The sequence below is a fragment of the Chanodichthys erythropterus genome, chromosome 3 (genome assembly GCF_024489055.1).
Source record: "Chanodichthys erythropterus isolate Z2021 chromosome 3, ASM2448905v1, whole genome shotgun sequence".
Lineage (NCBI taxonomy): Eukaryota > Metazoa > Chordata > Actinopteri > Cypriniformes > Xenocyprididae > Chanodichthys > Chanodichthys erythropterus.
Genome location: NC_090223.1, coordinates 17,508,615 through 17,652,793, shown reverse-complemented (window position 1 = coordinate 17,652,793; position 144,179 = coordinate 17,508,615). Strand labels below are relative to the sequence as shown.

General features: G+C 39.3%; 4 protein-coding genes and 1 long non-coding RNA gene across 6 annotated transcripts; 1 reads left to right on the top strand and 4 right to left on the bottom strand.

Annotated features, from left to right (window-relative positions):
* Nucleotides 1-25,181: 25,181 nt before the first annotated feature.
* LOC137003838 (butyrophilin-like protein 2) lies at nucleotides 25,182-36,785 on the bottom strand. The gene is made up of 8 exons (XM_067364098.1): nucleotides 36,737-36,785; nucleotides 35,951-36,295; nucleotides 35,515-35,871; nucleotides 34,838-34,939; nucleotides 29,646-29,993; nucleotides 26,000-26,278; nucleotides 25,574-25,720; nucleotides 25,182-25,189 (listed from the first exon to the last, which is right to left on the bottom strand). The coding sequence occupies exons 1-8, from the start codon at nucleotides 36,783-36,785 to the stop codon at nucleotides 25,182-25,184; spliced, it is 1,635 nt and encodes a 544-aa protein (XP_067220199.1).
* Nucleotides 36,786-47,133: 10,348 nt separating this feature from the next.
* On the bottom strand, nucleotides 47,134-93,555 carry LOC137017209 (interferon-induced very large GTPase 1-like). 2 transcript variants are annotated; one of them, XM_067381210.1, is made up of 5 exons: nucleotides 93,480-93,546; nucleotides 78,312-79,408; nucleotides 56,892-57,126; nucleotides 53,489-53,577; nucleotides 47,134-52,487 (listed from the first exon to the last, which is right to left on the bottom strand). In XM_067381210.1, exons 1-5 carry the CDS (start codon nucleotides 93,487-93,489, stop codon nucleotides 47,709-47,711), a joined length of 6,210 nt encoding a protein of 2,069 aa, XP_067237311.1. In that variant the 5' UTR covers nucleotides 93,490-93,546; the 3' UTR covers nucleotides 47,134-47,708. The 2 variants fall into 2 exon arrangements, with proteins under 2 accessions (XP_067237311.1, XP_067237313.1); XM_067381212.1 differs by lacking the exon at nucleotides 78,312-79,408 and having other exon boundaries at nucleotides 93,480-93,555.
* Nucleotides 93,556-103,786: 10,231 nt separating this feature from the next.
* LOC137017207 (nuclear factor 7, ovary-like) lies at nucleotides 103,787-122,332 on the bottom strand. The gene is made up of 6 exons (XM_067381209.1): nucleotides 121,691-122,332; nucleotides 121,481-121,576; nucleotides 107,361-107,591; nucleotides 107,237-107,259; nucleotides 107,037-107,155; nucleotides 103,787-105,903 (listed from the first exon to the last, which is right to left on the bottom strand). The coding sequence occupies exons 1-6, from the start codon at nucleotides 122,084-122,086 to the stop codon at nucleotides 105,401-105,403; spliced, it is 1,368 nt and encodes a 455-aa protein (XP_067237310.1). The 5' UTR covers nucleotides 122,087-122,332; the 3' UTR covers nucleotides 103,787-105,400.
* LOC137017208 (uncharacterized) lies at nucleotides 115,097-118,167 on the top strand. The gene is made up of 3 exons (XR_010894575.1): nucleotides 115,097-115,216; nucleotides 116,326-116,402; nucleotides 117,863-118,167. It is a non-coding gene; the product is annotated as an uncharacterized lncRNA (long non-coding RNA).
* Nucleotides 122,333-128,672: 6,340 nt separating the features above from the next.
* Nucleotides 128,673-141,484, bottom strand: LOC137017206 (NACHT, LRR and PYD domains-containing protein 3-like). Its single transcript, XM_067381208.1, has 6 exons — nucleotides 141,226-141,484; nucleotides 137,094-138,906; nucleotides 136,575-136,748; nucleotides 135,002-135,175; nucleotides 132,734-132,780; nucleotides 128,673-130,646 (listed from the first exon to the last, which is right to left on the bottom strand). Exons 1-6 carry the CDS (start codon nucleotides 141,482-141,484, stop codon nucleotides 130,126-130,128), a joined length of 2,988 nt encoding a protein of 995 aa, XP_067237309.1. The 3' UTR covers nucleotides 128,673-130,125.
* Nucleotides 141,485-144,179: the final 2,695 nt, after the last annotated feature.

The window sequence follows — 144,179 nt, the reverse complement described above, 5'->3', positions numbered from 1 at the left end:
CAATATAAGTTATAACCGTAATTCAACTAAACTATACCTGTTCTATCTCCATGCTGCATATATTCACAGTTTCTGTCATTATAGTGCCTCATGACTGAATCCTGACAGGGGAGAATGAGCTCTTGAAGCTCCACCCTCTTAGGCCGAGCGCAGCAGCTCATTTGCATTTAAAGGGCGTTTTTGCTCAACCCCTAATAGTGGCAATTTTAACATGCTATAAAAAAATTGTGTGTGGTATTTTGAGCTAAAACTAACCACACATTCTGGGGACTTCAGAGACTTATTTTATATCTTGTAAAAGGGGGCATAATAGGTCTCCTTTAAATTATTGTTCAACCACTATCGATACCAATGCTATTGCCGCTCTAGTGCTCTCCTGTTTAGATTGTTTAGATTGTGTGACATCAACCTCCAGAGCTCTATATAATGATTTACACAACTGTTAGTTCCAGTTTTCAAATCGAATTAATGGAGCAGCTTTCAGTAGAGCTGATAGGCAGGCTAACAGTCCAGAAGTACCTGCACAGAATTCATACTGCAGCACTCATATCTACAACTGAATTACATTCACAGCTACGACTGTCTGCGAGACTATATAGGGCTTTTCACATTGAGCTAAACCCATAGTAGAGAAATTGTTTATTAATAAACTAGTGGTTTCTGAGTAAGTGTCAGCTGCAAAGATAAAGTTGACGATGCTGAATCTCATCTTTGCAGTAACACCTCAATAGGGAGAAATGCACCTTTCATATGGATTTTTATATGGATTATTATATAATCATAGAGTATATGAAGAGTTTGGTTTCAAAACGCTATAAATCCATTTTGATTAATTTGAGTAAAAATATGTTCCCTTTCGAAAGGGAACTAAACACTGCGTTAGACATGCTTTGGGGAATGCCTGCTCATGAACCGGTGTCTGAAAACAATGATCAATTCACGACAATCCTATTGGCCAGCGACAGCCTATGACGTCATCACTGCGTGACCCGGAAGTATATAAGGAACGCCTAGAGAAGCAGTCAGTATCTTTTTCGTTTGAAAAAGCACGTGACCAATGCTTTGGAAGTCTGTGACATATGGAATCACTCTTGTCTTGAATCAGTTCTATCTAAACTAATCTCATCTAAATTAATTTGTGACAATGAGACCCCCACTCGTGTCATGTGTAACCGGGTCAACAGATTCACATATTGTTCAATAATATGGTAAGCCAGGGCGATGGCATCCACTATCCAGTGGGCCATCCTCTGCTTGGAGACAGCCTTTCCCTTCTGCTGGCCTCCATAACAGACAAAGAGCTGGTCTGAGGTCCTGAGGCTTTGGGTTCTGTCTATGTACAGTCGCAAAGCGCGAACTGGACAGAGTAAAGCCAGGGCTGGGTCTGCCTCCTCCAAGGGCAGTGCTTGTAGGCTCACCACCTGGTCCCTGAAGGGAGTAGTAGGAACCTTGGGCACATAGCCAGACCGGGGTCTTAGTACCACGTGGCTATCACCCGGCTCGAACTCCAGGCACGATTCGTCGGCCGAAAATGACTGCAGGTCCCCTACCCTCTTGATGGAGGCTAATGCAACCAGCAGCAAAGTCTTCATAGACAGAATCTTTAAGTCTGCCGATGCAAAGGCTCAAAGGGAGCAATCTGAAGTGCTCTTAGCACCAGAGCGAGGTCCTAAGAGGGTATGGAGGGGGGACGAGGAGGATTTAACCGTCTCGCCCCCCTAAGGAACCTGACGACCAGGTCGTGCTGACCAACAGATTTGCCATCTATGTGGTCGTGGTAAGCGGAGATAGCAGCAGTATGGACTTTGAGGGTGGAGGGGGACAGCCTACGCTCCAACCCTTGCTGCAAGAAGGAAAACACCACTCCGATCGAGCATCTTTGGGGGTCTTTTCGGCAAGAAGAGCACCACTCGACGAACAGGTTCCACTTTGAGGCGTAAGCACGTCTCGTAGACAGTGCACGTGCTGAAGTGATGGTGTTAAGTACCTCAGGGGGTAAGTCACCTAGAACCTCCGCGTCCCATCCAGGGACCAGACATGGAGTTTCCAGAGGTCTGGACGCGGGTGCCAAAGAGTGCCCCGTCTCTGAGAAAGCAGGTCCTTCCTCAGAGGAATGGGTCAGGGAGGGGCTGTCGCGAGGAGTGAGAGTTCTGGGAACCAGGTCCGGTTGGGCCAGTAGGGCGCAACTAAGAGGACCTGCTCCTCGTCCTCCCTGACTTTGCACAGGGTCTGTGCAAGTAGGCTCACTGGGGGAAACGCATATTTGCGAAGGCCCCGGGGCCAGTTGAGTGCCAGTGCGTCTGTCCCGAGTGTTTCCTCGGACAGGGGGTAAAACAACTGGGCAGTGGGAGGTTTCCGGTGAGGCAAACAGGTCTACCTGAGCCTCTCCGAACTCTCTCCAGATCAGCTGGACCACCTGGGGGTGGAGTCGCCACTCTCCTGGCAGCTCAGCTCGTGATAGCTCGTCGGCCACATGGCTGAGCACACCAGGGACAAGAATGGCACGAAGCGACCTCAGACGCTTCTGACTCCAGAGGAGGAGATGGCGGGCGAGTTGCAACATGCGACGGGAGCGTAGACCACCTTGACGGTTGATGTACGCAACGGTCGCAGTGTTGTCCGTACGGACCAGTACATGCTTGCCCCGTAGCGGCCCTTTGAGGTGGCTCAGAGCAAGATGTACTGCTAGCAACTCGAGGCAATTGATGTGCCAATGCAGATGGGGTCCCGTCCAAACCCCTGACACTGCATGCCCGTTGTACGTGGCATCCCAGCCGGTGGCAGAAGCATCTGTGAATACCACAGCATGCCGGGACACTTGTTCTAGGGGCACTCCTGCCCGAAGAAACAAAGGGTCCGACCACGGACTGAAGGCTTGGCGGCACTCCTGAGTGATTGGCACCCGGAACGTGCCACGTAGCCACGCCCATCTCGGGACTCGGCCATGAAGCCAGTGTTGAAGCAGTCTCATATGAAGCAGACCGAGCGGGGTTACTGCCGCCGCGGCCGCCATATGCCCCAGGAGCCTCTGAAAGAATTTCAGTGGGACCGCTGTCCTGCCATTGAATGTATTCAGCCAGTTCAACACCGACTGAGCACGTTCCTCTGTGAGGCGTGCTATCTGTTCGACCGAATCCAGCTCCATACCGAGAAAAGAGATCCTTTGCACAGGGGAGAGTTTGCTCTTTTCCCAGTTGACCTGAAGACCCAACTGGCTGAGGTGACTGAGCACCAAGTCCCTGTGTTCGCACAACCGATCCCGAGACTGTGCTAGAATGAGCCAGTCGTCTAGATAGTTGAGAATGCGAACACCCTGTTCTCTCATGGGAACGAGGGCTCCCTCCACGACTTTCGTGAAGACGCGGGGAGACAGGGCCAGCCCGAAGGGTAGGACTCTGTACTGATATGCTCGACCTTCGAACGCGAATCTCAGGAATGGCCTGTGTCGCGGAAGAGTCGAAACGTGGAAGTACGCGTCCTTCAGGTCGATCGCTGCAAACCAATCTCGGGGACAGATGCACTCGAAAATGCGTTTTTGCGTGAGCATTTTGAACGGTAGCTTGTGGAGGCTCCGATTCAAAACTCGCAGGTCCAAGATCGGTCGTAACCCGCCGCTTTTCTTGGGTACAATGAAGTAGGGGCTGTAGAACCCCGACCTCAAATCGGCTGGAGGGACCGGCTCTATCGCGTCCTCCGCCAGTAGGACTGCGATCTCCGCACGCAAGACAGGGGCAACGACATCTTTCACTGTAGTGAAGAGGACGTCCCTGAACTTGGGGGGGGTGCCGGGCGAACTGAATCGCATAGCCGAGCCTGATGGTCCGAAGGAGCCAGCGAGACGGACTGGGGAGCGCTAACCAGGCTCGCAGAGACCGTACAAGTGGGACCAAAGGGACCACCGGCGTACCCGCAGCAGGGCAGCGAGGTGGAACACAGGGACGCGGCTCGGGGGGCTCTCTTTGTGAGGCGGCCCGAAGCGGCGTCACAGTGTGCTAGGCAACACCTGGTTCCCTGGTTCCACGGATGGACAGAGGGAGCAGTCGAGGCTTTGGCTGCCCGCTGCTCGCTGCTGTCCACTGGCGACAGAAGAGGGGGATGAGAGTGGTGAGGTTTTTCTCCTCCCACTGCTCTCCAAACCCTCTTCAGACCTGGAAATGGAGGAACTGCTCTTTTAAATTTGGGTACCGCTGCCTCTTGGGTCAGTGGCAGAACAGAAACAAACCCAATAAAAGGATTTACCACCCGGCCCTCCTCCAGGGGTGGAAGAGCAGCCCCACCCATCTCTGGGTCGCCCGTCTCAGGGGTTATTCTCACCAACCACTTAAACAGCTGCAGAGACGGGAGGCGTCATCTCCCCGCAATGGACACAGCAGAGCCTGCTGGGCCGGAGTTTCTTGCAGGGGACGACACCTTTGGCGACGAGCAGACTGAGGGGCGGCCCAAGAGGAACTCAATGGTTTGTCATGGGAAGCTCCCCGATCCGCTACTAACTGAGGAGAACCGCTGGGCTCAGTCCTCGACAGTGTCACCGAAAAGGCCACCTCGTAAGATGGGAGCATTGAGAAAGCATTTAGCTTGACAACCTCTCACACCTCACAAGGTAAGCCAGGGGGCACTTCTGGACCACTGAGGTGGACATCGTCTGGCTGAGGGCCTGCGCCGTGACTTTGATCACGGTTAGTCATCAAGCGCAGCTCAACCCCAGCACAGAACTACCCTCATGCAAAAAGAGTGCCTTGGCCTCACATGCAGGGTGGGTGTGGTCTGTGTACAGCCACCCCATCCAAGAGGGTAGTGAGAGAGGAAAAACTTATGCAGATTTTGGCACTTTTGGCATTCCATATTTATGGCACCAATATACCCCCATACTGCCAAGTTTTCCATGCACATCTGGAAGACCCAGGAAAGCATGGCTGTAAACTCCGAATCTGAGTCAGCATAAGCACACACCATTACAGTGGGCAGCGTCACCCTCATTTCCAGAGCTTAACAGCACTCTCTCCGATGCTGCAATCGACGTCTGTCCCTCAGCTGGAGCTCTGAATGAAATGCTAGGTTCCCCTATGAGAAGGACCAGCAATCCAATCCAGAAACTGCACAGCTTGCAATGCGCTAGAGAGGGAGGGGCCCTAGGGGGTTGGTTCCCCGAAGGAACCCCTCAACCTCATGTCACCCAAGCCATATCAGCAAAGTAGACCTCTTCTGGTGCACCAGAGAGGGCGCTACAATGGAGATTATGCAAGGGAACCGCGCATCTAGAGCGCCGAGCGAGCGCTGGGTTGCCGTGACAGCCCGGCAGCTCGACAGCACACGACACACAGAGGAGTGAGAGGTTTGCTCTCGTTGATCTCCACGGTCTCCCAGAGTGTCGGGCAGACCCGCGGCTGTGCTTTTACACACAAGCGGCAGCTGGCCAACAACAGAGGGGACTCAAGCTTCCCGGAGAAAGAAGAGTCATGACCGGCGTGTCGACGTGATCATGTTCTCATATGAAAACATGAACACCCACGAACATCGTTTCAGCATGCACCCAGACATGTGAAACAGTGATCGTGGCCGTCAGTGAGGACAGGAACGACCGCATCCAGAAACACAAGTAGGATGTCATCTTTAAAAAGACGCGAATCTACTTGTGTAAGCTCTTTCAGGGACTTTACTCTTTTAAAAGTGCTGAAGCACGCAGGGGAACGGCCGCCGCAACACAGACAGGGATTGTGTGCAGCCTGTCGTGTGCTCTCTCTCTCTCTTTGAAGGCGCTCACTCTTACCAGCCGTAAAAATGGCTTTTCAGCGCTCAAAAGCGCACCGTACCGGCCGTGAGAACAGCCTTCTGATGCTGTCAAACAGCTATTTGCTCAAAAACGGCAAATGAAACAAAAACAGAAAAAGAGAGGATTTCGACCCCGCTGCTGTGCTGTTCGCCCGCACTCGGAAATAAAAGGGCTTGACTCATCTTCTAGCAGACACTCGCTTGCAGAGAACAGGAACAAACACCGTTCGGCTCCGAAGCGAAAAGCTGAAGATGCAACGCACCTGCTGCTCATTATATACCCGCGCTGCGAGGCGAGCAGCTGATGCATATGATTGCATGCCAATGTGCAATGGCTCGTTTTAGTTACACTCGAAGTAGATTGGCCTCTCTAGCGAGATTCCTATTCGTCGGTCTGTCTGACGTACGTCGAACGTGACCGACTGAATGGGAACTGATCTGTAAATGTTTTTGATTTGTACTGATGATGTGTCTATATTGTGTTTGTTGTGTTTTTTAAGAATGCTGTGCTGCTCGTCTTGGCCGGGTCACTTCTGTAAAAGAGATTTTTAAATCTCAAAAAGTTTTATCTGGTTAAATAAAGGGAAAGAAGCCACCTTTTGGTAAAAGTCTCCTCTGGTAAATGCTAGAGTTTTGAGATTAGCTTTCACTAACTTCAGATAGATCTATGTTTAGCGTTTAGCCTGACATTGTGTGCTTGGGTTGAGCTTTGCTCCTCTGAGCTTTACTGTAGAAATTTAGTATTCTACAGTTTGCCTCCTCTCAGTTAAGAGTCGTTGGTAGAGGCTGTAGTTTCTTAGCCTCAGGCAGATCTATGTTTATGTTTTGGCCTTATAGGCCCACAGCTATAGCTGGCCTAGGCTAGAACTAGGGTTTATGCGGTCTACTAGAAGCATTTTACACCCTTTTTTATACTACCCCTGTTATGTGAATGTGGTATTTCCTAGTTATGGCCCCCCAGAGAACAGGGAACAAGACACTGCGTTACCTGCCATGCATTTGGGCTGCCTGCTGAACAGTCCCTTCAGACTATAAGATACTGACTGCTTCAGGCGTTCCTTATATATTTCCGGGTCTCGCAATGATAGCGTCATAAGCTGTCCCCGGCTAATAGGATTGTCGTGATTTGATAATTGTTTTCAGACACTGGTTCACAAGGAAGCATCCTCCAAAGCATGTAAAACGCAGTGTTTTGTTCCATGTTCTCAGGGAACCATGGTTACATACGTAATCTGAGATGTTTTCTTTACCAAAAAAGTGGCAAGATGAAAACAACTATTTTTCTGTTTCAAACTTTCAAATAGCATCTTTAGGTTATAATAACATTAAAAATTCAAATCCAAATTTTGATTTTCAAAGATTTATTATAAAAACTGAATATTTTCCCCCCAAAATGCAATAAATCCATGACACATTTTTGTTTTCTCTCCAAAATACAATTAATCCATCGAATCAATATACAGGTGCTGGTCATATAATTAGAATATCATCAAAAAGTTGATTTATTTCACTAATTCCATTCAAAAAGTGAAACTTGTATATTATATTCATTAATTACACAGAGATTGATATATTTCAAAAGTTTATTTCTTTTAATTTTGATGATTATAACTGACAACTAAGGAAAATCCCAAATTCAGTATCTCAGAAAATTAGAATATTGTGAAAAGGTTCAATATTGAAAACACCTGGTGCCACACTCTAATCAGCTAATTAACTCAAAACACCTTCAAAGACCTTTAAATGGTCTCTCAGTCTAGTTCTGTAGGCTACACAATCATGGGGAAGACTGCTGACTTGACAGTTGTCCAAAAGATGACCATTGACACCTTGCACAAGGAGGGCAAGACACAAAAGGTCATTGCAAAAGAGGCTGGCTGTTCACAGAGCTCTGTGTCCAAGCACATTAATAGAGAGGCGAAGGAAAGGAAAAGATGTGGTAGAAAACAGTGTACAAGCAATAGGGATAACCACACCCTGGAGAGGATTGTGAAACAAAACCCATTTAAAAATGTTAGGGAGATTCACAAAGAGTGGACTGCAGCTGGAGTCAGTGCTTCAAGAACCACTACGCACGGACCTATGCAAGACATGGGTTTCAGCTGTCGCATTCCTTGTGTCAAGCCACTCTTGAACAACAGACAGCGTCAGAAGCGTCTCACCTGGGCTAAAGACAAAAAGGACTGGACTGCTGCTGAGTGGTCCAAAGTTATGTTCTCTGGGTCCCAGAGTCTGGAGGAAGAGAGGAGAGGCACACAATCCATGTTGCTTGAGGTCCAGTGTAAAGTTTCCACAGTCTGATTTGATTTGATTTTATTTGACAAGCCTTTATAAAAATTGTACAAAATAACAAGTATCCCATACACTTCACAAAAACTGTCGAGGATAAAACACAATAAAGCCACTTGCTTATTTCCATTGCGGCCCTCAATGTTAATATAAAGAATAGAGGCTACATACAGAAGTGACAGAGCAACAGTATCTCCCAATCAACCTACAATAAAAAAATAAATAAATAAATAAAAAAACACCACAAAACAAGCTAGCTTATATCACCAAACAGCCATCTTTTTACCAAACTTTTAAATCCCCCAAAATCTGACGCTGGCAATTTATTCCATTCAATAGCACTAGTATATAAAAAAGTATTCTTCTCTACCAAACTTTTAAATTTACATGGACAAATATTAAAATTTCTACCCCTAGTACCATAAGAATGCTGTTGTCTCGCCATATAAAAATTATTTTCTAAATAACTTGGAACTACATTATTAACAATTTTATGAGTCATACCCAATTAAAAAAAAAAAAAAAAAAAAAAAAAAAAAAAACACCCTTTTTTCCACAGTCAATAAACCCAACTCCTTAAATGATTCGCTATGCAAATGTGTTCATGAATGCACTTTTAAAATAATTGTAACTAATTTATTTTGAGCCTTTTGCAATTTATCTTTCATACCTTGAGAACAACTACTGTACCAAAATGAGGTAGCATAATCAAAATGGGCTGAATCAAGGCTCCTGCCAACAATTTTAAGGACTGAACATCCAATAAATCAGCTTGCCTAGCTAAAAACTTAATTTTACCACATATTTTTGTAAATACCTTTCTAGCCATAAAATCACCTGATAATTTATTATCTATTAAACAACCCAAATAATTTACTACATTTTTTGCTTCTATTTCCATATTGTTAATCTTAATCAAAAAAGTACCATCCTTATTCAATTTCCTTTTAGATGCAAAGAGAATGGCCTCAGCTTTACCTGCATGTAGGGAAAGCTTATTATCTAAAAACCATTTGGACATCTCTTGTAACTGTGAAGTCATTGTTTCCTCTAAGACCCCCTTATCATGCTGAAACACTAAAACTGCTGCATCATCAGCATAAAGAAAAAGTTCCTCTGAACAAGCTACTTTAAGGTCATTTATATATAAAAGAAAAAGTAAGGGACCTAAAATACTCCCTTGAGGAACTCCACAATTAATAAATAAAGGACTAAATAATATACCCTTAATATCAACCCTCTGGCTCCTATCATCAAGGTAGGACTGAAACCACCTGAGGGATTTCTCATCAAACCCAACAGCCTTTAACTTGTACATTAAAATTTTATGGTCTACGGTATCAAATGCCTTCTGAAGGTCCAACATAACCATCCCACAATATTTGCCATTGTCAACCGCTTTCCTTATTTTATCTGTCATATATAATAAACAAGTTTCTGTTGAATGTAAAGGCCTAAACCCAGACTGTAAATCGTACAAGATATTGCTTTTACGAATATAAATTTCAATCTGGTCATAAATAAGTCTTTCCATAATCTTAGACACCACACCTAAGACAGAAACAGGCCTATAATTAGCCATATTTAACTTACAACCCTTTTTATATAATGGTATAACTCAAGCACTTTTAAACTCTCTTGGTATTTTACCTTGCTCAACTGATAAGTTTAAAATATATGATACATAAGGAGCAATTACTCTAGCGGAGTCCCTAAAAAATTTAGTAGAAATATTATCAATCCCAGGAGCCTTATTTATTTTTAATTCATTTATACATTTAAAAACTTCACTTTCAGCAATTGATCTCAACTTAAAGGAATCTTGAATAATTCCACACTGCCGATAAAAAGATTGCACTTGCTTTTCATTATAAATATCAGATCTTCCAGGAAGATAAGTATATAATTTATTAGCTAATGATATAAAATAATGTCAGCAACTTCTTTTGGATTAGAAATTAAATTCTCCTCCACCTTTATATTAAATTTTGAAGACTTCATATTTACCGCATTTGAATAACCTAAATTCTTTAACACTCCCCAAAGCTTTTTGGGTTCATGTCTATTTTTATTTATCTTATCCTTAAAATAATTTCTTTTTGCTTCTCTTATCATATCCCTATCCTCATTTCTTCTTAATTTATAACGCTCAAAACTACTAACTTCCACATCTTAAAATTCTTAAACTTCTTAAAACAATCATTCCTTAATTTCAGCCGCCGTAATATATCATTAGAGATCCAAGGTTCTGATCGTTGTTTAACTCTTACTTTCTTAACAGGAGCTACCCTATCTAAAACCTGACAAAATAATTCCTTAAAACACTCCCAAGCTTTATCAACATCCTTACAACCCAATACATATGACCAATCAATCTTTCCCAATTCCTCACAAAATAAATCAGGTCTATATTTTTTCATAGATCTCACAGATACAGTATTATGTCCATTAAATTTGGTCTTCAACACTTTTCTACATATATAAATTAAACAGTGATCAGTGATGACTTTGGCGTAATTCTAGTTGGTACCTTAATAATTTGTTTCAATGCAAAGAAATCACAAACATTTTTAAAGGACTTATACATTACAGAGTCACTTTTCAACATATCCGTATTTAAATGCCCACAAATTATAACCTCTGGATCATGGAGTTTCAGACCTTCATTTAAAACCCCTTCCAGCAACTCATAAAAATCACTCTGATCAGGTGGACGATACAGCAATCCAATTAAAATAGGCTCGCTTTTTGGTAATAAAATGTCCATCCAAACGGCCTCAATACAAGCACAGTCCAAATCATTTCTAACATTATACGTCAAATCAGATCGGACATACACATACACCTCCTCCCTTACGATTTCGATCTCTTCTTATCAAACTGTAATTTGCAATTCCGATTTCAGAATCCAAGATCGAATCGTCCAACCATGTTTCACTACACCCAAGTACTGACAACTTGAGCTCAGAACATAACAGTCTTATCTCCGTGATCTTTGGAAGTAAGCTCCTAACATTCAGATGAGCGATGAGTAGACCATTTGATGTCTTCCTTAAGTCTATACCGTAGACAGCATCCCCCCGAATAGAGCTTACCGAATCATCCAGATGCTTGAACACCATCACCCACTCACGCCGCGAGGGCTCCGCATAATCGGGGCTTGGCTTTAAATCTACCAACCTGGAGCAGGCCTCAGAATCGGCAAAACCATCAGTCGCCTCCTGACGCAATACAACTCTGTTATCCTCATAGCAAAAAGCCAAGTTCTCCCAATTTTCGGCAATATAACTCCATTCCGCTGTAATCCCGGATCGTTGGTCCTCCTTGCCACCTGCAGTCAGCACATCCAAGGAAGGTTTCGTATCACTAAGGCTTCGCTGATAATCATCTCTCGTGGTAGGCCTGGGGTATTGATGTATGTCACCGGATAAAAGCAAACACAAAAATATAATAGTTCCTTCGCATCTCTGATTCCGTTTTTCTCCACTCCTCCTCCTCATATACGGAACTGACCACAAGTGAGAAATAAACGTCTAATATACGACATTCATTCCAAAGCCAGAAAGTTTGATCATATTTTCATTTTCTTGCCTCAAAATTTTAAAATGCCTTACTGTGGGCTCTTTCAAACGATAAAACAAACTATAAAAAAGAATAATGATTAGGAGAACAGTTTGCACTCCACGCCTGCTTGCCGCCATCTTGATTTAATCAGGATATAGGGTTTTTTTTTTTTTTATAAGTCTGTTTAATGTTTTGTAGATACGATTAGGATTCCGAACTCAGTGATGTCAGTGATGGTTTGGGGTGTCATGTCATCTGCTGGTGTTGGTCCACTGTGTTTTCTGAGGTCCAGGGTCAACGCAGCCGTATACCAGGAAGTTTTAGAGCACTTCATGCTTCGTGCTGCTGACCAACTTTATGGAGATGCAGATTTCATTTTCCAACAGGACTTGGCACCTGCACACAGTGCAGTACCAGTACCAGTACCAGGTACCAGTACCTGGTTTAAGGACCATGGTATCCCTATTCTTAATTGGCCAGCAAACTCGCCTGACCTTAACCCCATAGAAAATCTATGGGGTATTGTGAAGAGGAAGATGCGATATGCCAGACCCAACAATGCAGAAGAGCTGAAGGCCACTATCAGAGCAACCTGGGCTCTCATAAAACCTGAGCAGTGCCACAGATTGATCGACTCCATGCCACGCCACATTGCTGCAGTAATTCAGGCAAAAGGAGCCCCAACTAAGTATTGCTCATACTTTTCATGTTCATACTTTTCAGTTGGCCAAGATTTCTAAAAATTCTTTCTTTGTATTGGTCTTAAGTAATATTCTAATTTTCTGAGATACTGAATTTGGGATTTTCCTTAGTTGTCAGTTATAATCATCAAAATTAAAAGAAATAAACATTTGAAATATATCAGTCTGTGTGTAATGAATTAATATAATATACAAGTTTCACTTTTTGAATGGAATTAGTGAAATAAATCAACTTTTTGATGATATTCTAATTATATGACCACCATCTGTACAAGTTATTTTTCATATTGAAACGGTTGAAAATACACAACAAAGTAAGTTGATCCACATATATGTCAGCCTCTGAACTTGGTCATTACTAATCTTATATACAGGCACTGGACTAAAAATACATACATACATGTTAATGCTATAAATTAATTATATCTCCGTTTGTCATTATCGATTAAAGAGTATCTGGCGCCACTGCACAGTTAAAATAAAAACAACACATTTGCTGAGTACATTGGGATTTTTTTTTCTGTCAGATGTTTAGAATCAAAACTAGCAATGCCAGATTCGAGAATTAACCATTCTTGGTCAAATGACTTTTAAAAACTGTTCATGATTCAGTTTTGGGGACAGTGACAGAAGTTTGATGCTGTTGTGGAACAAGCAACATCCGGCATTTTTTCTCCTCCCGAGTGCCTCATCTTCTTAGTCTTCTCACATAAATTAATACTGATTTTGGCAAGAACTAAATTATTATTATTTTTTTTTAAATGGTGTTTGTGACAAGCACGGACGTCTGCGTCATGGACATGGACGTTTTGTTCTTTGTTTATTTTGAATTAAAGTGTGTTTAATTTTCGCCGGTTCCCGCCTCCTTTTTCCCGTATATACAAACTGTGTTACATTGGTGCCGTAACCCAGGAGGAAGGAGAGGTCGCAGCCGTCCTCCTGGGACGAGGTAGGGTGGCTGCCATCTAAGAGCGAGCGGAGGAGTCGCAGCCGTTCACTATGGGCCGGAGCCTGCTGCCATCTGCCATGAAAGGGAGGAGCAGGGAACGGGGGACTCGCTGCTAGCTACCCTCAGTCGGAGGAGACATCGCTGGCCGCCAGGGAGCAGAGGAGGATCGAGCCGTCCACCGAGCGTCCAGTACCATCGCATGGCACCATGAGGAAGAGCCTCTCGGCTGGCTGAGGAACAAGCGACAATGTGTCCAGGAACAGGACCAAGAATTAATTTTTGTCCTCTTCCCTCTCTCGTTCTGTTGCTCTCTGTTGCTTCCGTATCCTTTTCTCTCGTTTCGTCTGTCCTTACCCCCTGGCCTGCGAGGGGCAATGGTGGTATGTGACGAGCAGGACGGGCGTTACCCGTGAGGGAACGGTGTGAGGCACCGGCACCGGCCTCGAATCTCTCACGGAGGAGCTCCGGAAGCATAAAAGGAGAAGCGACAACAGTGAAGGACGAGAGAGGACCAGGCCTGGATTTTATTTTATGTTTTGTTATGTTTGTGTGGCCGGCGGACGTCCGTGAGGGTCTGCCGGCATTACTTTCATTTTGTTCTTTGTGTTTTTTTAATTAAAGTGTGTTTAATGTTCGCCCGTTCCCACCTTCTTCTTCCCGTATATATAAGAACTGTGTTACAGCGTTTATTGCGTTTTGGAACTACCCCTTCATATGTTTTCGGTTTGTTTAAAAGTAGATGTTTCAAGCTTTCAATAGATATATTTCTCATGTCTGTGAAGCAAGTAATCTATATGCTGAGTTTTGGCTCATTTATGTGACAAGCTTCAGTTCAGGGAGACTGAGACAGCAGAAAGCGCATCCTGTTTGTTTTCTTTATTTTACAAAAGCACAACGTTTTGTTGTTATTGTGAGTGTACACCCTTTACAATTCGTGATGTATTACTCTTATCTGTATGATCTGTCAAATCATCTGTATGATCTTATCTGTATGATCTGCCAAATCAGATGAATGAAATGTTCAAAATGGCAGAATATTTTAAGTTGAAAAAATGCGATTGCACCTGCGGCTCCATGTCATGCAGTAAAGTGCGCTATACTTTAGCTGCCTTCCTATAGTAGTGTATGGGTAGCAATTAGAGATTAAACAATATGAAAATTTCTTAGCGTGATTATAGTGACCAAAATTATCACGGTTATCAAAATTATCACAGTATTGTTAAAATGTGCTGGAAATGTTCATAAAGTACTGACAAATAAATCATTTCAGCAAGTTTTACATTTAAAATCAATAAACAACAAATAAATGTACATCTTATTTGTATAAAACACTAAAAACAACATTATCAATGATGTTCTGATTTCAAATGACAACATGACTGACAACTATTTATCTAATAACATATACAAAATGTTCAAATAAAGCTTTGAAAAACGTTTCATAAAATGGTAAACCTCACATTTCAGCCTTTAAATAGACAAAAGGTTCAAGTAAAATGATAATAAATGATTATAGTTATTTTATCTGTCCCATGAATAATTCTAAATGCCTTATCTAAATTGTTTAAAATTGTAGAATCCACATAATAATTTATAGTGGTTCATGCAAAATCTTTTTTTTTTTTTTTTTTTTGCAGACAAAAACTGCACACAAGCTAATAATTAGCTAGTAATTCCACTCTCTGACACTGGGTGGTGCTTATAGAACCGCAGAAATAGAGCCATTCCTCCATAAACAAAGAAGCATTTAGATCAGGGATGGGCAACTGGCGGCCCGCCATGACTTTACGGCCCGCTGGACATTTGAAAAGCAAGTAATGTAAAGATTGCATTCAGATTATAATGTTAACACTAAATCAATCCAGGAGAGGTCGCTCTTTCCAGCCGATCCCGTTTTAATAACAGCATAGGATGTGCACGCTAATGTGAAAGATTACTAAAAGTATCAAAAATAAATGAAAAAATAAAACTTGTGTTTTCACCATCCAATCAGGATGGTTAAGGGATTATCTTTTTACCAAGTTCAAGGGTCACCCATATATATTTGATTTGTTTGGAAACGAAATCTGTAATGAAAGATTTTATTGTAAATTGCCATTACACCTCTACACTGCTCACAAAATCCGCTTTCCACCATCGGGCCAAACGGATGAATGATAAGGAAGGGTTCCAGTTGTTGTAACTGTTTCTAACTGAGCCTGGGATGGCATGGCACGATTATAAACCGCTCTCCACACAGAATTAGCCACCCGTACTGCTGGAATGCAAGTAGTGACGTGACGTCGTCACTCAGGATCGGTCACTTGTCTGTTGCCTGGCCTATGGAGTGAATTTTGTCTAAAATATAATTCACGCAAAAACAGGTGAAACCTAAGGCCCTGTCCACACGGAGACGCATTTCTGTGAATACACACAAATTTTTTATCGGATAGGCGTTTCGTCCACACGGATCCGCTGTTTTTTGAAACCGGGTCCCAGAGTGGATAAATTTGAAAACGGGGCAATCCGTATGTTTTCTGAAATGATGATGTCATCACCCCACGTGTTGACCCTAGTCAGACGCCGCTAACACCACAAAACAGCAACAACAACAGCAATAGCAGACTCTACATGCTTGCGTTGCGTTCATCTTGAGTCGTTTTAGTGGTTTCTTGTGGACGCAGATATTTTTTGAGACGAGGAAAAAAAAAGATCAGTTTAGGGTAAGCTCTGGCTTCGTGTGGACATAGCCTAATTCACATGTACAAAAAACAATTCATGTGCACGAAAAGAAAATTTAAATTCACAAAAAGAAATTCACGTTCTCAGAATAAAATTATATATTCAAAAAATAAATTTCACACATGCAAAACACAATTCATAGATATACAACTGTGCACAAAATGCTTCGAATGTTTGAAACTTATGAGTGTATCCTCACATGTGAATCAACTTGGATTTGTGTGTGTATTTCTGAGACAATCCTGGCACCAGACACCTCCACACCTCCACATAGCATGGTCACTATTTCCATTGCATATCGTGTGTAAACTCTTGAGTTACTAAGGCAACGACTGAAGAGCTTCGTTATCAGCCCCACAGGAAAGCTATTTTTTTGCCAAATGAATGACAGAAATGTATGCACTTAATATGTTCTTATACATTTTTCCAAATAGTATTTTTCATGGTAATATGAGGATGTGGATCATAGTAATGCCATATGGAACAACTATTGTTTAAATAAGCACTTTTTAACGAGGCTGAGTTGAAAATGTTCTCTATTTGTGATCAAGAATAAGACATCTGTACATTAGTTTATTCTAAATTTACAGATAATGCAATTGAGATGTTTACATTTGCTTGTTGGGGTAATATTGCTTGTCAACTGAAAACAAAATTTCCCATTTGTATTAGCAAAATTGCACAAGTTTAGCAGTTCACAAAATCTTTTTAAAAAATTACATTAATTGTACATTGATTTCCCTTATTAAAAAGTAAATTGAGTAAGATGGTGTAAAAGGTGTGAGTGTGGATTAGTAATATGGCCCCCTGGTATTAAGGAGAAAAAACGTTGTCCCTTGTCACTATCGAAGTTCCCCATCCCTGATTTAGATAAACACTACTTTATAGGCATTACATGGAGCGAAGATGAAAACAAAATGCCATCGAAACTTTTTTGAAGACAGTCAGAACCTCCAGAAGTACATTAATATAATTAATTAATTCATATATTCATTTGTATAATTTCTTTTAGCTTTACCTCACAGCTTTCCGCTATGTTCTCATATAAAATGAAACTACTCTGTATACTGTTGGGCATCTAAACTCTGGAACAATCTTCCTAGCATTGTTCGGGAAGCAGTTTTTTTCCCTCCATTTTTTATCACCTGTTTGTCATCTGATGTCACCTGTTATAGTTTGGGTTCCTTGCCGCTGTCGCCTTTGGCTTGCTTAGTTGGGGACACTTGATATTCAACAATGTTTTTGATCTGCCTGCATTGACACCATTGTACTGTATGCAAACTACACTAATAACTATTGTTCCCTTTCGTGGGAACTATCGACGCTACGTCAGATGACGTGATGGGAACCCTCTGTATTTTGTGTTCCTGAAGCACCTCTGTATCCAACCAATGAAAAGATGTGACGTCAGAGGCGGGTGACGTCACGGATGAGGAAGCTATAAAGCACACCTGAACACAAAGTACGCCAGCTTCTGTTGTCTTCAGCAAGCGCTCTCTGTATCTTGTGTGTCTTATTTGGTGTTGTTTGTCTTTTCACATATAAACAAGTCACGATCTCTTCGTCTGAGGACAAGAGTATCTCACACCAATCCATATTTTTATATATAAAAAAAGACACGTATTATGGCGAGTGTTACCCGCGGATCGGGTCCCGCTTCTGCTGAGGCAGGGCGGAGGCTCCGTTCGTGGGGTTCACAAATGGATCTGACAGAGGGGTTAGAGACGGGCGCCGCCTTTTCTCTGCCCTCACCTGCCAGGTTCAGTGCCGTCTCCCAGGTGGAAGCACGCTCTGCGGTTTCTTCCCCCGGGTTGAGGCACTGATACTCACATGTCCAGCTCTGAGGAGGTGGATATTGTGATATCGATCTGAGGATCGCCACCTCACAGTAGTCACACACACACATATCGTGTTTTAAAATATATAACAAATCAATCGTGAACAGCAGTTTGATTTTCCCCCTGTGCTACACTACAAAGCGAGTTGGGATACACACGATTTATGTGTCGTTTGCTGGGAGTGGAGCGTGCACGTCAGCTCACAACTGACAGTGACAGTGTTCATTCATAAAAATGTCCCGAAGAAAAGTATGCACTAGCGGGAGTTTTGTAGCTCCACTCCTGTTGGCTTTATTCTCGAGGGAATACAAGTCTATTGCAAAGCTCGAATCTCGTGCTTGCCGAGGCAGCGCGTAGATTAAGTCTGCAAGAATGAAAATACGGCTCGGGTCTTGCGTTTGCCGAGGCTGCGCATATATCACGTGCCCGTAATTATGCATGTGTGTGTATGTGTATATATATGTATATATTAAGGGATCTGAGTAGATGGGAGTTCCCTTTCTCTCTTTCCCTAAAATACCTTGCGAATTATTACGAGCTATAATTCTTTTTTGTATTCTAAATATATTCAGTCTGTTCAAAAAATATATATTTATATAAGAACTGGCTGCATTTAATTTGAGGATTAAATGAAATATTGAATACATTAAATTCTGAGGAATTTAAAAGTCCGGAGGTAGGACGGATCTGAGGGCCGTCATTATCTCTCGGAAGGCTTCAAAGAAGAGGTCCTGACATTTATAGTGCAGGATCTCTCGAGGGCAGCCCCCTCCAGGGGGATTCGGATATCGGGTCCTCCTCGGTGCCCTCAGGGGACCGTTCTGTCAACCCTGCCACCAAGCGTGAGTCAGGGCACAGCGGTTTCCACCGATCCTCCGAGGAGGGTCGGCCAGCACGTGATTCGTCTGTCTGCCGGTGCGCCGCGTCAGATAGACGAGCCAAGTGCTCAAAAAACACCAGAGACCAGTCTCGAGAGACTGGTTCCCTTAGTAGAATATTTGGAAGAATGGAAAAATCTCCCGAACATTTCGAAGTGGGTGCTGCTCATGATAGAACAGGGCTACAGAATTCAGTTCGGTTCGCGACCGCCCAAATTCAACGGGGTGCTTCCCACAGTGGAGTCCCAGAGCAGAGCAGTCTCTGGTGATGGAGCAAGAAGTTACGACGCTTTTGCAAAAAGGGGCTATAGAAAGGGTTCCCCCTCCCAGCACAATGTCGGGCTTTTACAGCCGCTACTTCATTGTTCCGAAGAAGGATGGAGGATTACGTCCGATCATAGATTTACGTGTTAAATCGATCTGTAAGGAAGTTGAAGTTCAAAATGCTTACACTCAGACAGATCATCCCTCAGATCAGGTCCGAGGACTGGTTTGTAGCGATAGATCTGAAAGACGCATACTTTCATGTATCCATCCATCCTTCTCACAGGAAGTTCCTCAGGTTTGCTTTCGGGGGCGAAGCTTACCAATACAGGGTTCTTCCTTTCGGCCTATCCCTCTCACCCCGCACGTTCACGAAGTGCATGGATGCAGCGCTGGCTCCGCTGAGACTCCAGGGCATCCGCGTGCTGAACTATATCGACGATTGGTTGATACTAGCTCAAACAGAACAATTGGCAGTTCAACATTGAGATGTTGTTCTGTCGCACATGAAGAGGCTTGGGCTGAGGCTCAACGCCAAAAAGAGTGTGCTGGTCCCGAGTCAGGTTGCAAACTACTTAGGTGTAATCTGGGATTCCACCACGATGCAGGCGCAGTTGTCCCCTGCTCGTGTGAGTTCCATTCTCGGGGCTGTGAAAGGGGTGAAATTAGGCCAGTCACTCACTGTAAAACAGTTTCAGAGACTGTTGGGTCTGATGGCAGCTGCGTCCAACGTCATTACTTTTGGCCTCCTGCACATGAGACCCTTACAGTGGTGGCTCAGGACCAAGGGGTTTTCCCCGAGGGGAAATCCTTTTCGCATGATCAAAGTCACGCGGCGATGCCTTCGTGCTCTGGTCATGTGGAAGAAGCCTTGGTTCCTATCCCAGGGACCCGTGCTGGGGACTTCTGGTCATTGTGTAATGCTTACAACAGATGCTTCCCTCACGGGCTGGGGGGCGATCATGAGTGGTCGCTCGGCTCAGGGTCTCTGGGAGGACCATCAGCGCTCCTGGCACATAAATTGGCTGGAGATGATGGCAGTGTTTCTTGCATTAAAACACTTCCTCCCAGACCTGAGAGATCACTATGTGTTGGTCCGCACGGACAACACTGCGGTGGTCTCATACATCAACCATCAGGGGGGCTTGCGGTCTCGCCTGTTATTCAAGCTGGCCAGTCGCATTCTCCTCTGGTCCCAGGGAAAGCTCCTCTTGCTGAGAGCAGCTTACATCCCCGGGCGGTTGAATGTGGGAGCGGACGCCCTGTCGAGGCAGGGCGCAAGACCGGAGGAATGGAAACTCCACACCGAGGTGGCCGAGGCTACGTCTGTATGCGTTCCCCCAAGTCTCAATGCTCCCGGGAGTTCTGGAGAAGGTTCGCCAGGAGAAGGTCGACCTAAAATTGGTGGCCCCTTACTGGCCGACCAGAATATGGTTTTCGGACATAATGTCACTACTTCACGGCTCTCCTTTGGAGCTTCCCCTCAGGCAGGATCTCCTGTCTCAAGCGGGTGGCACGATTCTCCATCCCCGCCCAGAAATGTGGAAACTGTGGGCCTGGCCTCTGAGGGGGCGAGGCTCATAGGAACTGGTCTCCCAACCGAGGTTGTGGAGACCATCCTTCACTCCAGAGCTTTTTCCACGAGGAAGCTGTACTTATATAAATGGAAGTTGTTCTCTATGTGGTGTGGACAACGTAATTTGGACCCTGTCCATTCTTCTGTCTCTGACGTGCTTCAGTTCCTTCAGGAAAAGTTCTCGGAAGGTTTAACCCCTTCCACGCTGAAAGTATATGTGGCGCTATTTCGGCTCATCATATCCCTGTAGGGGGCTCCTCGCTGGGTCCTCGTAGTACGCTTCCTCCATGGTGCACTCAGCTTGTGGTGCACACGAAAACTCCAACCTGGGACCTCACTATTGTGCTCCAAGGGCTGGCTGAGGCTCCCTTCGAGCCAATAGAGGAGGTGTCAGACAAGTTCTTGACACTTAAGACCATTTTTCTTCTGGCCGTCTCTTCTCTGAAGAGAATCGGTGATTTACAAGCACTGTCAGTCGCTCCATCTTGTCTTGAATTTGCGCCTGGTATGGTAAAAGCCTTCCTGCATACCAGACCAGGCTATGTTCCAAAGGTTCCAACGAGGGTCCCAGGTCCCATTGTACTCGAGGCTTTCTGCCCGCCTCATTTTACGAGTTCGGATCAGGAAAGGAAGAATCTGCTTTGCCCAGTGAGAGCATTAGATGCGTATGTCCACAGAGCTGTCCTGTGGAGGAAAACAGAACAATTGTTTGTATGTTAGGGGGGGCCCAGCATCTAAGCAGCGGATGAGCAAGTGGGTGGTCGAGGCCATCTCACTTGCATATGAGACAGTGGGATGTCCGTGTCCCTTAGTGGTGCGCGCTCATTCCACGAGAGGTATGGCCGCGTCCAGAGCTCTCTTATCTGGAGTCTCCATGGACGACATTTGTGGTGCGGCTGGATGGTCATCCCAGCACACCTTCATCAGATTTTATAATCTTAATCTTAATATCACTCCGGGGGCCAGGGTGCTACAAGATAACAGCCAGGCACTCTGAGACACGGCGTAGTTGGGATTGCGTTCCCATCACGTCATCTGACATAGCGTCGATAGTTCCCATGAAAGGGAACGTCTCGGGTTACAAGTATAACCCCTGTTCCCTGAGTAAGGGAACGAGACGCTATGTCACGTGGCCGTATCTCCTGCATACCTGGTGCGCTTGCTTCAGACATTTTACAGAAGCTGGCGTGCTTTGTGTTCAGGTGTGCTTTATAGCTTCCTGATCCGTGACGTCACCCGCCTCTGACATCACGTCTTTTCATTGGTTGGATACAGAGGTGCTTCACGAACACAAAATACAGAGGGTTCCCATCACGTCATCTGACGTAGTGTCTCGTTCCCTTACTCAGGGAACAGGGGTTACACTCGTAACCCAAGACGTTTTTTACAATGGAATTAATCAATACTGAATTTACTTAAGCTGGACAATGACACCATTTTTTTAAGAGCTGCTTTGCAGCCAAAATTATTTATCAGTTATCACTGTAAAGCTGCTTTGACACAATCTGCATTGTAAAAAGTGCCTTATAAATAAAGGTGACTTGACTTGACAGGGAATTTTATCATGATTTATCGTCAAATATAAAGCCGGCTAAAAATAAGCCGGTGTTCGGATCAAAACAAAGAAGCCTGCACTGTCTATACAATGTATAAAACAACTCTTGGATTTCAGCAAAAATATCTTAGTTTGTGTTCTGAAGACGGACGAAGGTCTTATGGGTTTGGAATGACACAAGGGTGAGTAATTAATGACAGAAATGCAATTTGTGGGTGAACTAACCCTTAAACCAAGTAAGTAAGTAAAGCTTTATTCATTGCACCTTTTAAAACCGTGTTTACAAAGTGCTTTACAGAATAGAAATACACAGAGAAGAAATAAAGTAATACCACAAATAATAACACAAATTTCCTTATAAATTCAATCAAATACTAGAATAACTCTACAGAGTGAAAATAACTCATGTGAATACACATTAAATATTTTGTCAAATGTTTTTCAATAAGCCTATAGGTAAAGTGCAGATTTCTTACTCAATATATTGTAATTTATCAACACATTTTTCTGTATTTTATATATTGATCATAAATATATGGAAATATATTTTCTTTGCATAAGGGCTGTAAGCTAGGTCTGTGTAAAAGGTGTTTATTGTGTTTGGAACTGGTTTTGAGGATTGCACACTCTGCATTTCTCAATGATCTTGCTGCGCAAGTCTTTCTAGAGTGTCATATGTTTGCTGAGAGTGACAAAAGGCCATAAAGGAAAGTTTGTGTTTAAAGCTGTTATGTTAAGATGTTGTGTGTAGTGTAAAGCTTTACTTACAGCCAATCCTTAGCCCACATACTACATCCCAATTGTGTCTTCTCAGGGTTACTATCAATGGTAAAACTCCAGCAATGAAAAATGCTGAAATCAGGAGTGTAAGACAGAGATTAAAATCTGTCTTCACACTGTACATTAAGACAATAATTCTATGCATTGTGAATACAGAAGTGATTTTATTAATAGAATCATTTCTCATCTTTAGGATGAAATTTGTTCCAAAACAAAATCATGGTGTGTTCAATTAATTTTCAGCATTTGTTTATTGTTAAATTAACTCCAGCTGGACCTAGAGAGTCAAAAAGTTGATCTTACCTCCTCTGAGAGCTCCAAATGCATAGAACAGAAAGAGGAACTGTAATGTAGGCAGAGCTTCATAGCTTAGAACAGCCACAACTCTGAATATAGCATGTATTCTTTTCCTATTATTTCCAAGGATTCTGTCTAATACTAAATTAAAAATATTAAGAGTCAAACAATGATTGATTCAGTATTGTAGCTGATTATTGCAATAGATTTTTAAAATATCAAAACAACAAAATTAATACCCAGAGCAGATGTAAAAAAGCACATTGATTAAATAAGTACAACAAAAATTGGAACAGTGCTGTATGAAGCTGATGTTTTGATGATGATAAATATAACAAACATTCACCTGATCAAACAATATTTTAACTTAATGAATGGAAAGGAATCAAATACTTACTGTAAATTATGACAATGACACACAAGAAAAGCATTAATCCAAAGAAGAATATTATCATGGCTCTGTCAGTATCTGAGTAATTCAGAATTTTGTCCCAATCATATTTAAAAAACACTGGGTCAGAGGAAGATTAAAAACAATTATAAGTACAAATGCAAGACACAAAAATGACAAAACACATTAAACAGGCAATTTACTATACAGTAGGTATAGTTATGACTTTGTGCTATATTTCACAATTTTACTATAATATGTGACCCTGGACCACAAGACCAGTCATAAGGGTCTTTCAAAATTTGGTGAAATTGAGATTTATACATCATATGAAAGCTGAATAAATAAGCTTTCCAATGATGTACAGTTTGTTGGGATAAAACAATATTTGGATTTAGATACAACTATTTGAAGATCTGGAATCTGTCCATTTTTATATATTTACAGTAGGAAATTTACAACATATCTTATCCTAATGATTTTTTGCATAAAAGAAATAATTTTGACACATACAATGTATTGTTGGCTATTGCTACAAATATACCCGTGCTACATATATACCCGTGCTACTTATGACTGGTTTTGTGGTCCAGGGTCACATGTTCTAGGTTATTTACAAACTCATGTCAATGTATAATAATGAATGAAGTGGCAATTGAATTTATTTACCTGAATACACAACAATTGTGAAAACAACATATTCTGCATCAAAACTGTAATTTAAAATCCATGTTTTAATGTTGCCTGTGAAATAGATAAAACATAATTACTTCCAAGAAAAGAGAAAATCAATTATATAATTCCATTGATGTTAAACAGTGATCTCAGCACTGTTTGCTTTCTTCTGATAATCTCAAAAAATAATCATACCTGGTAATTTTTTTGCATATGGAGCAGCCCAAAACAACATCAGAGGTCTCAAAATATAAAGAGTACAACAAGTTATTGTCTCATTCAGAAATCCTGAAACAATCAGATATTAATTATTAGAATTTCATGCTGTTTTGATAAACAGATGTTAACAATTTAAAGCTGCAGTCTGCAATTTTTGCCCTCTAGCGGTTAATAAACAGAACTGCACGCGTCTTGTGGAAGAACATTGTAGCTGGAGCTACTTTTCTCTGTGTATGTCTATGGCGAGTCACACAGTTACTGTGATACTCTGCAGCGAGTCCTACCAGTCTGGTCTGAAATAGTCCAAATATAAACACTTATTATAAGTGTACCATAATGATTCAGGATAAGACAAAAACATGGTTTGGAAAATTTATTCATGTTGTACATTCTCATTATATAATTTTTGTAAATTCTGAACACAAAAAAAATGTTACGGACAGCAGCTTTAACAATAGTCAAAAAATGACATGTGCTGTTTTAGTTTACATGTGTTTTTTTTTTTTTTTTTTGCATTTTTTTTTGCATTTTTGTAGCCCTTTTATTATTTCCTTGAAATAAACATTATATTCAAGAAAAAAAAGAAAAAAAAGCTGTGCCATTTCTGGGAAAATGTACTATTATATTATGAAAAGATACACAGACATCCTCAGAGTATAATAACATCTTAACTCACACCTCACACATGTAATTAATAAAAATGTAATGTTTAGAATCATTCACCTTCAGAAACACCCCAGAGGACAAATGCCAAGAACAACATAATATTTGGACAGAATACAAGAAGCATCTGAAGATGAAGGAATGTGTCTATTGTGCAGAACAAACATCAGTTTAGTCAGGGTAAATTATGTTTTATGTACATGTTTAATTTATTTTAGATTTGATTTTATTAACAGATATTATCTGTTAACTTACCTATCGGTCTTAGTGACAGTTTTGTGCTGACTGAAAATCCATTGCCCTGGTCACTTTGAACATTACATCTGTAAACCCCCTTATCTTTACCTCTTACGTTTTCCAGACGGAGGGAGAAGTTTCCATGTTGAATCTCATTAGTAAAGAAATTAGCTCTATCATGATAATTCTGTTGTGGTCGACTCTCACCATCTTGATACAGATGAACCAGAGTGTGCATTTTTTTCCATTCCACCTTTAGACTACTGGTTCGTAAAAGTGGGTCAACATAACAGGGCAAAACCACTGAACCTCCAAGCGGAACAACCAGAGAATCAGATCTCTGCACAGTAAAACCTAAAAATGAAAAGAAATCTTATTTTTATTTCAAGATACCGTAAAACGGTAACACAAGATAAGACTGAAGGTGCAGAGCTGAGAAATTGCACTATTTTATTAGACATATTGAATGAGAAAATAATCAAGAAATGGACAGCAGTCTTCAACATGAAATGCACATGGCCCAAAACAAATTTTGTGTTATGCAAACTGTTTTTAGGAGTATTACTTGCACATACTTACCCAGTACCAAACTTTTAATGGTTGAATGCACATATTCTTTGCTATAAATTTTACATTCATATTTTCCCTCATCTTCAGCTCTCAGATTGTCCACACGGAGGGAGTAGTTTCCATGTTGAATCTCATCAGTAAAGAAATGGGCTCTATCATGATAACCCTGCTGGGCCGGTCGACTCTCACCATCTTGATACAGATGAACCAGAGTATCTGAGCCTATTCTTCTCCATTCCAACTTCAGACCCTCCACTGGTAAAGGTTTATCAACATAACAGGGCAAAACCACTGAAGATCCCAGAGCAAAATATGGATGAAAGAATCGTCCCTCAGTAAACTCTGAAAAGGACATCAAATAACTGTAAACACAACTAAAACACACAAGAGAGAAAGACTTAAGACTTAAGACTTAGGGGTGGTTCAATGCGATTTCACTTTTTTAACTTTAGTTAGTGTGTAATGTTGCTGCTTGAGCATAAGCAGTATCTGCAAAGTTACAGCGCTGAAAGGGCAATGCAAACGGAGATATTGTCTTTTATAGTTATGGAAGTTTAATGCCTACAAAAACGGCCGGTTTGGACTACAACAAGCTTCTTCCTGGGTTGGTGACATCATAAACCCTGCAAAACACTGCCCCCGGGAACACACAACAAAGTGGGCGAGGCCATGTGGCACAGCATATGGAAGCAGAAGAGTTGAGTACACCAAAAGATAATAGAACCCATTATAATCTGATATTTTCTACACTGGATGCGGCGCTGAAGACAGCTTACAGAATCTACACAAGTTCAATGCTGGATTTGCACAAAAGGCTTTTATTGAAAGATGGAGCAGTTCCTACTATAAAAGCAGAAGCTGCTGTTTGTTGGCCCCAAACTGTAAGTACATTTTATTGTTTGTACATGTCTTTTAAACGTATAGTTCTGTTGCTATTTTTGGTTGCATCAAGGACATATACAAAGACCAACACGTTTTTGCTTCGCTATCCAGTTAGCTAAATTCTAGTGCATACTTCTCCAACAAATGCCAACAAACTTCTATGTTCATAAACAAACAGTTGTTCATGCTATAAATTAAACGCTACCTTTACAAAAATCAGCGAATCACGATACACTGGACCAGTTACCAACCAGCTAACCAATCTGAGCACATTGCGTATTTCGGATGGAGTGGCTTCATAGAAGCAGGAAGTCAAACGAGCCGTTCATATGACAGTGGAAACAGAGGTGTAGAATAAAGGTAAAATATATGAAAAATACAGCGTTTTTCAAAAAAAATGAAGCATTAAGACATGTTAAACTGTGCCCCCAAAATACAATCAAGCCTAGAAAAAAAAAACAAAAAAACACTGAACCACCCCTTTAACTAAAATTCATCCAAAAATAGGTGATGGCTTAAGGCAGTGGTTCCCAAACTTTTCTGCCAGGCCCCCATTTTGTAGAGAAAAATACAAATCCTATAGCATTTATTTGAAACATTGTAAATAATACAATACTACTTCCTCTCAACTTCAAAAGGTTTCTCATTGTTTTTGTACCATGTAGTGTGGTGTAAGCCTCTATTGATTATCAAATACCCACGTTGTACTGGTGAATCTGAGGGCGAGATATGCCTTGTCATATTTTCTTATCTTTAAAACAGCGTCTACAAGGTTGTCGCACTATGCCCTGCTGCAAGGCTATTTACTCTGTATGCTTCAAAGCGAACATTGCAAATCCATTTCTCTGTGTCATAAGTTGTGTAAGTAATTAGATATGTCAGAAATACAAAAGGGCATCAATTTACATTCGGAAATTTGTCGAGGTGTGTTGCACCACACCACATCCAGGGTAGACAACAACACTGATTATAATGTGCTCAATATGCTTTTGTTGTGTTGCATTGCAGTGCTGCATCTGTATCATTCATTCATATTTTTACATGGCCCCCTGCTCAATTCTAATTCTTCAATCGTGCTATCTAGTGGTCTGTTATTGCATGACAACAAACCATACAACTGATAACAGATAGCTCAAGTGGTCATTCTTGGGTGACCATTAGGGTGGCATTACTATGGCCCGGTCAATAAGCGGTCAAATTGGATATTCCCCAGTAAATGTGAATCGTAAGTCATTGAAAAAGGGACGGAGGCGAACGACATAAACTCAGGTGGACACGAACTGCGATCACATGACACTAATGGCTCTCCACTTTTTTTCCACCTTACGAGAGCAATGTTTTTCTGACCTTTAAATAAAGCAAAAAATTGTGTAATCATTTTGTTTGCATCCATTGCATATTGCACCATTTTACTTCCTTTTCTGGGTCAGAACATCTTAGGCTGTTTTGCCAGTGTATTTGTAAATGCAAATATCAGATATGGGTTACTTTTAAAAGATGATGTAAGCGGGTGGTCAAAAAAATATATAGTCACCAAATCGGAATTGTGTATGTTTACCTGAAGTGTAAATGCGGCCTATAACACCAAAAAGGAAAACACTTTGCCAGATAGGCCTACAGTAAATCCAGGATAAAAACTGAAAAACAATCCCAAACCTATAGGCAGTGACAGAATCTTTTCCATTAGGGGGAGATATTTAAATCGGTTTCCAGGGGCTTTTTTCACTTTTATGAAGGTGTTTCTTACCTTTTTAAATGTTTGTGTCCCCTTTCATTTAAATTTATTAATTTTAGGTAAGATTAATAATAATAATAATAATAATAATAATAATATGTTTTATTTATTTAGCGCCTTTCAGGAACCCAAGGACGCTTTACAGAAAGTTGCTATATAATATGAATACATATAAGTATACAGTCAGTATACAACATGTAATCAACCAGATGGAACATACAAAGAAGGTTAATCTACATTAGACTTACAAAAAACAAGCACAGTGCTGGAAAGTTGAGACAGACAATCAATTAACAAAACATAAAGTGAATAAGTGTGTTTTGAGGGCAGTTTTAAAGGTCTGAAGAGAGGAGATATCACAAAGGTCTTGTGGTAGCTTTTTCAAGAGCTTAGAAGCTGATATGCTGAAAGCCCTACCACCCACATTAGACAGACGGAACTTGGGTACTGCAAGCAAGTTTTCAGTGCTCGATCTCAGAGTACAGGCAGGGACATAGGGGATAATCATTTCGCAAAGGTAGGAAGGTGCTAAGCCATGACGAGCCTTAAAAACTAGAGTAAGAATCTTAAACTGGATGCGGTAACTAACAGGGAGCCAGTGTAATTGCTGTAAGACAGGGGTGATGTGAGCTGATTTTTTGGTAAAAATTACCAAATTTATTAAAAGATTAATAAATCGACTCTGTAATTACAAATTGCCTTTCCTACTTTGGTCATACGATTAGGAGGGAATAAACACTGGAGAAGGACATCATGATTGGAAAGACAGATATATCAAGGAGAATACCATTAATTTCACATTAAATATGCAAATAATTGTGATTAATCGCACAAAAAGGTTCTAGTCTATTGAGAAATATAGAAATACAGAAACATTTATACCGATTAAGCTATTAAATCATTTAAGGCCAAATTTATTAATGGCTTGCACCAGTGCAAACCCTCTTTGGACATTAAAGGGGTCATGATATTGAGTAATCAAATTTTCTTTTTGACACGAGAGGTCATTGTACTATAAAGTAAATATAAGTACTATAGTGTAGTGTAAATGGCCTCTAACACAATTATGTATTATTAAAGCATTTATCTTACTCAGTTCTAATTTTGTGCTGTCAGAAATCAGGAGATCGGAGTTTCTGAATACTTCACATGTGTATAATCCTTCATCGTCAGCTCTCAGATTGTCCAGACGGAGGGAGAAGTTTCCATGTTGAATCTCGTCAGTAAAGAAATGAGCTCTATCATGGTATTTCTGCTGCTGATCCTCTGGTTGATTGTCATAATCTTCATATAGATTAACCAACTGTGAGTTATTTCGTTTCCATTTTATCTCTAGTTTCTCTTTAAATTGGCCTAACTTTCTGTCAGCATAACAGGGCAAAACCACTGAACCTCCCAGAGGAACAAACAGGGAATTAGAGGGTCCTTTCACAATGACACCTGCAAATGAAAAGATATTTTGTTTTTTAATGAATATGGTATTTAGTGCAAAATGTTTAGAAGAAGAAAAAGTGAAACAAAGGGCTCTAGATATTAAAGACATATCAGTGGATTGTAGGTAAATTATACTTTTCTTGCAATAATAATAACAATGTAATGATAAAGATTATTTTTATGCAAAAATGCTCTGAGCCACCTTAGTATAAACCTCCCAGCATGCATAGCATGTCACCATTGTTAAGATTTAGATGCTTATGCTTGACATCTGTGTGTGTCTGATTTTTTTTTCCCCACAATGTATTTAATATCAAAATTCAGAAGGTGTTATCTGTGGCAAGAAATTATTATTTAGTTTGGCGGAAAACGTCTCGGGTTACGACTGTAACCCTTGTTCCCTGAGAAAGGGAATGAGACACTGCGTCGGTAACGACACTTTGGGGAATCCCCTTAGTGAGCGCGTCTGAAGCATGAATGAAACTATTCAAATCCATATTGGTGTTGCGCCATGATGTAAAATGTGATGGCATACACAGAAGCTACAAAGGGATGCCGGCACAACAGAGTTAGCTTTTGCGATGAAGCAAGCTGCTCCCAGGCATAAGGAGGTGTGGCAAAGAGACGCAGTGTCTTGTTCCCTTTCTCAGGGAACAAGGGTTACAGTCGTAACCCGAGACGTTCCCCTTCGAGGGAACTCGCACTGTGTTAGTAACGACACTTACTCACTATGCCACACCGAAAGATGCCTGTCCTAGTGTCAAGCTGAACCAGGCATAATTTAGGATGAGAGCACTCATGCACCCGGCATGGAGGGAAGGTGCAGGCTATAAAACCTGAAGAAAGTATGCAGGGTGGACCACCCACCTTCTTGGGTGATCCAAAGCACACCAGCAACTGTTCTGACCTCCTCCAATGAGAGGACTTTTGAATAAAAATGTTCAATGCTCTGACAGGACAGAGCAGATGAAACCTCTCCTCTTCCACCCACACTTGCGGTGGAGGATGAAAAGCCTAAAGAACCACCGGTCCTGCCACATTAGATGGCACCTTGAGCACATGGCCAGGCCTAGGGTGTAAAATGGCCTTAATTCTCCCAGGGGCAAACTCCAGGCAAGTCGGCAAGATAGCCAAGGCCTGGAGATCCCCCACTCTCTTGAGCAAAGTAATCGCTAGGACAAAGACCATCTTAAATGTCAGGTTCTTTGCCGTAGCCGACTCAAGAGGTTTGAAGGGGCCAAGTGACAGCCCTTCAAGAACCACTGCCAGATCTCAAGTTGGGACTCTGGAACGAGTCGCAGGCCTCATCCTCAATGTACCACGGAGGAAACGTATGACCAGCTGGTGCCTCCCCAGAGGCCCATCACTTAAAGGAGCATGGAAAGCCACAATTGCAGCCACGTACACCTTTAGTATGGATGGGGTAAGACCAGCAGGTAAGCAATCTTGGAGGAACTCCAGTACTGAAGCCATCGGGCAGTTAACTGGGTCCAACCCACGCTCTCTACACCAAGTGGAAAACACATTCCACTTTAGGCCATACAATTTCCTCATAGAAGGAGCCCTGGAACTTAGTATGGTCTCGACCACTCCAGCCGACAGGCCAGCCTCTAGGTACCCCTCAGGGGCCAGACCCACAGTTTCCACAGCTCTGGCCGAGGGTGAAATATTGTGCCCCCTGCCTGAGACAGCAGTTCCTTCCTCAGAGGGATCTGCCATGGCTGGCCTGCCAGGAGTGATATGATGTCTGAGAAACATACTTGGGCCGGCCAGAATGGGGCTACCAGCAATAGACTGACCCCTTCTTTCTGGACCCTCTCCAGAACTTCCGGGAGCAGAGCGATCGGGGGAAAAGCGTACAGGCGTAGCCTCTGCCCTGTCTGTACCATGGCATCCAACCCCAACAGGGCTGGATGCGTGAGAGAAAACCACAGTGGACAGTGGGTCGTCTCTCGAACGTTCGTCGTCTATCATTGTCGAGTCCAATACCACCCCCAGGAACATGGTTCTCTGGGCGGGCAACAACATGCTCTTTTCCATGTTGTGTCTCAACCCCAAGCTTTGAATGTGTCCAAGGACGACATCTAGATGCCAAACTGCCGTTTCTCAAGACTGGGCCAGTATAAGCCAGTCATCGATATACTTTAGCACACGGATGCCCTGGAGCCTCAGCGGGGCTAGGGCAGCATCCATGCACTTGGTAAAGGTGCAAGGGGAGAGTGCTAGGCCTAATGAAAAAACCCTATATTGGAACGCTTCGCCCCCGAAAATGAACCTCAGGAACACCCTGAGATGGAAGGATGGATATGTGAAAGTATGTGTCCTTTAGATCTATCGTGACAAACCAGTCCTCAGACCTGATTTGACTCGCAATGAAGAATGAGCGAGCATCTTGAACCTGAAACTCCTCAGAGAACGGAAGTGCCTCAGATCTAAAATCGGACGCAACTCCCCATCCTTCTTGGAACAATGAAGTACCAGCTATAGAACCTGGACTCCCAGTCTGGAGGAAGAACACGTTCTATGGCCTCCTTTACCAGCAGGAAGTGAACTTCCTGTTCTGACACCTGACCCTGCAGTATGCAGGACCCTATGAGATATATTCAGGAGGCATTGCCCTGCTCTGAAAACATCTACTAAGGGAACCGGCCTCTCGAGGCTGATCTCGGGTGTTCTTGTGTGAACACAAGCACTGCTTGGCCGCAAGCCCTTGGGGCGAACACTGCAGCGTGCGTTCTATGGAAACCAATGCATCCCGAAGCGTGTTCAACGGCGGGAAGCAAACATCGATTTCCTGAGGACTCCCCGAAGGGAAACTTTCATTCTCGACACCCTGAAGCAGAATACCGGCAGGGAGAAATCAAAAACGATTTCCATTTGTGTGGACGCAAGTACTGCTTGGCTGCAAGCCTTTGGGGCGGACACTGCATAGTGCATTCGCTGGAAACTGATGCGTCCCGAAGCATGTTCAACGGCGGGAAGCAAACATCGATTTCCTAAGGACTCCCTGAAGGGAAACTTTCATTCTCGACCACCTAAAGTGAAATACCAGCAGGGAGAAATCGAAAACGATTTCCATTTGTGTGGACACGAGCACTGCTTGGCCGCAAGCCTTTGAGGCGGCCACTGCAGCATGCGTTCGCTGGAAACCGATATGTCCTGAAGCGCACTTGACGGCCGGATACAAACATCGATTTCCTGAGGGCACTGTGAGGGAGCTGATCTCAATCGCTCTCTCCCAGGGGGACGGCCATCAGAGGCCCAAACAGAGTTAAGACCTCTTTCCCGAAGCTTTCTTAGCCTGAAGTACGGTCCTCAGATCCGTCTTCTGGTCTGAAGGCTTTGGGCGAGAACGCTGCTTATGTTTCCAAGCTTTCAGAGGGGGAGCTCTAGAGGCTATGCTCTCCTGAATGGCAGCTACACACAATGCACACAGGCAGCCCCCTCGAGAACTGCCCATGCCTGCTCTTCCCAGCCACCTTTTAAATTCATAAAAATTAAATACAGCCATAAAATACCAGACAAGTGAAGTAAGGTCTGAATGATAGGCTGAATATAATATATTAATTAGATATCTAAACTTCTCAAGTCAGATGCTAATACACATTTAATTAATCAGAATTCAATGCAGCCATAAACACCAGACAAGTGAAGCACGGTCTGAATGATAGGCTGTACATGAATGAATGGCTGAATATTAATTAGACATCTGAACTTCTCAAGAAAGATGATAATTCACATTTTAATTCAACAGAATTGAATGCAGCCATAAACACCAGACAAGTGAAGCGGTCTGAATGATAGGCTGAATATACTATATTAGTATTTATTTACTTAGTATGCACTAGTAATCTACACGTTGCCTCGGCTACACGAGATTCCAGCCGCTCATATTACATGACATTTTTCCCTCATCAACAGCCACAAAGCTGAAACACCCGAAAGCGTTTTTTTTTTTTTTTTGCTACTTATCGAGATATTTCTGAATGAACACAGCCAGCCCCCTCAAGAGCTCACTGTACATGCCCCGCACCTCCCGTAATTTCATAGGTGAGGTTTCCCCTGAGTCAAATGAGCATATCCACATCCTCAGATGCAGACAACTCAACATCGGGCTCCCGCACCGGGCAGAAGAAGCCGCAGAGCGTGCATATTTGGAGCTGGCCGATGAGAGCTGAGAAAGCACCAAAACGGTCTCAGACTCCTCTGCAATCGCCACGGCAACAGACACAGCACTGCCTCAGCGGACATGGGCAGAAAGACACATACTTTCAATGTGCTAATAAGATTTAAAGTTCCTACGGGACAAACAACACCAAATTGGACTGACAGTTTGACATAGTGCGCTTGCTGAAGAGCAAAAAGCTAACTCTCCCTGCGTTCCATTCGGAGGATGATATATCCCGTTCAGAACGCACAGTCTGTTGTGTGCCGGCGTCCCTTTGTGGCTTCCATGTATGCCGGCACATGTTACGTCATGACGCAACACCAATCAGGATTGCAATAGTTTCATTCATGCTTCAGACAGCTGCCCTTGTGTAAATGAACAGTGCACACAGCACATCAGACATCACATTTTTTGATTTGATAATCACACAATTTTGTTTTAATTTCATTAACTGAACAGCCCTACTTATTTATTTTAATAGTACATTTTTTTATATTTTAATTAATTACTGGCCTTTCACCAATTCACAAACCCCTCTTTGGGTTGCCTTGAATTAAATGTAAAATTTTGGAAAGACCCATTTATAATAGTGTTGTTTAACTTGCTAAACTTTGTAAAAACTTAAATATTTTTTAAAACCTCCAAATGCACTTTGTTTGTACAAAAACAATTGTAAATGTACCTTTATTAGGTGACCTGTAGTAGATCAGTGCACAGAGCAGAAGTGCAGATACAGATGCAGAAATACAGAGAATCAGCACTATTATGTGTGAAACAGAGAAACCTGTGAGTGTAAAACATAAAGAGTTACTGAACAAAGAGTTATTGTGAAATACTTGTAAAATGGTAGACTGCTTTGTTTGTTTGTCTTAAATGGTTGCATAATACTTTCATGTGTAACAGGTTATTTTAATGGGATTTTGTTCTGGAGACAAAGCATGTGAATTAAAACAAAATTACTGAATTAAAACTAAATCTATAAATGATCCCACAATGGAACCCCTAAAATGTTCTAAATACGATGCACCTGAGAGAACCCTGTAAACTTCTATATAGATCCTTTTCTCCCAAGAGTGATGGCAAACAGGCATTGACAACATATTTGTTCATACAGTAAGTATATGAGTGAATCTGTTCCTAGAATTCAATAAAATGGCATCCGACCCACTTGTGTTGAAGTTACAGTACAGAAATATAATATAATATTGTTTTATTGTTGTCTACATCAGAGCATCTACCTCATATAATAAGTGAACAAGCTTTAACATACTTCTGAAATTATATTTATACTGTTCTCTGAATAAAGAATTAAACTCATGTGTAACATCCTGCATTTTTATTAGCCTATATGCCACTCACCCAGTCTCTCCAGTACTACAGTTGCACTGGCTGAAAGTCCTCCAGCAAACACTTGACAAATGTAAACTCCTTTATCCTCAGTTCTGACACTCCTCAGTCTGAGAGAGAAGTTTCCTTTGGGGATTTCATCAGTAAAGAACTCAGCTCTGTCTCTGTATTGTTCATCTGATGAATCTGGTAAAGCCTCATTGTTTTGGTAGAGCAGAACCAGAATATCTTCATCTTCATCTGTTTTCTTCCATGAAACCTCTTCAAAGTGTTCAGGTGTGATGTGAGAGTCGACAGAGCAGTTCAGAGTGACGTCCTCACCCACAGACGCAGAAATGGACTCATCTGGACCTGACACTATCAAACGCTCTGAAATATAAAGATCTTTAAAAGTCAAAGTATTCCTTTGAAATACTTTAAATTGAGTCACAACTGAGTTCACACTCACCAACATTTTTTATTTGAACCACAGTCTCTCCAGAATCCTCCTGACTGTAAACTTCACATGTGTATTTTCCCTCATCTTCAGCTCTCAGATTGTTCAGACGGAGGGAGAAGTTTCCATGTTGAATCTGATCAGTAAAGAAATGAGCTCTATCATAATAATCCTGCTGCTGGGCCTCTGCTCGACTCTTACTATCCAGAAACAAATGAACCAGAGCCTCTGAGTCTGTTCTTCTCCACTCCACCTTCAGGCCCTCCATTAGTAAGAGTTCATCAACATAACAGGGCAAAACCACTGAAGATCCCAGAGGAGCAACCAGAGGACCAGAGGTACTGTGCACAGTGAACCCTTAAAAACAAACAGAGACAGAAATTTAAAAAAGTTCAGTAGTTTTGTTTAGTGTAAATGGATACATAGAGATCATTATCATCTTTATCATCATCATCATTACTGTCATAAAAAGCATTTATTTTGGTATATTAGTGCTTCTTCAAATAATAAATTCTTACATACTGTGCTCATGAGATGATGGCAGATTTTTAAAAAAAAATATTGTAAGTCAAATCAGGTAACCAGGAAATAAACTTGAGGAAAACAAAAGGCAAATAGTACAGAGTAAGATCAAATCCTTTTCTGTAAAGCAACTACAATAAAAACTATCATTTTCATACTGAACAGAATATCCCAGTATTAACTGATTAGGAAGCAGAAACTTCTGACAAACTAGAATCAGATTATATATATATATATATATAGCTTAAAAAGAGAGAAAATATATAAATACTGTACCATCAGATACAACTGGAATTACAGCCAAAACAATCATAAACAGGTCCATATTCAGTTGAAATTATGATCATCTCCCTGGATCGTCACAGTGAAGGTCTATATGTGAATAATTTGGAGCATGAAAGCAGTGTATGTTTAAACTAGTTTTTCTCTCTTCCTTTGCGAAAGTGTGCTGTTGAGCTGCAGCTAAAAATCCAGATAAACTGGTTCTGATTAAGCTGGAAAAACGTCACCAAGAAAATGAAAAAATGAAAAGCATCTTCAATGGGAGTAATCTGAGACTGCACACAAATCTTAGAAGAATTAAAAAAAAAAAAAAAAAGTTTCAAAAATTAAAGAAAAAAAATACATTCAAATTAAATTAAAATATAAAATCCATAAATGTAAATTAATTGGTGTTAGGCAAATAAATACATATAGGCTATATATATAGTGATAGCTGCGTGTCACTAACGTCAAATTGGTGGCAACTTACTGGTCAAAACAGGCAGCTAAGAATCCTGCACTGACAGAAATTGCCTGGCTTTTCAGCACAGCAGGAGACATTGTTTCTCCACATCGGTCAAGACTTCCATGTCATTTGATTCAGCTTGCATTCAGCTTGCAAAGCTGAGTCTGCTTTAAAGCTGCAGTCCGGGATTTTTCCTTTGTCGCCATCTCTTGTTTGAAACCTGCAATTGCAGTCATATGCGGAACAGTTATCTGTACGTGTGTTGTGTTGTGTTGTGCATCGGCACAGCTCGTCAGCACGGATAAATCTAATGTTTGCTGTCAGTCACCACACCGGTGGATACTGTACTTCAGAATCACAGATTCTACGTCTTGAAAGTATGACCAATATAAGAATTTTCATTGGAAAATATCATCTGAACAAGTATGTAACATGTCTGTCACTTTTGTCCTGACCAACTGAGGAAAAAAGCATTAGGCCTACAATAAATCACGCTGCTGATGATGATTAAATCTAACGATTGCTTAGCTCGGATCACATCAAACCGTGCAAATTATTATTACTGTTATATTGTTCTCAAATTGTTAATGTTAACAACATCAGCATTGCATGTGTATTTAGTGTGTATTAGCGTTACCTGTAGATTTCAATTTCTGTAGCCACTCCACAGTCCACAGTCTTTTGCTTTTTGACTACAGATGAATCTCCAGTTGTCACTGATGATTATCATTTGGAACTTTATGGATTACAATCCGCTATCAAAATGATAAGTTTAATTATTTCAGCTGCTGTGAGAACAGGCTATAAATGATCCGAGACCAGCAGCATCCTCACATGATAAAACCGACTAGCCTGAACGGGACTCCTTCCTTTCTGTTTACAGATGTGACGTAATGACACACAGAGGAACTGCTTGCCTGGAAAATCCAGCCTCACCACTGTACCAGCGGATGAGTCTGGTCGGCCATTGAATCAATTCAATTTCTAGGGCGGAGCAAATCCGAGCAAACAGGAAGCGGAGTAAACCAATCAGAGAAGTCGAATATGATGTTAGCAAAGCGACAAGAGAGTCAACAGCGAAAAGTAAATAATTAATGTGTTTTTGTTCATTTAAAACTGAATTCACGGCTGAATAGGACAAACTCTCGGGTCTCCCATGCGCAGTCTTTGTTGATATTGAAGGGACTTTCGCCGCACTAGAGTAACGCTGTTTGCATCACTGAAATAAACAAATCTGATTGCACGGTACGTTTTGGAGTTGACTCGAATCGCGAGGGAGGGTGGACTGACCAGACTGCTATATCTTGTAGAATATATATCAGTCTGGCCTTGCCAGGCAAAGGAACTGCTGCATGCTCGAATTTCCCACGGAAATCCACCATGTCGCTCTTATTATAAAACATTATTACAAGCTTACCGATGTGAATCGAGACAAGATAATTAGATAGTTTTGAACACTGGCTGGTTATGTACTTGCTCAAAAATTGATATTGGATCATTTTTAACCAAAAAAGTTACGAACTGCAGCTTTAAGAATCCGTATTTAGAAATTAATGCACTCAGTTCAAAGTATGCATTCTCTCTACATGATAAAAACTCTTGCACATTAAACTGTTCGGTGTACAAATGTTTTTTGAATGTTAAACTTTAAGAATTAGAATTTAAATAGAAAAATGTGACTAAATTAAGGATTGAAGGGCCGCAATTTGTTTAATTTGTTCAAATTTACATTTATGCATGCATAGTAAAATTTGTTTTGGCAGTTTTTAGCTACTGACTTTCTTTTCTTTCAACTTCTGTTTTTTTTTTTTTTTTTTTCTATCAGCTATTTTTTTTACTAGTCTTCTTATCTAAGGTTGTGGCTGTATGCTCTGACAATTTTGTACACAAAGATAATATCATAATCATAATCTAAAATAATAAATAATTATAATAAAAAAAGAATAATAATATAATTATAATAAAAAATAATTTCTTTAGTGATTCAAGGCATATTTGTTAAATGACAGACACCAGAAATACATTTAAAACAGACTTTTCATGAACTTCCAAAATACGATTACTATCTAAAATTTTCATTACTTACCCAACTGACCCTTCGCAGGGAGTTTGATTGACAAGCAATCTAACCAATCATAACACAAATCCGCCATTTTGTCCGACAAAGCAGTCAGGAGTTAGAAGATTAACCTTGGTGGACTTGAACTTGAAAAATGGTGTGTACTGACATCTTTCCACGTTTGAAACAACATTCCTTCTGATGTTCATTCATGTTTATTTGATGCTATAAATTAACTAGAGATGATCGGTTTACGAGCCTCTTGAGCTGAGGCGCTACAACAATCTGTCACGACACATTAAAGAGCCACAAAATGGTTTTTATTGTTTGAATTTCTTAAAAAAAACTGCACAGTTTGAAAGCTGGGACTTTGTTTAAAATCATTAGTAACCTGCTCTGTCTTGTCTGTCGAAGTGTTGTCAGTGACCTCTTTGCTCTGTGATGTATTTTTCACTCTGTGTAGCGCCATGGCTTGTCGGACAAAGCAACAGTAACTAAGGGGGGGCGGGTCTTTGCGAAGGGTCAGTTTCAGCAATTTAATCAAATAAAATTTAACTGCTTATTTGCTGAAATCATATAAACATACAACTGTTGTTATATGTATTTGGTTTATAAGAATTTAATAAGAAATATAATAAGAATTTAAACCAATGCATTTCATACATTATACCATTTTGTGCTGATAAGGGTCATGCTACAGCCATGCAGCTGCACATATGTTTAAACTTGAGCTGTGGGTAAGGAAAGGGAAGACGAAGAAGTGTTGTACTTTAGGGACAAATATGTGGATCTGCTGTGGGAAAGCAACTATAGAGATTAAATTTTTTCAAACAGTCCTGCCAAAAGCTGAAGTGTTCTTCAAACAGAATTGTAATGGTAGGGACTTCATTACCCAGGAGATGTGAGAGCGCAAGGGATGATGTAGGGAGAGGGAAATAAAGAGGCGTTCACCATGTGAGTTAGACATGAATGTGTACTGTGTGTTTATTAAGAGTTAATATAGAGAACATTTTACATGGTGTCAGAAGTGAAACTTAAGAGTAGGTTACAGAGAACCAGTGCAGCAAACAGACCGAAAGATGGCAGTTGTAGCAGTGCAGATATCTCCTCCAGAGCCATTCGACTTCTCTAACTTTATTATCCAAAATGGATCAGACGGTTCAAGCACTTTTCTGCCTAGTGCTGTTTGAGTTCAAAGCCCGAGGAATACCAGATCAACTCCTTGTTATATACCATGGAAGACGAAGCAGACAATAGGGTGAGTGAGATAGAGAGAAATATGACTGTGTCGTGGAAGCATTCAGACAGCACTGTATCGGCAAACACAACGTCATATTTGAATGGGCTCAGTTTAATCAGCGATGCCAAAATAATGGTGAAAATGTAGACTTTCATAACAGCTGGCGAAACACTGCAATTTCGGGGGATTGAAGGAAGAATTAATCCGAGACAGGATAGTCATTGGTATCAGAGATAGGAGACTGTCAGAACGCTTGCAACTGGATCCAGAGCTAACATTAGCCAAAGCTATCCAAACAGTGCGCAACACAAGCCAGACAGATACCAGGACAATAAAATGACACAAAAATCAACACAAAAACACTGTGGAAGATGTGGAATGGGACGGAAACATTCCTGGAGGAGTGTCCAGCGAAAGATGCAGAATACAGAAAATGTAAAAAAAAAAACTAGAGTGACCATATACGTGCCATTTTTTCCAGACACGTCCTAGCCAGGATTTCTAAATTGCCTAAAATGGCTTGAGCCCTTGCATTTTTAATCATGAAAGTGCCTTTTTTGGTCATAATGTGCCCACAGAATGCAATTTCGGAATGCGATTTCTATGCGAAGGTCTGTGCACATGATTGGTCGATTATGTGTAATGCATGCTATTGGTCAAATTACTTTTCAGTCATTACCTTCCGCAATTATGAAAACAAAGCCAAAAGTACTGTATGGTCCAGGACACAACATACTGGATGTAAAAAGATTATTCAAGTGTATATTGAGTGCAAAAGGACCAAAAGCATTCAAGACATTTGTTGTAAATAAACTCACAAAATCTTGTCTGGGTCTTCCTGCCTATAGAGACTTTGAATCTCATTCAATGAATTGAAACAGTCACACAACAACATACCAACTATATTGAAGCGTTTCCATCAGTGTTCAGTGGTCTAGGATTACTGAAAGACCCATATCACATCGAGCTGCAAACAAGAGTGACACCATATGCGTTATAAACATCCCGCAGAGTCCCCATACTTCTCAGAACAAAAGTGAAAGAGGAACTTGATAGAATGGAGTCAATGGGGGTAATTTCAAAGGTGAGCAGCCCCACAGAATGGTGTACGGGAATGGTTCAACGTGTTGAAAGGTGGATTCTGCAAAACACTGCCACTTCAATGTATATCTTTTGAGTGATTTATAATCAAGTTATTAATCATCATTTATCCTTCTAAATATTAAATTATTTGAATGACTTCTTCAACTTAATGTTAAAGCATTTAATTTCCTTTTCATTTGTACCTCTCACAGAGAGAAAAGTATAACTTATCAGTATGTTTTGAGAAACTTTCCTGTTATAGTTGTGAATCCTGTGTATTTGTGTATGTGTGATAGTGTTCTGTGCAGGTCCTGACAACTGGCATTTTTGCTGGAGACCTGAAGACGCCATGTCATGACCCCAAAAGGACATCCAATACCTAAATCCAGGGTCCCCTCGTCAGCATCCTGACGAATGGAGATATGCTTCTGTCTATCAGTCCATGTGTGGAAAATTACTCATTTTGTCTATTTTATTTTCTTAGTCAATCAGAATCATTCAACCTGAAGTAATGACATAGTTAGCTGACTCTGTTAGAGTACAATTGTTGTGGAAATGTGAATGTATGCAGAGCGGCCTACGAACTCCTTGAGAGACTTGAAGCTGGCTTCTGCAGATGAAACTGCAAACTATTCTTCAGTAAAATTTTCTTCAATTTATTTTTTTAAACTCTGACTCTGGGTCTTCATTCATCATATCTGGTCTTTAACTGTAAAATTACTTGATGAATCTAGTTCCCAGAACATTCTTATTTGGTTCCCCTAAATAATAACCAAACAAGAACCATATGGGAACGTTTGTGTTTGCTGGATAGGTGCTGTATTCTCTCAAATTCATGAAAACAATACAGAACGTATTGCTGCATTTGCTTCAAGAACATTGTCTACTGCTGAACGCAAATATTCAAGGATTGAAAAGGAAGCTTTAGCATCTGGGCTGTTGAAAAATGGAGAACTTACCTCTGGGTTGGAAAATTACTTCTATGTACAGATCATAAGGTCTTGACAATGCTTCTCTCCTCTAAAGATTGTGCTGGAATGAGAATAGCGCGTTGGGCAGAGCAACCAGGTTGCTGATTATCTTTCTCGCCTTTCTCGCCTGCTTCTGAATGAGGATCTTTTCGATACTGAACCCGAGTTTGTTGCATTTTTGTCTTCTGAAATGTTTGCTGTGTCTGCTATCTAGGATTGCTGGTACATTATGACATTGATTGACTATCATAGTAAGTGGCCAGAAGTAGCATTCACTTCTTCAATCACAAGTAAAAATGTGATCAAGTTCTTGACATCAGTTTTCAGCAGATTTGGAAATCCTCATTACATTGTATCTGACAATGGATATTAATTCAAGTCAGTGGAGTTTGCTGCATTTCTGAAAGCTAGAGACATTCAGCACATACATACATACATCAGTTTATCATCCAGCTGCAAATGGAGCTATCAAAAGATTCCATCGAGTACTTAAGAGTTGTATTCAATCTGCTATTCTTTCTGGAAAGCCATGGAAATCAACCGTGACAGAGTTTCTTCAAATTTACCGTTTTACTCCACATTCTGTTACTGTACGGTCTCCTTTTGAGTTACTCTGTGGTAGAAAAATGTATACTCAGTTTTATCCTCTTTCTATTACTTGTAAGGATGCTGCTGTGAGTCAGAAAGTGTCATTATCTCAAAAGAAGATAAAAACATACACAGACCTCAGACGAAGAGTTTGTACTTGAGTTCAAACCTGGGTGCGTATACAAATTCCAAAAGGACATCCTAGATTCTCAAAACCATTGAAAATTGCACGTCAACTTGGTCCATGCACTTAGTTTGTCAGATGCGAAAACTTGCATGCATCTCAACTGTAGCAAAATATCTGTAGCAAATTAGCTCAAATCACACACACACACACACACACACACACGCACACGCACACACACACACACACCCACACACACACCTTCACCCTCCTTCCTTTCCCCCTGACTCAAGTCACTGAAAGTTCTCCAAGAATGCATATTCTATGTATAATGTATCTTGTGTATCTATTGTTTTTTCCTTTCATGTTTGGTATCAATTTGATAGCAGTCACTGGTATTATGAGGAAGATTGAAAACTAAGGAGAATTATATCCTCCTTTTGGGTGGTGTCTCTTCAGGATATCTGAAAACCCACTCCTCTCCCCACAAAACAGGTGTTGGTGTAGTAAATATTTACAATCTTTTTGTTCTGGTCTGGGTATTTAAGGGAAAGTGCAAAGCAGCCATGTGGGATCTTCTGTAGCCAGAAACCCCCATGCAGAGATGGGTGAAGACCATTGTGTGTATATGCATTTCTTACTCTTAGAGTCATCTTTGAGCAATTAATGTTATGTGTTTATTATTTGAATTGGCTTCTAATTGTCTAACTATGTAATTGGCATGATACATTTTTATCTGACAAATAAAATTATTGGAGTCCATATTTCTGCAAATCTGCTTCAGGGTAGGACAAACTAAAGGCTCAATGAAAGGAGCATGTTGCACATCATGTGAGACCTTCAGATTTCTGTGTATCATTGACTTAGCAAGTTGCAGTATCGTGACTAAGAAAACTGTGTTTTTGTATGAACAAGCATGTGGTCGTTCAACTCAAATGCATTAGTAAACTGCACCCTCTGACTAAGAATTAGAAACTGACGAATTTGTGATTGTGGAAGCACATAAGGCCGATGTAACTTAATGTGCGATATTGGGTCTGTAATGAACAAATAATTGAAAGTATGGGATAGCCAGAATAATCAAATATCTAAATTAATACAAGACCAACGATTAATTCCTTAATTAGAAACACGATCTAAGGGTAATAATCAGTTGAAATAGGAGTCAGATTGAATGAGCAGTTAAAGTAAAATTGAAACTATATTCTAAAAATTGAGTGAACTTAACAGGGGCACTGAAAAGACATACATGCGTTAAACCTTCACCCAGGCCGTCAGATTTTGTTCATTGGGCAAATGGGGGGTTACCTACAAGGGTAATAGCATATAGCTAGATCAAAACATTTAAGAGACTTTGATTTGTGAGCATTAACACAGAGACAATAAGCGTGGATATAATGGTTTAATAAACAAAACTACATTAGGCTACACACACAACTAAACTAAGCAAAGATTATATAAAGAAATTGAAAACTCAAAAGAGATTGAGCAAAGGTGTACCTGATCTGAGGACTCTTAAAGGCCCTATCAGTTCACACCCATTTCGATAGGGTGACCAATAAAAACTGGCCAAGAGAAAGAGTCTTTGTTCTATCTTGTCACCTTATTTGCATGTTTATGTTGGTCTTGAGAATTTGTACAGTTTTACACAAAAGCATAGTTAAAATATCCTGATGCATTTTGTCATAGAATACTATACACCATTACTTATGAAATGGCAAGAGGATTCTTTTGATACCAAGAAAGATGGGGATTCAAAGACATTCAAGCAGTAATACATATGCCTGGATTTGGGCATTTGAAGTTACCCTGACATAATTAAAGAATCATAATTAGGTCAATATAACATAAGGACATACATGAAACACAGGGAAAATGTTATATACAATTTGATTGTGGGTAGAAATGGAGTCAATGTCCTTTTTCCAAAGTGCATTGGAAGTTTAGTCTGTGGACCAAATGGCTGGCACTGTCTTTTGATAGGGGATGCAGAGAGGGGATCACTTCCTGTCTTTAAAGCTTGCAGAAAGCTCCAGACACCGTCTCTACTAAGGTCATTCATGGGAGCCTAGGTGATAACGAACTGGTCTTGCGACTCTTTGGAGCCAATGACTTAGTTTGAACAACAGGAGAGAAAATGAAGGATTTTATGATGCCTAAGGCATTTTGATCATGTCCATTTGTTACACATCTTTCTCATGCTTGTGCACCTACAGACAAAGTCATTGAGAGTGAACTTGTGTCCTTGCCCCTCCAGTCTGTTCCTTCCTCTACTGTGTTGCCTAAAAAATGAACTCTTGAACTTACGTACTCAAGTTGCCTCTCTGTCTGAAAGATCTTCATCATGAGTGAAACGCCCTCCACATTGGTTGCATGACTATGTCACTAAAGACATTAATGAATTTCTCATTTAGCACAAAATAATCAGTGTCTTATATGTATGGTTACAGAATGTAGAATATATTGTTAATTAATTGAATTGGATGTAACTACTGTATTGAATTTGACTATTGCACCAACAATGTTTTTTTGGTTGGAACTTTGCTTTAAGTAATGGTGGAATGTTGTGTTTGTGTATTTGTCAGTAGATGGCGCTGTAGTCCACATGTTGTTACCTATAAAAAGGGTGTAGAGAAAGAATGGAAGTGTGTTGCACCTGCTGCCAATTATGTGTTTCTTGCTGATGGATTTGAATAAATCTTTAAGAATGGAGAAATTTCTTGTCCTTCTTCTTACCTGGATTTAAACATAACAATGATTTGGTGCGTGCAAGGAACTGAACAAAACATTCTGATTCGCGAACCAATTTAGACAGTTTCTCCAACTTGTTTGATCAAGTCTTTGAACAGAATCAACTCAAAAGAGTGATTTATTTGTGAATGGGGCATCGTTCATGAAAAATAGAGACAGTGCACTTGAAATAAACTATGCATTTCTTAACATGTACAGCATTGCATTAAAATAAAGTAACAAGAGGAATGTGTAGCCTACAGCTTTTTCATGTACTCAAATTAAAGTACCCGCATTTAAATCTACTCTTAAATGTACAAATTTTTCCAAAAATAAAAATACTCAAGTAAATGTAACTAAGTAAATGTACTTTGTTACTACTCACCTCTGGTTATGTTTTAATACAACTAAATAAATCTGGGTCTGATCTGATTTCAACCTCTTATTTGAGTCTTTTGGCTCAATTTAGCTATATTGTTACTGCCACACCAGTTCATTTGTGTGTGTAACCTATAGTGTAAGGGAGTGTGTGTTTGAGTGGGTGTGTCTGTTTTGTATTCTCAATATTTCAAAGTGTAATATCCTTCTTGCTGTTAATTTTTTACTGCTCTGTGGCTGAAGACCACAAAGGAGCCAAGTGTGACTACTTTTTTTTTTCTGAAAAGTAGCAATGCGTAAGTAAAGAGACATGTGCATTACCTGAATGTGATCTCTGTTGATTTATGTGACTACACTAAAGCATTAAAATATCTTCTTTTATGATTCACAGAAGAGAGAAAATCATAAATGTTTTAAACAACACGAGGGTGAGTAAATTGTGGCAGAATTAAATAGCAGTAAATGTACTTTAATGGTATCCTAGCTCAAAATCAGTGCCTTACTGTCAAGTAAATTTCTATGTAACAAAAATGCATATTGCTAAGTTAACTGTAATTTCAATAATATCTATAATTTTTGTTTCGGTCCTAATTTATTTATTTATTTAATTACCACAGGAAAACATTCACGGGTGAACCCGTGGGCTGGATGGGCTAGATTTATCCAGCCCTGCACCCAAAACTATTAACAGTCTTCTACCAACCTAAAAGTTAGACTGAGAATGGCAGGAGCAGAAAGCAGGAGACAAAGCACTAAGAGCAAAGATGGTTTATTGAATAATCTTCGTTGCATATGTTTCAGAGCTCAGACTTTGTTGTTTCATTGCTCAAACTTTGTCTGAATGTTTCTTTGCTCAGACTTTGTCTGACTAGTACAAATCCAACATTGTTATTAAGTTATAAGTGTTATTTTAGCCAAGCAACAGCAAATGGAAAATTACTGCTTCACAACACTGTTCTGTGATGTTATAAACCTTAAAATGGAGACATTTCCTTATCACTTATTCATGAAGACAACAAACATCCTTTTTGCACACAATCTTAAGATTAATCGGCAATAGCAGGCATTGCAAGAAATTTAAATAACTTAATAATAATAAAATGATTAAATTATGTAAATCAAATAATACTATGAATAAATGATTTAATGATGTAAATCAAATAATAATAATATGAATAAATGATTAAATTATGTAAATCAAATAATGTGAATAATAAATGATAAAATAAGTCAAATGGCAACTACATAAATGACTAATGATTATAAGTGATTAAAAAGTTAAATCATATCAAAAACAAAGAAAATAAAAAGACAACACAGATGTTGTTATTAAGAATCCTTAGATCCATCAAAAGCATTTATCCAAACTCTGAATAGCATCTTGTTTTTTGTGATATTTCCATTCAGCTGGAATCTCACCATGACCCTGGAATCTTTTATTGTATTGTTTTTCCAGATCTGTCTGGAATTTGCACACAAACCACCTCCAGTAGGGCAGTTGAGAGAGATCAGGGGTGATGCTCCAGTCTGCATAAACTCCTCCTGCTTTTCTGTATTCTTTATATGGAAACCTCTCCCCTGATACACGAAAGTGTGAATCACTTTTTACTATAGTTGTACAAAAATTACAACAGAGCTCTTCTGTTTCAGTGTAATGCCATCCATTAATTCCATCCACTCTATGGAAAGGAACACTGTGATCTCCATCATGATTTTCTATAAAGTTGGTGCAGATGGCTGCACAGAACGGACACTGAACCCAACAGCACTGACAGAAGTGATCAATCAGAAGCTCATCTGGTCTCTCCTTGAGGTCCAGTTTTTCATCAAATGTCTTTCTGTTAATTCTGCTGATGTCAGACATTATAGCTGGAAGTTCTTGTCTTATCACATCTTCTAGGAGGTTGAAATCATCAACATCATCATGTTTTACTCCACTGAGGTCTTTTTCAGAGAAGATCAGCACACCTGAGAGCTGCTGTGTGAAACTCTTCAACCACAAACCAACATCTCCTCTGTTCACTTGAACATGTTCAGTAGATTCATGTGCTGCTTTCATGATCTTCTGCTGCAGGAGTTCAATGTTCTCCTTCATCTTGGGTAAAACACTGACACTGAACTTATCAGTGATGTACCGACTGACTTCATCTCTGATGAAACTCTTGAAGTGATCTCTGGGATTATTAATGTAGTCCATGTATTTGTCAAAATCCTCCTTTTCTGCCAGTGTCTTCAGGATGTGTTTCTCTATATTAGATCTGTTTCCATTCAGTGATTCGCAATTTGATCTCATTTCACCTGCCAAATCTCTGGCAGTCTTCTTGTAGACACTCTGCTCAATGGGCTCTTTCAGTTTCTGACAGATGATCCCACCAAAAATGGCAGCTGATGTTGCTTCATGACAGCATTTCTGGAAAATACTATAGTACTCTTCTCTCTTCTTCTCAACATATATGACAGGATCATTGGCGTCCCTGAACAGTCTGTGTTGGTCAGTGATCATCTTGTTTGCTCTCGTACAGATAGAAAGAACCAAATCCCTGATGAATTCATTCTTGAACTCATATTTCACAGATTTTTCCTCATGTTGCATTACATTTGCCTTGATGTAATCTGTGAGTTGTTGAATGTAGCTGATGTTGTAGCCCATCTTTGGAATGTTAAATGATTGAATCTCTTTGGCTGTGTGGTGATCAATATCTGTGACTAATGATTTTATTTGAGCTTCATCCTCTTTTGATAGAGAACCGTAACCAAACATCTTTTTAACCTTCTCTGTAACTCCTGATTTTTTTACCTTTACATAATCTGAATAACTGGACACAGAGAAAATATTTCTGCTTTCCCTCGAGTGATCTACAGAAACACTTCCATAGACATCACTGAGGATCTTTCTCACATCTCTCATTATGTCAATGTCTTTGATTAGAGGAGTGTCTTTGATGATCTTCTGCACACTCTGTTCCCAAAACAAATCAAACTCTTTCTTCAGTGTTTCTTCATCATTTGCTTTGTCTTTGAGTTTTAAGGCAAGTTCTTTGCTCTTTTCAAAGAGAGTGTTTTCATGATTTGTCCTCTGAGCATCAATCTCCTTCTTCAGGTGTCGCTGCTGAAGAATCTCATTTAACTTCCTCTTGGTTTCTCTCACAATGTTTTCCTGAAGCTCATTGATTTTGATTTCAAATGATGTTTTCCACTGAATCAGTATATCTTTATCTTTGTCTTTCTCAAAGAATTCAGACATTGATTTCCTCACTTCTTCACTTGTCTTTTTCAATTCTCCTTGAAGATCAATTTCATCAACCTCATGAATTGTTTCATTTTCTATTTGGTTGTGTAGTTTATCCTCAGTTTCCTTCATGGCACTGCGAAGACTCCAGGTCCACTTGTTGTATTCGGTCTCCAGTTTCCTGTAGGCTGAAATCTCCAGAGAATTTCTGAAGCTGAAGACGAATTGTTCATTCAGTAAAGCCTCCCAGAGATCTTTAATACGATCTTTTAAGTCTATCAGCCTACTCCCATGTGATTTGGCATGAGACATAATAGTTTCCTTTAGTTCTAGAATATTCTCACAGTAGTTTGGGTTTGGTGGTGCCATGGGTGGGCTGCCCTCCCAGAGCTGAGCAAAATATTTCACATCATTTTGAACATCAAATCTAATGACGTCACTGAAACATTCTGCCTCACAGACTTCCTCTTCTGCAGCAAGTTTTGTCATTTCATCCAGTGTCTGCTGCAGTCGTCTCTTTCCCTCCATGTTTTTCTCTCCAGCTGTGAGGTCTGAAACGTTCTGATGCACAAACACACAGCTGGGATTTAGTTTGACCTTCTTCATCCTCAGGAAGGCCTGAACAACAATCTGAAGAACGTCCTGCATCTCAGATGGGTTTTCTCCAAATATGTTGATCAAGGTCAGATTTCCAAGACCAACAACAAATGTTGCCAGTTCATTGTCATGATGTCTTGTTGATCTTCCAGCCAGTTCTAGAGCACGAAGACCTTCAGTATCAACAACCAGAATATAGTCAAAGTTCATCTGTGTTTTCATCTCATCTGACACTTTGACCAGCTGCATGAAAGCTCCTCTGGTGCACCTGCCAGCACTGACGGCAAACTGGAGTCCAAACATGGCATTCAGCATGGTGGATTTCCCAGAGCTCTGAAGCCCTAAAACTGACAGCACAAAGACTCTCTGGTCTCCCAGTTTCTGGATGAGTTCATCTAGAACAGCAGAGATCCAGATCAGAGGAACATGAGCAGCATCTCCATCCATCAGCTCCAGTGGAAATCCAGAGATCATCATATCTGCTGCAAGACTCGGGAGAGAAGAGAAGTCAAACTGCAGGTCTTCCTTGTTCTTCTTCACAGATAAACATGATTCATAGATCTGACTGATCTCCCTCATGATGTGCTCCAAACCAAAGGCAGCAGCTTGAAGTTTCTCAGATATTTTCACAAGTTCAGTTTGTCCAGCTTGAAGTTCCTCAGGTATGTTCTCAAGTTCGGTTTGTTCAGCTTTATGTTGTTCAGATTTATTACTGTTGTCTTTCAGTTTCAAGACTGCTGACCATGTTTCATCATATTTCTGATGTAGAGCAGAAAGGTCAGCTGATGTATGTTCATCTAAGAGGATTCTGAGCCATTTGAGGAAAAAAGTTTTATGTTCAGTATGTGAGTTAATTGTTTTATTAAAACGCTTCGTAAACTCACTGATTTCACATTTATGCTGTTGTTCGCGGATTTGCTTCATTTTGTTTTCTTTCCCACTTGTTTCCTTTTCAATATTTTCTCCTTGAGGTCGATGTAGTTCTTTGTTCTTCTGACTCCACTCATGCCACAGTTTCCCCTGACGAGGCAGAAATGATTCTTTGATTTCTGTCAGATCTTTCTTCTCCAGTAAACTCATCATCTGCTGTGCTGCTTCTCTTCCTCTCCTGCAGTCTTCATCCTCTTCCTCATCTACTCTGATGTCTGAGTGTTTGGACACGTCTTTAAGTGTGAAAGTGGAAGATGATTCTGAGAGACAATCACTTATAGTTTTTCTGAGTTCTTCAGATACATCTGATTGATTTCTGTCTTTCAGACCAATCTTGAATTTCCCTTTCTTCATCTTCACTACAGTAGATTCCTCCTCCGTAAATAGACAAATAAGCGGCTTTGTGATTGTGAAGAGTTTCTGGATCTTTTCTGCACTTCTGTCATTCTTGTCAAGTTGTGGCAGAAGAACAACATTGATTGAGCTCATTTCAGTGAGGATCTGCAGCTGTTTCTCATGGTCTCCTGCATCACCATGTAGATTACAGAACGCAACACAGTCATTGAATTTATCCGTGTTTTTCCCAGAGGGGCAGAACCAGGCGATCTCCACCACTCCATCCATCAGTTCTCTGGTTCTGCTGCTGCCTGGGCAGTTCCTGTGGAAGAACGTGTTGTGTTTCTCATTGATCAGACTGTTCATCAGCTGAGACTTGGATGAAGACGCAGAGCCAAACCTGAAGAAAGACACCATTGGAGTTTGTGCCTCGTAGATCGACTGGGTTTGACTGATGATTTCATTGTTGGTGTTTCTGATTTTCCAGCTCTTGTTGATTTGTCTGAATGTCCAGAGAGGAAACTCAATCTGTTGTGTGAATGGATCAGGAACAAGCAGAGGCAGAGCATACTGACACTGGGACAGTTTAGTGACCATCATCTGCTTCAGGAAACCATCAGCACAATGAAACACGGCCATCTGAACATCCATCGGGTGGATTCGGTCAGGTTGACTGGTTCTTTTGTCAGACAATAACACTGCTTCGAATATATCTCCAATGTCTTCAGATGTGTCTGTCTCTCTTTGTTCTGTTTTATCACCTTCACTAGCCTTATTAACATTTATGTATCTTGCTCTGTAGTTCATCATCAGTAGTTTTTGTAGGAAAGTCTGAATCAGCTCCTCCTCAGCACAAGATTCATTGGTCTGTAATGAATGTTTAGTTATCTGAAGAACATCTGAAGCTCTCAGTTTTTTGTTCTTGTGAAGATGAAGTCTGTGAAACAGATGCTCTATTTTTTTACTTTTAGTCTTTTCCTGCTGTAGGTCTTGATCTGAACTGACTCCTGCTGCTTCAGTGTCCATGTTCTCTGTCTGTTTAATAGACACAATAATAATAGATTTATTTTATTCTGTTTCATTCACATGGAATTATATTCAGTATTGATAATGGGAAAGGCCAGGTGATTGTTTCAATGCTTTAAGTTCTTTTAAACCTAAAGGTGAATTAAGAGTTTTGTTCAGATACATTCTATTAAACCAAGTTTATTGTTCATTGAGAATCATTAATGACATTCATGAGTTTATCTCCCCCATTTAGCCTCCCAAGCACAATCAAAACATTAAGAGCTGTCCTCTCAGATCTGTTCCAAACGAGTCATTGTCTACATCTCTTACAGAAGTGCAAGTTTGTGATGGATCAATTAATGTTTGATCATCAGGTCTTGGCTGTAAATTTCATTTATGATCAAATATTACTTGATCAATCACAAACTTGCTTATTTGATTATGTGACCCAACTTAACCCCACCATGTGTGAACTGAATTTGCCTATCACTGTCAGTGTAATATGTGTGAAATGTGGAAAGTAGGCATGAAAGGGAAGTTGCTAATGTCTTTTCTTCCCTATTTTGATGTATATCTGAGTGAAACAGCTGAGTGAAATGCTCCCACTTTGGATGGGTTATTATAAGATAGATGCATTCTCTCTAGACAGAGTATTATCCTACCCAATTGCTTACACCTGACACATAGCAACACAGCAAAAATATGTCTAATATGTCTGAACATTTACTGTTCACTTTTAACTGTTGAAACAAATGCTTTATTTTTGTAATTCCACTAGGTGCCACTGGCATCACAGAAACTACATACTTAACATTTCACCATAATATATATATATATATATATATATATATATATATATATATATATATATATATATATATATATATATATATATATGTCTTGTGCATGGGTATAGTCAGAAAGAAAGGTATGCGTGATGTCTACATACAGTGACACAGATAATGGGAGAGGGCCATAATATAAAACAAGACTAAAACTTCTGAACAGATTTTCTGTGAAATGTTCACCTTTATGGAATCATTTGATTTAAACCCATCAGTCAACTGCTCACAGAGGATCTTTCCTGTTACACACTTATCTGTGTTTTCATGAGAATCTGAAAGAGAGAAAACAGCACTAGTTTGTAAAATATTACCACTGAAGATTTTAGGGTTTTAGGATTTTAAGTTTACAAATTGCCTCATTAATGTTTGCAGGTTCCTATTGCATTAGTTTTAAATCCAATCCAATAGTGGCATATACTGTAGGCGCTTTTACATTTTGCTTTGAAACCAAATCTTCCGCGATTGTCTTGACAGAGTAGTTTGTGATCAATGAACTCTGACTCCCACTGCTGACCTTTGCTGCGACTCTCGTTCGGCTGAATTGAGCAGACACATCCAGTTTTTAAACTGTAGTGATATGTATAGCGCATTTTAAACTTTAATTATGCAGCAAACTGTCATGCCCACAGGTGTTCAGTCGATGTGCAGCAAGTGGGTCTAAAGAATTAGTTGTTTACAATAAGATTGCGATGCCACGCAGATGTGTATAGAACTAGAAATATGACATAATGATCTGAATTTGAATTGTGTAAATCTGAATTATTGACAAGTGTCATTTAACAGAATTGAATATTAAGTGCCATTTTATATAGATTTGAATTTGAATTTATTAAACTTGAATCCTGGACATTTGAAATTGAAAATTTTCTATGGCATAATTTTCTACATATGTATTTTCAAACAGTGTATTTTTTTGTTCTGAATTCTTAGACTGCAAATATTCACTTCTTAAAAATACAGCTTCAAGTTTTCAACATGAATAACAAATTTGAAACACCAAATTCAATATTCTAAAATTAAAAACGCAGAAATTCAGATCATACTGAAAGTAGGTCAGAGGTCCAACTTCCAGGTTCCACAGGGAAGAGTAGAGGATCTCTGAAAAGTTGAACGTTGCATTTTGGCCAGTTACAGAGAAGTAATAATTCTCAGCATGCGAGACATTTATCTCTGGGGGTCTCTGTTACACCTATTTTTGTTTTTTTAGTATAAAGTATATTTAGTATGGAAGTGATTAGCATGTGGAACAGTCATACGTAACTCTATAATTACTATATTTCTGCTGCAATCTGTTATCGAACTTATTTCACTCGCTGACATTTTCAGCTCAAGAACATCATGATCATTCAGATATGTGTAACATAACAGGTGTGATAACATGATTTATTTCTGCTCAATATCATGCAAATTGTAAGCTAATTAAGGCATTTAAATGCTAATTCACACTCCAAACTCCAACAAACATTACAAACACAATTGGATGACTGTGAAATGAATTAAAATATCTTAAAAAGCAGTGAGCCATTGAACCAATGACCCATTTTAAGACTGCACAAGGTACAATTATTTGCTTCACTTGTGGAGTTGTCAGATCAGCCAGGCTCTACTGGTTATCTCTGCTCACTTCAGACAGTGCAGCTGGTAACATCAGGATAGTGTCAGGTTATTATGTAGCCTATATTTTTTTTAGGATAACTTAACATCATTTGTATTGTGAGATATTAATAATATACTTTATACTACAGGATCCAGAGAAACTCTAACATTATAAAGTCAAGTACCCAACTAAAGTACCCAACTAAAGAAAACACTGATCACCATGACGGTGACATTTTAAAAAAATCAACCGGAGATAAAAGACATTTAAACTCTCAAGATCTCAGATTAAACAGCTACACATACAGCATTACCAGCTTCACTTATTACTAACTAGATTTTATGAAAACCAACAGGTTGATTTTATGTCTGTTTTACATCTACAGAAGCTCTTTTTGAGAATTAAGAGTTTTTTGTTGTTGATTTTTGAGCTTCTGTAGACGTATAACAGACAAAAAATCAATCTGGTTAGTAATGAGTGAAGCTGGTAATGCTGTTTGTGTAGCTGTTTAATCCCTCTTCTGCTGAGATCTTGAGAGATTGAGTGCATTCACACTTGTAGATCGGTTCGTTTGGTTCATTTGGTCCAGACCAAAGAAGGAAAAACATTTAGTCCTGGTCCGATTAGTGTTCAGATTGGCACTTTTATCACAGAACCAAAAGATACCAAACCTTAAGGCATAGGGATACATTCACAACGTGACTGGTCGGATTTTATGACGTATTGCCTATTTTGAGACGGAACTTACCGAACATCCAAAACAATGCCGTGTGCTGAGGTAAATGCGCTCGTTGTGTGTGCGTAGCCTGCATGTGATGGTATTTTGGCCAACTGGGAACTCGTGAAGAGCTTATAAAATGTGTAAAGTAGTCAAAACAGTGGCGAGAATCCATCCGTCACACACACATTTGCTGCGTGGAGGCGCGCGTCTGATGCCTGTCATGGGCAGACTCGCGACTATGTCTCGTCTTTTTAGGGTCTCGTCTTCCTGTTTTTGGTTTGTTTTCAGAGTTCGTTTGGAAGCGGACCGAGACCCATTTTTTCAGCAGTCTCGGTCCGCTTGTTTGGTGCGCCCCAGGGTTCGGATGGCAGCGTTCACATATGTTCAAATGAACCGCACTAACAGAGCAATCACACCAGGGGTTCGTTTTAATTGAACCAAACATGATTGGCACAGGGGACAGGGGGGTCAAGACCCCTGCAGTTTTGAAAAGACAGAAATCGACCCCCACACATTTGATAAGGGCTGCTTCAATCAGTCACAATATATCATCTTTTAGCTTAGGATATTTTCTTTCAAATGAGACCATTTTCACGTTTCTGTGAGCTTTTGTTCATAAATAATCAACTGTTTTGTCGCAGATGTGAACAGGAAATGCGCTCTCGAACGGAGAAACACGCGATCTCCAAGCAATCGATCACAGTGTGCTAATGTTTTAGGACAGGTCGATGGTATATAAATCAACCGAAGGTTAGCGTTTGTCAATCAAGCCAAACCGTCCATTTAGAAACCGAGAAATTTGACACTTTAAGGTAAGGAGGCTGATCTCTCAGGTTGACGCGCAAGCTGGCTTGTTTTGATTTCGGTAATTACATCTAGAAAGTTAAAAGCATTGATGGCATCTATAAAAGAGTTATCTAAAAGCGAAACAAAAGTTATTGCCTCGACCGGGGACACAGTGGGGAGGACGCACGAGGAGACCTGTGCATTTAATTGATATATACTGTAATACTGCATTTACAAAGCTTATCAGTGGCATGCACTTTGATCGCGAAAGTGAAAGTGCCCTTTGGGGTCGCAAATCAAGCTGTTGCTCTTGCATGGTATCATAGCACTATTCAACAAGGCTATGATGTATTCAGCTTATTCTAACTCAAGAATTTTGTTTGCTCTGATGTATTGCTTAAAAATAAAACAATTGACATAAAAAGAATAATTATTGTGCAAAGTGATGAAAAAAAATAATTAATAAACTCAAATGATTTTACCTGAAATTAGAGAAGACTGCTCCTTTTCTGTGGATGTTTTCTCAGTCCTTGAGCTGTCTGTTTGCGAGAATTCTCTCTTCAGAGATTCACTTTTCTGCAGAGGTTCATCTCTCTTAGATTCTTCTTCATGCGGAGGTTCACCTGTCTTTGAAGGTTGTTCTGACTTTGTAGATTCCTCTGTCTGTGGATTTGTCTGTGGAGGTTCATCTCTCTTCTGATATTCGTCTGTCATCATCTGTTTATATGTGAATAAAAGGATTAATTAAATCTGTTCATCATATAAAGCAATCAAGTCTCTGCAGGGGACTTGGACCTAAACAGCTTGATCACTCTCAGAAAAAAGGTACAAAAGCTGACACTGGGGCTTTGCCCTTTCTAAAGTTACACCTTTGTACCTTATTTACCCCTAGAATGTGCATATTAGAACCTTTTGAAATGGTACCACCCCAGTGACAGCTTTTGTACCTTTTTTTCTGAATGTGTATGTATTTCTTTTGCAGCATCTTTAAGGACTTTTAGAAGTTTTAAAAAAGTTGATAACCTTTACTTTTCCCCAGAATTGAATCAGCTCCGCTAAGAGTACATATGGTCTGACTCTACAGAGTGTTAAAGTAATACTGAAGCAGAGTTAAAGTTAATGAGATAATTAAGTGATTAATTAAGTGATGATTGAGCATTAGTGATGAACACATTTTATTGGAATCACTGATAAAAAAGAGAAAAACAAAAACTACACATGAAAAACAATATCTACACATGATAAAAGGTATATTTTCAATGAAAGACAGCATTGAATTAGACAGCAACTTGTCCTTTGAAAACCATAATTCAAATGTTAATAAAAACAGCATTCTTCTACCTCAGAAACATTGCTAGGCTACAGAATATGTTATCTGTTTCTGATGCAGAAAGGTTTTGTTCATCCATTAATGATCTCTACACAGCAAAATCCCCAGTATTAAATTAAAAGCACTCAGTGTACATTTATGTCCACACTACATGGTGTTAAAGTTAATGAGAAAATTACTGATTAATTGATGATTGAGCATTAGTGGTGACACCTGATGTTAATTAGCAGAATCATTGAAGGAAAGAAATAAGAAGAGAAAAAAAAGGGACACAAAACAATTACAACTTCCAGCCATTAAACATTACACTTATTATTAACCAGTTTTGTTATGTCTGACATACATCAACAAAAGTTTCTACTGAGAATTAACAGATGTTTAGATATTAATCTTTTAATGAAAGTTTCATGTCAAGTCACCATGATAGTGATCAGTGTTTTCTTTAGCTGGGCTCTTGAGCCTTTACTTTTTAATGTTAGTTTTCCTTTTTCTTTTTCTGCTTCCACTTTGTGTTTGTAAAGCACATTTGTTATGGCCAGAGAAACTATGATCTGGGCTGTGTTTCCCCAAAGCATCCAGCATTAACTGGTTATGTAGATGTTCTATTTACAGCTTGAGATCCAGCAGTGCTTTTATAATCTAAAGTTTTCTTCTTCTTTGAGCTTATTGGCGGTTCACAATATTAAACGAGCATTAACGCTATCAACTCAAGGGGCTCGAAGGGAGCTCTCTGTTGACCCGCCAGAGCGACAGAGAGGTCCCGAGAGGGAATGAGGTGAGGCCTAGAAGGGTTTAACCTCCTGACACCTCTGAGGAACCTGAGGATCAGGTCATGCTTTCCTAGTGACCTGCCACTGACCACATTGTGATGTGCTGCGATGGCGGCCACATAGACCTTCAAGGTGGAGGGGGACAGACTCCGCTCCAAGCCATCTTGAAGGAAGGAAAGCACAGAGTTGACCGGACATTTTCGGGGGTCTTCCCGGAGGGAAGAACACCACTCAGCGAACAGCCTCCACTTCATGGCATAAGCACCTCATAGAGGGGACTCTAGCCGAAGTGATAGTGTCAACTTCCGCGGGCGGTAGGCCACTTAAGTCCTCCACGTCCCATCCAGAGACCACTCGTGGAGGTTCCAGAGGTCGGGACGTGGGTGCCATATGGTGCCCTGTCCCTGAGAAAGCAGGTCCTTCCTCAGGGGAATCCACCAGGGAGGGGCTGTCACAAGGAGCATCAGCTCTGGGAACCAGGTCCAGTTGGGCCAGTACGGCACAACTAACAAGATCTGCTCACTGGGGGAAACACACAAGTCCGAATCGGCTCCAGATCAGCTGGACCACCTAGGGGTGGAGTCTGGGAGCATAAGCTGTCGTGAGAGTGCATTGGCTGCACAATTGAGCTCTCCCAGATATAAATGGCGCGCAGCAACCTGAGTCAGCGCTGACTCCAGAGGAGGAGATGGAGGGCGAGTTGCGACATGTGACGGCAACGTAAACCACCCTGGTGGATGATGTATGCTACGGTCGATGTGTTGTCCGTCCGGACCAGTACATGCTTGCCTTGCAGCAGCAGTCGAAACCGGCGTACTGCCGGTTACTGCTACTGCTAGAAACTTGAGGCAGTTGACATGCCAGTGTCGTTGGGGTCCTGTCCAGGAGCCTGACGCAGCATGACCACTGCATACGGCACCCCAGCCGGTGGTGGAGGCATCTGTTGTGACAACAACATGCCTGGACACTTGTACTAGGGGCACTCCGGCTCGTAGAAAAGCAAGGTCTGACCACGGGCTAAATGTGCAGCAACAACTCTGTGTGATGACCACACAGAGCGTGCCCTGGTGCCATGCCCACCTCTGGACTCGGTTGTGTAGCCAGTGCTGAAGCGGTCTCATATACAGCAATCTGAGCGGCGTAACCACGGCTGCAGATGTCATATGCCCCAGGAGCCTCTGAATCGTTTCAGTGGAACTGCCGTTTCCTGCGAGAACGTATTCAGGCAGTTCAGCACCAACTGTGTGTGCTCGCCAGTGAACGCACACGAGGATGCATTCTTGCGTGAGCAACTTGAACGGAAGCCTGTAAGGGGCCCGATTCAAGACACGCAAAGACACCCACTGTTATCTTTGGTATGATGAAGGACGTTTTCTGTATAACCTTTATCTCGGCTGGAGGGACAGGATTTATTGTGTCCTTCATCAGCAGGAACGCAATCTCCACTCACAGGACAGGGGTGTGCTTGTCTGCCATGAGGCAAACAAGACACCACTGAACCTGGGGGACCGCTCAGCGAACTGTATCGTGCAGCCGAGTCTGACTGTCTGAATAGGCCAACGGGATGGGCTGAGAACCTCTAGTGAGGCTCCCAAGGTCCGTACGAGTGGCACCAAAGGGACAACAGACATACTCGTGGGGGGTGCTTGGGCCTAACCTGGGAAGCACATCGTCCCGAAATAGAGGCAGTGAGTGTGGTGCACCTGGATTTATGGATCTCATGAGGGATTGGCTAGGGAGGCGTGAGGAAGCAGCATGTCCTCTAATGCACACTCCCTGCCTGTAGCGAAAAAACAGAGGCTGGGAAGGAGGAAGCAGAGCGTCGCTCACTGCCCATGCATACCCTGTATGTGTGGAGCACTGCTCGCAGGGGATGTTCTTGGCAAGAAGCAGACTGGACCACAGTGGCAGAATGTCTGCTTCTGCACTGTCAGGAACTGCTGTGCAATCCCTGCCAGTGTCACCAAAGAGATCACCTTGTGAGACGGGAGCATCAAGAAAGTGCACTTTATTGACATCTCGCGTCTCAGCAAGGTTTAGCCAGAGATGGCATTCCTGGACCACCAAGGTGTACATCGTCTGGCCGAGGGCCCGTGCTGTGACTTCTCTTGCCCAGAGGGAAAGGTCAGTCATCATGCATGAGACCTGCATCAACCGCAGCTCATAACTACCCTTGTGCGTTGCCTTTGCCAGCAGGATGACCCTAGCATGCAAGAAGGAGGTGGTCTGTCCAGCAGCAATGTGAGGCTTAACAGCTAGAGCTGCCATCACCTCACAGGCACTGGATGGGAGACACAGGTGATTCCACCAGGTGGCAGCACTCTGCAGGCATAAATGCACCGCAGTTGCACAGTCGACCTGAGGAACCCCCATGAACCCCCTGACCGCCCCAGAGATGAGGGTAGTGAGAGAGGAAAAACTTTTAACAGATTTTGGCACTAATGTGCCTCTATTCTGCTGAAGCTCTTTATGCACTTCCGGGAACAAAGGCAGGGGGGCGAGGCGATCTTTCGCGTCGCGCTCCGAGCCCAGAACCAATCATCCAGCCACAAACGTTCAGAATGAGTCTGAGCGTACGGCAGCCTGGGAAAGCATGGCTGTCAATTCTGAATCCGATTCAGCACAAGCAAACACCGCTGAAGCGGGAAGCTCAGCTTCATCTTCCCCTCCAGAGAACGATAGGTTGCCGTGGCAAAATGTGCTGTCAGCAGGCAGCTCACCAGCACACGGCACGCTGAAGAGCAGGAGATCCACGGGGGTTTTGCCGGCGGAAGGCTCTCACTATAACCCTTCGTCTCCCAAAGTGTTGAGCAGACCCACTGTGCCTTTACACATAAGCGGCAGCTGGGCAGCAACAAAGGGAACTCAAACCTTTACAAGAAAGGAGGGTAACACTATAATAACTCACGCTATGAAGCATTAGTTAAGCATTAGTTAAGCACTAGTAAATAATGCAATTCATCATTTATAAAGCATTAATAGACATTAGTAAGCCATTTATAAATACAACTATAAATGCCTTGTTCTTGATTTATAAGCATATCTATAGTGAGTTTAATAATTTTATTTTCATACTTTATTAATGATAAATTTTTCATTCCTAAATTATGTATTACATTATTCACAAACCAGTTATTTAGGAGTTGTCAGTGGTTCATAAGATAATATAGGAAGTGTGAGTAAATGATTAATAAAATATTTAAATGTACATTTATGCATCTTATTATTTAGACATATAGTATTAGTTACTTAGTGTGTTAATAAATGCTTTATTAACACATATTCCTAGTGTCAAAACTACCTCAGTACTAACTTTAAAACATTAGAGAACAGCAGTGCAGAAGATCACTGAACCTTTAAATCTCATTTATAAAAGCTTTACAAAGCATAAATAGTCCTCACTTTAGATTAGCTCACAAAAATAGTTAACTGACCACTTCTAAATGTTTTATAATTAGCTGAATAAATCATGAATTGCAGTAGGAATATGTTAATAAAGCATTTATTAACACACTAAGTAACTATTACTATATGTCTGAATAATAATATGTATTTAAACAGTTTATTAATAATTTACTTACACTTTCTAAGTGATCTTATGAACCACTGACAACTCCTAAATAACCGGTTTGTAAATAATGAAATACTTCATTTAGAAATTATAAATTGATTATAAATAAAGTATGAAAATACAATTATTAAACACATTATAGATATGCTTATAAATCAAGAATAAAGCATTTATAGCTGTATTTATAAATTGCTTACTGATGTCTATTAATGCTTTATAAGTGATGAATTAACTAAATACTAATGCTTAACTAATGCTTCATAGCATGCAGTTATTATAAAGTGTTACCGAAAGGAGAGTCATGACCAGCATGTCGACATGATCATGTTCCCTCGAGAACATGAATTACCCACGAACACTGTATCCACATGCTGGCCATGTGAGACAGCGATCATGGACATCAGATGAAACCAGGAAACGACCGCATCCAGGAATGCATGGACAGAGAGGCATCTTTAAAAAGATGCTCGCTGCCGTGCTTGCTCTTTTAAGGCCAGAACACACCAAGCCAACGCCGACAAACTGGTGGTGATGAAAGCAGACTGCGGGATTGGTTCATGTAAGCAGCGTCTGTATCCAAAGTTGGCCTGACACACCAAATTGCGCCTGCGCAAGATGAAATGCCTTTCCGTACCAGCAGGTGGCAGTAGCTGAACGGCCAATCAGAATGATCAGATGGCCCGACGGACCGACGAGCTCCGACGCCGATTCAACATTTCGAATCGGCCGAAAAAAAGCAGACAAGGACCAACTTCAGCCGACGGTGCGAAACACAGAGAAAACTTAGTCATCCAACGAACAAAAACTGCCTGACGGCCGACCGTCAGCTTAGTGTGTTCCAGCCTTTAGGGAAATACTCTTAGCCGAAGCGCCCACGGGTGAATGCTGCCCTGTGTAAACAGCAAGCTGGATGCAAACACCACTGGAATGTGCCATCACACCTGCAGAGAGATCCCTCAATGAGCTGCAAGCAAAATAGCAATTAAAATTTCTATTTTCAGCGTGTTCTCCTGATAGCAATTAAAACTGCTGTTATTTGCTCAGAAATTTCCTCTCAGGGGTGAATTGGAAGAGCGATCGCTGTACAACCTCTCGGCTCAGAAGCAAAAGTATGAATGGAAGTGAGTAGGCAGGTCATATTTATACCCGGATGCTAGGGGTGTGGTCCGGCATGTAAATCTCTCTGGCCGATTCCCATTGGCTCGTCTTGTACCATTTGAAGGTGATTGGGCTCCCAAGCGAGACCCCATTACGTCAGTATCGACGTAACGTTGAACATGACTTACTGAATGGGAACTGTAGTATCTACAAAACAATATCTTGTCTCGTTAATCTGAATTGTTTAAAAACACACACAGACATCAAGAATCAGATTATGAACCACAACGATGGTGACAATCAAACAAAATGATTTATGTTGCAGTGCATGCTGGGAGCCACCATTCAAAACTCATCAACGGCTCCCATCATGCATTGCAGCATAAATATTTTTTTATTACAATTACAGCTTAATTGTCCTACAATTTTCATTGATTGTTCCTGTTTGCTTTTATTTTGCTGTTGTTTTGTTGTGACTGCTGTTTTTGCTATCAGATTTTCTTTGCAGCAGAAAAAAAAATATTTTTATTGTGCACATGACATTTTAAACTACTACTATATTTAAACACACAGAGATATCAAGAATCAGCGTACAAATCTCAACAACAGTGACATGCTTTTCATGCTGCAGTGAATGCTGGGAGAAACAACTGTATTAAACTCATCCATTGTTCAAGCATGCATTGCAGCATGAAGCATGTCACCGTTGTTGAGATTCATATGTTGATTCTTCGTCTCTCTGTGTGTGTCTAAGTATGGTTGTAGTCTATGATGTTTTATGCACAAATGTTTTAAAAAAAAAAGTATTATTGCAAAAGAGTGGTAGATCTCTCATGTCACAGTGTCTAATACAATTTTGTTAGGCACTAAATGGGGGAACAGTCATTATGGCTTTTTTTGCCATAATGACTGTGTCTGATAAACACTGAGTTATAGCAGCCAGAGCTGCTATATTGCAAAATATACAAATGATTGCCGCTTTCAATATATCTGAGACATTTTTCGTTTTGTTTTTCGTAAATAGTGTTTATAATAGAAAAAGGTTATTATATTTATTTATTTAGATTTGTTTCCTTGTGGCAGAGTATTTTTTGTTAGTGTAAATACTAATGTACATAATTTCTGTTAATAAAACGTTTGGTTGTGCAGCATTACACAGTCTCAGGTTTTTATTTTTATTTTTTGAGTGCATTTTTGAGATTATACAGTTATACTAGCTCTTTAGGGACAGTATACAGGATGGTATATCGGGGTCAGGAATCCTGACTCAGGATACAATATAATGAGATGAAGTAGATTCACTTCTGTATTGTGATATTCTGTATTGCCAACAGTCTGAAATAAAAAAGGAAATCACCATTAAATCACTGATATCTTACAACAAAAGAATTCCGGGGGGGTGTCCCCACCAAAGCTGAGACCAAACCTATGCCCATGAACATAACAAATAATAGTTTATCATCCAGTGTGGAAATAGAAATATTTGGATTTGTGCCAAATGAGCAAGTTTCAGTTTCAGCTTCACTTTAAATAAATTTGTTTAGGCTTTAAAATAAATATTGTTTGTAGCTAATGATTGTCACTATAATTTGTTTATTTTATACTTATATTTTTCATTCTTGTTTTGTATCGAATACCATTACATTTTAAGGATTTGTTGTGGAAATAGCCTAAAATACAGGTTTATAGCCTAATTTTTGTAAAATTGTCATTTTTTACTGGTAGGCTATTTTAGCTACATTATTTTTGAAAGTATAATAAAATACGACTGATACACCAACAGGATGTATCTGGGTTTTTTTTTTTTTTCTCCTCTCAAAAACTGAAGTCTGACCCGATTCATGTGACATCAGGTGCAATTTATATTCCAGAAAATAAGGAATGCTAAATGATAAAATCATGCTTTATTAGCCTATTAGAAACGGCATATTTACAAATGGGGATATACGCCAATAAAACAATAATATTGTGTTCATTACTCTATGGGCACAGCCATTGATACAGGCACCTAAAGGTATTTTAGAGATGAGCCGGATACTCGGCTGAAACGAGTATCCGGTACGGATAAAGCACTTCTGCCGAGTATGAGTATTATACGAGTAATACGAGTCAATATCTGTGCTCGGATTGAATGAAAATCATCATTGGGTAGCTGATTGTGTCAGCGTTCTGTGATAGGCTAGTCACAGCGCCCCTCCACTACACACATACAGATGTATTGTGTTGCTGTGTCTCGCTCTGCTCGCTCACAGTCACACACAGAACAGCTCTCTGTCTCTCCCTCAGTCACTCGGGTTCGCAGGTCTTTTCCATTAACGTTTAGGGTTTCTTCAGCTTTTTACTTCGGGTTGTAACGTTAATAATACGTACTTACTAGGGGTGCAATGGTTCTCGGTAAAAAATCGAACCGTACGGTTCTCCTCTGACGGTTTGGTACGCACTTGCACCGCGGTCCGTCTCGAATGACGACCCATCTATTGGTTAATATGGTTTGTTTAAAATAGCAACGTGGAAAACAGACAGACAGAGTTCAGATAATGTATGTTTCAGTCGATGGATGCGCAAAACGTTACAACAGCGATAATCAAAAAGCGTGGACAAAACAGTCACTATTTGTAAACTGTTAACTGTGAGTGCCCAGGGCCGGATTAACATAAGGGCTAGGTGGGGCTGAAGCCCCAGGGCCCGCGGGTAGAGGGGGCCCGTGATTGGCTGGAGGAAATGAGATTGACAAGTCATAGGTGGTTGATTTGTGTCTAATAAAATAACAAGAAAAAATGATTGGAAAATGTGCCTGACTGATAAATCACCGTCCAATCAAAATCACTTTACAGTTCGCGCCATGACATCGGGAAACGCCTCTTTGCGTTATGCTATAGCATGTAGACTAGAAAATGGGAAATTGGCCTTTATTGCTTGTTCAGCCTCGCTGGTGTTCAAAATGATAAAAAAAAGTGCTAGTGGTGGGCAAAAAAGGAAAAATAAGCTTGAAAGGGAGAAAAGGGATGCTAATCTTACAGCAAAAATTCCAAAACGAACTAACTACTTCGGTTCACATAAAACATCCGAGCCAGTGGAAGACCCCGCGTGCAGCGGCAGCTCACAATTATCTTCACCCACCAACACCGTCGCCGATCTGCGTGCTTTACACGTTGAAGAAGGTGAGATAGCAGCTGCAGCAAGTTATTATTCTTATAACGAGTTAAGTCCTATTCGGATGGTAATTGTTTCTCATGAAACTGTAAGGTGTTTTCAACATTTACAGGGACGAGTCGATTGATTTTATTGCCGTTTGAATTGAGAATGTCAGTGTTTTTCTCTCATCATCATCACCCATGTAAAAATCCCGAATTAACTTTCCTACTGTTTTTTTGTCTCCACTTTCTGCCTTTGAAGCACATTCTATCAGTTGCAGTTCTGGTGCCTCCATCCGTACAACATTCACATCACATGTTAACACAGAGGTAGAGTTACTCACGGGACACTGCACTTATTCGCAATCACAAAAGTTCTTTATTTGCATGTGCTTTAAAGCCCTGCCAGTTAAACATGTCATTCGTGTGCTGTTCTGAGATGTGCTTTTTCTGACCCCATACACCCGAAGTGTGCACACACACTTAAAGGTGCCATAGAACTTTTTTTTAAAAGATGTAATATAAGTCTAAGGTGTCCCCTGAATGTGTCTGTGAAGTTTCAGCTCAAAATACCCCATAGATTTTTTTTAATAAATTTTTTTAACTGCCTATTTTGGGGCATCATTAAATATGCGCCGATTCAGGGTGTGTGGCCCTTTAAATCTGGTGCTCCACGCACCAAGAGCTCGCGCTTGCCTTAAACAACATAAAAAAAAAGTTCAAACAGCTAATATAACCCTCAAAATGGATCTTTACAAAGTGTTCGTCATGCAGCATGTCTAATCGCGTAAGTATAGTATTTATTTGGATGTTTATATTTGATTCTGAATGAGTTTGATGGTGCTCCGTGGCTACAGCTAACATTACACACTGTTGGAGAGATTTATAAAGAATTTGTGTTTATGAATTATACAGACTGCAGGTGTTTAAAAATGAAAATAGCGACGGCTCTTGTCTCCGTGAATACAGTAATAAACGATGGTAACTTTAACCACATTTAACAGTACATTAGCAACATGCTAACGAAACATTTAGAAAGACAATTTACAAATATCACTAAAAATATCATGTTATCATGGATCATGTCAGTTATTATTGATCCATCTGCCATTTTTCACTATTGTTCTTGCTTGCTTACCTAGTCTGATGATTCAGCTGTGCACAGATCCAGACGTTAATACTGGCTGCCCTTGTCTAATGTCTTGAACATGGGCTGGCATATGCAAATATTGGGGGCGTACATATTAATGATCCCGAATGTTACGTAACAGTCAGTGTTATGTTGAGATTCGCCTGTTCTTCGGAGGTCTTTTAAACAAATGAGATTTACATAAGAAGGAGGAAACAATGGAGTTTGAGACTCACTGTATGTCATTTCCATGCACTGAACTCTTGTTATTCAACTATGCCGAGATAAATTCAATTTTTGAATCTAGGGCACCTTTAAGCCTGTCAAACAGCACCTGACTACTGAACTTAATCTTTCGCATCTGATAATATTATATAATACTAATACTATAATACTGTCAAATACACAAAAGGTTTACATAAACACAGTTGGTTATGTCTGAAGTGAGTTGAGAAAATCGGACGCGTGCAGGTCTTAAAGTGACAGCATCCTAATAGTTAGTATGTGGACCCTTGTCCTTAAAGGGATAGTTCACCCAAAAATTAAAATCCTGTCATCACATAATCACTTTCAAGTTGTTTTAAACCTGAATGAGTTTCTTTCTTCTGTTAAACACAAAAGAAAATATTTTAAAGAAGGTTGGTAACCAGACAGTTGACGGCACCCACTGACTTTTTTCCTACTATGGAAGTAGTAACATGTAAGTAATGACAATTTTCATTTTTGGGTGAACTATCTCTTTAAAATATTCATGGTAAAGTAATCATTGAGGAAGTATGACTGAAGTATGACAAATGTTTTTGCTGCTTTTGGCAACCTGTTTGTTTGGAGTTCATATCTGGAGTTAATGCATTAGTTTTTAATGTGTTAAATAGCATTGAATATTTAGTGTGCTTGTGCTTATATAAAATGATTTGATAAAATGAGATTTGTAAAAATATAAAAATAATAACAATAAAAAAAAATTCTTGTGGTACAAGACACTGTGGCATGGCAATCAGATGAAAGGGGGCCCTTGGTGTTGCTGTAGCCCCAGGGCCCAATGTGTTCTTAATCCGGGCCTGCGAGTGCCGTATATATGCTCTAATGTCGTCATTTACGCCGTCATCACCCGGGTGTTGATTAGCGCGCGAGCGCAGGTGAGACCTGAACAGCACACGTTGCTATCTGTGCTTAAACTAAACTCATTTAAGCCTTGCTGATTTAAACCTTCAACATCAAGACGCGAAAGAGAACTCGCGCGCGCTGTGAAGATTGAGTGCACACACGCTTATTTCAGTCAGCGCGCAAATACTTTCTCTTTCAAGTCTTGCGCTTCAGCGGACAAATTTATACAAAAGTGATGTCAACATGCCTGTCTTGGCGAGTATCCTAGCAAACATAGTCGGTTATGTCTTAAGTGAACGTATATTAGTCGAGAAAGACAGCGCATGTGTAACAGTAATGGATCGTGTATGTCTTAAAGGGAAAAAAACTATTCCTGCTATTCCTAATGTTAAATCAAACAACAAATAATAAAGAAATCACTCACTGCTCTTGACTGAATAGTTTTTGTAACTTCAATAATGATTAATCTTTATTTATTTTATACAGTAAAGATAATATGCAGTGTTATTTTATATTTGATTAATTTATCCATTTTCTGTACCTGAAAACTACAGTTAGATACCTGAAAAACCTGAAAAGCACTGTTTATTTTATTTTATTTTGCTTTATTGTACAATTTGTGATGTTGCTTGTAGTTTGATTGTTTGTTCTTATTAGGGGCCAAGCCCCGAAGGGGCTGTAGCCCCTATTGTAATTGTACGTTTTCCCTTTTTAGGGGCCAAGCCCCGAAGGGGCTGTAGCCCCTATTGTAATTGTACGTTTTCCCTTTTATTATTATTATTCTTCCTCCCGAATGGGAGTCTATGGCAGCCCTATCAACGGAACATGAGAAAATGATGAAATTTGGCACAGTTGTAGAGATGCTCATGAATAGTGATTGGACCAAATTTGGAGTCTCTAGAACCAACTCTATAGCGCCACCACCAGTTCAAAATTTAAACATTCTAACGGTTTTAACATTTGAACTGTTTGTCATAGAAAAATTAAATTTAGTTCATCTGATTCGTCTCTTCATGCTGATGCTATTCAACTTCTTACATTAAGTCTCCACCCATTACAGTAGCGGCCATTTTGAAAAGTACAGTATTTGTTTTTTTCGCTTCTCCTCCTTCAAAATTTGTCCAATTTTGTCCAGACTTTGATCAGGTGATCTTTGGTCTGAGCCGCACAGAAATGACTGAACAGATTTTTTTTATTCATCTTTGTTCAAAAGTTATGATGTCACGAAGTTAACGAGGTTGACCCGAAATTGCTATAGAGGCTGTATCTCGGCCAAACTTTGAGCAATCAAAACTAAAATTGGTACACTTGATCAAGACCATGATCTGAGGTTCCATGCCAAATTTGGGAACAGCGCCACCTACAGGTCATGAGATCTGAAAAATGGCTATTTTGGCCAATAACTTTTGAACACTTTATTAGAAAATCAAGATCTTGGTGTCTATGGATTCCCTGTGCCATGCCGAATCCGAGGATATCGAATTCGTCAACATCGGATGAACCACGTGTCCGCCATTTTGAATTTTGTCATAAATTGCAATAACTTTTAAACAATTTGACATATCTTCACACAAATTGGTATGTATGACCTTTAGAAGGTCCTGAAGGTACCTGAGAAGTTTCAACACAGCGCCACCTACTGTTCCACAGATGTAATGATTATTGCAAAACCACTTATAACTTTTGAATACACTTTCCAAAATGTGTATGCTTTATGTCATTTTATTCCCTGGCTTATGCCGATTCCGACGATGTGTCATTTGTCATTTTCCTTAAATGTACCTGTCCGCCATATTGAAATAAATGGAAAACAGTTTTTTCGCTACTCCTCCTACAATTTTTGTCCAATTTTGTCCAAAATCAGCTCAGGTGATCTTTGGACCGAGCCGCACAGAAATGACTGAATGGATTTTTGATATTCGCTACCATTCCCAAGATATTCATCTCTGAATGTGACCTTGCTTGTGTTTGTTGTCTTATGCTAGTTAGCTTAGCATGCTAATTGCTTAGCATGCTAACCAGTTGTCATTCTCTTTAATGTGGCTCTTCAGTTATCAAGTTAACCATGAGCTTCATTAGCATTAAGTTAGCTTAGCATGCTAATATGGTTAGCATGCTAAGTAATGCTTTTTTTGTGAATTCTTTGTTAGACTAAAAGGTTTCTTCCACAGTCTGTTGAATGTGCATCCTCAAGTAGCTCAATGTGTAAAGCCAGTTGTCTGAAGAGCCCTGTATCTGAAGTTAGTGGGTTCGAATCCCAGGTGGAGCGGTTTTATAAAATAGTGTGTTTTGATTCCTTTACTGCCTCTTGGATTAGAAATAAATGCTTTTTGTTTCATGCTGTGTTCATTTTCATCTAAGCTTATGTACATTCTGAGTTCATTCTTGCCCGTAATTCTGAACCAGCTGTTTCATGTTTGTTCATTTTCTGCTGTTTTTCCTCTTCCTGCTCTGTATTGCACTACAGCATGATGAGCTGCAGAATGATCTAAACTAAAGTTATTAAATATAACATTCAGTGCAGTTTTATAAAAATTCTTCATTTTGAGTTCATTCTCACATGAACTACTGAACTTCGGCAGTTGTGTAAACATTCACCTGCACAGTGGTGCAATGAGATTAGAAATGGACACTGGACCAGCGGTCATGGGTTTGAATCCTGTGTCATGGGTTCAAATTTAAGCGGCTCAGATGATCTTTTGACCGAGCACATAGAAATGAGTGAACAGATTTTTAATATTCGCTACCGTTCCCAAGATATTCATCTCTGAATGGGATCTTGCTTGTGTTTGATGTCTTATGGTAGTTAGCTTAGCACAGTAATTGCTCAGCATGCTAAACTATTGCTATACTTTCTAATGTGGTCTTCAGTCATCAGGTTAATTGTTTTTCTGTGAACTCTTTCTCACACTGAAACCTCTGCTTAGAAGACTGATGAACATGCATGGCTGATTAGTGTTACACCATGGATCCTGAATGCTCTGTGTCCGTTTTAGGCATTGTGCCTAAAACTGGTCTAATCTGAAGCTATCACATGCAATTTATTTATGTCCAAATTCATAGTTATTCTTCTTCCCCCCAAATGGTAGTCAATGTACCATAAGTAGGAAAATTATCAAATTTGGTACACTTATAATGATGGTAATTTAATTTTTGATATTTGCTACTGTTCCCAGGATATTTGTCTCTGAATGTGTCCTTGCTTGAGTTTGTTGTCTTATGTTAAATAGCTTAGCATGCTAACCAGCTGTCATTCCTTGTAATATGGCTCTTCAGCTATCATGTTAACCATAAGCTTCATTAGCTTGAAGTTAGCTTAGCATGTTAATCTGGTTATCATGCCAAGTAATACTTTTTTGTATTTTCTTTCTCACACTAAAAGTTCAGCATATTGAATGTGTGTGCTCTAGTAGCTCAACTTGTAAAGCCAGATGCCTGATGAGTGCCTTATTGAAAGGTTGTGGGTTTGTATCCATGGTGGAGCAGTTTTATGAAATGATTCCTTTATCTTGGTCACCATTGTATTGATCTTTATTCCTTTTGGATTAGAAATGTGTTTTCATTTACGCTGTGTTCATTTTTATTTAAACTTCTCTACATTCTGAGTTTATTCTCGCCTGTAATTCTGAACCAGCTGTTTTTCATGTTATTTTCATTTCTGCTTTTTTGACTTCATTTAAAAATGCACTGTTCATTGTATGTAAGTTCATTCTTACATAGACTACTAAAGTTTGGCAGGTGTATGTAAGTGTCTGCCCAGTGGTGCAATGATTTGAGTCAGTCTTCAGATCCATAGACTGAGTTTGAGTCCGTTGTAGGGCATCTATTAAAAATGTTTGTACCATGTCATTTCAATTCCTTTATTATCCCAGTAAGTATTGTACTAGACTTTCTTCTGATTAGAAATAAATCTATTTTTGTTCAAGCTGTGTTAATTTTAATGTCAGCTTCTGGTCATTTTTTTAATAGTCTATGCTTACATTGCAAACAGAATAATTAAAAGTCAGATTTGAAATAACTATATTTTTTATTATTATTATTATTATTATTATTATTCCTCCCGAATGGGAGTCTATGGCAGCCCTATCAACGGAACATGAGAAAATGATGAAATTTGGCACACTTGTAGAGATGGTCATGTCTAGAAATCTGACCAATTTTGGAGTCTCTAGGGCCAACTCAATAGCGCCACCACCAGTTCAAAAATTCAACATTCTAAAGGTTATAACTTTTGAACCATTTCCTCTAGAAAAATACAATTTAGTACATCTGATTCGTCTCTTCATGCTGATGCTATTCAACTTCTTACATTAAGTCTCTGCCCATTACAGTAGCAGCCATTTTGAAAAGTACAGTATTCCATTTTTTCGCTACTCCTCCTTCAAAATTTGTCCAATTTTATCCAGTCTATAGTCTATAGAGGCTGTATCTCGGCCAAACTTTGAGCAATCGAAACAAAAATTGGTACAATTGATCAAGACCATGAGCTGAGGTTCCATGCCAAATTTGGGAACAGCACCACCTACAGGTCATGAGATATGAAAAATGGCTATTTTGGCCAATAACTTTTGAACAGTTTGTCAGAAAACTGTCTATGGATTCCCTGTGCCATGCCGAATCCAAGGATATCGAATTTGTCAACATCGGATGAACCACGTGTCCGCCATTTTTAAATTTTGTCATAAATTGCAATAACTTTTAAACAATTTGACATATCATCACAAAATTTGGTACATATGACCATCAGAGGGTCCTGAAGGTACATGAGAAGTTTCAGCACAGCGCCACCTAGTGTTCCACAGATATAATGATTTTTGCAAAATTGCTTATAACTTTTGAAAACATTATCCAAAGTTTGTCTGCTTTATGTCATTTTATTACCTGGCTTATGCCGATTCCGACAATGTGTAATTTGTCATTTTCCTTAAATGTACCTGTCTGCCATATTGAAGTAAATCAAAAACAGTTTTTTCGCTAATCCTCCCACAAATTTTGCTCAATTTTGTCCAAAATCAGCTCAGATGATCTTTGGACCGAGCCGCACAGAAATGACTGAACAGATTTTTGATATTCGCTACCATTCCCGAGATATTCATCTCTGAATGTGACCTTGCTTGTGTTTGTTGTCTTATGCTAGTTAATTGCTTAGCATGCTAACCAGTTGTCATTCTCTTTAATGTGGCTCTTCAGCTATCAAGTTAACCATGAGCTTCATTAGCATTAAGTTAGCTTAGCATGCTAATATGGTTAGCATGTTAAGTAATGCTTTTTTGTAAATTATTTCTTACACTAAAAGTTCTCTTCTACAGACTATTGAATGTGCATCCTCAAGTAGCTCAATGTGTAAAGCCAGTTACCTGAAGAGCTCTGTACCCCCAAGATATTGGGTTCGAATCCCAGGTGGAGCGGTTTTATGAAACTGTGTGTTTTGATTCCTTTATTGCCTCTTAGATTAGAAATAAATGCTTTTTGTTTCATGCTGTGTTCATTTTCATCTAAGCTTCTGTACATTCTGAGTTCATTCTCGCCCGTAATTCTGAACCAGCTGTTTCATGTTTGTTCATTTTCTGCTGTTTTTCCTCTTCCTGCTTTGTATTGCGCTACAGCATGATGAGCTGCAGAATGATCTAAAGTAGTTATTAAATATAACATTCAGCACAGTTTTGTAAAAATTCTTCATTTTGAGTCCATTTTCACATGAACTAATGAACTTCGGCAGGTGTGCCAATCATTCACTTGCACAGTGGTGCAATGAGATGAGAAATGGACATTGGACCCGGAGGTTGTGGGTTCGAATCCCGTGTGGGGTGCCTTTATACAATTGTGTGTAATAAGTCATTTTGATACCTTTTTTTTATCCAAATAAGCATTGTACTAATCTTTATTCCTCTTCAATGAGATACAAGTGTTTTTAGTTCATTCCGTGTTCATTCTCTGAACTTCTATTGATTTTCATTTCATTTCCACCTGTCTTTCTGAACCAGCTGTTTTGCATGTACATTCAATTTCTGCTGTTTTTGCTCTTCCTGCTCCGTATTGCGCTACTGCCCCTTCTGGGGCTTGGCCCCGAATTGCTGCTTGCAGCTATATTTTTCTTTATTTTTATTTGACAGTAGTCCTATTTTCCCTAAACATAGCACATACCGAACCGTACCGAAACCGTAACCCTAAAACCGTGATACGAACTGAACCGTGAGCAATTTGAACCGTTGCACCCCTAGTACTTACTAACCAGTAGAGTTCTGGTAAACGTGGGTTCGTTCAGACGTGGTGCTTGCTTGGTAGAATGCGACTCGCATTGTGTCTCTGCCTGTCGGAGATTTTTTTTCTTTTTTAAACCTTCAGCTGTCTCTAACCAGTAACCAGACACTGAGTGTCTGACATGTTTTTGCTGTATTTCATAAAAACATAAAGGTAGTAAGCTAGTGTTATAAATATTACAAATTAATTATTAAGCTACACACTCACACATACACACACACACTCTCTCTCTCTCTCTCTCTCTCTCTCTGCCGGTCATCAGAGTTGTTTTTTTTTAAAGTCAGCTGGCTCTAACCAGTTTTTTTTACTTCACACACTGAGTGTCTGACACTTTATTTCATAAAAAAAATAAAGGTAGTAAGTTAAAGTTAGTGTTATAAATATTACAAATTAATTAAGCTACACACACTCTCTCTCTCTTCCTCTCTCTGCCAGTCATCTAAGTTTTTTCTTTTTAACCATCAGCTGGCTCTAACCAGTTTTTTTTTTTACTTTACGCACTGAGTGCGTAAAGTAAAAAACTTGTAAGCAAGTTTTTTGCAAGCAAAACTTGTTCTGTACTATAGTTTGTTTGCTATCGTGATCAAAACCATTGATCTGAAGCTCAATCCTGGTGCTGTCCTGTAAATATTTTTCTAATCAGCAATAAATATAACAATTTCTGATCAACCCATATTAATTGCATGCTTAAAATAACATACCGGTTAAAGCCCCGCCCATTTCAAGACAAGCCTCGCCCACTTCCAGGTTAGGCCCAACCCACTCAGAGTACAGATACAGATAATTCATATGGTTAACAGATACAGATACAGATACAGATAATGCTGTACTCGCTCATCCATGTATTTTACACTATATTTGCTTGCTTTTCGAGCGCGGAAGTGTGATAAAGGCACTGATTTAGGCTATAAATTCTCTATTATAGATCAGATAAAGGTAAACATGCACATCTTGTACAAAATATGTCGTTTTAATGACATATCTCGTTATTATGAGGAAGTATGTCATTTTAACAAGAAAAAGATGTCGTTTTAACAACATATCTCGTTTTTTACGAGAAAATATGTCATTTTAACATCATATCTCATTTTTACGAGAAAATATGTCATTTTAATAGCATAATATCTCTTTATTATGACACAATTGAGTGGAAAAAGTATTATGTATGTGGCAGCAATGCGCAAACGTAAATAAGGACTATGGAAAGTAAACTAGTTGTTTAGAGTGTGTTTATGTATTACTCTTCTTGTTCTCTATTTGAAATGTCCCACAAACTACAACTTAAAGACTCAGGATTTATTTTGGAATTAAATCATTTTAAAGATTATTTGTAAATGTCATAATCTGACTACTGACTCTCATCATCCCGCACACAAGCAAGATGGCCGCCCCTTCGTTGCTTAAGGATGTAGGGGGCGATCCAGCCATTGAGTCCGCTCCAGAACCCGCCTCAGCCAGTGAGTCTGCTTCTGAACCCGCTCCAACTGGTGAATCGTCGCCTCACCCTCGGAAGAGGAGGAGGAGGAGGAAGAAGGCTTCTTCCACTCAGCTAGGCTCAGAAGCCTTTCAAGAGGCCGCTGGGGGTCTGGAGACCACTCCAGAGGTGTCTCCTACACCACCTGCACTTCTTGCCCTGCCGGCGCCACCTGCGCTTCTCACCCTGCCAGCGTCACCTGCGCTTCTCGCTCTGCCGGTGCCACCTGAATTCCTTGCCTTGCCAGCACAATCTGAACTCCTTGCCCTGCCAGCACCACCCAAGCTCCTGGCCCTGCCGGCGCCACCTGAGCTCCTAGCCCTGCCAGCGCCATCCAAGCTCCTAGCCCTGCAAGCGCCGCCCAGGCATCTTGCCCTGCCGGCACCACCCGAACGCCTGGCCCTGCCGGAACCACCCGAACTCCTTGCCCACGAGGGCGCAACAGACCCCGCTGAAATCCCCAAGAACTTTTTTGGGGGGGGGCAGTATACCTGAGGGTGGGGAGCTTGGCCACTGCCGTCATTGGCCTTTGAACAATTATGGCCGTTTATGGACCCTAACCTGCCATGGTTACCTGAGCCACCTGACCTGCCGTGGTTACCAAAACCACCTGACCTGCCGTGGTTACCAAACCACCTGACCTGCCGTGGTTACCCAAACCACCTGACCTGCTGTGGCTGCCCGAGCCACCTGACCCGCCTGACCTGCCGTGGTTGCTCAAGTCACCTGACCTGCCGAGGTTACCCAAGCCACCTGATCCCCCGTGGCCTTCTGACACTCCGGACTCACCATGGCTGCCCGTGGCACCTGACCCGCCATGGCTGCCCGTAGCACCTGACCCGCCATGGCGGCCCTGGAACCTGCATTGGAGACTCCGTTCCTGTCCGCTACTAGAGCTCCAATGCACCCACCCCCCTCCCTATTGGTGTCATCTACGTCGCGAGGATGCGCCTTCCGGGAGGGGGGCGTTATGTAACGATCACCGTCTGTTCCTGTCACTCCCCGGACTACACTTCCCACAATTCTCCCTGTCAGTCACATGTTCACTCCACACCAATCACCTGTTGCCAGATACAGCCATGCACACACTCCTCACTAATCACCACACCCAGCTGCTGCTTGTTACCTGGACTATAAAAGGACTCTCACTCACACCATCTAATCGCGAAGTCTTGTTTTCACTTGTGTTACAATTCCGAGCATTTATACCCTGTCTGTCTGTTGTTACTGTTCCTGCCTGCTACCCGTTATCGACCCATTGCTGCCTGTCCTGACCCTTGCTTTGTGTACCGACCTGTGAGTGATATCTGCCAGTCCCGACCTCTGCCTGTACCTGGATTACGATTCTGTCTACCCTCTGCTGTACCTGTTTGCTCCTGATTTACCCTGCCTGTACGACCACGCTTACATTTAATAAAACGCTGCACTTGGATCCCCTGCCTGAGTCTCACTTCGTAACAGCAATTGGTTGATGAAACATTGATTAAAATTAAGATACAATTTTTACAAAACGAAATTCACTTTAAAGAAAGGCTTTCTATGAAACAAAACTTAATGAAGTATTTAAAATCATGTCTCCACTCCATGCCTCCCGATATATTGCACATCTTATGATGCATCTTACTCATGCTGTTCACCTTTCATAATCAAGTCAATGAATTTAAAACATAACATAGGACTATTTAAAGATAAATATGAAACTACATTTTCTTTAATGGCAACACGTATTGTACAGCACAGAGAAATTTCATAAGCAAGAGCGGATCATGAGTCACGAGTCGGATCAAGAATAATTTATTCTTAGACTTATATTTATTATTTGGGGCATTCAAGTTATTTGACTTTTTTTTAAAGTAATGCAATAGTTACTTTCCCTGGTAATTAGTTACTTTTCTAATGATGTAACTCAGTTACTAGCTCCGTTATTATTTGTGAGAAGTAACTAGTAACTATAACTAATTACTTTTTTAAAGTAAGGTGCCCAGCACTGGTCATAATCAATATAGCAGTTAATCCAAAATATCTTACCATCACTGTTGCTTGTGTCTGTGATTGTCCTTCCTGCTGTAATCCATTAATTCCTGCTCCTGATCCTGTTTCTACTGATCCTGTTCCTACTGATCCTGCTGCTACTGATTCTGTTTCTACTGATCCTGCTGCTCCTGATCCTGTTTCTACTGAGTCTGTTGTTCCTGATCCTGTTTCTACTGATCCTGCTGCTCCTGATCCTGTTTCTACTGATCCTGTTGCTCCTGATCCTGTTTCTACTGATCCTGTTGCTCCTGATCCTGTTTCTACTGATCCTGCTGCTCCTGATCCTGTTTCTACTGATCCTGCTGCTCCTAATCCTGTTGCTCCTGATCCTGTTTCTACTGATCCTGTTCCTACTGATCCTGCTGCTCCTGATCCTGTTTCTACTGATCCTGCTGCTCCTGATCCTGTTTCTACTGATCCTGCTGCTCCTGATCCTGTTTCTACTGATCCCGATGCTGCTGATGCTCCTAATCCTGCCTGTGATCCTTTACATACCGCTGTTGCTGCTAATCCAGATCTTCTGATTACTGTTGCAGCAGCTAATGCTACTTTTGCTGCTTCTATACCCCATTGTACTACTGCTTTTACTTTTTTTACAAGAACTACCACCCACTTTACTTTATCTGTCGCCCACTGTGTTATATTTATTGCCCATTGTAACTGTGATCTTGCTATTACTATTACTACTACTCCTGCCATCGCTCCAGTTACTGCTGATCCTCTTTGCGATTGTGCTCCTACTAATGATTGCAATATTGCTGCTGCTGTTCCTACTACGCCTCCTGCTACAGCTGCTATTGCTGCTGATCCCACTACTGCTACTACTGCTCTTTCTTCTGCTTCCCATAGTAATCTTAAAATGCATAGTCCTGCTGCTGCTGTTGCTCCTGTAACTGCTCCTGCAACTGTTACTGCTGTTGTTCCTGTTCCTGTTCTTACTACTATTGCAACTGCTGCAACTGTCAGTGCCATTATTACTGTTAATTTTATTGGTGTTTGTTTCCATGTTTTTGCAGGTAGTGGTGATTGTAGACTTGCCCTTTCTTCCCCTGCTGCTGCATTTGCAGATGTTGCCATAGCTGTGTCTGCTCCTGCAATAAATATAGGAATAAGAAAACTTTTTTCATCACAGAAAAACATCTTAAAATATTGTTATGAATAAGATATTGATGTTTTCCTAATTTGATTGACTTCTTACCCTGGCAACAACATAGTGTCTGTCCAGATCCTGGGCCACACTATTTTGCTGTCTGGGATGTTGCTTGATGCTAAATTATCATTATTTGATGACTCAGGTCTTCTTCTTTAGCTTACAGTATGCATATTCACAATTAACTATGCCTTTTGCCTCAATAAACTCCTGATTTACTGCTTATTGATAGTTAGTAAGTAGTAAGTATGTTGTAGCATTTAAGTTTAGGTATTGGGTAGGATTAAGGTATGTAGAATATGGTCATGCAGAATTGCTGATGTAGTGATAAGCTGTTTGCTAATTAACAAGTTAAATAGATGTTCTTTGATTTGGTACTTTAAGAATTTTTCTTAATCAATTGAAATGACATAAGTTCACAGTTTTAATATACTCACATTATTAGCACACCATATTAGTTAAAAATGACAATTGGCCATTGTATGGCAGTCAGTTTATGAAAAAAGAAGTGAATTAAGTTTTGAATTAAGTAGTGAGTTTTAATTTAGTGCAGCTGTGCTGCCAGACTGTAAAAACAACAGAACTTGGGTGAAGCAGGTGAAGCTATTAATTACTTACTTAACACTGCAAGGTTTTACAGTGCACAGTTTTATAGAAAGCAACATGCAGCATAACATCAGTGTTTCTTGTTATTCTGCTGGACTGAAGCACAGGCTCTACTCTCCAGCCCAATGGTAATCTCACAAAATTCAGACAACAGAAACCCTTTCAATTCTGCCATAAAAGAACATTAAACACAAACAGATCCCCTATATCACCATGTGTGTCTGTAAAAACAAAAAATAACACTTCAGTTCAACATTTACACATTTATTTTCTATTAAGTTCAATGTGACTTCACAGTAATTTTACAGTAAACTACTGGAAGCAGGTTTGCTAATATATGACTGTTTTCCAACAGTTAGCTTGCTGTGAACTTAATTTACAGTTGATCATTGTTAAAATACATTTCATTGATGTGTCTCCAGCCCTTCCTTACCTATCCTGCAGCAATTAAACTACGGCACAAAGGTGAGCAGATGATGTTCGACTCTCCTCAAAAAGCAGAGGATTTTGTCAGTTCACTGTCACAGAAGATGTATTCTGCAACTCTACAAAGCAGCTGGAAGGCAACGACTACCATCTCCATCCCTTCAGCTCAATGAGGGGAAATTAACGATGAGGTTTGTGGTAATCCTAACTTCCCTGAAGAGGTCAATAACAAAGTGGCCATGGACATTTGTTAATTTCTTTTTGGAATCTTGCCCTTGTCCTGTACGCTCATCTGCTGCCTAGTAAATTATGTTTTTGTTTGTTTGTTTGTTTGTTTTTTTCCCTTTCTCTTTCTGGGCTAATTGAGAGTAGGTTCAATCAGTATGTTTATGGCTCAGTTGGTCTTTTGGGGGCATGTCTCAGCTCTGCAGCCAAGGAAATGATTTGAATGCCTACACAACAATGTGAAGAATCAATGTGAAACTAATTTCTTTGATTAAAAAATCTTTTGCTTTGAAAACTTTCATGATGATTTAGTTCAGCTCACTGGAGAAATAGCAAAATTATCTACCAATAATGCGCCTGCAAATTCTCCTGTGACTGACTAAGTGAACAAATGTTTTCCTTTTGTGGTTTTGGAAATTGGGGCCATGCGTATGTTGAAAAGGTTATCCGTTTAGTAGAATAAAGGTCACTCGCTATGCTATGCGTTGCACCTGTTTCAACCAATATATATTCCATGCTTTGAAGATTGAGAAGGTGTGAAAACCGCTAATGGCTGAATGCAGAAGAAAGGTGTTATCTATACCTTTTACTTATGCTTACTGTAGGATTATAAAGGTTAACAGGAAACTGTGGGGCATATGTGTGTATCTTTACTATAGCCTAGTTTTTCTATTTTCCTTTTACAATGTATGTTTTCTTTTCTTATACCAAATAAGGGGACGATTAAGGTCCTCCTCTTTATGATGATTATAAAGTGTGGAACCAGAAGTGCGCCGTTTGGTGAAGACATAACTCCTCTGTTTATGTGAAGATTTTTATTCTGAACTTTGTCATTAAAAGATACCAATATAATTGGTAATTTGTAAACTCTTTTTAAACAAGTCTCAGAGTGAATTCTTTTTATATAAACCTTTTATCTGAAACCTGAATATAAATACCATATATAAGATATATATTAATTCCTTACGAGCTTCAATTTCGAATCCAAACTGAGTGTGGCTGGACCTTCTTTAGGAATTACTGATCGACTGGTTTTATCATCTACCCCGGACATTCTGCAGGTAAGGGCTGTTTATTGATCAGCTTTCATTGGAGATATGTTATTACATAGTTGGTTATTAATCGAAGGAAGTAAGAAATACAACATTCTGAATATCTTATCACTGAATGTGAAAGGCCAAAATTGTCCTTTTAAACATACCCATATATTAGAATATTTGCACCATAAATCGATTTCCTGTGCCCTGATACAAGAGTCCCATTTAAAACAATGTGATGTGGCATGTTTTTAAAACAAGTATTATAAACTGGCAGCCTTCTCTTGTGCTCTTAATAAAACTAAGGGGGTGCTTATCCTAATCAATAGGAAGTTAAATTTAACTATTGAACACACCGGGAATGATGATTAGGGTAGAATTGTTTTTATCCATTGTAAAATACATAATGACAGGTTGGCACTGGTCTCCATTTAATGCCCAAATGAGGCAGACAGTGCATTTTTCACAAATATTTCCAATATATTACTTGAGCAGACTGACTGTCCTTTAGTGATGGGTTGTGATTTTAATGCTGTCTTAAATCCTTCACTGATAAATCTCACCCTGATACTACATCTAACCCATCTTCTAAGTTATTGTATAAATTTAACACTGAACTTAATATAATCAATCTGGAGATTGATTGAACCCAGAATGGAGAACCCAGAATACTACATCTAAGGGCTTCACGGTTTTTCTAATAGACATACTTCCATCTCTATATTAAATTATAAAATGTTATTGTCTGAACACTCTACAGTGTTATGTAATTTTCACCTTTCCAACATAAAGACCAAGGCTCCTAGTTGACGTCTTAAAACATCAAGACTAATTCATCAGACATTCATTAATTTGACAAAGTATGCAATACGAGGATTCAATACATCTTTTTCTTCTACTCTTGCCAAAGCGAAAACCTGCCAGTTTACACAAAACAAAATTTTTCTGATCAACAAGCTACACGATTGTCTTCCTTGAAATATAAAAATGATAGAGTTTATTTTTCATTGGACTAAGAAAAATATTATTTTGAATCAGAGAGACCTAGCCACTTATTGGTCTCTGGCTGAGGGAATGTGAGTCTAAGGCAGGGGTGGGAACATTGATCTTGGATGGCTCAATGCAGAGTTTAGCTCCAACCCTGTAACTTTGGTAATTCTGAAGACCTTGATTAGCTTCAGGTATGTTCATTTAGGGCTGGAGCTAAACTCTGCAGAACAATGGCCCTCCAGGATGTTCCCCACCTTTGGTCTAAGGCATATATCAGCGCAATAAAATCTTCAGATAATCAGGTTACCAAAAATCCAATGATAATTAACAACATATTTAAAAGTTTTTACACACATCTGTACAAAGCCGAAACCGATTTTGATGAGTCAGTTTGCAAAGAGAACTGTCTCAGATCCCACAGATAAAGACTCTTTGGAGGCCCCTTTAACCCTCTGGAGTCTGAGGCTGATTTGGGGCCTGGAGAAGTTTTGACATGCCCTGACATTTGTGCTTTTTTCAGTTGTTCATAAACATATTATTGACACAAGTGTCATTACACTGTATTCAGCACAAACTAGGTTACCATAATATGTGAGGAACATGTATGTACATGTTTGTGTTTTTGAAGGAATAACGTTTATGCATGGTTATTGAAAAAACAAAAAACTTAAGTCACTGAAATAAGGCCAATAAAAGTATATTAAATCTGTGTTCATAAGACTTTTGGGTATTGGAGGTTGTAGACTAGAGTTTTTGCTTCAAAATTATGTAAAAATTATGCTGACTACTCTTTCATTTATAACAATATATTGATTTAGTTTTTGTAAGACACTTTTTGCCAAGAAACACAGTATGCGTGGAGGCGTGAATCACCATGAATAATGGGTCATTCTCACCTGAGAAGACAAAAGAATCGCATAGTAATGACCTGAAATGACTTGCATATTAATGAGGCATTTCAGTCAGGTAGGCTGTGAAAAAAAACTTCTGTGATGTCTCAAGCTCATCATGGTATATGAAACATACAGAAAAATATTATTACAATATAAAATAATGGTTTTATATTATACTTTAAAATATAATGTATTTCTGTTATGCAAAGAGTCTGAATATAGGCTTTTAGTTTAAAAGCATGCACGTTTGGAGAAATATTGGATTCTCATATGATTATGACAATTTTCTATACAGAGGAGTTATATTTATTTAATATTCATTGTTATCTCTATGAGCGCTGGTGTTTTCAATTCATACTGCAGCCGGAGGGCGCTCTCTGTGCATTTTTAGTCCACAAATTCATCTAAAGAAGAAGAGGCTATTCCATGAATGGTGTTTTTCAATTCATACTGCAGCCGGAGGGCGCTAAAGAAACAAAAACTCATCTAAAATTCATCTATAGAAGAAAAGAAAACAGGAACTAACTGCATGTCTTCCAGAGGTCGCTAACCATGGCTTTTACATCCAGATAAACACTTTTCAAGACAATAGATACACGATTGAGACGATGTATGCATGTGTTGCCTCTGAATTTGCCTCTGAATAGCACTGGCTCCGTGGGCGTGGCCGCATTAGTGGGTAATGAGCTGAATCACGGACTTCTGACATGGCTCTCTTTTCATACAGATTACATAAACACAGAAGGTTTGTTTTCGATTTGACTTACATGATTTAAAACCTGACATTTCAACGTTTCTTTAGACATAAGTGTAATTTTTTGTCAGTAGTATTCACTAAGTTACAGTTCATTTTCTGAGAACTATTAGATTGGACTTCGTTCAGAGGGAGACGAGAGATCACGCATCATGTTAGTTTTCTTTATTTTACAAAAAGCACAACATTTTGTTTTTACTCTGAGTGTATACAAATAAAAGGAGATATTCTATAGTTTTGATGTATTACTTATGTCTCTATGACAAAAAATGACAGAGTATTTTAAGTCTGTTTTGCTGCAATGTGAAAAAAACCCTGCAAAACGCGCCAGCGCGTTTTCAGACCTCAGAGAGTTAAGTTTGGAGGAGCTCTATGAAGCACTAAAAAGCCTCCAGAAGGGCAGGTCACGAGGCCTAGATGGCCTCCCTCTTGAACTGTATTTAGAAATATGGGATATGGTAGGGACTATCTTCCTAGTCCTTATGCGTTTTTTTTTTTTGTTTTGTTTTTTTTTTCACTTGATGCAGAAAAAGCCTTTGACAGGCAAGAGTGGAACTATATGTGGGCAGTTCTGCAATGTTTTGGTTTTGGTTTCGTTGAACACTGATGACATTATTTTATATTTAGATCATTTTGATAGGTTAATAGCCAGTATAATTAAGGAATTCGATCACTTTAGTAGTTTATCGGGGTTTATCTGCATAATTCCAATTAACAAAGTTAAGGTTAACTCTCCTTTTCCCCTCATTCATTCCTATTAAAATGTAAGTAAAGTTTTCCTATTTAAGATTGCTAGAAACAATTTTAATAACATTTAAGTCAAGATTTTAACGATCTAAGCACATGGTCTAAAGCACATGACACAAGTGCACTTAGGGCATGTCCGAATCCATTTTTGTTAGTTTAAGGATGGGAAAAATGCTTTATCTGAAAATGTTGTCTCTATTCTCTTAATGAGTCATGGGTGTGTTTTTGGTGTAACATGCAATAAACCAACCAGAGTCTCATCTCCCATTCCCTTGGCGTATTCGCTATTTATATGGTGTATTCACTATTTATAAGACCATCTACGGGAAAAGCTGGATTACACCAAAGCATTTTTATCTTAATGCACACAATAATAGTCTTTTACAATGTAATTCTTTTATTTTAATTTTTTGTCATGTTTGTGTGCTGCTGCGCATACCTGTGTGTGTAATAAACAGAGTGTACATGCGTTGAGCACCCACATATAGATGCATTTTACTAACGTGCTATTTAAATAAAAAAACAAATATTGACTTTAGACCGGGTTTCAGTAGGTCAATGGCGCATTCTATTTCAGTTGCCTCAAAATGCACTATATTGCCAAAAATTTTGGGATGCCTGCCTTCACATGCACATGAAATTTAATGACATCCCATTCTTAATTCGTAGAGTTTAATATAGAGTTGGCCCACCCTTTGCAGCTATAACAGCTTCAACTCTTCTGGGAAGGCTTTCACCAAGGTTTAGGAGTGTGTTTATGGGAATTTTTGACCATTCTTCTAGAAGTGCATTTGTGAGGTCAGAAGTGATGTTGGCAAGAAGGCCAAGCTCACAGTCTCCGCTCTAATTCATCCCAAAGGTGTTCTACCGGATTGAGGTCAGGATTCTGTGCAGGCCAGTCAAGTTCCTCCACACCAAACTCATTCATCCGTGTCTTTATGGACCTTGCTTTGTGCACTGGTGCACAGTCATGTTGGAACAGGAAGGGGCCATCCCCAAACCATTCCCACAAAGTTGGGAGCATGAATTTGTCCAAAATGTCTTGGTATTCTGAAGCATTAAGAGTTCCTTTCACTGGAACTAAGGGGCCAAGCAAAACCCCTGAAAAACAACCCCACACCATAATCCTCCCTCTACCAAACTTTACACTTGGTACAATACAGTCAGGTAAGTGCCATTCTCCTGGCAACCCCCAAACCCAGACTCAACCATCGGATTGCCAGACAGGAAATTGTGATTCGTCACTCCAGAGAACACGTCTCCACTGCTCTAGAGTCCAGTGGCGGCGTGCTTTACACCACTGCATCTGACGCTTTGCATTTAACTTGGTGATGTAAGGCTTGGATGCAGCTGCTCAGCCATGGAAACCCATTCCATGAAGCTCTCTACACACTGTTCTTGAGCTAATCTTAAGGCCACACAAAGTTTGGAGGTCTGTAGCTATTGACTCTGCAGAAAGTTGGCGACTTCTGCTCACTGTGCACCACAGCATGCGCTGACCCCACTCTGTGATTTTACGTGGCCTACCACTTTGTGGCTGAGTGGCTGTTGTTCCCAATGGCTTCCACTTTGTTATGATACCACTAACAGTTGACCGTGGAATATTTAATAGTGAAGAAATTTCACAAAAGGACTTATTGCACAGGTGGTAACCTATCACGTTTCCACACTTGAATTCACTGAGCTCCTGAAAGCGACAAATTCTTCCACAAATGTTTGTAGAAGGAGTCTGCATGCCTAGGTGCTTGATTTTATACACCTGTGGCCATAGAAGTGATTGAGACACCTGAAATAAATGATTTGGAGTGGTGTCCCAATACTTTTGGCAATATAGTGTAGTAACGCGCCAACAACGCACCTGAACACACCTTGTTTTCAGACCATCATGCCCATGGGTGCACAATAATAGCATATTTAAAACTTTAAAAATGAAAATAATTAGTCTCCAACAGATTTACTGTGAAAGAGTAAACTCTGACCTGATGCATGCAGGTGCGGATTAATGCACAGGCTTGCCTGGGCTGCAGCGTAGGCGCCCGGTGCAGGGGGCCCCAGATTGGCCAGACTCATTGGCCCATAAGAAACATTAAAAAATAATAATAAGCAGGTGATTGGATAGATGTGACATTTGGGTCACATCTGTCCAATTAGCTGCTGGTCAAATCATATCAATCATTTTCATTTACGTCACTGCTATTGCTAGACGGCATAGCGACAAAAAGAAAGAAAGTATGATAGTGGAGCACAAAAACGTAAAAGGTTAAAAGAACAATGTGACTGTAACAAATGGAGACTCACAGGCAGGGATCCAAGTGCAGCGTTTTATTAATAATAAGAGTGGTCGTACAGGCAGGGTCAAAGCAGGAACAAACAGGAACAGTGAGGAACAGGCAGAGTCGTAGTCAAGGAACAGGCAATGATCAGGACAGGCAGCAACGGGTCAATAACGATAAACAGGCAGGAACGATAACAAGCAGGCAGACAGGATAATAAACGCTTAGAATTGTCACAGGGGGAATCAAGACTTCGCGGTGAGGTGGTGTGTGTGTGAGTCCTTTATAGTCCAGGTAATGCGTATCAGCTGGGTGTGGTGATTAGTGTGGAGTGTGCATAAGTGTATGTGGCAACAGGTGATTGGTGGAGTGAGTGCATGTGATTGACAGGGAGGATTATGGGAAATGGAGTCCGGAGTGAACAGGAACCGACTGTGATCGTGACATAACGCCCCCCCTCCGGAAGGCGCGTCCTCGCGACTTAAAAGGCACGAATAGGGAGGGAGGGTGGGTGCATTGGAGCTATCGCGGGACCATGGTCTCCAATGCAGGCTCCAGGGTAGCCACGGTGGATCAGGCGCCACGGGTAACCATGGCGGGTCAGGAGCTATGGGCGGCCAGTGCAGGTCAGGAGTGCCATAACTCCACGGTGGGTCAGGTGGCACGGGCAGCCACGGCAGGTCAGGTGGTTCGGGCAACCACGGCAGGTCAGGCGGGTCAGGTGGCTTGGGTAGCCACGGCAGGTCAGGTGGCTTGGGCAGCCACGGCAGGTGAGGCGGCTGCAGGTCAGAGTCCATACATGGCCCTAGTGGCCTACAGTCCATGAATGGCCATGACAGCAGTGGTTGGGCAGGGTCCCCACCCACACGCTCCCCACCCACACGCTCCCCACCCCTAGGTATACTGCCCCCCCCAAAAAAGTTCTTGGGGAAATCAACGGAGTAAGTAGCGGGTCGAAGGGCAAGGAGTTTGGGTGGCTCCGGCAGGGCAAAGTGTTTGAGTGGCGCTGGCAGGGCTGGAAGCGTGGATGGCGCTGGCAGGGCTGGAAGCGTGGATGGCGCTGGCAGGGCTAGAAGCGTGGATGGCGCTGGCAGGGCGAGGAGCTCAGGTGGCGCCGGCAGGGCGAGGAGCTCAGGTGGCGTCGGCAGGGCGAGACGCTTGGGCGGAGCAGGAGAGACCTCTGGAATGGTCCCCAGGCCCACAGCGGCCTCTTGAAGGGCATCGGCGTCTTGAGGAGAGGAGGACGCCTTCTTCCTCCTCCTCCTCCTCTTTTTCCGAGGACGAGTCGATGATTCACCGGTTGGAGCGGGTTCAGGAGCAGACTCACTGGCTGAAGCGGGTTCTGGAGCGGACTCAATGGCTGGAACGCCCCCTACATCCACAGACACCGAAGGGGCGGCCATCTTGCCCGTGGGCACTGGCAAAGCAGCCATTTTGTCCATCGCGTCCAGGGCGCTTGAGTGCGTTGCAACCGGCGAACATGAGTCCATAGCAACCGGCGAGCTTGAGAGCGTTGCAGCCGGCGAGCTTGAGAGCGTTGCCGCCGGCGAGCTTGAGAGCGTTGCCGCCGGCGAGCTTGAGAGCGTTGCCGCCGGCGAGCTTGAGAGCGCTGCCGCCGGCGAACTTGCGTGCGAAGCGTCCGGCTGGCTTGAGTACGAAGCGACCGGCTGGCTTGAGTGCGAAGCGGCCACTGGCCTTGAGAGCGAAGCGGCCAGTTGACTTGAGAACGAAGCGGCCACCGGGCTTGAGTGCGAAGCGGCTGGTTGATACCTTGGAATGCCAGCCGCTCGCGCTGAAATCAGCGGTGGGTCAACCACACTGGAACGTAATCCTTGCCGTTCTCTGACTGATCTAGAGACGTGACGTGGCTCTGGGCGATCAGTGGCGACGTGACATTGCTCTGGGTGATCAGCGAAGGCGTGACGTTGCTCTGGGCGATCTGCGAAGGCATGACATTGCTCTGGGCGATCAGCGGCGACGTGACATTGCTCTGGGCGATCAACGAAGGCGTGACGTTGCTCTGGGCGATCAGTGGCGACGTGACTTGTCTCTGGGTGATCAGCGAAGACAGGACATGGTTCTGGGCGATCAGTGAAGATGTGATGTGATGTAGTAGTGGCCGCCATTTTGTGAGTGCTCCCCTGAGCGGCAGCCATTACGTGATTCTCTGTGGTGTCGGAATCCTCCGCGACACCCACAGTAAAATGTGAACCACCAGTTAACAGGGCAAAGTCCAGAAGTTCAACGAATGATCCTCGGGGACCGTTGGTGATTAAATAGCCCTTCAGTGATTCGTTTAACCCATAACAAAAAAAGTCAATGAGGGCACAGTCCGGCAGATCAGATAAGTTAGCTATATCCAAAAAGTTCTGAATATGATCCTCGAGGTTAGAGTTACCTTGGCGAAGGCTGATGAGACACATTGCTGGGTCCATGCTGATGCTGGATGAGACAGAAACACTCACGGTAGCTGCTGGATCTTGTTGGGGCGAAGTCTTCTGTAACAAATGGAGACTCACAGGCAGGGATCCAAGTGCAGCGTTTTATTAATAATAAGAGTGGTCGTACAGGCAGGGTCAAAGCAGGAACAAACAGGAACAGTGAGGAACAGGCAGAGTCGTAGTCAAGGAACAGGCAATGATCAGGACAGGCAGCAACGGGTCAATAACGATAAACAGGCAGGAACGATAACAAGCAGGCAGACAGGATAATAAACGCTTAGAATTGTCACAGGGGGAATCAAGACTTCGCGGTGAGGTGGTGTGTGTGTGAGTCCTTTATAGTCCAGGTAATGCGTATCAGCTGGGTGTGGTGATTAGTGTGGAGTGTGCATAAGTGTATGTGGCAACAGGTGATTGGTGGAGTGAGTGCATGTGATTGACAGGGAGGATTATGGGAAATGGAGTCCGAAGTGAACAGGAACCGACTGTGATCGTGACAGTGACCAAGATATACTGAAAAAAATCCCTAAATTGACTGGATCATAAAGACAGGAGGTGGCGAAGTCATGCAGTTTGTGAGGGAGAGATCGTTAACGGCACAAATATTCGCCTATCATTCATCAACTCAAATATGGCTTATCACTTGAAACATGTAAGTAGTAGCAACTTTACAAGTGCACTCACTCTAATGTTAGCCTAGTCCTAGATAAATGTGTGCTATTATTAGGCACATATCCATCTTTGTGTGGAAAGCATGCTTACTGCATGACATGGAGGCTCCGGTGCGATCACTTGAATTTAACTTAAAATACTTTTTAATTAAAAACATTAATTAATGGTAATACAGATGAGAGTAATGCAAATAGTAAAGGGTCCACTTTTATTTCTGTAAACTCACAATAACAGCAAAACTGTCAGGAAGGACAGAGGAGCCAAAAGCGATGGCAGGAACAGTAACAATTTATTTATAAATAATGAAACACAGGCAGTCTGCCGAGCACTGGCTCTTAGGATGAACGCAGCTGGGGAAATTGTCCACAAACTAACTGAAGAAAAGGGTCCCGAGCTTGACAGAGGGCTCATGGTGAAGAGGTAGCAGTCCCGAACCAGAAGACAGCACCGCAGATGGCAGGTGACCAAGCGATCTCAGGCAGCAGGAAGACAAGGCAGAGAACAGGTATGACGTGCACGACTAAAGCCTCGGGTATACTTCACTTTCCGCGCCCGGACGCGTCACACGCGCAGTCCTGTCCGCGTGTCTTTCAAAGTATACTACACCACGGATGTGCACGGATGATCGCGTACAACACATGCGCAGTACATTTTTTTTTCTATGCTCTACCAGACATCGGAGGGCAGCACTGAGAAGATTCTTCCATCGCTGTCAGCAAAACGCTTCATCCTTTCCACTATTTTTGCTTATCTCCCTCCATGAATTTGCCGCCCTAAACACGTCTTTGTACTCTTTCAAACATGAATTGTACAAATGTGGGTACTTTCTAATCTCTTCGCACAAACGCTCGTCGAGTTCGCCGTCCATTGTCGTGTTTTTCTCTTTTTTTCAAGCGTGTTGTTTTTAAACCGGTCTTTTCACACTCTTCTTCGATGGCTGAACACTGTGCTCAATACTGTGCGTATTGTCACCTAGTGGACTCTTCTGTACTGCTGGCGCATGCTGGCGCATGCGCTGTTGCACGCGGACTGTGGATGAGGTGTGCGGCCGGCCGCAAGCCCTCCGCATGGCAAAAATTGCGTCATGCGGACGGTGCATGAACGCGGACAGCCGAAGTATACCCGGGGCTTAAACAATACAGACAAGACTGGGACTAAAGCCCCGTTCACACCGCCAGCGACACGCAGCGACAAAGCGACAGGATCCCATTCATTTCAATGGAGCGCTGGCGACTTTCGGCAACAAGAGCGACAGTGACCGTTGGCAACAGAATGTAGGCGTGTCAAGCAACGGGAGACGCAACAAAAGTTCAGATATTTCAACTTTATGCAAATCAGGAGTGAATTTCGCAAGCGACAACCAATAGAAGTGGAAATCTATGGCGCTCACGTCACCGTCTCGAGTGCAGGCAAGACAGACAGGAGTAGTTCCGGAGTAATTTCACTGTTTATATGATTTGATTGTACATACATATAATATGATGCGTGGAAAAGAAACTGTTGGCAGTCTTGTGAGTTTGATTCATAGGCTACATTTTGTGTTGTTAATATGATGCTGTGAGCAGTTTAGCACTGCTACAGTTCATATTACAGTTTCCTCTGCATTGTGTTGATTATCAGGGACAAGAAAATTGATTATTTGTCTGCTCTGCAGTCACAAAACTCTACAAGAGCAGAATGTTACTTTTAATTATTTTAAACCTAATTCCTAGTCAAATTAGAATGATTTATTAGTTTTATATATCAATTGTGATTGCATTTTCTATAGATATGGCCAGACGTGCAGTCTACCAATGACATTAGAGCGTCAGTACTAGGAATGCCCACAAGCGACTTCACAGAGACCGGCTGAGTCTAAGTAGCAGTAATGATAGGAGAAAGAGAAACAGGGAGAATATCAAACTCATGACAAAAACGTTGTGCTTTTGTAAAATAATGAAACAGGATGTACGTTCTGCCATCTCTGCTAACTTAAGCACATAACATGAACCGAAACTCAGCGTATTCTTTCCTCACAGACACGAGAAATATATCTATATAAAGATTGAAATGTCTACTTTTCTACTTTTTGGAATTCTATGTAATTAATAAAAAAAACTAATATTTCCATATAGATGGCTCAAGAAAGCAAGAAGGTGTAATTGTTCAAATAACATATTGTTTCATTTTAAAATGTAAAGAAATTGTAACTCTAAAGTGTAATATTTCTGTAAAGGCTAAGGACAGAAAAATTGACATTTCCATAGACGGAACCTTAAAATTGTATTTTTTTCGCAACCAATTAATTGAATATTGTTTATTATTATTCTTATTCTTATACTAAATGTTTCTTTTATACTTGAACCTGTTTAAGCATATACAAATTATATATATATATATATATATATATATATATATATATATATATATATATATATATATATATATATATATATATATATATATAAAATTATATATTTATATATTTATATACCATTTAACTGCCCTATAATTTACCAAGACTCTCAAAAAACAACACTAATACTTGAGCCTCTGCCCCTTTGATCGCGAAAGTGAAAGTGCCCTTTGCGGTCGCATCGTGGTGCCCCCGCGTTCCCATTTCTCCTCCCGGGAACATGATTTCTACCGAGGGAGAAACCCACAACCAAAATCACAAAACTCTATGGTATAACTAATGTCTATAAGTGGAAAATGCTTTAGTTTGTCATGCAGTTTATCCCGTTATTACGTTGAATTTGGTCTTCAAATATCAATCTCAATATCTTTGAGCGTTAAACGTTTTATAGTCTAATCTCTATTTCGCCTACCTGCGCGATTATGCACAAAGTCACTAATGCTATAACAATAAAGAATAAGCTCTGTTCTGCAATGTTCTAAAACATTTTTGTCTGGGCTTTGCTAAAAGCGTCTGCTGAATGGATAAATGTAAATGTCAAAAAAAGACAAACCTGAAGACATCTGGATTCCAAACGGCAAACTGATTTTCTGCTAGATAATGTATAATGTGTCTTGCTTTCTTGAATTATTTTGCTAAATTCTTTTGTCACACTATTTTGCCTATTAAATGCCTGTACTAATATGATGTAAGATGCATGTCGGCCAATCAGAATGGATCAGTAATTACAGTTTTCCAGTACATCACATGACATTAAAGAAGTAGACATATTGGGAGTGGGCTGGGTGTTTCCAACAAATTATGCCAAAGGGTGATCTGATAACATTTTACAATAACAGTATACACCAATAATCATGTGGCCTAACACTAGGTTACAATAGTTACTTCAACATGAACTAATGATTAATGAAGATATTAACTAGGCCTATAATCGTGAACCAATGAAGAGCTATCTTCTAACAGGAGTCATAAGGATTCATGCATGAATAACAGCAGCCTTAACTACATGTTAGTAGCCTACATTCTCATGGTGGAATACAGGACACAATATGAGAAATTTTATTGTACGATAATGATATAGATCATATAGGTATAGTAATTTTATTTTTTGAGAACAAAGAATCAAATTACAAACAATAGGACAAATATACAATAATAGAAATTAAATAAACTATGTTTTTCAGGTACGCTACATCAAGTTAATCTGATTAAATGTTTCAAGTATTCATAATTAATCATAATGAATAATCATAATGAGTTATGAATAATTATTATTATTTACCCTTTGAGCTAATTTCGCTACATCGATTCCTCAGGAACTGTTGTAAGTCACAAACTAATCCTGTGCCTTTCAGTAATGTTTATGATGAAACTACTGGAGTCAATAGGTTAAAATAAATTATGACAGTAGTAAATTGTTTACATTTACTTCAGTCAAAATATTTTGGTAGCACTTTAGAATAGGGAACAAATATAAACTATTAATTACAACTTTCCCTCAATTAACTCCTAATTCACCGCTTATGAATAGTTAGGTAGTTGTTAAGTTTAGGCATTGGGTAGAATTAAGAATGTAGAAAAAGGTCATGCAGAATAAGGAATTAATATGTGCTTTATAAGTACTAATAAATAGCCAATATTCTAGTAATGTGCATGCTAATAAGCAACTATAGTTATAAGACCCTAAAATAAAGTGTTACCAATATTTCTTATTCTTTCTTATAGAGACTTTGATTTAGTCTACCCCTAAATGTTAATTAATGCATTATTAACTATCAAACATAGTCCATATCTTCACTAATCATGAGTTCATACTGAAGTAAATATTAGTACATGATTATTTATGTACAGTTTTTGTAAAAGTGTTCCTGGTGATCTATCTAGGGGAATACCCATAAGGCATGTGTGTATATGAATATATTATGTATTTATCTCTGTTTACATTTTTTTAAATATTAAAGGTTAACACTTTGGGATAGGGGACACATATAAACTATTAACTATGACTTTTCCCTCAATACATTCCTAATTTACTGCTTATTAATAGTTAGTAAGGTAGTTGTTAAGTATAGGTATTGGGTAGGATTAAGAATGTAGAATAAAGCATTAATATGAGCTTAATAAGTACTAATAAATAGCCATTATTCTAGTAATGTGCATGCTAATAAGCAACTAGTTAAAAGACCCTAAAATAAAGTGTTACATATTAAAGTTATAGACAACAGTAGTGATGTTGGACTCTGGAGGCCTATCTACTTTCACTTTCCAGTAAATCACATGATTTTGGGGAAACTGTACAGTGATACAAGAAAAGATGCCCTTCTGGAGTATGCACATTTATTTGTATGATTAATTCATTTATTCACAGTTTTAAAATCTTCTTCTGCCCACAGGGCTATAATCAAACATATGTTCAAAAATAAGACACTGGATAATCAACCACTAGATCAATAGTTACCCAAAATCACCATCTACAATTACTGGTTTTGTTGAAATAAAATAAATGATTTAAGATTACTGATTAATTGAATTCCACCAACTAGAGAAAAAAAAACCTTAACTGAAGCATAACTGTCAATAGATAGACCTATAAACTCCTATAAATTTCTAACATAACTGAACATTAAACATTAACATAAACTTCCATACCAACTTTTCCCTTTACTGAAAAATACAAAATAACACTTAATCCCTAAATTTACTCTCCTAATGCAGTCCTTTGCAAAGCATGCTGGGAACTACAGATCCACTGCCCAGGGTGCATTTCCCAAAAGCATCATAAGCCAAAGGCCTGGTACACACTAGATGATTTTCAACCAACAGAGCATGGGCCAGCCCTGCACTCCTGCAGTTTGTTGCGTATGGAGCTTCATAGCTGCAGATCAGTCAGGGTGCCCATGCTGACCCCTGTCCACCGCCGAAAGTGCCAACAATGGACACGTGAGCATCAGAACTGGACCACGGAGCAATGGAAGAAGGTGGCCTGGTCTCAGTGGCGCAAAAATTGGGTATGAGGTATATGCAGTGCATAGGGGCGCCGTACTGAGGGGGGCGCCATTGTGCCAAAACTTCTTTGAAAATCTTTTTGAATAAAACGTTTAAAATAAATTTAAAAATGATGTTTGTTGAAAAATAATGTTTGTTTAGCATTATAAATTAGTAAAAAATATATTATAATAAGTGATATCAACCGCTCACCATTTCGACAAGAGCCATTGCTCTGTTACACAGTCACATGTCCAAAATGGACAAAGGAGCGAAGCGGTCTGGGGCGCAGAACAGAAAACATAAAAAAAAAGAAGAAAACAGTGTCTTAAAATGAGGACATTGATGTCCAAGAGGTTAACAAGAAATTTGTAAGTGTAACCTATCATTATCACTGCAAGTTTTGATGTCATACACGTCGGTCTGTGTGTAGCGCCGCTTCAAGTCTTTTATGAATGGTCCGCTGAATCACTTTTGTTATGTTCAACTGTTCATCAAGACAAACAGTTCTGCTTTATAGTTTCATTGGCAAAATTGAACAAAACAAACAATATACAGGTGCTGGTCAAATAATTAGAATTAGATTTCACTAATAATTAGATTTCACTAATTCCATTCAAAAAGTGAAACTTGTATATTATATTCATTCATTACACACAGACTGATATATTTCAAATGTTTATTTCTTTTAATTTTGATGATTATAACTGACACCTAAGGAAAATCCCAAATTCAATATCTCAGAAAATTAGAATATTGTGAAAAGGTTCAATATTGAAGACACCTGGTGCTACACTCTAATTAGCTAATTAACTCAAAACACCTGCAAAGGCCTTTAAATGGTCTCTCAGTCTAGTTCTGTAGGCTACACAATCATGGGGAAGACTGCTGACTTGACAGTTGTCCAAAAGACGACCATTGACACCTTGCACAAGGAGGGCAAGACACAAAAGGTCATTGCAAAAGAGGCTGGCTGTTCACAGAGCTCTGTGTCCAAGCACATTAATAGAGAGACGAATGGAAGGAAAAGATGTGGTAGAAAAAAAGTGTACAAGCAATAGGGATAACCACACCCTGGAGAGGATTGTGAAACAAAACCCATTCAAAAATGTGGGGAGATTCACAAAGAGTGGACTGCAGCTGAAGTCAGTGCTTCAAGAACCACTACGCACAGACGTATGTAAGACATGGGTTTCAGCTGTCGCATTCCTTGTGTCAAGCCACTCTTGAACAACAGACAGCGTCAGAAGCCAGAATTCAGATTTCATTTTCCAACAGGACTTGGCACATGCACACAGTGCCAAAGCTACCAGTACCTGGTTTAAGGACCATGGTATCCCTGTTCTTAATTGGCCAGCAAACTCGCCTGATCTTAACCCCATAGAAAATCTGTGGGGTATTGTGAAGAGGACGATGTGATATGCCAGACCCAACAATGCAGAAGAGCTGAAGGCCACTATCAGAGCAAACTGGGCTCTCATAACACCTAAGCAGTGCCACAGACTGATCGACTCCATGCCATGCCGCATTGATGCAGTAATTCAGGCAAAAGGAGCCCCAACTAAGTATTGAGTGCTGTACATGTTCATACTTTTCAGTTGGCCAAGATTTCTAAAATCTTTTCGTTGTATTGGTCTTAAGTAATATTCTAATTTTCTGAGATATTGAATTTGGGATTTTCCTTAGTTGTCAGTTATAATCATCACAATTAAAAGAAATTAACATTTGAAATATATCAGTCTGTGTGAAATGAATGAATATAATATACAAGTTTCACTTTTTGAATTGAATTAGTGAAATAAATCAACTTTTTGATGATATTCTAATTATATGACCAGCACCTGTATTTGGGACAAAAACAGCACTCACTATCTTGAGTTTTATGGACATTCTAACTGCATTAAGCTCTATCACGTAGTGAGTTGTTGCCCTGCATTATATTCCTCTTCAGGCAACGGAATGTAATGTCAGATGACATACTGTAGGTTTAGGGTGGGGCAGTTTTCCAGTACATCACATGACATTAAAGAAGTAGACCATTATGGAGTGGGCTGGAACAGGTGTTTCCAACAAATTTTATCAATGGGTCTACCTAGAGAAATAGCCATGAGGCATGGCTGTATATGTAAATATTATTTATTTATCTCTGTTTAAATTTATAATTATTAAAGTTATAAATAACAGTTTGATTAATTTTAAATCACAGTTATTGTGAAGTTTCTGGTGGTGATGTTGGGCTCTGGACCTAAGGCCTATCTACTTTCACTTTCCATTAAATCACATGATTTGGGGGAAACTGTACAGTGACACAAGCTAAGGTGCCCTCCCAGATAACACGTTTTAATGTTTTTAATGTGTTTTATTTATTTTATTTTATTTTATTTTATTTTATTTTATTTTATTTTATTTATATTTTTCCTTAAGTTGATTTAATCTAAGGCTCTCTGGAAGTCAGTTCTAGTTTGTGTTCTTGTTATTTATATTTCCTTCTGTGATTCTGCTTGTTTCAGTAAAGTCATACTAATGTTTAAATTATGTTCTATTAACATTAAGAAACTGCACATTTTTATGTTCTTAGAATGTTACAAATCAACGTTCTTATAGTGTTGAGTTGTTAACCCTCGTGCACTGTTCGATTTCTTGGAACACTCAATATGGTCCGTGTCAAATTGACCCTAATTGGATTCAATACAATTCCCCAAAAAGTACACTATGAAAAAAGGATACAAGCAGGTGCAAATAGTTAACTTTTTTTAATTAATAATAATTAATATCAATCCTTTTCATACATTACAAAGAATACATTTCTGAATGTTTTTACCCACTTTTTAAAAGACTGCCCCTACCCCTTCCTGTGGGACATTTGAGATTACACTTTCATAACAATAGTATCTTAGTCTAAACCTAAAGTAATCTTAAAAAATATATATATCATTTAAAATCTTTCAGTTGAACAAGTGTCTATGGTTTTTACTTGATCTCTGATCAGTTTTATACATTTGTAGATGTTTTAATTAGACAATTAAAAGGAATTACACAAGTTAAATAAAATATACCCAAGCTTAAGATAAATTATTCCAATAAGACTGTTACAGTTGTGTGTAGGAGAGATCGCACAGACACGGACTTCAACGTATTGAGGAGTTTAATCACCAAAAGAACATAACAACCAGTGTTGGGGAAGCTACTCTGAAACTGTAGTTTGACAAGCTACAAGCTACTCATAAATTAAAGTAGTTAAACTACAGTCAAGCTACCCTTTTGAAAAAGTAGTTAGCTACACTACAAGTTACTATCAAAAAGTAGCTAGCTACATTGAAACTACTTTGATTTTTTTTTTAAATGACATAGCTTATTACAAATAACTGGATAACTGTTAACGAAGAATGTAAGATGTTTGGGGTTTAAAACAAAGCAATGCACTACACTTATGATTTCAAAACGTACCGTTTTATTTTGTAAACTATATCAAAAGATATAATACTCAAATGTAGCCTATATCTCACACTGACTCTCTTTGCATGCTTTATAAATAACAGGCTACATTCAGAATTTTAATATAAGTTTTGTTTATCATGCTATGAGAGGACCGACCACCTATTGCACTCTGCAGTTTCAGAAGTGATTTCTACAAATAAATGCAGGATTCACAGTTAAAATTGCTACCATAACCAAAACATGGGACAATAATATGCAATAATAATAAGAAATGTAAATGCAGACTACATTTCTATTCCAATTATTTGTAAAATGACTTAAAATCCTAAATGTCTCACTATACATTGCTATTCTTATTATGGTGGAGCCATTGTTTACACATTACATCTGCACTTTACTATAGCACCCTCACTTAGCCTATTTCAGAAGCACCCTCAATGATTTGATTCTGGAATCGGACCTGCAGTTAAACCGAACCGGAACTTACACAGAAAAATGGATACACAGAAAAATGCAGGTTAAACTCACAGCACATGCAGTGATAAAGCGAATCATGCGCTTCTCTTCCGAGCAACCGATTTTATTAGATCAGCCTTTGCCGTGTGATAAGCGCACTAAACTATATCGCGATTTTGTTTTCAGTTCAATTGACGGGTGCTTTGTCCTTTACATAATCATCAGGCGATCTCTTCTTGATGAACTGCTGATGACCTGATAAAGCCGCAAGATGTGTTATATAACAATAGATGGCGGTAATGGACGATTTTAGTTTGTGATCTGAAGACGCTGTGCTACTTTATGAATGAATTAGGTTCGTCAGAACCATAGGTCAGAACGCAAAACAGAATGTAGTTTGTAGCTTTTGGTCACGCTACACCGCTACTTGCTGGAAAATGTAGTTAACTACTGGAAAAGCTACACTGTTTTAAAAGTAGCTGAACTACATACAAGCTACTGAAAAATGTAGTTAAACTAGTAGCGCCACTACAAGTAGTTAACTACTCCCCAACACTGATAACAACACAACATAAAGCAAACAATATAACCGACCAGGGAGTGCAGAGTGAGAGTCCATTATAAGGGTGAGGTAATGAGGTGCTTCAGGTGAGGGGAATCTGTGCTGATGGTGAGTTGAAGTTTGTGCAGGTGTGAGACAGGGAGGATGATGGGAGTTGGAGTCCAGGACACGGAGGATCTGTGACATTACCTCCCCCTCCTGGGAGGTGCGGCCTCGTGCTGTAGATGGAGCAACCGGGGAGGGGGGGTGGGTGCCCTGGAGACCTAACCTTGAGTGAGGCAGGGCCGAGGGCCGAGGGTTCTGACCCGTCTGGTGGAAGCTAGTCATTTTACTTTATATCTTTTTAAATATGTATATATGTTTTTTTGTTTATTTATTTGTTTGTTTGTTTGTTTGTTTTTACACATACACATCACTTCGCTTCAGAAGGCCCTTATTTATCCCCCGGATTAATAAATCAGCCATGGCGGGTCAGAGGCCGAGGGCAGCCATGGAGGGTCAGGAGCCGTGGACGGCCATGGTGGGTCAGGAGCCGTGGACGGCCATGGTGGGTCAGGAGCCATGGCAGGCTATGGATGGTCTGTAGACGTGGCAGGCCATGGAGGGTCAGGTGGGTCAGGAGACGTGGACGGCCATGGTGGGTCAGGAGACGTGGCAGGCTATGAATGGTCTGTAGACGTGGCAGGCCATGGAGGGTCAGGAGCCGTGGACGGCCATGGTGGGTCAGGAGACGTGGCAGGCTATGAATGGTCTGTAGACGTGGCAGGCCATGGAGGGTCAGGAGCCGTGGACGGCCATGGAGGGTCAGGAGACGTGGACGGCCATGGAGGGTCAGGAGACGTGGATGGCCATGGAGGGTCAGGAGCCGTGGACGGCCATGGTGGGTCAGGAGACGTGGCAGGCCATGAAGGGTCAGGAGCCGTGGACGGCCATGGAGGGTCAGGAGACGTGGTAGGCCATGGAGGGTCAGGAGACGTGGACGGCCATGGCGGGTCTGGAGCCTTAGCAGGCTCTGGCGACCCTGAAATCCCACTCAGGAGTTGCCCAAATGGCCCAATGATGGTTTCCAAAAGAGCGGGTGAAGGTTTCCTGCATGTTCTGTCTTTTCAGTGTGGCAAAGTAGTTTTATTCCAATTAAACTATTATCTAACTCCATATTATTATGACCTTGAATTTAAGTTAGAATGCCAATTTATTATTGATCATTTATATGATAATTTATCTAGACATCTGATTATTCTATTTAACTCTTTACTCTTGTTGTACTCATTCATTCAGTCGCACAGGGTCCTCGCACCGGGCATTCATTACGCGGGCCCACGGTAGGTACCCATGTAGCCCCTACAATCACTAACAACTTAGTTAAAGCTCAAACAATAATCAGGGGTTAAGGCCAGACCTGTGAGGTAATGCTTACTAGAACCTCAATAGTATTTTATCTGACACCATAGCTAATAATATAACTATATAACAACTTAATTAAAGCAGAGGCAATGACCAGAGGTTAAGGCTAGTACGTACGTTTGCGATAACAAAGGATACATCGTGATCAACTAAAGTCAATCATTTCAGAGTAAGTCAGAATAAAATTAAATGTAACAATTCATTCGTCAGGTAAGTGTATCATGCCAATTACATAATCAATTCAAAGATAATTGATACAAAATATCAAATTATCAGAAATAAATAGTAAAAGATGAATACCTGACATCAGAAAGATACATAATCCTGAGTGTCAGAAACTCTAAACTCCTAAAACATTTATTACCTTCTAGTTCACTTCTGTGGGGATGAGACCTTGTACCAGTCGCACTGAAACATTTCAAATGATACTAACATATAGCATTATGTGATAATTGTTCATATTAAACAATATAGATTTTGGAGAGGAGAGGAGAGGAGAGGAGAGATGGGGAAAGAGGGGGGTGAAGGAAAGTAAATGTAGATTAAGACAATACTGAGGTGTGATGATCGACTGATCGTGTCTCAGATGGGGATGCTAATTTTGCAAGTGAGAATTCAATTTTAGTTTTCTTTGTTTTCTCAGAGAGCAGCCCTCTCTTGGTCCAGACAGTCCGGCATCAGTCTTACAGTTCTGACATTTTTGTAAAAACTGAGTTGTTCACAAATTATAAATCATTATTTTTAACTTTTGTACATTGAGACTTTTTTTACAAACAGAATTACAACAGAACTTTGGGATATACTATCATGTCATTAAATTGCGTCATTAACAGACGCTCTGTCGCATAGATACACACAGCTGTCACTGTAAACTCACATACTATTTAGGATGGATAGTATGGACACTGGGACAGGGATTGTCAAAATCCACGGCTCCACTACTGCTTATATCCCTGCTTCCCTTTCACAATCTAATCAACTCAGGCACAAGCTAATTAACTGCAGCTGATAACAATCAGGGTAACTGCCTTATGATGGAAAGAGAGAAAGAGCAAAAAACAAAACCAAGCATGCATGCAAATAAAACACAACATATATATAAACAATCAAGCAATACATACCAGGTTAAACAAACAAACATCCTAGGACAGGGGATCCCAAAAACATTCCTGGAGCCACCCCAGCACTGCACATTTCTCCTTTATCTGACACACCCATTTCAGGTCTTGGAGTCTCGACTAATGAGCTGATGATCTGAATCAGGTGTGTTTGATTAAGGAGACATGGAAAACATGCAGTGTTGGGGGGCCTTCAGGAATATGTTTGGGAACCCCTGTCCTAGGACATAACAACAGTGAATCTTATGCTGCATTCCAGGCAGATTTTTGAGCCCGCAAGTCACGACTTCAAACCACGACACATGACTTTGTAGCGTTCCAGGCAAGTCACGCCAAAATGCCTGAGTGTAAACAAACCAGCATGGCAGACCATACGGGGCTTATGCTCATTTACAATTATTTCTATTGCCAAAGGTGCTTACTCCTTGCTTATTCGAGGGAAATGGAGGAGGAAAACAGCGCATAAGGCAAGAGAAGCTGTTATGACTTTGCACTTGCATAAACACCGCATCCGTAGGGGCTGCCATTGTTGTTTTGCGGGCTATGTGACGTCAGACTGTGAAACTGGGAGTACATTGATCAAGTACAAGTTCACGGGTGGGAAGTCACGGGTTTGACTGCCGTTCCAGTGCACTTTCATGGATAGAAGGTTGGAAAAACACGGGTTACGGGTTGCCTGGAACACAACATTATTTGTACAATGGGAATTTTGTAGAATATGTTGTTACATTTTACAACTTTCAGACTTTCACATACTAAATATATAAGATGGTACAAGTTACACACAGAACCCCAATTCCAGAAAGGTTGGGACATTTTATAAAATGTATTAAAATTAAGAATCTGTGATTTGTTAATTCTCTTTAATCTTTATTTAACTGACAAAAGTACAAAGAAAAAATGTCCAATGTTTTCACTGGCCAAATTAATTTAATTTTGTAAATATAAACAAATTTTGATGGCTACAACACACTCCAAAAAATTTAGGACAGAGGCAAAATAATAGTGAAAAGGTTACAGAATATCCAAGTTAAACAGTTTTGAAACAGCCCACAATTAGCAGGTGAATTGATAATAGGTGAGGGTATTGTGATTGGGTGTAAAAGGAGCTTCTCAGTCTTTGCGAGAAAAGAAGGGTCATGGCTCTCCACCTTGTGCCAAATGTCATGAGCAAATTGTCAAACAATTAAAAAATCACATATTTCAATGCAAGATTGCAAAGAATTTAGGTCTTTCAGCATCTAGCATACATAATATTGTGAAAAGATTGTGAAAATCCAGAGAAATCTCAGTCTGTGTAGGGCCAGGCAGGAGACCTCTGTTGAATGTGTGTGACCTTTGAGCCTTCAGATGGAATTGCATGAAAAACCAACATGCTATTGTGTTAAAATTAGTCATCGGGATTACTTTGGAAAACCGTCTGATGCTGCATCAAGAAATGCAACTCGAATCTCTGTTACGCAAGGAGAAAGCTATACGTCTGTTCTATGCAAGGTGCATCTGTGCAAACGGCATTTGTGACTTGCAAATGTGTAAAAGTACTATTGATATGGAGGAATATATTTGGATTGTACAGAGACATAAACTGGCATCGAGATGACATCTTTCCTGGTTAACAAGACAATGCCAGGCCTCATTCTGCATGTGATACATCAGAGTGCTTTCTTAGACACACTACACCATAGAAGGGATGTGCTTGACTGCCTTTCTGCAGTCCAGATCTGACTCTTATTGAAAATGTATGGCCCATCATGAAAAGAAGAATCAGACAACGATGACCACAGACTGTTGAGCAGGTGTCTTGTATCAGGCGAGATAGGGAAAACATTCCACATGCAAAACTGCAATAATTAGTATTTTCAAATTCCCAAACATTTAAAAACTGTAATTAAATGGAAAGGTGATGTGACACAGTGGTAAATATGGCTCTATCCCAACTGTTTTGGAGTGTGTTGCAGCCATCAAAATCAAAATTTGTTTATATTTACAAAATACAATTAATTTGGCCAATGAGATCATAACATTTTTTTCGTTGTACTTTTGTAAGTTAAATAAATGTTAAAGAGAATTAACAAATAACAGATTCTTGATTTTACATGATGTTTTATTAACAAAGTTCAGGAGGAGCAGGTTCAGATAATTAACCTAATTAGCACAAGTGGAGAGCATTCAGTTAATCAACTCAATTAACGATAAGAGGTATATTTACAGCAGACTTACCTCTGTTGGTTTAATAGTTTATCAGCATCCCTCCTCCCTCCCATCTCCCCCACTTCTAGTTCTAAATATTCCTACCACAAACAGGGGAATACTCTGGGTTCAGGCCAAAATTCTGAGCTCGGAGCCCACCCCCTGGACAGCACACCAAATACACATAACGCTTACTGTATTTAATTATATGTAAAAGTGAACTCATGAAAACATTTTACAAAATGTCCCAACTTTTCTGGAATTGGGGTTGTATATTTTATTCATTAGCAGATAAGATTATGTATCAGTGATTTTCTGTTTTTAGAGTTTAACTGGTAAAATCCTCAGACAGGCTATTTCATCAAGATTACGAAAGAATGGAAAGACTGTGTCAGTGAAGGTTGTTGTGAATGTGTGTAGATGTGTGTTAGTTACAGGATCAGAGAATGACACCGTTCCTCTGTCATAGTCCAGATCAACTCTCACACGCTGAAGCTTTTGTTTAACAGGAGTACTATACGGTTCAGACCGTCCGTACTGATCATACCGCACACTCCAGACATCAGTGTTAAAGAAATCATCTCCCTTCCTCTGGTTTGATGCTGTAGTTACTCCAAGACTCCAGTGTTCACTCTCTTTAACCTCCACATCCCAGCAGTGTGTTCCTGAGTTAAATCCCTCTGAACCCAGAACACAGGAATACTCATCGAATCTCTCTGGATTATCAGGAAGAGGTTGACTGTTCTCACTGTTCCACACACTGGTCAGATCATCAGACAGGACAAGTTCTGGATGAGTCGTGTTTGGATCCAGAATCACAGGAGCTGATGAGACACAATCAACAGCTTCTTTTATTCTGATGTTCATATAATGATCAAGAGTGAACCGTACACAGATTATTATGAATTATGACACTCGTCCTGTTGATTAAACACAGCAGACACTTTCCTTGAGAAATTTCAGAATTGCATCCCATGTCAATAGAAACTGATATTGACAATCGATTAAACTGAACTGTAAAGATCTGCTGTATCATTGTAACTGTAAATATCATGTTCTTCTCTTGTTTACAGCTCATTTTGGTGTAGTAGATCAGCTGGTTGTTCACACATAATGCATGTATGATTTCCAGTGTGTGTAAGAGATCAGGGGCCATATTCACAAAACATCTTAAGGCTAAAAGTAGCACCTAACTTGCCGATTTAGGAGAAACTCTTAAAAATAATGGGCGTGTCAGTCCTAAATGTTGGAAGCCTAAATTTTTGCTCTAAGAGTATTTCACAAAGCATTTTAGTGCTAAAACTAGCTCCTAAGTCTGTGAAAAGTTAGGAGTAGTCAAGAGGACTCCTAAGTCACTAAGACCAAATCACAAACAGTCCTAATCCACCCAAAGACACTGTACACCATTGAGGGAATAGCGATTGAGCCTTGGGTGCTGAACTTTTTCTTTATAAATGCAATACATTTTGATTTATAGATTTGAATCTACGATGAGACGCCAAAAAAAAAAAAAAAATCTTTAACAAATAAATAAATATTGTCTGATTACCCGGGGCAGTGGTTTTACAATTAACTGTATATACTAGTTTAATTAGTGACACTTACTGTAGCCTATTTTAAAACCTTTATGGCAACAATGGCAACATTTTATTTTGACTTTTTTATTAAAAAAATATTTATTTGAATAGGGCAACATTTGTATTTTAAAACCTTTATTTTAATGAAAATCACTGACTCCTCCCCCATCAGCCAATCACTGTGTGTATACTCCAGCAACTAGGTCAATCCCGCCCTTACTCTTAGCTTAAGACTTCAGTCTATAAAAGTTTGTCTCAGCAGCTTTGTGAATAGGTTTTAAGAGAAAACTCTTAGCTAAGAACTTTTACTGATATTTAGGAGAACTCTTAGTGAGATAAAATGTTTTGTGAATACGGCCCCAGATCTTCTCCAGACTCACTGTTTTGGACGATGTCCTGCATCTTCTTCCAGACTCTGAACTGCAGGTTGCCCAAGTAACGTGACACATGAAGCAAAGCTCCAGAAGCCATCTGTGGATCCGGCTGTGAGATCTGGACTCTGGAAGAACATTCAGGAGTCAGAACTGCAGTGGATTTGGATCAGAACCAGAGAGACCAGAAACACCAGCAGATCACTCACCTTTCCATTGAGACTGGAAACTTCTGCAGAACAAACACACCATTTATCATCAAGAACTCAATCATCAATCAATCAATCAATAAATCAATCAATAAATCAATCAATCAATGATGTGAAATCAGACCTTCAGAAAGCAGACGTCATTGTCTTTCATCATCTCCTCCATGTCTTTGATTGTGTGTGAAAGAGCTGAGATGTGTCTGTTCATCTCCTCCAGCTTCTCCTCCATCATCTGCTTCTTCTGCTCCTCTTCCTCCCTCAGTGCAGTGATTGTAGCTTCTTCTTCATCTCTGAGAAACTGATGAAGCTTCTCAAACTGCTGTTTAATCTGACGCTCTGTGTGCTCAGCTTGAGTCTGAAATCAAACCACATTCATGCCAATCATTTCATTGCATGGACACACCAAGCTGACAGTCAGCCATCGGCGAACGTCGGGCAGTCGGTGAGTGTCGTTCGAGCTAGTTTGCGGTGTGTTCCATTTGTCGGCTTTAATGGGGGTCGGCACACTGGACGAGAAGCTCAGCGCCATGCCACGTCTTTAAAATTCGAATGCATTGTTTTCTATATGTGTATGCACGCCGGCGGCAGCATTCGGCATCTGTCTGCGGAGCCCAGCTACAACTCAGGAAGTTGTTTAAAATTCTGCCGCGCCACAGTGCGCCATTTTTGGTCAAATTGTGATATCTGCCTTTGAAATATGATCTGGGCAATTATGCTATGAGGCTAACGATTCTTAGTTTAACAGCTTGAAAAAATGTATAATAAACGTAGCCCTTCCTTACACTCCTACTAGCCATTTTCCTTATTGTAAATTGTAACCCAAATAACTTGATGGGTTAGCGTTTTCTCTCGGGTTAGCTAGTTAACGCTAGTTAAATAATACTAGTTGCCTAGACAACCGGTACAACAAAACAATAACGGACGTAACAATGTAATATTGATACTTTTGATTAAATTTTAAAAGTCAACTATTATTCAATAATAATAATAATAAAATAAATAATATTAAAACAGTCATTGTGCAGCTCTTCTATCAGGAGTCGATTTGAAATTGAGCTCGCGTGCATAGAATGTGCACGTCTGGTGTGCCATACCCGTTGGCACACCAGACGCAATGCGGCGCTGCGATTCACGTCTGGTGTGCGACCCCCCCTTTAGTCAGGCCTCTGTCGGCTTTAGTCAGTTGAGCATGTTGAATCGCCATCGTGAAAAGAGATCACTCTGATTGGCTGTTCAGCTTTGTAAACCAGCGCTCAAAAAAGAAAAATGAAAGTGACAAAGCAAGCAAACAACCAAGACAAGATGGCACACAAATAAGGCTCTCATAATTTTCCAATACGCAAATATTTTCATAAAGACATGTCCTTATGTAGCTTAATTAATATAAGTGAAGACAAACTGGGGTGTATTTCCCAGAAGCATTGTTAGCCAACTATGGTCGCAAGTTCCATCGTTTTCAGCATATTTCAACAAGTTGGTGCTTCTCAAAACCATAGTTCCAACGAACATTCACAAACAGCATTGCAAAGTTATGTGGTTAGAATGACAGTTCTCGAGCTGTGGTTAGAAGCATAGTTTCCTGTTTGCATGACATGGACTTACTAAATATTTATCTTGAGCAAAATAAGGAAGCTGACATTCAGTACAATCTATTTTTTTTTTTAATATATACAAATGTCATTTACGTCTTTTAGTTTGTCAAGAGATTTAAAGTGCCGTTTTTAAAGAGTGTGCATGTGCTCTAGAATGCAGGAAGGAGCCTACTCAGGTAGCCAAAACAGTGTGGCCCAATAATGGCTAAGATCCGGCTGGCTGGAAGAAATAACTCGGCCCGATATTGAACCACTCTACTCACATGAACTGATTTAAATATGTTTTTAGTACCTTTATGGATCTTGAGAGAGGAAGTGTCCATTGCTCCCTATGCAGACCTCACAGAGCCATCAGATTTCAACTAAAATATCTTAATTTGTGTTCTGAAGATTAACAAAAGTCTTATGGGTGTGGAACGGCATGAGGGTAAGTAATAAATGACAGCATTTTCATTTTTGTGTGAACTAACCCTTTAAGATGAGATTTGTGGTTTAAAATGTTTAATGACGATTATGACATCAATAAACACCTAACCGATAATAATAACCGATAAAAATACACTAATAAATAACATATAACATTGACAGGGAAATGATATTACATTTAAAGGATTAGTTCACTTTCAAATTAAAATGTCCTGATAATTTACTCACCCCCATGTCATCCAAGATGTTCATGTCTTTCTTTCTTCAGACGTAAAGAAATTAAAGTTTTTGATGAAAACATTCCAGGATTATTCTCCTTATAGTGGACTTCAATGGCCTCCTAACAGTTGAAGGTCAAAATTACAGTTTCAGTGCAGCTTCAAAGGGCTTTAAACAATACCAGACGAGAAATAAGGGTCTTATCTAGATAAACCATCGCTCATCGCACAAAAAAAAAAAAAAAAAATAATAATAATAATATATTTTAACCATAAATGCTCATCTTGAACTAGCTCTCTTCTTCTTCTCTATTTAAATTCCAGCAGTGTAGACGCTGCTAAGTGTATTACTGCCCTCCACAGGTCAAAGTTTGAACTAAATTGTCATATACAATATGCTAGTGCAAATATATAACAATTAGTTCAAACTTTGACCTGAGGAGTGCAGTAATACACTTAACAGTGTCTACACTGCTGGAATTCAAATAGAGAAGAAGAAGAAGAGAGCTAGTTCAACATGAGCATTTATTGTTAAAACGTATATATATATATTTTTTTTTTAGAAAATGACCGATGGTTTCCTCTAGATAAGACCCTTATTTCTCATCTGGGATCATGTAAAATGCTTTAAAGCTGCACTGAAACTGTAATTTTGACCTTCAACCATTTGGGCTCCACTGAAGTCCACTATATGGAGAAAAATCCTGGAATGTTTTCATCTAAAAGAAGAACAAAGAAAGACATGAACATCTTGGATGACATGGGGGTGAGTAAATTATCAGGAAATTTTCATTTGAAAGTGAACTAATCCTATAAGTTTAAGGGTCACTGCTACATACAATTTACCACATTGTGAAAGAAGACCCACACCCAGCACTCAACCTAAACTGGTCCGGGTCTGTATGGCCATTTCTCACTGTATGAGAAATGATTTAAGGGTCTCAGAGCAAATTGGGCAAAATCTGCACATCCAGAGCCTAGCCAAATCTGGAAAAACCATTACTGGGCCAGAGCTGGCTCACTTTTGGTCAGCCGCTGCCAGAACACAGCTGAGTGAGCCGACACTCAGCCGCAATTGGCCCGATTGCTCTGGCTACCTGGGTATGATTGAATCTGGAAATAAGGCTAAATTACTGAGAAAATGGAAATTAGACCTCAGATGCCATGACTGTAGTTTATAGAAAAAAAAAACTAGCATTAATTTGATCTCAAACAGATTCATTAAAAGAAGTTATTTCTCCACCACCGGTTTGACATCATTAACCAGTGTGGTTGAACGACAAATTTGTGACAATACGGTTTCAGGAAAAAGTCATGACTACCCAGCTAATAGATTTTGTTATAAGAAGGTTCTCCAAATATTCAGAGTTGGTTCTGGGAACATGAAAATGTCCAGGTTTCTTGACGTTAGAGGAATGTGTTTTTAAAGGTATGATGTTCCTTAAACGTTGTTTCAACTTAATTTTGATTAACAATTAAACATTCTAGGAATGTTGATTTGTAAAATTCCAAGAACATAAAAAATGTCCAGTTTCCTTAATGTTAATAGAATGTTATTTAAAGTATGATGTTCCTGAGACATTCTTTCAATCATTCAAACACCTGTTGTGAACAAGCACTGAAAGAAAGAGAAATAAGAAAACAAACTACAACTTTCTTCATCCACAGATGATATCAACTGAAGATAAAAACATTAAAACTCTGGTGGATGGATGATCAGTGGAACAGGATGCACCTGATCTCAATTTTGAGTGTCATGGCAAAGGCTGTGAATACTTATGTACATGTGATTTTTTTCATTTTTTTATTTTTTAATAAATTTGCAAAGATTTTAAACAAACTTCTTTCACGTTGTCATTATGGGGTATTGTTTGTAGAAATTTGAGGACAATAATGAATTTAATCCCTTTTGGAATAAGGCTGTAACATAATAAATGTGGAAAAAGTGAAGCACTGTGAATACTTTCCAGATGCACTGTATATCACTTTATTCTATAAAACTTATTTAGTCATTAGAATTCATTTTTTTGTACATTTAAATAATACATATTATTTTATGTTTTGTTACCTTAAACACCAAAATGTCAGGTGGTCCAACTGTCTGAACAACTGAACAGACTAAGAAAACTATTTAAAATGGTGTCTTAATAATAAAAAATTAAATACTAAATACTATGCCATCATTTTAGGTTTGAGACATTTCATATAAATACATTTTCTAAATATCAGTCATTTTAAAGCTGTTTGTAAAGATAATTGAAAAACTTTTGTCAAGCAATTTGTATATTCTCAAATGTCAGAGTGGCAAAATTTCAAACATGGCTCTTTTATTATGAAATGACAAGGTAATAACAGTCAACATGATAATCTAACTGATCCTTGTGGCAGAGTGAAAAGGATTGTAGATCTCTCTCAAATACTGGTAAAAACTGCTAATTCAAGTATGTGTAGGTTGGTACACTTTCCCTGTCAGTAGGTAAAACTACAGTATATACAGGTGCTGGTCATATAATTAGAATATCATCAAAAAGTTGATTTATTTCACTAATTCCATTCAAAAATTGAAACTTGTATATTATATCCATTCGTTACAAAGAGACTGATATATTTCAAATGTTTATTTCTTTTAATTTTGAAAATCCCAAATTCAGTATCTCAGAAAATTAGAATATTGTGAAAAGGTTCAATATTGAAGACACCTGGTGCCACACTCTAATCAGCTAATTAACTCAAAACACCTGCAGAGGCCTTTAAATGGTCTCTCAGTCTAGTTCTGTAGCCTACACAATCATGGGGAAGACTGCTGACTTGACAGTTGTCCAAAAGACGACCATTGACACCTTGCACAAGGAGGGCAAGACACAAAAGGTCATTGCAAAAGAGGCTGACTGTTCACAGAGCTCTGTGTCCAAGCACATAGAGAGGCGAAGGGAAGGAAAAGATGTGGTAGAAAAAAATGTGTAAAAGCAATAGGGATAACCGCACCCTGGTGAGGATTGTGAAACAAAACCCATTCAAAAATGTGGGGGAGATTCACAAAGAGTGGACTGCAGCTGGAGTCAGTGCTTCAAGAACCACTACGCACAGACATATGCAAGACATGGGTTTCAGCTGTCGCATTCCTTTTGTCAAGCCAATCTTGAACAACAGACAGCGTCAGAAGCATCTCGCCTGGGCTAAAGACAAAAAGGACTGGACTGCTGCTGAGTGGTCCAAAGTTATGTTCTCTGATGAAAGTAAATTTTGCATTTCCTTTAGAAATCAGGGTCCCAGAGTCTGGAGGAAGAGAGGAGAGGCACACAATCCACGTTGCTTGAGGTCCAGTGTAAAGTTTCCACAGTCAGTGATGGTTTGGGGTGCCATGTCATCTGCTGGTGTTGGTCCACTGTGTTTTCTGAGGTCCAAGGTCAACGCAGCCGTATACCAGGAAGTTTTAGAGCACTTCATGCTTCCTGCTGCTGACCAACTTTATGGAGATGCAGATTTCATTTTCCAACAGGACTTGGCACCTGCACACAGTGCCAAAGCTACCAGTACCTGGTTTAAGGACCATGGTATCCCTGTTCTTAATTGGCCAGCAAACTCGCCTGACTTTAACCCCATAGAAAATCTATGGGGTATTGTGAAGAGGAAGATGCGATATGCCAGACCAAACAATGCAGAAGAGCTGAAGGCCACTATCAGAGCAACCTGGGCTCTCATAACACCTGAGCAGTGCCACAGACTGATCGACCCCATGACACGTTTGTGGTGGGGCCAGTGAAAATTTGCAGGGCAAATTTGAACTGGGCAAGTAGATAAAATCCTCAGCGTTGAGCCCTGAGTAGACATTTGTGTGTGTGTGTTGGCTGTAAATACACATTCTCATCAGCCTCTTTTCAGAAAATGCCAGTTTTAAATGGCTTTTTAATGAGATAAATTCATGTGATATAATTTAAAAGCATAACAACAGAACGTTTAAGAAACTTTGAGCTTGTGAATATTAATAAATATTAATCACTCATCTGCATTCGCCTAAAATGGTTCGCTGAAAGGGCATATGGTTAAATGTGAGCACTAGCCAATGGGATTCCCACTTGCAGATTAGTCCGGCCCATTGACGAAGCAACCAGCAGGCAGAGGTCATATTTTTACTTTCATACTGCGATATAAGTGCTCCTATTATGCTATTTAAATACTGAATAAATGTTCCTCATTTAGATTTAGAGGTCTCCTACAATATGTTTACATGCATCCAAGGTCAAAAAACACTTTGGATTTGAAGTGGATTCGCAGCCAAGAAAACAGCGTCTTGACATGTTGCCACATGTTGCTTCTCAGCTTCAGTTAGTGTTTGAGGGCAGGTCAACCCTTATAGAAGGAAAATATATTTCCATATATTGAATGGTTTAAATATATTGAAAATTCTATGAAATAATATATTGTGTTAATATATTTAACTATATTGAATAATACATAGGGATCTGCTGCCTTTCATTTATTGAAAAATATGTGATAATATATTTACTAAATGTAATTAGTGTACTTAGAAAACTTGAGGAAACCGACCGCCTTAAATCACAAGCATGTTTTACTCAGTTGTAAATTGTACTTCAAAGACATACAAAAGAGTGTCGTGACAACGATATGTGTATTTATTAAACTGCAAATATTTTGTGCATGTCTGAAATTTAACTGAAGAAATAAAAATACAAATAAAAAACATCAATCTGAAGTAGTTAATAGATATCACTGAAATACAGTATGCAGCATATTATCAATGTTTCTTGTTCTCCTGGACTGAAGCACAGGATCTACTCTTCAGCAACAGTAACCTCACAACACTCAGACAACAGAAACCCTTTAAATCCCAACAGAACATTAAACACTCTCAAGATCTCAGCAGAGGAGGATTAAACAACAAAAACAGCACTAATTACTAACACGTTTAACTTTATTTCTGTCATACATCTTCGTTCTTATTGAGAATTAACAGAGGTTTAGATGTTGATGTTTTACTGAACATAATAAAGGATGTAGTCATTATGGTTTTAAGTGTTTGCTTTAGATTAGTTCTCAGTGTTTATAAGACACAGTCATTATGGGGAAAAAAGTTAAGAGAAATATTGGGTATAATCTGTATTTATTGTTGATGACATCATCTAAGTTCACAGACCTCATCCCAACCATTGTTAATATTGTACTGAAGAGTAGAGCTTGTGCTTGAGTCTAGACAGCATTGGGAATACACTGAAAAAAGTAATAACTGCATTGCAGTGATGTCTATTAACTACTTTTAGTTAATGTTTTATTTACTTATTTATTTTTATTAATTAATTTTCAAATGTTATTAAATTTCAGACATACTCTAAGTATTTGCAGTTTAATAAATAAAAATAAGTGCACAGTCTATCATTGGCCCATCATCCTTTGTATGTCTTTGAATTAAGAACTTACACACTCTAAAAACTCCTGGGTTATTTCTTTAACCCATTTTCTGGGTTATTTGTGTTGGGTTAAAATTATGGGTTATTTTTTCAGAGAGTAACCATTTTCTGGGTTATAGGGCTAATATTTTGACCCAATTCCTGGGTTGTTTAGTTTTCTGGGTTATTTTTCAAAGAGTAACGCCCCTCTCCCTGCCCCCCGCTGTTGTTCTGGAATTTTCTCACAACAGTCGTTTGGAATAACCGTCACTTGAACTTGAACGCACTCGATCCGTTTTGGTCTGGGCTTCTTCGGTGCAACTTCGTCGCGTATTCAAGGTAAGCAAGTATTTTCAGTGTCAATGTAACGTAAAGTTTTCTGTGTCCATGTCCCCGTTGCTAGTTTAGCACCATTTGTAAAAAAATGACCATGGCTTACCGTGGTAATTCTGTGGTGAGCATGTAGCCGCCTGCGGATATCGCAACAACATCTAACTAGTTTAAAGTCCGTGTAAAGTCAAAATAAATGTGTGTTTTGAATTTGTCAGACTAAATAAGAAAGTGTTATTAACCACCCAGCCAAATTTGAATGATTAAAAATAACGATAAGTTCATGAAATTAGGTGTCAAAATGGTTGAAATGCTTTTTACACATAGTTGAGAAACGTGTGACCTATTTAATGTGTTTAGAAGGAAATGACAACTGTGCTGTACTTATCTCATTGTTATAATACTGGTAATAATACGATAGGTACGTGCAGCTAGTGGCGACTTCATGCCGCGTTAAGGGGTTGAACACCGGACGAGAAGCGCCGCGTCTAGAACAACTCGAGGTATCGTGTACTTTCTCAGTTTATGGCCAGCAATATTGTTATGTTTTAGGACATTGTGGAATTAAGATAATGTCAGTATGTTATGAGTGTACTGTATAATTAAATACAACCGTTGCTGAGTCTGCAGTCTGAACACTTTAAGTTACCTCAGAGCGTCCGTTAACTGAATGGAGAATATCACCTGAAAATCCAATAACATCAGCAATTTGTATTCATGCAGCTGATTTCTGTAAATTAATGTAAAACTAACTTTATATTGCAGCACATGGTGAAGTCAGTATATACATTAACGACGATTTGAGACAAATAAGTGTAAATTTAATATAAATCTATGTAACATTACATAGCGCGCTGTGGCGCTGCAGGATTTTGAACAAGGTCCTGAACCGTTGCTGGGCGCCGCCGGTGTGTGTACACTCATAGAGAATAATGTGTTTGAATATAACGTTACGCTTCTCTTCCGGTGTGCGACCCCACTTTAGCCGTGGCTAGAGCGACGAGGCTACAGAATAACCAGCTGCGCTGTGCTTATCATATTATACAGTGCTGAGTAGTGAGAGTTAAAGAAGCGTGTCAAGTCTTCAAATTGTTGCTAACCTCTATTGTTTTCTCCAGGTCATTTTAAATGTACAGCTTTGTCGCTGATAAGCTAACTGAGTGGCGGATGTCTGAGCTGATAGAGAATTTTAGAGGTGAGCGTTTTACTCTTTAAAGGGATAGTTCACCCAATAATGAAAATGTGATGTTTATTTGCTTACCCCCAGGGCATCCAAGATGTAGGTGACTTTGTTTCTTCAGTCGAACACAAATGATGATTTTTAACTCCAACCGTTGCCGTCTGTCAGTCTTATAATGCGAGTGAATGGTCACACAATTTATAAGAGTCAAAAAATATACTTAGACAAATCCAAAACTGAACCATGCGGCACGTGACGACACATTGATGTCCTAAGACACGAAACGATCGGTTTGTCTGAGAAACCACTATGTCAGTTGGACATAGTGGTGTTTTAGAGGTAAAAAATGATATAAATCATTTTCGGTTTCTTGCACAAACCGATCGTTTTGTGTCTAACTGTGTGTTCACACCGCCGGCGGCGAGAACGTCAAAGTGACAGGAAGTCATTAATTTTCAATAAGAGCACGGCGGCGAGCTCCGGCGAGAGCGGTGCGGCGCGGCGCGTTTTGGGCGATGAGAGCGGCGAGGAGAGTTGAAATCAGGTTAACTTTATGGTAATGAGCTATGACGCGGTTCGGCGGCAACCAATCGGAATGTAGATGTCCTCGCTTGACAGGCTTCCGATTGGTTAACGCAACTTGTCATTTACTTTGACCCTCCCATCGGTTTGAACGAACAGTACAGCGTTGTTGGCAGGGCGGCCAAGGTGACTGTTGACGCTCTCGCCGGCGGCGGTGTGAACGCACGGTTAGGACATCAATGTGTCGTCACGATCCGCAGGGTTTAATTTGGACTTGTCTAAGCATATTTTTTGACTCTTATAAATTGTGTTACCATTCATTCGCATTATAAGACTGACAGACGGCAACGTTTGGAGTTAAAAATCATCATTTGTGTTCGACTGAAGAAACAAAGTCACCTACATCTTGGATGCCCTGGGGGTAAGCAGATAAACATCACATTTTCATTTTTGGGTGAACTATCCCTTTAACTGCCCTCATATCATCTCTCTATACCTAAATATTTTTCTTTAATATGGCTTAAATGTGTCAGTGCAAGATTTTGTGACAGTCACAACTTCTTCGACAGTGGGGAATGCATCTCTATAATAACCCTTATAGTTAAAAGATACTTGTGCCTTGTCTTTAAGCTGTTATGCATAATAATAGGCCAGATATTTACCTTCGCATTAATGTCATTATTACACTTGTTAATGAAAGAAAAGATGGACAGTATAGACTGTCATTCACACAAAATGGGTAGTGCTGCAAAAGAACCACATTAGTTAACTAGCAAATTGGGCCAGGTTTTTTTTTTTGTTGTTGTTGTTGTTTTTAACAAAAAAACAAAAAAAAACAGCATTCCCATAAAAGTGATTATTTGTTAGCTTGATAATCAGAGTGTCCGGTGAGTGGTTCACAATTGTCTCGACTTATTAACAATACTCATGTTGTCTTGTTTTCTGTCCTTCAGGTGAAGACAGAGATGAGGAGGCATTTCTTCTCTTAGATGAGGACACTATCAAAACTCTTGTCCCTCAAGTTCAATCCAGTTATTGAATGTTGTCAAATGTTTGAAAGAGAATGAGTTGTTTATTTTTCTATTTTTTCTAATGTCTAATGTTATTACAGTGTGACCTAAGATAAATAGGTCCAAGTGTGTAGAGTTTATGTAGAGTTTAATTTAATTTTAATGCAATAAAAATGTAAAAGTGCTTGAAGTGTGTAAGTGCCTGAAGTTTTATTTTCTGAAATAAGGCATACTGGCATAGTAACCCAAGTTAGGTTATTTTTGACCTTTGGTTAAAAAGGGACCTACTCATTTCTGGGTTATTTCAACCCAGATATTGGGGTTGTTCTTTTGACCCAGAAGTTGGGTTATATTAACTACAATTTTGGGTTATTTTAACCCAAAATTTGGGTCAGGTATTTGACCCAGAATTTGGGTCAAAAAGAATAACCCATTTTTCTGGGTTGAAATAACCCAGAAATTAGTTGGTCCCTTTTTAACCCAGGATTTGGGTCAAAAATAACCCATAATGGGTTATTTTTGACCCAGGAGTTTTTAGTGTGCAACTTTGAGTAAAATATCCTTGAGAAACTTAAGGCAATTGTTTTTCTAAAGTTTTCTAAGTATACTCAACCAATTACACTTTACATTGTAAATATATTGTCAAATATTTTTCAATATATGAAAAGCGGCAATTCTTTATGTATTATTGAATATATTGTCAATATATTTTTTTAATATATATATATATATATATATATATATATATATATATATATATATATATATATATATATATATATATATATATATATATATATATATTATTTTTTCATTCCATAAGGGAAAGTACTAAGATGTTGTTTGCAGGCAGCCAATTAAGACCATAGGCTGGCATTATGCTTCTTTGTAACAAACCTATGTAGATATGTTACGGAAATGAGACTGGAATTACTGACGTCTCGTTTTGGGAACTTCATAACTGTTTCTTTCCTTTGGGAGACAACAACTTTATTTGTCATGCACTTTGATCTTTAAAATTTTGCAGAACTTTTACATTAACAAACAGCTATATTACACACTAAGGCAATATCAGAAAAAGCATAATAGGGGCACTTTAAGAAAAATAAACTTCTTAATACAAATTAGATACAAGAGCCATCAATATTTTTCATCCATTTTTTTCAGAATAATGCATTTTTTAAAAAGTTCATGTCAAGGAGTAAACTATGCATAAAATGTAAAATTATTATTTACACTCTAAAAATGATGGGTTATTTTTAACCCAAATGTAACTCATCTGCTGGGTCAATTTTACTTACAATACAAATTATGAACACCCTCACACACGGTGGCATAGCGGACGGGCTCGCAGGCAGGCACATGTACACATACGGTGCGTTCCAAACGGGATATATCGCCCTCCAAAGGGCACTTTGGAGTGAAAATAATCATGGCCGCCATATTGAAGGGTCGTTCCAAACCGAAGTGCTCAAAACTGGCCACTTCAAAGGGCCCTTCTGAATGAAGGATTTCGAAGGGTACATCTGATGGACACTTCGGGCCCCCATAATCCTTTGCACAGGGAAGTTGTTTGACGTCACAGAATGGGTACAGGTGGCTCGGAGTTCGATTTTAACTATAAATGTATGAATAAGATTTTTCTATACTACTGTAATACTTATATGATTAGATTTGGTACATTATTATGGTCAAAACGACATTGTACTTCAACAAAAATACTTTACAGCTCCCTTTATCAGTCCATTCAAATGTTTCAAATACATAGGCACAATATAGCCTACATGCGATAAACCTAAAATAAATAAATAAATAAACTAACGTTGAACAAAGGGCGCAGCTTGCACGATCTACTCCTCCTAGATTGCCGCCACGCTCCACCTCACCTCGAGTTTGCTGCTGGCTGAAAACTTGTGACAACTATTCCCGCGAAAATGAAACTGCTGTCTGGCGATGAGAAGCGAAAAAGAAAAAAGCCCTAGATGGATCCATCCCATGCATTTCTTTCAGGTAGGCAAGCCTGTGTTCACAAACCTGAAATTTTTGGCTATTTAAGGGTTATTTATACATTTAACGCTGCATTAATAGTTTGACCACCAGCAACGCATCTGCCTGATTTGATACTAATGAAATTTATGTCATATTATAATTTCAATTATTTTAATGTGCTATGCATTGCGTTTTGAACCATGGTAAAGATATCGGTTGGGCTCTCAATACCAGAAGAGGAGCACTCCATGGACGCACATCCATCCAAACTGTCCATTATTAGACAGTTTTCTAAGGATGCATGATTAAAACTATTTAAAAATCATAATACAGCATTAGCTACATAATGCTATTCTTAAATCTACACTTACACAGGATAATAAATCAATAAAAGTTTAAACCCTTGCTTTGTCTTTGCATGTTTGATGTCCACATATTCTTGTTGAAGAAATTACAGTAGCTGTAGCATTTCTATCACAAAGAAGTGGCCGAATATTATTATTTAACTAATAATATATTTTTAATCATGGTGGTTGGCTTTGATCGTGCTGTGCTGTCTAACAACAAAAATCAGCACGATTTTGGCGCCCTCTGCAGGCATTTGTTATATAGCTTGTTTTATAGCTTGTTTTGGTTAATTTAGAAGAAATCTACAGATGCAAACAGACGGAGGGTAGTAGGCTTAAAACAAACTCCATCTAAATGTGTAGGGTTAGGATTAAAAGTTTTCTTTCCATTAGAATAAAAGACATTGAAGCAAAAATGGACCACAATCTTAAAATTGTCCACTTCATGAAAGAAGTAGGCCTATTCCAATAACACAAAAAAAAAATTAAAACGATGTATTGATCTGTTCAAAATAAACATCGCCCTGCGATAACCCGGGTTGGCATTATTAAAAGGATTTGGCATTTCCAAGTAATGTAGGCCTGTTACATTCTTCTAGTCTATTATTGTAGGCTACTTTTATTATTAAATTAATATTATAATAAATTAGTAATATCGTCGCATAACTGACGTGCTGTGAGGATAATAAAAGATTAGGCTATTAGCTCATCTTTGAAAATGTTTTAAACTTTTATACTTTTAAACTATTATACAATAAATTATAGGCCTATAAATAAAATTATTAAGAGTGTATAATATTTCCTAACACTGCAGTCATCAGTGAAAATTAAGAGCAGCTTTAGGCTACATTAAGCACCGACTTTAAAAAAACAAAACAAAACAAAACAAAAAAAGCTGTTTAACACAAAATACTATTCTTCTCATTTGTTTCACACCGTTATCAGCATGTTATGTTTAAATTAGTCTCTGAGAGAATATGCTCCGTCAATGCAGCGTCAGGCAGCTCCGTCACTTTTTACTTTAACTTTGAATACTGACCGGCGTTAAGTCTACATTATATCTTGTTGTTGTTGTTGTTGTTTACGTGTAGCTACAAGCAGCTAACGTCTGCTTGGAATGCAAGCATTCTACAAATGAAAAATGGGCCACCATGTGGAAGTTTCAGCTCCTGGCAACCAATTCAGCTTTTCTAAACAAATTTGTATCAGGAGAATCCATTCTCACCTTGATGTGTTGAACTGTTTTCTCAAACTCTCCTTTAATGTTTTCATTGTGTTTCAGTTTCTCTTGTAAGGACTTCAGAGCTGTATTGAGCTCCTCCTGCAATTTAAAGAGAAAATCTATAAGACACCAGAGATTTCTGTAATATGTTCATGTTTGTAATAAATAACATGAGCTTAAAAGTGTTTATCCTCACATTTAAGTCAGTCCTACCTTATATGATGGAACAACTTCACTGATGGGTCTGAATGTGTGATTTTCGTGTTGTTGTGAATCTCTGCACACTAAACACACAGGCTGTTTGTCCTCCAGACAGAAGAAATCGAGTTTCTCACTGTGTAAACTGCAGATCTCCTCAGATCCTGATGAACGCCTCTCATTTCTCTCCTTCAGGAACGACTCACACAAGTTTTTTAACGCAAAGTTACATGGAGGAAGATCATTTGAGGATCTTCTCCTGCAGACAGGACACTCCTGAGTTTCGTTGGTTCTCCAGAACTGTTGAAGACACTCTTTACAGAAACTGTGACTACACGACAGAAGAACAGGATCCTTGAAGATTTCACGACACACAGGACAAGACAGATCATCTTCAGATAGGGAAGCCATCTTTACTGTTTGAACTCCAGAAATATAAACTTTACTTTCACTTTCTAATTGATGGTTTTAAAAAATGAATATCCACAAGAAACGCAAACATCTGCTGTCTGTTAAGAAACAAACTTCTTAAAAATTCACCTTGAAAGTGTTTGTCTTTACTCTACACTGATCGCTGATCATTTTTTGCTTTTGTCAAGAGAGAAAAAAAAAATCTACATGACAGAAAGAAGAAATAACAAGTCCGTCTCTTCCTGGTAAGTGTTCTAAGAGGGTGGAGTTTCTGATCATGTGTGTCAGGATTTCCTCAGGTAAAAAAAAAAAAAAAAAAAAAAAAAAAATGCAATCAAATTAACTTAAAAATAACAAGAAAGACTAAAGACACTTTATTTGTGTAATGACAGAAAATGGAGAAGAACCCAGTTGCTGAAGTTTATTGCAAAACAAGGTGGTAAAACAGGTGAGTAGCATGAGGCGAGTATGCAGGCAAGTTTAACAAGTCCTTAAACAGTCTTTCATCAGATCAGGGATCATAAACAGAGCGCGATTCTGCAAGTCTCGCAATAGGCAAGTTTTCACAGGTAAATCTTTCTTAAACAAGAACGTAGAATATCAGGTTCTTCATGAAAACAAAATTATATGCACAGGAAACAGGTCTTTAAAATCCAAAAAACAACGCAGAGGTAAGCAATTCCACACTCTAAAAACGAATTCAGGGGACCTTTAGTCATTACTTAAATATATATATTGTTGTGAAATAAAAAATCAAGTTCTGAAATGCTGTTAGACTTTTTACTTTTAATTGTTATTTTATTGAGCTTGGATGACACACAAATTATGCCTATTGATTCGATATATCATCATGACTTGTCATAGTTTAACATTTTCAGTTAATCAAAAAATTTATTTAATTTTAAGTTCTGTTAATGTAAAATACAATCTGATGACGTGTAAACGTGTTTCATTGTTTTGAGTTGTATGAACACTTCTTTTAACTGGGCTGGGATTTCCCATCATGCTTTGCCCATGGCACTTGAAAGGGAGAGTAAATGCTAAAATTAAGTGTTATATAATGTTTTTTTGCACAAGATTGATGGTAAGGAAGATTTAGCAGTAATTAGTGTGTTGTTATGCTAATTTAGAAGAGTTAATGTGTTAATGTGGGTTTTTTGGAGAGTTATCATCATGGTGACAAGCGGTGCTTGGTAAGATCATGTTATTTAGAAATGCCATTTTATTGTGTCCAAAAAGTGTTTTCTCCTTACATAAGACATTATGTTGGATCAATTTAATAGTTGCATTCATATTGACGATTATTATGTTCATGTTACTTAGAAATGAGTTTTTATTGTGGCAAAAAAACGTCTTCACCTTACTTAAAACATTATGTTGGATCAACTCAAAATATTGCTTTGAATTAATGTAATTCTCCCAATTGGCTTTAGTTAAAAATTCTAGTGGAAAACATTAACATATTTTTTTTTGTTGAACCAATGTTTTATTTTTTAGAGTGCAGTAAGTATCCAAAACACAACTTATCAATCAACAGGTAACAAAAACACAGGTGAGTCTTTTCCAATGAACAATAGCACAATCCTCTGTAAAGACCACAAGATCCAGACAGGTCCTCCACAGACCCTATGGCCAGCTGTGATTCCATACTGGCATGATGAATCCGATCTTCAAGCAGAAGGAACTAGAAGAATATTTGAATGCTACCGATCTTGATCTGAATTCTGACGGCAGCCTGAATCATAATAGCCGCTTTTCCACTGTCGGGCCAGTGCGAGCCAGGGCTAAAAACAGCCAGGGCTCATTCCGAGCTGGGCCAATTGCCTGGGACCTCAAGCACCAAGGCCAAAATCAAGTTGTGTTTCCACTATCGAGCCAGTATCCCTGCAGCGCTACCCTTAAACCCACCCGTAACATGCCTCCACAGAACAACGTAACATGACCTCACCATTTCACCAGCTGTCTGAAAACAATGATCGCAACATGAGCATGACAGAAGCAAATATTTGGTCTTTATTTAAAGACTTAAGTTTCCAGCACTGATATTTGACCAATGTTTTAAAATAAAAAAATGTAACAGTGAAAGTAATTTTGTTAATTTGTGTCAGGAGTGCACATCAATAAAGCTGAATCTAACTGATATTTACTCTGACTTTTGGCCCAGAGGAAGCCCCAGATCAAGCCCTGGAAGTGACAGTGGAAACGCAACCTTCCCTGGCATGCACTAGCATGCTCATTTTTGACCCGACAGTGGAAACATGACTAATGACACTGTCTTTGTTCATTGGCCGGAGAAGAACCGTGGCCCCCTGACTGAGCCTGGTTTCTCCCAAGGTTTTTTTCTCCATATTCTGTCACCTGATGGAGTTTGGGTTCCTTGCCACTGTTTTCTCTGGCTTGCCTAGTTGGTGACACCTACTATTCAACAATATTATTGATCTGACTACACTGACATTATTGGATGAGAACTATTTTTTCTTTTGCTGGTTTTTGCACGCATAATTTTAAGTAAATTTCAAATATGATATTAAAGGTGCCCTAGAACTGAAAATTGAATTTACCTCAGCATAGGTGAATAACAAGAGTTCAGTACATGGAAATGACATACAGTGAGTCTCAAACTCCATTGTTTCCTCCTTCTTATATAAATCTCATTTGTTTAAAAGACCTCCGAAGAACAGGCAAATCTCAACATAACACCGACTGTTACATAACAGTCAGGATCATTAATATGTACGCCCCCAATATTTGCATATGCCAGCCCATGTTCAAGGCATTACACAAGGGCAGTCAGTATTAACGTCTGGATCTGTGCACAGCTGAATCATCAGACTAGATAAGCAAGCAAGGACAACAGCGAGAAATGGCAGATGGGGCAATAATAACTGACATGATCCATGATATGATATTTTTAGTGATATTTGTAAATTGTCTTTCTAAATGTTTCGTTAGCATGTTGCTAATGTACTGTTAAATGTGGTTAAAGTTACCATTGTTTCTTACTGTATTCTCAGAGACAAGACCCATCACTATTTTCATTTTTAAACACTTGCAGTCTGTATAATTCATAAACACAACTTCATTCTTTATAAATCTTTCCAACAGTGTGTAATGTTAGCTTTAGCCACGGAGAACTATCAAACTCATTCAGAATCAAATGTAAACATCAAAATAAATACTATACTTATGCAATTAGACATGCTGCATGACGAACACTTTGTAAAGATCCATTTTGAGGGCTATATTAGCTGTGGGAACTTTGTTTATGCTGTTTAAGGCATAAACGCGAGCTCGGGGGCGGGGAGCGTGAGCATTTAAAGGAGCCGCAGCCTGAATCGGCGCATATTTAATGATGCCAGTTTAAAAAAATGAATAAAAAAAATCTATGGGGTATTTTGAGCTGAAACTTCACAGACACATTCAGGGGACACCTTAGACTTATATTACATCTTTTTAAAACACGTTCTATGGCACCTTTAAGTTACTCTACTAAACTAAGTAAAATTAATAAAGAAAATAAGTAACTTTACCTTGGCCAGTAAAAGGTTGAGTAATTTCTACTTAGTTGAAGTTTATTTTGCAATACATTTTACTCAAACAATATAACACTGAATTAAACCATGCTTTTAAAGTGTATGCTGTACTTAGAAACATCTAAGTAAATAATACAATAGATATGGTGTAGATACCATATCAGCATATTAGAAGTAACACGGCACCTGAACACAGAGACCTCAATACTTGGTACACAATACACAAAGACGGTAACAAAATTTGATGGATCGTTTTTGAGTGTGAATGTGGCATTTTTGAGTAGAAACTCCAAATGTCACAAAATGGCAAGTTACTAAACATAACCATAAAAACAATGATAAAACAGTGTAAAAACAGCTGGAAAAAGGCTAAAAATCAACCTCATTAATTATTCAAGGCCCAGTGCATGATGGGAACAACAGTATCAGAAAAGTTAAAGAAAAGTTACTTTTAAATAAACTTTTCCTGATAATTTACTCACCCCCATGTCATACAAGATGTCCATGTCTTTCTTTCTTTAGTCAAAAAGAAATTAAAGTTTTTGATGAAAACATTCCAGGATTATTCTCCTTATAGTAGACTTCAATGGGCACCAAACAGTTGAAGGTCAAAATTAGTTTCACTTCAGCTTCAAATTGTTCTACACGACCCCAGATGAGAAATAAGGGTCTTATCTAGTGAAACCATAGCTCATTTTCTGAAAAATTTTGAAAATTATATAAGTTTTAACCCTTTAACTGCCCCACCAAGAAGAAAGCATTTGAAAAAATTTTTGTTTGCATTTTTTATCTCATTATGTCACTAGTTATCACACTCACTGTATTTTTTTTCAATACATCCCATAATTTTTAAAATATCGGCCTCTACCAAATGGTTGAGATGGCACTTAAAGGTAAAATAAAACAATTCATACACATACTATGAAATTCAGAAAATATGAACTATAATACTAATTTATTTAAAACATAATCAAAATAAAATAGTTTTATATATTGAATCTTGTTTATTTATTGAAATATTCTATAAAATATTTCAGATTTTCATTTTATGACAGAAAATTACATGTTTTCTTGTTTTTTTTAACAATAAACAAAAATAAATAACACAAATAACTAAAAGTAACAAAACTAAAGACATTACATTCTTTCTGCATTCAAAAACTAAAAACAAAATAGCAAAAGATAGTAATATAATGGCATTTTAGGCTTTTATGATTCAAGAAACGCCATCAAGTGTGGTAGTCCAACAGGATTTTTCTTTTTTTTTTAGACATATGAACATTTCTCTTCTCAGACAGGGTGATAATTTGGATCCTCTATTGGGTCGTCAACATCACTGAGCTCAGCATCAGAATCTGAGGGGTTTTCTGGGGCAAGGGCCTGAAGAGTGCATGTTCTTGTACCATAGAAACTGTTGACATCCATCTAGTAACTGTAAAAAAACCAACAACAAACAAATAAATAACAATCTCTTACAATTTTAGTAATGTTAGTTCACCAGCATGTCATTTAAGAAGTAATTGCCTCTGATAATTATGATTTCCACACATTAATTCAATGAATTCATTATATTTACATCAAAAAATATGCAAAACTGGCAAAAAAATACATATTTAAGAAATTATGTCAGCATATTCATGAAGAAATAACAATAGCTGTCATATTCATAGCTAATAATGATCAGAAGTTTATATTTCTCAGCAAATTGTCCATTCTGACTGCAGAAATGGATGATCTGAAAACATTTCTGCATTTACCTTTAAGTGTCAAATCAACCGTTTGGTTGAGCATGTTTTTGAAAAATTATTTGAAACATACTAAAGTGTTTTAATGGCACCAAGTAACATAATTTTGTAAAGTTAGGGCTCTTACAGTGTAATATGTCAAAAAAGTGTGCTTACCTTGCAAATTTTCACCAAGAACAGTTCACATGGCAGGAGTGATTTCTTTGTTTCTGACATCCATGTTTGAGGAACTGTTGTGACAAGTGCTGTTGATTGACACTCTGACATCTAGTGGATTTTTTTGGCATAACATACCTCAACCAGATGGTAGAGATGGCTCAATCAGCTTGAGTTAAGTTAGGTACTCCTCTCAGTGAAATATAGTGACTCAAAATGTGCTCTACCATTTGGTCGAGCGGGCAGTTAAAGGGTTAACCATAAATGCTCATCTTGAACTAGCTCTCTTCTTCTTCTCTATTAGAATTCCAGCAGTGTAAACATTGCTAAGTGTATTACTGCCCTCCACAGGTCAAAGTTTTGAACTAATTTTTATATGCAATATGCTAGTTCAATAGTATATAACAAATAGTTCAAACAAACTATGGGTTAAGTCAGTGGTTCCCAACCTAAAAAAGGTTGGGAACCACTGACTTAACCCATTAAAAAACTCAAAGTGTCTGCTCTATTAAAAATAATTTATATTTAAAAAATACCCAAAACAGCAGCATTACAAGATGGAAATATATTTAAACTTGTTCTGCTCTTACTGTACGTCATGACACTGACTCACCACTGAGTTGCCAGTTTTGGAAGTCTTCCAGCTCTTAACACCGAATGCGAGCCCGATCTCATTTGGCGTGCTATTTATACACAGAAAAAAACATTGGTGTGCATATGACATGCATGTGATTGAAATGCATATAATACGCAGTTTTGGTATGCATATGATACACAATTTGTTGGCATGCATTATATGATACGCACTTTTGGCGTACATATAATATGCCCCTACCCCACACCACTATTGCATATCATCAGGGGTGCTGCTAGCAATTTTGGGCCCTATGAAAGAATATGAGGTTAGGGTGAATATGATTTCACCAAGTATGACATGTTCCTGGATCAACATCTTTGTTGATTCTAGAACAATATTCCAATCAAGCAATCAGATTTGAGGAACAAGTTTACCATTTATGTCAAGTTTAGGCTTGCAACCACCTAATTACGGGTATAACTTATGTTGTCATCTTGCATTTAGTACAAGACTGTTGTAGTGGACTCCGTGCGAATGATAGCCAAAACTTTTCTGATGAGTTTTATGATGTTTATTTTATATCACACAAAAGAGGAAGTGTCTGTTTTAACTCTAGAAAAATCACCTTAAGAGCAAAATAAACAGTACAAGAAGTGCTCTTTAAAATATTATCCATGAACTGAGTAGTACCAAGCAGTGGAAAAGCACCATAACCGTAAACAAAACTAGTATCACACCAGAGGCTTTAAGCTGGATCACAGACAATTGGTACTGATCCATCCTTGAGTAACAACTTTTTAGCAGAACCGGTGTTTTGTATTAACCCTCGTTCACAAAGTAGTCTGGTGTGAAATTATTTGCGCAGACATAAACAAATTTAGGTATGTGGTGGCGCATTCCCTTCAAAAAAGTGAATTTTGCATCCAGTGTCCCCTTTAGACAAAAGAATAAAAAGGAAGTAGAATGGTGAGCTTCTTAGCATCTGTTTCCATGGTGAATCATAAATTTGTTGCTCGGTTAAAAATGTCTTGTGTGTTAACCAGAACATACTTGGCTGAACTTATTCCCAGACGCATTTTTGGAACCAGCATACCTCGAGTAAACAAGGTTTGGGTGAATCAATTAAGATTTCAGGGTATGTTTGATGGTAAGTTAACCTTGCTTTCTGGAATACCCCCCGGGAGTATAAATACACAGGGCTTAATGAGTGAATACAGTGAACAAAAATCAGAAACAGGAAAGTATGGAAAAAAAAAACCAAAAAAAAAAAAAACACAACCAGACCAAACATAACCCTGACAATAATAATACCATGATAAATGCTGTAAATCAAAAGACATCTATATACATGACTGAATTTAAAAAAATAAATAAAACAAATAAAGCTCAACAGATGTATGGTTGAAATAATACACAGGTTTCTATTGAGAATCATTCGATCCTTCATTTACACAGGAATTAATCAACAAACTGTGTGATTGATTCATTCCCTGTATCACCTCTCAAATTTAATATTCTGTTCCTGTTTTTCTTTTGTTATTTCTTCTAACTATGTCTTCCTTAAATTTTGCAAATTCACTTTCCATTTGTCCTTTGAGATATCCTTTTTGACTTGAAAGCCTTGTATTTGCTTGTATCATCCATATGTTTGCAATGAGTCTCCAATGTGTCTCCATCTTCTTCTGTCTCATAATTCCATATATCCTCTTCTCCGTTAGTATCCTTGCCTTGTTTGCTTTTTTGCTGGGTTTCTCTTGCTCTTCACCTTGTTTCTCTCACTCATCCTTAAATGTTCTCTGTTTTTTCTTTTTATTTAGCAGAGTATATTATACTGTATAAACTTTCACTCCACCAATACTGCTCTAGTGACTGACTGGAAGAACCTGACAATATTTCTGTGACAGAAGTTCACCTATAGTATTAATGTAAAGAAGAGAAAAAAGAGACACTACAATATCTCAGTGTTACTGATTTATCATACAGATCAAATTATTATGGGTAGAATCTCTTATCAATCTATTCTGATCATCAGCACAGTTTCACTGATGATCCAGAAGAATAAACCCCAAACCCAGGATAGAGTGGCTGAATGAATGTGGTCTGGACTGTGTAGACGAGGCTCATTGTGTCAGAGACGCTGTAGAAGGATAGAGTTCCTGCACTGTAATCCACATACACTCCTATTCTACAGCTGATGGACTTTACAGGGAGAACAGTCTTTATGTTACTGTGTCTAAATGAGTATCTGGAGGAAGAGCAGATTAAACTCCAGGACTGATCATTGAATCCAAACCAACACTCTTTACCCCGTCCCTTCCTGCTGATGTTCTTATATGACACTGATATATACACATCACCACTCCACTCAATCTCCCAGTAAGAACGTCCACACACGCTCTCTCTACACAACACCTGCTCCAAATAATCAAATCTGTCTGGATGATCAGGATACGACTGATCTGTGTCAGAGTCCTTAATCTCTCTGTTCCTCTCAGACAGACACAGGTATTTATTCACTGTGTTCAGATCCAAAGTGAGCTGATGGGAATCTGATGGAGGTAAAACACACAAGAATTAGGAGTAACAAGATGGCAGCAGAGAGGAGACACACACTTTCCATAAAGATATAAATGTATTAAAGATAATTGATGACATGGACAGTAAATTCCCTGGTGATAAATTAGCACTGCTTGGTGTTCATATCGGAACTACCAGCAGGATGTTAAAAGTAACACAGAAGCAGTGTTAGATTTAATTAGGTACTTAAGTGGTTAATTAAGTGTTGATTGTTTGATTATTGAAGACACCTGATTATGACCAACTGCCCAACTAAAGGAAACACTGATCATCATAAAGGTAGCCAAACATTTAAAAAAAAAAAAAAAAAAAAAAACATCAACATCTAAACCTGTTCATTCTCAGAAAGAACTGTAGACGAATGACAGAAATAAAGTCAGTCTGGTTTGTAATAAAAGAGATTTAATGTATTTTCAGTTGAGTCATGGATGTGGCTGAGGTCAGTTGTAGCTCTTGTGTTTCTCCTTCCTTCGGTGATTTTGCTCAATATCATCAGCTGTCAAACAATCATCACCCAATTAATCACTTAAGTATCTAATTAACTCTAACACTGCTTCTGCATCACTTTTAACACTCTGCTTGTGGTTCTCATATGAACACAGAGCGGTGTTGTTAGGAAAAAACGTTCTTAAAGTAAGGTTCTTATAATGTTATTAACAGTTAATATACATTCTCGTAATGTTGAGAGAAAATGTTCTTAGAACAGTGTTCTTGGAATGTTCATATGATGGTATTTGTACTTGATGAATGTTCTCATAATGTTGAGAGAAAACATTCTTAGAACAACATTCTCAGAATGTCTTTATGATGTTATTGATATTTGCTGAATGTTTTTGAAATGTTTGCATAAAGTGTTGTGAGAAACATCCATAGAGTGTTATTTGTCAAAATCTACGTCAATTTTGTGTGTGTGTGTGTGTGTGTGTGTGTGTGTGTGTGTGTGTGTTTGTGTGTGTGTGTGTGTGTGTAGTGCTTTTCACAATACACATTGTTTAAAAAAAAATAAAAAATAAAAAAATAAATAATTTCGTAATGCCCTTTAGTCGCATTTAGCAGATTCCCAGCTCACAGAAAATGTTCTCAGAACATTGGTTAATGTTCTGATTCCTGCAGCAGTATCATAACAAACTAAACATTTGAAGAATTAAAATCATTAGAATCAGAATCAAAACTCATCCATGGCTCCCAGCATGCATTGCTGCATGAGTTTTAGTAGTTTTTTTTTTTATTATTGTCACCATTGTTGAGGTAATCTAGGTATTCTCCGTTGTATCAGTGTTAATGCACTAGTGCTCTTTCTCTCACAGCTAAATTTGTTTAGTTAAAATAAAATATTATCATAGTATTTAGAGATTTTAGAAAAATTCTAAATGTTGCCTTTTAAATTAGTAAATAATTTGAAATATTAATAATATTTACGTAAATTTCAAATTTAGGTTTTTTTTTGTTTTTGTTTTTTTTGTTTTTCTTCAGTGGTTTTCTGGAACCTGTGCATCTTTCACACACATCTTGTAAAAATTCCAAGACACATGCTTATGCACATGCTTATGATCTGTGATTTCTCTCTCAAGAAACTGTGAGAGTACAGTGTATTTTAGGACAACTTCAGACCATCTTCAGTACCAAGAGAGAGAGAAGGTGTATGCCCTACCTAATATTTTATTCTTACATTTTTAATTAAATGTTACACTTAATGGGTTCTGTACAGAAGAGAACATGATGATTTTCAGACTGGTCTGCAGAAAAACAGAAATGGGTTAAATGAAAATGTAATTGACTCTTTGACTGTAGTAGGTGGCACTGGAACAGCAGATATAAAGCTGTTTTCCTGATAACCTTTATACACAAAGCTGCTGTGCTTATAAAAACGCAGTTTGAAAGATTTCTTTAACTTCCCTTATGAAAATTAACAACACCTTGCTACCCTAACTGTGATGGGTACGTTTAGGAGTAGGGGTAGTGTAGTGGGATAGAATGTACAGTTTGTACAGTATAAAAACCATTATGCCTATGGAATGTCCTCACTAAGACAAACCTCTGTGTGTGTTTGCAGACTTACATTTTCTTAGACCTGGTGTAATCCTGATTTCACCTCCATGATCAACACTAGAAAACACACAGTGACACAATCAATCATGTACATAATAGTTTTTGTACTGTAAAACTGTATATTCTCCCCTTACACTAACCCTACCCCTAAACCTACTCATCATCTGCATTTTTACATTTTAAATAACATCATTCTGTATGATATAAGCTGTTTTCCTTATGGGGACCAAAACATTAGATAATGTTATCTAATTCTATCAAAGCTGTCTGAATTTGAGATGGGAAATGGGAACAAGGTTTGTGTAACATTAACAACACATACTGATGTTACACAAACCATGGCATGTTCCCATTTCCCATCTCAAAGTCAGCCATCTAAAAATCATCATCATTATAAACACTTTGAACATCTTAGAAATTCAGTGGAGAATGTTCATCAAAACATTGTAATATACATCATATACATAATTTATCCATTACATAGCTACATGTTACTGATGTTTCATATCAACAGAAAAATACAGTGGAATAACCTGGCTTCTCTTGAGATCTTCCTGCCTCACAGTATATTTAATATGCTAAAGCTTGGCCCGTACGCTGGCAGGATTGGTATATAACGAACTTGGCCGGTTTCAAACCACATTTTTGAGTTTGTTTTAAAGGGTCATGAAACCCCCCTCTTTCCGCTCAAGTCTAGCTCACAATCTTTTTGAAAAATGCAACTTAAATGGGCGTGGTGGCTGTGAGAAGAGGGGAGGGGAGAGGAGAGGAGAGGAGAGGGGGGAAACTCTCATCGCCAGTAGCCCATGCATATCGACTGTCACTAAAAATCAGTGGTAAAACATGAGGAAATACTACATTTAAAAAAAAAAAGAAAAGAAAAGTTAAAATCTAATGAAATACACTGACACTTTATTTTTGTCTTTTCAAGAGTTACTGAATGCCCTGCTACATATATCCTACAGTAATCGTAATTCTATTTAAAACATATTAATGTACATGTGTAATTACAGTAATTATAAAATGTATAGTTGTTTATATACACACTATACATGCATATATTTGAAAAAAAAAAAAATAACGCTTAAAAAAAAACCTTGCGTACATAGCATAGATCTACGTGCCGAACCTGCAACACGCTCAGTCAGTCAGGCTGCGTGTTGACTGGAGCAGAGCAAGTGACCAGTCACATTTAACTTACGCGCGGCTCAACTTCCATAGGAATGAACCGAAAACACTCGCGCTTACCCGCTCGCTCAGTCAGTCAGTCTCTCTCACTGTTTAGTGCCGTTAACCGTCCTCGTCATTGGAAAGATCCACGTGGTGTCATGAATAATTAAGAGAGTGTCTTCTCATTGGATAAAAAACTCAGTTTCGTTAATAATTATGAAACACCGATGAGTCATCAAAGCACTATCGTGCTCTGCCACGTCACAGCCTGTGACGTGGACAGGATGAAGATTTTAAACCCGGAAGACGAAAATAGCGTATAAAAACTAAAATTTAACCATTTCCCCCCCACTATTAAATCTAACAGATGCTAACATTGTCTTCAATGGTGTTCAACACACATACCTCTGTTAAAATCTCAGAAATTTTGGTTTAGGGTTTCATGACCCTTTAAAGAGAAAATACACAGTTTTAAAGAGAAAATACACCAGTGACTGATAAAGCATTTTAAAAAACACCTCACAGACATATAAACAATTATTTTTTTTTTAATTAATTTTCCCCACAGGAAGTTTTAAATAACTTATTCTGCATGACCTTATTCTACATCCCTTAATCTAGGGGTGTTCAATGTTGTTGATAGACCTGGGGGCTGGATACTTTTGTCATTATATAGGGTGCCAGAGTTGTGGCACTAGTGTCTGATTTAGTAGCTCAAAAAATGAATATTAATAATATAATATAAGATTTGCAGAAGCTTGACTTGACTTGAGTTGGAATGCAGATGTAAATTTAATACACACACAAAAAAAAATCTACAATATACAAAATAAATAAATAAATAAATAATATAAAATAACCTAATTTTAAAGGGTAAAGGGTATTCTTATTGAGTTAGAAATCAATAGTCTTCCATATCATACATTAAGATCCACGTCATGGACCTAAACATATTATATGTCTTGTGATTTTATTTTGAGAAGACTCTAAAAGGCTAACTAAATCTCTGTTAATTATCAAATACAACTTTTGTACATGTATGAAATAAAGTGGTTTGTAATAGTAATGCTGTTTTTGGAGTAAATCAAAACTTATCCTGCATACATACTTGAGTTTGTCTAGTGTGCAGTTTGAATCCTTCAGATTTTCAGAGAGCAGCTTGACTCCTGAATCTCCTGGGTGATTGTAGCTCAGATCCAGCTCTCTCAGGTGTAAAGGGTTTGAACTCAGAGCTGAAGACACATAACCACAGCCTTCTTCTGTCACCATACAGCCAGACAATCTACAGACACACACAGCAACAGTCCACATGACTTGAACATTTATACCTATTTCATCCATTCATTAGGTGTTATTTATTTATAACTGTGTAAAATGTAAATATGAAAAAAAGGTAAACATTGAAATGTAAATGTAAAAATTAAAATAGTAATTTACAGTGACTAATTAAAAATGTAGTTGTTTAATTGTTATAAATTGAAAATATATCATTTATGTAATTCATGTAATTTGAAATTGAAAATGATGAGACAAACATTTACAGAGTTATTTTCAGCATATTAGGTAATCAAATAAGAGTGAAAGTGCATATTTTAAAACAAAATATTATTTGCAAAGAGTTGCATTACTTTGCAATAAATTCTGTTGGCTAATACATTTTTTTTCATTTCCTTTAAATACCTTTAAATATTTAAAATTACTTAAAATTTTAAATAACTAAGGCTTTTATTTTAGCAGAAATCTGAAGGGAGCTAATGACAGTAAATCACAATAGACAAACTTTAATGCTTCTTGTTTTATGAGATTTATAAACAATTATAAATCCAAAATTGGGAAAATAATTGGTGTAGGTTGCATGTACAATTCCAAGTTATGAGTGGCCCAAACTCACTTGCAGAGTTTGTGTGGAGCAGCTTTTACTGCAGTGGACTCAACTCAGCCACTCTGGAAGGCCACTGTCTAATTTAACACACATCATCCTGCTAATAAAAGTCTTCAGGATTATTAGAAACTTGGCTGGATCTAAGGGGCTGTTTACACGAGTTTTAGACAAGTGATTTACTGTGAATTGAGCCACTCTGAAAAACTGAAAACAGAATCATGAGCTGCTTTTGTCTAAATGAATACTGTGCAGCGTTTTACTCTGAAACATCATGTCAGAATATATATTAATATAATTACAGACATATCTTATTGTATCAAGCATCTATTGTTAGAATTTTAAAAAAGCCAGCCAACTGGTGAGTAACATTGTTTCATATAATTTGGCAAGTGGTGTTAATTTTGGATCCTGGCTGAGATGTTAATGGTATCCCACACACAGCCACTAGATGGTGCTACTAGCTTGTTCAGTGCATGAATTAAATGTATTTGGAAAAGTAACACTTTATAGTTTTAGTACTTGTTTGAGGCCATGTTTCAATTTCAATCTTCATACAGTCAACTCCCATCTCTCCACCCCCCCAAAATATATATATTTTTTTAGCCTTATGCAGTCTGTGTGGGTCAAACTTCTCAACTCTGAAAGTACAGACATCTGTATATAGAAAAAAAATACATTCCTGCAAATGTTGTTTTGTCTCCTGTTCTGGCATTTCATTGAGAGCAGATGTCACATTCTGTGAAAAAAGAATTAATTGACAAAATAATAAATTAACATTAATTATTTTAAAACCATTTACTTCAGTATCTCCAGCTGACAGTTTGAACTCTTTAGTCCTTCAGAAAGAATCTTTACTCCAGAATCCTGCAGGTCATTGTTACTCAGATCCATCTCTTTCAGGACAGAGCCTGAGGATTGTAGAACTGAAGACAAACTCTTACAACACTGGACAGTGAGATTACAGCCATGTAGCCTGTGTGGAGTACAAAACAACAGTAATGCAATAGTAATGCTTATCTGATAGGGTTTATAATCTGGAGCACAAATAATTTGGAAAAGTCTTTGACTGAAGTGATGTAAGCAAATCTAAAAGAAAAAAAAAGATTTCTTTAATTTATGATAAACTTTAGAATAATAAAATGAGTAAAACTCAGGTTCCTGAGTTTTGCCTCTATACCTGACCCAGATTGCCTGATGATGCAGACATATTGGCATTTAATATGATCACACACATTGATACATTTATTCATTTTTTCTGAACAGTCTTGGCCAACAAGTTATCCATGTAAAATAAAGACCCAATTACAACAGGACTTACAGTGCTTTTCTGGTGTTTTTTATTACTGGCAGCAGTCTCATCACTGCTTCATCAGATCTTCTGTATTTCTGTAGTTCAAACATCTCTTGAGTCTCTTCTGACATCAGGAGTACATACACCAGACCAGACCACTGAACAGAGGATAGATTCTGTGCTGAAAGATTTCCTGAGCTCAGATTCTTCTGGATTTCCTCCACAAATCCTTCATCTTTCAGTTCACTCAGACAGTGGAAGAGATTGATGGTCCTCTCTACTGATTTCTCCTTCTCTATTTTCATTTTGATATAATCAGTTGTGTCTTTAACATTCTCTGTTTTGAGTTCCAGTCCTGGCAGTAGTTCTTTCAGGTCACTCTGATTGGACTCCAGTGAGAGACCCAGAAGGAACCGGAGGAAAAGGTCCAGGTGTCCATTCTTGCTGTCTAATGCCTTCTTGATGGCAGCCTTTTGAAGCTGAAACATTGGATCCTCTTTGGAGAGTTTCTGTGTCATTTTATTCCAGGATTGAAGAAAGGAGTTTGCTTTCTTGTCTTTGTTCATAAAAAACACAAAGACAGCAGCAAGGAATTCCTGGACGCTGAGATGTACGAAGCTGTAAACATTTCTGGCTGAAACGTTTTCCTCCTGAAACATCCGTGTGCATAACCCAGAGTACACTGACCCTTCACTGACATCTAGTCCACATTCCTCAAGATCTTCTTTGTAGAAAATCAGATTTCCTTTCTTCAGTTGTTGAAAGGCCAGTTTCCCAAGCTTCAGAATAATCTGATCAAAAGAGATTGCATTGGCTTTAGCTTCAGAGACATCAGAGTATTTTTCCTCCATCTGTTGCTGCTGAGCAATTAAGAATTTTGTGTACATCCCAGTGAGAGTTGTTGGTGTTTTGTCATTGCTCTCTCGAGCCAGGAGAGGCTGAAGAACAGTGAGAGAGATCCAGCAGAAGACGGGGATGTGGCACATGATGTACAGACTCCTCGATTTCCTAATGTGACGGATGATGTTTCCAGCAACCTCAGGACTGCTGTTTTTGATAAAAAATTGCTCTTTCTGTTCATTATTAAATCCTCGCACTTCAGTCACCTGATCAATGTAGTGTCGGGGTATCAGACTGGCTGCTGCTGGTCTGGATGTGATCCAGACGAGAGCAGAGGGAACCAGGTGTCTCTTGATAAGGCTTGTAACTATCTTACTCACTGTTGTTTGTTTGTTAACATTTGTAAATCTGCCACCCTCTTTAAAGCTCAAAGGGAAGCGACATTCATCCAGCCCATCAAAGATGAACAAGACCTTACCGTCACCTTCAGGAAGAGAAGGCAGTTCCTTAGGATCATTAAAGAAGTGTTCGTGAAGCAGTTTCATGAGACTGCAGTTCTCTTTAGTCAAATTTAGCTGACGGAACGGCAGAGGAAAAATGAAGGCTATATCCTGATTTTCTTTTCCTTCAACCCAGTCAAGGATGAATTTGTTGACAGAGATTGTTTTTCCTACCCCTGCGATCCCCATCGTCAGTACCTTTCTGTTTCGTCGATCCTCGTGGACTTTAAAAAGATTATTGCACTGAACTTGTGTGTTCTTGGCATCTAATTGTTTATTATTCATTTCCATCTTTCTCACCTCATGGTCATTTATTGTTCCTCCAGTCTCATTCTCCACTAAGTATAGATCAGTGTAAATATCGTTCAGGTATTTCAGATGACCCGTCTCTGCATTACCAACCAATATCTGCTCACAGTCCTGTTTTAATCTGCCCTTCAGGCTAAGACTGGCCTTTGTGTAATCATGAAGAGCAGCTTGACTGTCATCTGCAGTTGAGCCTTTTAGGAAAGAAGGGAAAAGACAACAAAGGTTAAACTTTTTTTACCTGGTCTGCAGTTACCATTACAAAATTAACTACAGAAAATGTGTGATAAAAATTGTTGCTATTTTATTTAAATTATTCACACATACTGCAATAGTGATCACACACACATATCACACTGTTTATGTTGAAGTCGACAACATATTTGATGATGGAAACGCCTTGACTAATTCCAGCTTGAATACAACTACATTTAATTTTAAAATTTCTGAATAACTTTCTTTTTATAATTCCTTCCAGTGCATTTATTTGATTGCCACTATTGGACTCAACATCAGGTCATGCTGACTAAAACTATTACAACTTATTAACCAAACCATTGACATCTAGCACACAAACAGAACATGAGACTGTATTAGCTCCAACAGTGCTGTAACAATTCTGTAAAATGTTCTGTTTTTATCATAGTTTCAGTTTAGTGGACATTTAGTTTGTTTCTATTCATATTCCCTTTTCTATTTAACAATAGAACAACAGAAGAGTCAAGTTTTAAATAGGAAAAATATTGAAACTCTTTGGTCCTTTTTTTGAGCGAGATGCTATTGGTCTCATCAGATTCAATGAACTATGCTAAGCTATACTAAAAGTGGTACCGTCAGACCCGGAGATCAGCTGAATGGATTTGAAAATGGTAAAACTCAACTGTTTAACTCTAGGGGAGTTGGAAAATGTGGCCTATTTTCAAAAAAAGTGGAGTGTTCCTTTAAATGCTCCCCACCCCCAAGCTCGCGACTCTATTAAACATTGCATAAATAATACAGAAGTTCACACAGCTCTCAAAATAGATCTTTACAAACTGTTTGTGATGCGGCATATCAGATCACCTAAGTATGGCAGGTATTTTGGAGACTGTCCTCCAAAAAAAAAAAGACCTTATAGGTTGTTTTTCAAGCACCTTATTACAACCTATATTTACGTTTTGAAGTCATGTGCCCTCTAGCAGGCGTAAAAATAATGACAGTGTTGTGTTACGTCTGTCGTCATGACATGACGTATGACTGTCATTACCAATCAAAATGCGTGTTCATTTAAATGCAATGTGTGGACTTTTTACACCATTTCTCCTATTTCCATTTAGCAAAACTAATATTTTTATTAAGGACTACACCCACCCCCATCCCTAAACCTACCCTTAGTGATTTATAGTGCATACACACTTTATGAGCACATGTGTTCCCTGGGATCGAACCCACGATCACATGATCACATTATTGCATATTGTTATATGTTGCAATGCTCTGCCAACTGAGCTACACGAAACCCAAAACATGATGCAGATAAAAGGGGACAATGCATTAAAATGAAAGTGTCCTGTTGTCGAAAAGGGCGCAATTTTAGCAAACGCTCCTATGGGTCATATTTCATGAATTAAAATGAAAGTGTCCTGTTGTCGATAGGGGCACCACTTAAACGCTCCTATGGGTCGTATTTAAGGGAAGTGACAAACGACCTGTATGGTCGTATTGGTTGGAGAACATGTTGGTATTTTGTGGATGTTTGCTAAAATTTGATTCTGAATGAGTTTGATAGTGTGCTGCACGCGTAATGGGGCTAAAGCTTAACACTGTTGGAGAGACTTGATAAGAATGAAGATGCATTTATGAATTATAAAGACTGCAAGCTTTTTCAGTTTAAAAATTTTAATCTGATCTCTGTGAATACAGTAATAAACGATGGTAACTTTAACCACATTTAACAGTACATTAGCAACATGTTAATGAAACATTTAGAAAGACAATTTACAAATATCACTTACTATATCATTATATCATGAATCATGAACAATTATTATTGCTCCATCTGCCATTTTTGCTATGGTCCTTGCTTGCTTGCTTCACAATACCTGCAGAACTTCTGATGATTCGGCTGTGCAGCTCCAGATGTTAATACTGCCTTGCCTTGAACATGGGCTGGTATATGCAAATTTTGGGGGCATAAATAATAATGATCCCGACTGTTATGTAACAGTCGGTATTATGTTGGGATTTGCCCTTTTTTTCTGTGGTGTTTATCACACCCGCGATTTACATATGAAGGAGGAAATAATGGTGTTTGAGGCTCATGGTATGTCATTTCCATGTACAGAACTATTATTATTCAACTATGCCAAGGTAAATATTTCAATTCTATGGCACCTTTAAGATCAGCATGACTATGCTGGGCCACCAGCTAGACCAGCAGTAACCAGCATAAACCAGCATGGACCAGCATGGAATTCATACTGGCTTATGCAGATTTTTTTTCAGCAGGTCAGTCACAGTCAAATAAACGTTACCTTGCTTGTGTTTGTTCTCCAGCTGCTCAGCCAAATTGTTGTGGTTCATCTTTCTTAGGATCTCCACCGTGATCTTCACAGCTTCTTCTGGCCCAAAACATGCCACCATCTTATCCACTGTTTCTAACCTATCTGCTTTCTCCATTTCATATTTTGATATACACTCATGATCATTTTTTAAGTGCCACTGAAACTCCTTTAGATCAGCTTCAACCAGTTCCTTCAGTGAGTTCAGAAGCAGCTTTTCAGCAGACGCCATCGCCCTTAACCTATTCACAGCAAGACAAAAAAAAAAAGGTCTAAAGTAGTGTCACTCTTAAAATGTGGTGCAGGGCATTCAAACTGCACTTTGACATTCAATCACTCACATTTTGAATCAGTATTGCTAACGTTTCAGTATTTTAGTGAATGTAAGTGAGCTATGTTTGCTCATTCATTATTCATATATGCTTAATCATATTATTTTAAATTGTAACTTTGGCAACTAATCATACAATTGATATTACCAGAGCACTGAGCAGCTTAAAGCCAATAGAAATCTCGACTCACACAGTTGTTGCACGGGCAGAGCAAGAACAACATAAATGAATAAAATGCACACAGTTCAGTTCAATGGTAAAGCGTGCCTCTTTAAAAAATACAGTTAAACTAAATGTACAAAGCAAACATTATATGAAGCTGAAATAACCTCAACATTAGCAACAACAACAGTGAAATAAGATTGCATGATTTATCTGTCAATCATGCACGTAAAAGAGTGGTCTGTTCCCGGCACATTTGCATACAAAGTTTACATAAACAGTTTTTGAACATAATCAGCTGGGTAAGAAATCCCATGTATATCAGTATGTTAGCTTTTTGTAATTATAGTGTATATATATATATATTAGAGCTGCACGATTAATCATATTGCAATCGCGATGTCAAGCTTGTGTGATTATATGACGCAGAATGCTGTGATTTTATGAAATAAAATAAAATACATAAATAAATAAACAAATAAATGTGTGTGGACACGACAACCCATTCTCTGAGAGCTGTTTGGTCATTTTATCCACCTGTTTCCGCGGGGCGTTACTGTAAAAGAGAACGTGGGTACAACTTCCGGTGGGGCGGCGGAAGTAGCATACCAATGGTATTTTGTGTGCTAATTAGCGAAGAGGCTTTTGTTTTTTGGATCATTGTTTACTTTGCAAAGTTGCAAATCTTTATGAGAGATGTCGTTACGGCGCTCAGGGACAACATCTCAGTTTAGTACATTTATTAGTTAATAATATCACAATACAATAAACAGTTTTCGTGCCCTTAATTGCTCTTTGACCTTCCACAAAAGTGCTGCTGCATGACTAGAGCATCCTGACCCTGCAATACATGAACAACCCGCTGTCTGTACTCAGCTGTCACGGATGCACCATAGCTTTATGATGTTATATTATTGACTCCTAACGTGTCGTGCGTGCCAGAGCCAGTCGCGTTTCCACTGTCATATATGCTATGCAATGGTTATGTTAACCATTGCGATAATAAATACACTCGTTTATGGAAAATATCAGAGACTGCTTGAGGATTGAAGACAATTCTTATATGATTATAATCGTGTATTTATTTAGTTTAATGTTTTATCTGTCTCAATTCCCTGTGCCTGTTGATTCCTGACAAATGCATATCTTTCACAGATTCACACACTCCGGTTAACTCGTATAACTCATAACTCCTGTTGTCTTCTCATGAGCTCCCTCTGTTGCTCTGGCTGAAAGGATCAGGATAGATAGACGGAGAGATCGCGCAAACGTCCTCGGATTGCAATCATCGCATAATTTAGAAGAAAATCAATAGAAATGCTCAGAAAAGTGACATAAACACAGGGTATGTTATCAATATATTTCTAAATGTGTAAGCCTTTGGATTTAAAAGCTTTAGTGGAGTTGTTTTGGAGTTTTGTTTTGTTCAAATAAATGGAAAGCAGGCACAACTGAATAGGTCTGTGTTTTCTTTTTATGTCAATATAAATATCAGTTAGATTTAGCATGATTGAGGTGCACCCCGACATAAATTAATAAATTACTATTAATTTACTATTTTTTTTCTTGTAAAACATTGTTCAAATATTGTTGCTGGAATCTTAAAACTATAAGTAAAATACAAACGTTCGCAAGTTTGGATCGTTAAATCTTGAATGACTGTCAAATGTTGAATGAATGAGTGTCACGTCCAGCTTGTTTACTTCGAACCGGAAGACGCTCCCACGTTTGACGCAAGGCCTCATGGGGCGTAGGAAACTTGTGGATACACCGCTAATAAAAAGACCAGTCAGTTTCAGTTTAGGCAGTGGCACGTGTGGCGCGCATAGTCATGTCATGACTTTTTCCGGTGTGCAGCGCAGAGAACAGGTAAAGATGGATGCGGAGCAAATGGTCAGTGAACTGGTTGCAAGAAAAAACGCTACCTCTGTTATATGGCGATATTTTGGCTATAAGATTATAAACCATGATTAGTAGTGGTTAAATGGATCGTTGTTGATCCGTGATCCGTACGGACCAAGGCCCACGGTTAGGGAGGCATGTGATTTGCGGATCAACTGCAACTTTAACCGCAATAGAGTGAAGGTTATCATTTGAACGTGTTTTGTCTTGCTAGTTTACACATTAAATAAATATAAAACCATTCCAGCGTGCTAGGCTTTTTTATTCAAGGCTTGCGCGCAGAGAGAGAGAGAGAGGCGCGTTATAGCTCTCAATCTCCAAATAGATGTCTCTTTCGCGTCCTCAATGCACTTGGATGGTCACATACACGCATTATGTCAGTCAAAATACCCCTCTCAGCAAGTATTCTTGTAAACACATTCAGTTCCCTTTCGAAAGGGAACTTCAACTCTGCGCTGATCGCGCTATGGGGAACGTGACTCGTGTTCGAAATGCCAAGAATCACAACACTCCAATCCTATTGGCCGGCGA

Bases quoted from the DNA above. Each gene is read 5' to 3' on its own strand.
- LOC137017206 (XM_067381208.1), bottom strand. From the start codon at position 141,484: ATGGCGTCTGCTGAAAAGCTGCTTCTGAACTCACTGAAGGAACTGGTT. The intron at 136,749-137,093 runs GTAAGTCCTGTT...TACTCCACACAG, and splicing joins AAAAACACCAGAAAAGCACT to GCTACATGGCTGTAATCTCA. The intron at 130,647-132,733 runs GTAAGTCTGCAA...TACCTCCATCAG, and splicing joins TACACCAGGTCTAAGAAAAT to ATTCCCATCAGCTCACTTTG.
- LOC137017207 (XM_067381209.1), bottom strand. From the start codon at position 122,086: ATGGCTTCCCTATCTGAAGATGATCTGTCTTGTCCTGTGTGTCGTGAA. The intron at 121,577-121,690 runs GTAGGACTGACT...TTTAAATTGCAG, and splicing joins AAGTTGTTCCATCATATAAG to GAGGAGCTCAATACAGCTCT. The intron at 105,904-107,036 runs GTGAGTCTGGAG...GTGTCTCATCAG, and splicing joins GCAGGACATCGTCCAAAACA to CTCCTGTGATTCTGGATCCA.
- LOC137017209 (XM_067381210.1), bottom strand. The intron at 57,127-78,311 runs GTAAGATATTTT...ACATATAAACAG, and splicing joins AGACACAAGCAACAGTGATG to ATGATGACAGACGAATATCA. The intron at 53,578-56,891 runs GTAAAATCATTT...TCTCTCTTTCAG, and splicing joins GCAGTCTTCTCTAATTTCAG to ATTCTCATGAAAACACAGAT.
- LOC137003838 (XM_067364098.1), bottom strand. From the start codon at position 36,785: ATGGACCTGTTTATGATTGTTTTGGCTGTAATTCCAGTTGTATCTGAT. The intron at 34,940-35,514 runs GTGAGTGGCATA...TTACACTCACAG, and splicing joins TGTAGTACTGGAGAGACTGG to GTTTCTCTGTTTCACACATA. The intron at 26,279-29,645 runs GTAAGATAAATG...TGTCCTTTTCAG, and splicing joins CAGCACAAAATTAGAACTGA to AGTTTACTGAGGGACGATTC.